A 139650-nucleotide genomic window follows, 5' to 3' on the forward strand; every position below is an offset into this window, starting at 1 on the left:
GAGGCTGCCTGTGGCTCTCCTTTTATAACTTTCATAACGTTAGGAGGTCAGTCTGTTTTGTTTGGGGTCCTGTGATTGATGACTAATCCCTCACACGTTGTCGGGGCTTAATACTTTTTTTTAAATGATTAGTCTTTTAAGCCTTTTCCCTTGGTCGCATCCTCCCTGTAAATACCCATCCCTCAAATAACGGAACGACTGTTACTTCTCCTGTAAAGTCTCCATAAACCTTTGGGACAAATTCATCACTTCCGCTTTAATGTTCCCACAGCACTCTGCACACAATACTCAGCCCAAAGTACTTAATCATCTGGTTTTGTGACGGTCTTTCCTCTGCTAACCTTGAGCTCCTTGAGAGCAACTGGGCTTTGCCTTTGAATTCTTATATCCAGCATTCTGACTGACCAGAGCTGGCGTCCAATTAATGTTTTAATGAACAAATGAGCCAAAGATTTGGGGTGATTTCGCCCAGGGAAGAGAAATTCAATGTGTAACTTAAGAATCAGTCCCTAAAATAAAGTTCAAATTTTAGAGAAAGTTTCCAACACTAAATATTGTGCTACTGTGCTATTTATAGGGCAAAGTGTAAGGCTATCAAATGAATTGAATTAACCACCGGTTTTTCATCTTCTTTCCAGGGTAAAACTTGAGGGAAGAGCCCTAAATTATGATGGAGAAGATTTAGGTCAGACTAAGATTTCCCAGTGTAGACATTTAGACCAGATAATGCTGGTCTGCACAGCGGGGGACTGTTCCTTTGCACTGTAGGATGTTTAGCACTCTCCTTGGTCCCACTAGGTGCCAGTAGCATCGCCCCTTCAGTTGGGACAGCTGAAAACATTCCTAACACATTGCTAATCGAGAACCACTAGTTTAGGCATAAAGAGTAATTTCCTAAGGGTGAGGGTTTTGTGGCATCAGGAAAGGAGACAAAAGAAAAGGGAGCAGATGTAGCTCACATGGTTGAGTGTCAGCTTCCCATGTATGAGGTCCTGGTTCATTCCCCAGTACCTCCTAAAAAAGAGAGAGCGAGAGATGATAGAACTCTATGAGTTCCTTAAAGAATGAATACGGGAAGCAGACTTGGCCCAGTGGATAGGACGTCTGCCTAGCACATGGGAGGTCCATGGTTCAAACCCCGGGCCTCCTGGACCCGGGTGTAGTTGGCCCATGCGCAGTGCTGATGCGCGCAAGGAGTGCCATGCCACGCAGGGGTGTCCCCCACGTAGGGGAGCCCCACGCGCAAGGAGTGCGCCCCGTAAGGAGAGCCGCCCAGCGCGAAAGAAAGTGCAGCCTGCCCAGGAATGGCGCCACACACACGGAAAGCTGACACAAGATGATGCAACAAAAAGAAACACAGATTGCCGGTGCCGCTGACAACAGCAGAAGCGGACAAAGAAGAACACGCAGCAAATGGACACAGAGAACAAACAACTAGGGGAGTTTAGTTCTCTCAACTAAAATAAAATAAATCTTTAAAAAAAAAAAAGAATGACTCAGATGACCATTTCACTGGTCTATACTGTACCTTTCATTCTAAGAGCAGGTAGACTGACGAAATGAACTGACATCATAGGAAATGTCTTCTGTCACCTGCAAGCAAGACCTGATGTTGAGAGACAGAAGTCATTTACCAAATCATCTGGCTTTTTCCACTGTATTCGGGGTGGGGGTATTTACTGTATACCCACAATATCAGAGCACTTTACATGTCACCTAAGCAAAAAGTTTCATTTAGAGTATAGTACCTTGAAATTATTGATAGTTTTCTCTGCACCTTTCCTTGGCTAGGTACTTACACATTTCAGAAACTACACACACACACATACCAGTTAAAACCACTTACCCAAAGCCAGAGGAACAGATGCCATCCTCTCTGTGGTGGAAGGAATATCTGGCTCCTCGTCTTGCTCTGTCTCCACACGGCTGGGTGAGCCTCAGTCGTCCCACAGTTCAGCTGTGAGCCAGGTAGGGTGAAGGTATATTCAGGTGTCTGAGCATTTTTTTAACCACCTAATTTGTGTTATGAAAGCATTCTTTCCCCTTGCTCAGCTATCTATTAAGACATTTTAAACTGTCCAAAAAATCTATGTGGCAAAATTTTGGCAGAAATATTCCTCCAGAAACTGGAAAATCTATTTCTAGAGTAAGTCAGATCAGCAAAGAACTATTTACCCTTAGTATATTTTATTGGCCTATTATATATTGTTTTTATACTTTGGTGTGATGACTTTTATCTATACCAAAGGTTCATGTAAGGATGAATATAATGAAACTAAGTGATATATGTAGAGAAGTTGAAGGTCTCATTCATTACCTTACACATTTTCCCTTTGTGAGGCTCTTCTAGGAAGCTCCTGCCTGGCCTTCTCCAGATTGAATGGTCTGTTTTTATTTTATGCAGTGTGAACTGTTTAACCAAGCATGTTCTCCTCTTTACAGATGGCTGCTAGCAAGTCAAATTCTCTAGGTCCCCATCTTCATAGAACATATAAACTTCCACAGCAGCATTTACCAATGGGTGAATGACAGAGCACTAGTTCTTCAAATGGTCCATGAAAAAAAAGGAGTTCCAAGATCAACTATGTTTGGAAAATGTTGCATTCCTAGTGACTCACAATGTATATTATATTTAAGGTCTGAGATTCTATGATGAAGTGACTTCTTTTATATGTAACACCTTTTAACATTTGGCCTTACTAGCATTCTAAGGAACCTATTTGATAAATGCTGCTTTATGGTTTGCATTCCTAGATCCATTTTATTTTTTTAAAAGATTTTTTATTTATTTCTCCCCCCCCCCCCCCCAGTTGTCTGCTCTCTGTGTCCATTCGCTGCATGTTCTTCTGTGACTGCTTCTATCCTGATCAGCGGCACCCAGAATCTGTTTCTTTTTGTTGCGTCATCTTGTTGTGTCAGCTCTCTGTGTGTGCAGTGCCATTCCCTGGCAGGCTGCACTTTCTTTTGCGCTGGGTGGCTCTCCTTATGGGGTGCACTCCTTACACGTGGGGGACACCCCTGTGTGGCAGGGCACTCCTTGTGCCATCAGCACTGCGCGTGGGCCAGCTCCACACGGGTCAAGGAGGCCTGGGGTTTGAACCATGGGCCTCCCATGTGGTAGGCAGATGCCCTATCCATTGGGCCAAGTCCACTTCCCCCTAGATCCATCTCTATCCCTTTTAAATCCCTTTTGTCCCACTTAGCACTGTGTTCAGTATAAGTCACCTGAAATCCTTTCAGGTGGGACAGGTGGGATAAAAATAAATGGTTAAACATGTCACCTGTATAACCTTGGGCAAGTACCAGTCACACTCCTACAAGAGTTTCTTGTCATGTTAAATGCAGGAGGAGGGGGTAGCTAAGTGATCCAAGACTGCTTGCCAGCACTACACTGTATGCTTCTCTCCTCCCATGCCCATGATTAAAGTAGCAAAATCTATTGGAACCAGCACTTGCCTTGACCTGTGGCCTTGCAGAGTGGCTCCAAAGAAATCCATCCGTTTGAAGGACTGTTTTTGGTCAGTGTTGTGTCCCCACCTAATGTCATGGCAGAGTTACATTCAACCCTTTGACAAAGAGACGCAGGCTGATGGCCTGGCACAGAGAACCAGGGACACATAACATGTAGTGCCTTGGTGACTAAATCGGGAAGTACAAGTTCTGGGGGGAGTGAGCACTAGGACACTCCCTTTCCAAGGCCCAGGCAAGCCATGGTAGGAGGCCATATGAGCAACCAGGGAGGTGACAAAGCGCCTGACTACAGAAGGTCCACGCTGAGCTGTATCCATTCGATATGAATATACACGGGATCTTCTGAGACCTGGCTTCCAGGCTCCACGCTCGATGCTCATTACTAGATCCCTAATAGCGCTCAAGCCCAGGCCAGGTTCCAGATCTTTACACCCCATAGCCTGCTTCACAGCTAGCTCCACTTCATTTCAAAGGTGCATAAAATTCAACATGACGGAAGTGAACTGAACTCATAATCTCTTGGCCAAACCTGATCACACTCTAGTGCTCCTGCTTCAGTGTATGACACCATCATCTATCCAGTGCATAAGTCAGAAATCATCATCTTTGATCCCTGCCCTCTTCTCCTACCTGGATAACTGCAACATGGGTCTCCCACATCATGTGCCCAGAGTGATCCTTTTAAATGAAGATCTGTTTAATGTAACTCTTCTAGTTAAGAACCTGCAATGGTTTCCCATTCCTTATAATGATTCATCATGGTCTATTTGAATGAACTCTCCAGACTCATTTTTTGAGATTTTCTTTATGGTTGTCTGCTATTCCATCACAGTGGCCTTCTTTCTGTTTCTTGAATATGCTGCACTCGGGGCTTTTGCACATGCAGTTCTCTCCACTCCTCTTCCTAGTACAGCTCTCAGTCGTCGTTTGAATCACAGCTAAAATGTCCCACTTCAAAAAGCATTAGCTCCAGGCTGGCTCCCCAGACAGTTCAGATTCTCCTGCCAAATGCTCTAATACCCCCCTCTCCCTTCATAATACTTATTGTAATTGCATCAATTCATTGTATACCTTTTCATTTCTTTCTCTCAGGAGAGTGTAAACTTTTTACAACAGGCCCTGTGTCTGCCTGTTCACCACTGCATTCTCCAGGTTCTAGAACAAGGCCATATACCCAGGAGATGCTCTAAGTAGTTAAAACTACATTCTCAATTACCATTTTGGAAAGTCATAATTCATATTTACAGATATAACAACTATTTAACTTTGTTTAACTCATCACTTCCCAAATTAACTCAATCACGAAGTTTTCGCTGTGTAAGTTACTGGTACTTTGTTGGACACCTGTGTTCCAAGAAATACTGTTGATGGATGTTTTGAGTTTCCTGAACGGCTCCCTCTCCACCCTAAGAAGTGCACCTCTGTGCCGTGTCTTTATGACCCTGTCGCTCCCGAGCCATCTGACAGTGGTGCACTAGTGAGGCAGGGCAGCCTCAGGGCTGCTAATGGCCCAGTGCCAGGAATGAAGAGGAGGCTGGTCTGCAGGGAGGGAAGACTCAGTCCCCAGGAGAGAAGCCTCCAGCAGCCGGGCAGTACGAAAGGAGCGAGGGGACCTGAAGAGCATGCCCCGTCCGAAGGATTCAAAACCGTAATTCATTAAATGAGTGGTTCGACCCCCCGGCCTCACCTGGGAACTTGTTAGAAATCAGCTTTTCAGGCGCCACCACAAGACATACCAGCAGCCCTGGGTGGGGCCCCGCATTCGGTGTTTAACAAGCCCTTTAGGGAAGTTTGAAGGGCCCCTTAAATTCTGGTAGCCAAACTCTAAATATCTGAAGACCAAATCTAGTGGTGACTTCTGTTGAAAACGAGAAAAGTAGAAAGTAGCAGTCTCGACTTTCATGACTCTCCAGATGCCATTTCCAATCGCTCCTGATATCTTAGTTGAGTCCCGGAGTTATGCCTGCATGCTTTTAATGAATTCTCTCCTTTGCTTACTTGAGCTGGTTTGGTGAGGTTGAATCTAAATAAGGATTAAAGTACAATGAAAAAGGAAATCTTGCTGGAAAGATCCAGATTCAAGTCCTGATTCTCCCGGACGTGAGCTGTGAGGCCTTAGACAAGTTGCTTCTTTCTGGGCCACAATCCCATCACCTGCACAACGATGGGGTTGGACTGGAAACCTTCACACGTTGTTATCCCAGACGATGGCTCTTCTGGATAATCTCCCAAGGAAGATCCCTAAATTTTAGTTATACCTGTTGACTCCATGCAGTTAAAACAACAAAATAAACCAGAAAGTAAAAAAAACACCCCAAGGTCACGCCCGGGGCGGCACCCTTGCCCGGAGCTGAGCCCAAGAGCTAACCAGTGCCAACTGCCCAGAGCCAGCGGCCCCGAGGCAGCCGGCGGGCTTCCCGGAGGCGGTGGCGCAGGGAGGGCCCCGACAGGCGCACGTGGACCCAGCAGGCGCCCAGGCGGCCGCGCCCCGACCCCACGTCTATTTTGGGAGCAGCCCTCGGGCCGCGGGCAGCACGAACGAGGGCCCAGTGGGGCGCCAAGGGCAGGCCACCATCAGGGGCGACCTCCAGGCGCTGCGGAGGAGCGGATCCCGGCAGCCCCCACCCCCCACGGCTGCCTGGCAGAGCCTGATGCGCTCGGCGCCGGGACGTGGAGAGCGCTGACGCCCCAGGGCCCGCGGGCCGCGGAGGACTGGCCGAATCCAGGACCCTTCACGTCTGGCCTGCGGGCCAGGTGCGGGCGCGCCCCCGGGGTGGTGCGGCGCCCTGGCTCACAGGCTTCCGCAGCGCCCTCGCTGTCCCCAGCAGACCTCGTCGTAGCGCCCCTGCCGCTGGGCCTGCTGCCCCTGCAGAGCTCCCGGGCCCTGGCCAGGGCCCTTCCTCCGTGGCCCCCGTTTTCCATTCTGAGTGTTTGAAAAATTGTTATTACACTTATGGGACTTCTTGTGTGTTTATATAGACTCGGTGGCGCAGGCCCTTAATAAAGCCAGGGCAAGGCTTTGGTGCAAAGAACAAAAACCCCAACTTGCTGTGCCTCTTTCCCTGTCAAAAGCATCATCTACCAATTAGAAAGATGCTTTAAATAATAAGGCTTATTCCATGTTCCAGTTCTTTTTCTATCTAAAATTAATGTATCGCAATTAAGCTAACTTTAGTTAGGGCTGCTGTCTGTCATGAAACATACATAGAAGTACTTGTACGTAGGCACCAAATGATGCTTACAGAGAAATAGTCATTTTTTGGCTTTTTTTCCTCACAAAAATGCAACTCATGGAAACAAACAATAATAGATAAAATGGCAAAGCATTTTCAAGATTTTAAATAAGTAAAGTGGTTTCAAGGAAAATATCCTAAAATAAATAGTAAGAATATCCTCTACTAAGCTGATCAATCCTGCATTATATAACGTCTTAGTAAATAAAAATAAAACTGTACCGTTTGGACTCTTAAATTCCCACTACTGTTCACTGAGTTAGAATGAAAATAGTAACCAGATGCTTTGATGCACAACTCATTACAATGAGACCTGAAGGCCTGTCAGCAAGACAAAGGTTTTCCTGTATCTCCCTGGTCTCAGGAAATGTAAAGGATAAAGTTCAGCCTCCCACTCAAAAACGAACTGTTTCCGCACTTTTAAAAAATAATTGTTTAAAAATGATCGCACTCAAAATGCAGTTATGAAAAAGCAGATGTTCCCAAGGAAGGGAGGGGAAAAAATCACTGAGAGAAAATAAAAAAGAAACTGTGGGTCTCTGTGTGACCCTGAAAGGTTTTGCTCCAACCCTATTTGTTATCCTAGAAAAGCGCTTCTGAAGAAAGGTTTCCATGTAAGAACTGCTTGAAAGAAGTCAGCCCCTTGGAAATAGGAACGGCTCAGCCATTTATTAACGTCAAATATGCTGCCTGCATGAATTAGTCAGCTTGTCTTTTTGGAAGCCATACAGAAAAGTTCTTGTGCACCTGCCTCTTAGTGTTCTGATACTTCTGGCTTTACCGATAGCAGCAGCGACCAGCAAAAAAAAAAAAAAAAAATCATTGGAAGTGCTGAACATTCATACATTCTAACTTCTGAATAGCTGATCCGTCCATTTAAATTTTACAGGCTTCTTACTGAAGCGTCAGCAGGGACCACTGAATGTAAAAGCTTGCTCAGATGTAAAGCAAAAGGCAAAACAGTCATTTTCCTAAACTGGCAGAATTTCACCAAAGTACCACAAAACTGACCTTAGAAACAATGAGAAGTAGAGCAGGAAAAGGCCAGATTTCTCATTGGCAGCACCAAAGTGGCAAATATCCCAGAACAAAGCAAAGCTGCCAAGTGGAAGAGAGAAAATTAAGGGACTTTCCAAAAACAGTCAAGCTCAGTGTACAGAACATTCCCAACAGCTGGGGGAGGTTTAAGAAGCAAGACACAGGTATAAGGTCCAGCCTTCTTTATTCACAGCACAGTGCAGTCAATAAATCAAGTACAAAAGAAACGGTGCCCGTTTCCTGGATTGGCGCCGACATGCTTCCTACCACCTGCAATTACATCATTTTGTCGAGCTTCTCGTTTCCTTTTTGGGGGGTAGGGGTGGGGAATGACAAATGGGCCAAAGAGACCTCAACTTCAAAGTCAAGGAGAAATCCCTGTTTGCAGGGACAAAGGAAATGCCTCCGCCTCTTATGAACGGTGCTGGGAACTCTGCTTCAGTTAGGAGGGCGGCTGGTGGTGTGTGAGCGCTTCTTCCCGGAGTGAGGCAAAGAGGGCTTGAACCCGGGAATCAACCTTGTGGGAAGGCCGTTCTCACCACCCTCACCCTCTCTTCTATCTCAGCCACCCCCCTTTATACCTAATAATAAAAGAGGGAATATAAGTACATATGGAAAACCAACGTGAATGGGAATGTGTGAGGGACAAACATAAAAGAAGAAACTGGAAATGATCAAAAGTAGCCCAGTACTGCTGTTTTTGGACTGGCATGGAACTCTCTGATCCACTGCTTCATGTGTTTAACTTCCAAGGAGCGAGCTAACAGCACGCTTTGGGGATCTAAGGGATTGTTGGCTCGCAGATCTAAATGATGAGCACCCTCTGGGATTTTGATAGCAATCAAAGTGTCGGAGATGTCCTCGGTGACTCCACCTCCTGACCAGGGATCTAGTTCACCATTGCTGCAAGTAAGGAAAAGAAAAACAAAGGTGTTGTTAGTTTCTCATATTTACACTCAGATAAGAGAAAACTGTTAAATGCATAGCACCTAAAATTATAAGCATGCCATATGGGACACGCTTCATGCTGGAGTTTTAGTGTTTCCTCATCCATGTGCAAAAAGATAAAACCAGAGAACAACTGCAGGAAGTGCTGCTTCAAAGACTGCTTGGGAATCGATGCTACCTAGATTGTATTGGGACTTAGAGGTCTGAATTCCAATCCTGGCTCCATCACTTAAAAGTTATGTAATCGTAGCTAATTTACCTGACTCAGTTTTCCTGTCTATAAAATAGTGATAATAAGGTTTACCTCATAAAGTTGTTTGAAGGATTAAACCAGATGGTGCACGTGGAAGTATGTGATAAGCCTAAGTGACAGGCACAAAGGAAATCCCTTCCTAGGTCCCAACCTACAGTTAAAAATGCTAATTCTCTCTCAGCCTTTTAAAAATTAAAAACAAAAAACAAAAAAAACTGCTTTTAAAATTTTTTGGGGGAAACGGACTTTGGCCCAGTGGTTAGGGCGTCCGTCTACCATATGGGAGGTCCGCGGTTCAAACCCCGGGCCTCCTTGACCCGTGTGGAGCTGGCCATGCGCAGTGCTGATGCGCGCAAGGAGTGCCGTACCACGCAAGGGTGTCCCCCGCGTGGGGGAGCCCCACGCGCAAGGAGTGCGCCCGTGAGGAAAGCCGCCCAGCGTGAAAAGAAAGAGCAGCCTGCCCAGAAATGGCGCCGCCCACACTTCCCGTGCCGCTGACGACAACAGAAGCGGACAAAGAAACAAGACGCAGCAAATAGACACCAAGAACAGACAACCAGGGGAGGGGGGGAAATTAAATAATAAATAAATAAAATCTTAAAAAAAAAATAAAATAAAATAAAATAAAATTTTTTGGCACAATACTTCCCTTTCAGTATAGTACTTTGGGAAATAGGGATGTAGAATTGAAAAAAGGGTGGCCTGGATTTGAAATTTTAAAAGTTGGGCACTACCAAAAGATCTTTCTTTTACATCAGCTTTAAAGTTAAGGAAATGTTTCTAGATTTTAATAGTCTTGGCTGGTTCACACAACACATTTCAGAATAATATAATCAGGAAGAGTCAGCTTAGTGTAGCTGAGCAAAAACCAATACAACCAACCACAGAATGCATCCCTAATATTTTTAATAGCTTTATTTAGATATAATTCCTACCAGAAAATTTACCATTAAAATATACAATTCAATGGTTTTAAGTATATTCAGAGTTGTGCAACCATTATTCCAAAGAATTTTAAAATATTTTTATCATCTCAAAAAGAAACCCCATACTCATTAGTAATTGCTTTCTATTCCCCCACACCCCTTCATCCCTCGGTTCCAGGCAACCACTTATCTACTTTTTGTCTCTACAGATTTGTCTATTCTGGACCTTTCATATAAATGGAATTATATAATATGTTGTTACATGTGATTGACTTCTGTCACTTAGCTTAATGTTTTCAAAGTTCATCCATGTTGTGAACATATATACAAATACTTCATGCGTTCTTATGGCTGAATAATATTCCATTGCATGACTATACAATGAGAATACAACAGACACAGAAGACTTTTATGAATAATGCTTCTATAAACATTCACCCACAAATTTTGGTGTAGATTTATGTTTTCTTTTCTCTTGGGTATAGATCTAGGAGTGGAACTGCTGCTAGGCATATGATAACTTAACCTTTTGATGAACTGCCAGACCATCTTCCAAAGCAGCTGCACCATTTTACATTCCCACTAGCAATACATGAGGATTCCAATTTCACCACAGCTTCACCAGCACTTATATTATCTGCCTTTTTTTTTTTAAAGATTTTATTTTTATATCTCCCCCCCCCAACTGTCTGCTCTCTGTGTCCATTCGCTGTGTGTTCTTTATCTGCCTTCTTGATTATAACCATTCTAGTGGCTGTGGCGTGGTGGCTCATTGTAGTTTTGATTTGCATTTCACTAGTGACTAATGATGTTGAACATCTTTTTTGTGAGCTTATTGGCCATTTCTATGTCTTCTTTGGAGACATGTCTATTCAAATGCTTTACCTATTTTTTAATTGGGTTATCTTTTTATTATTGAAATTTTTTTACATATAAAATTTTTTTTAAATCATACAATATGTTACACAATATATTTGGTTCATAGTAATGCAATCATATGGTATTTGTCCTTTTGTGTCTGGCTTGCTTCGCTCAACATAATGTCCTTTAGGTTTAGCCATGTTGTTATATGCTTTACGACTTCAACTCTATATTCAACTTCTTTAGCAACTGCCAAACAGTCTTCCACAGTGGCTGTACCATTCTTCATTCCCACCAACAGTGAATAAGTGTTCCTATCTCTCTACATCCTCTCCAACACTTGTTCTGTTTTTTAATAGTGGCCATTCTGATAGGTGTGGAATGATATCTCATTGTAGTTTTGGTTTGCATTTCCCTAATCATTAGTGATGTTGAACATTTTTTCATGTGCTTTTTTGCCATTTGTATTTCTTCTTTGGACAAATGTCTATTCAAGTCTTTTGTTATTTTTTAATTGGGTTGTTTGTCTTTTTATTGTTGAGTTGTAACATCTCTATGTATCCTGGATTTCTTTTTTTGGACAGCCCTTGTCAGATTTTTTTTTCCCTTATTTCTCCCCGCCCCCGCCTTCCGTTGTCTGCTTCTATGTCCATTCACTGTATGTTCTTTTGTGTCTGTTGCATTCTCATTAGGCGGCTCAGGGAACCCATCTGGGTCCTTCCAGAGTGGGAGACAGGTGCTCATTCTCTTGCTCCACCTCAGCTCCCTAGTTCCCTGTGTCTGGTATTGTCTCTTCTCTCTGTCTCTCTTTTTTGTTGCATCATCTTGCTGCCATCAGCTCTCTGTGGGTGGCACCACTCCTGGGTGGTCTGCTCTCCTGCACTGCACAGGGCTGCACTCCTAGTAGGGGGGCACCCCTGTGCTGGGCGACACTCCTTGAGTCCGGCAGCACTCCATGTGGGCCATGAGGCCCCGGGTATCAAACCCTGGACCTCCTATGTAGTAGGCAGAAGTTCTATCCATTAAGTCATATCTGCTTCCCTATATCCTAGATATTAAACCCTTATTGGATATGTGATTTCCAGATATTTTCTCCCATTGAAATGGCTGCCTTCTCACCCTTTTGACAAAGTCCTGTGAGGTGCAAAAGTGTTTAATTTTGAGCAGGTCCCATTTATCTGTTTTTTTCTTTTGTTGCACCTGCTTTGGGTATAAGGTCCAAGAAACTACCATCTACCACGGGGTCTTGAAGATGTTTCCCTACATTTTCATCTAGTAGTTTTATGGTCCTGGCTTTTATATTTAGGTCTTTGATCCATTTTGAGTTGATTCTTGTATAGGGAGTGAGATATGGGTCCTCTTTCATTCTTTTGGCTGTAGATAGCCAGTTCTCCTAGCACCATTTGTTGAAGAGACTGTTTTGTCCCATTAACATTAACTTGTGTGGGGGATGGTGCTGGCAGCAACAGCCGCTGGTTTCAGCTCACAGTTCTGTCGTCCTGATTTCCCTCTTTTGTCCCTCTCTCCTCTGGGCAGTGTCCAGCCTTTGCCTGATGTCCTAAACCCTAGAAGGTCTTTTTCTAGGCTGTTTCAGCCTATCCTCTAAGTATTTTTCTGGAGGAGAATAGAGTCCCGTGTCTTTCTCGTCCACCATCTTCCCTGAAGTCTCAATTATTAAATTTTAAGAGTTCATTATATATTCTGAATAGAAGTCCTTTATCAAATACTGGACTTGCAATATTTTCTCCCATTCTGTAAGATATCTTTTTAATGTCTTGATGTTATTATCTATAGCACAAAAGTTTTAATTTTGATGTACTCCAATTTATCTTTTTTTTCCTTGTTTTTTGTGCTTTTTGTGTCATATCTATGAAACCATTGTGTAACCTAGGATCATGAAGATTTATTCATGTTTTCTTCTAAAAGTTTTATAGTTTTAGTTCTTACATTTAGCTCTATGATCAATTTTGATATTATGAGGCAGGGTTCCAACTTCATTCTTTTGTGTTTGTCCAATTTTTCCCCCATTGAATTATCTTGGCATCCTTGTTGAAAATCAATTAGCCATAAATCTAAGGGTTTATTTTTAGACTCTCAATTTTATTCCATTGATTTATATGTCTACCCTAATGTCAGTACCACACTATGTCAACTACTGTAGCTCTGTAATATGTTTAAAATCGGGAAGTGTGAGTCCCGCAAAATTATAACATTTGCCATTTTCAAGACGGTTTTGGCTATTCTGGGTTCCTTGCATTTCCATATGAATTTTAAGATCAGAGGATTCATTTTTGGGGAAAAAAAAAAGTCAGTTGAGATTTTGATAGGGATTGCATTGAATCTGTAGATCAATTTGAGGAATATTGCCATCTTAACTATATTAAGTCTTCCAATACATGAACATGGGATGTTTTTCCATTTTCAGATCTTTTAAAATTTCTTTCAACAATGTTTTGTAGTTTTCAGTGTACATACCTTGTACTTTTTTGTTAAATTTATTCCTGTTTTATTCTTTTTAATACTATTGTAAATGGAATCGTTCCCTAATATTATTAATTCAACCCATGAACAGACTGGTTTAGAGTTTACAAAGAGTTTTTACATTTGATGGTTATAACAATCCTATTAGGTAGGTTTAATTATAATCCTTTTATAGACGAGAAAACGAACGCTCAGAGAAGTTAAAAGGTTTGCCCAAATCATTCACCTAGAAATGGCAAATCCAAGATTCAAACTCAGGTCCTCTAATTCTAGTCCAATACTCAGTCTTACTCCACATGGCATTTCATGGACACATGACTGCTGCTAGAGACAACACACATATCCTCTTGATGTGTGGTACAGAGTAAGAAGAGCACAAGCTTTGGAATCAGACACTTCAGGGTTCCATGCTCAATTCCACCTTTCAACTATCTAACCTCACAGAGGTGCAGGTGACTCTGAATAAAAGAAGGACTGAAATACCTGCATTTAAGCACCTGGCCCATGGCAGGCATAGGATCACTTTCCCTTACATGCTATCTCTTAGGCACATCTTTATATACATGCCACTTGAAATGGCTTAAAAAAGTACTTTTACATACATTCTGACATTTATTTAATGACATTCCATTCTGCCAATATTGTTACAAAGCCCAAAGTAAAAAATCTTCAAGGTCACATCAGGTATTTTAAATTATTCTCATAATTTGCATAATCATAAAAAGTTGTAGTTATAAGTGCAATCTACATGTTAAGAACGATCAAAGTTTATATCTCTAGCCAGACCATCTCCTTTAAACTTCAGAATAAAAATTCAACTATTTGACATTTTTACATGGAAATCTAATTAGGCATCTCACATGTATGAGGCCCAAAACTGAGCCCAATACTTGCCCAGCCCTAACTAGCCCCTCCCAAAGTCGTCCTTATCTCTCTATTAATGGCAGTTCTACTTTCATTGCTCAGGCCAAACGAATAAGTTAGGGGTCGTCCTTTAACCATCTCCTTATTTCATACCCAATCTACCAGCAAACCCTGTCAATTATAGTTTCAAATATATTCATAATCTGACCACTTCTCACCACTTCCACTGTCACTACTCTGGTCCAAGTCACCATTATTTCCAGCTGGAATTTCTGCAATAGGCTTGTAACCAGTCTTTCTTATTTTACTCTTGTCCCTCTGCAGTATATCAAGACATACCAACTTCTTAGTCCTCTGCTTAAAACTCCCCAAAACTTTCCCATCTCATTCAGAGTAAAAGTCAAAGTCCTTACTAGGACATACACCTACCAACATGACCTACATGATCTGATTTCATCTCCACCTCTCTCTCTCTACTCCAGCCACAATGGCCTTCTTACTGTAGCCAAGAGGATAAAATGTCAGGGACATCTACCCCTCCAGGCCCTGAAGTGCTTACTCCTCAGTCTGAAGTGCTCTTACCCACTAACCTCACAGCTAGCTCCTTTACTTCCCTTAGATTATTTTCAAAAGTCACCCCTCAATGAGGTCTTCCCTGCTCACCCTAATCTAAAATTTCAAACCTTCCCCCTTCCCTTGATATTTCATAGCCCCTTCCCTGGTTTATTTTTAATTCCTAGCACTTATTTTTATTTTACTTATTTATTTTTAGGAGGTTCCGGGGATTGAATCCGGGACCTTGTACATGGGAAGCAGGTGCTACTGCTGCCATGATCTATTTCTAATGTGCTGATACATGCTGTCTTGTTTATTACCTCTCACGCTAGAATGAAAACTCCATGAGGGCAGGGATTTTTTCTGTTTTGTTTATTGCTATATCTTCAGCACCTGGAACCAAGCCTGGCACAGGGAGCTGAACAAATACATACTGAACGAATGGACAAAGGATATAAGTGTCTAACTGTGGCCTTTTAATATGTGCTCTACAAAGAGAGCTATAACTACAGATATATGTAAGCCATGGACATGTTGTAAATCACTTCTATTCTTTTTACATGGGAAAGCAGATTTGATATACATGATTAATACAAACATATAGAGACTGACTTTCAGCTGCATACAATAGTGAAAAGAACAATAAAACTAGGTCAGTAATATAAGTTTTACACCCTCGCTAGCTGCATGATTTTGACCTCTACAAATCTCAATTTCTTTATGTATTACAAAGAAAAAAATATATTTTTAAGAAAAGATAAGGCACCTCCTTCACAGAAATATTGTGGGACCCAAGTTAAATAATATATGTGGAAATAAGTTATAAACTATAAAATATTGCACTAACATGTAGTATTCTAATTATTATCATATTCTGTACGTATGAAAAGTATTAGGAGGTAAGTGAATCATGAAAATGAATGTGAGAGCACTTCTTGAAAAAAATTTAGTCAAAAAACTAACGCAATGAAAAATTACTAGGTCAATGTTCAAATAACATGAGAAAATAAACATTTAGATTCATTAGGTATATGTACGTTTGAAGTACAATATTAACTTCCCTGTTTCATTTTCACCACACTTTTTTTAGGAAAACAAAACACAAAAATTCAATTACAACTTAACATCACTGAAAAAAAAATTTATTCCATAAAAGTAGTTTTTTGGTTTTGTTAAAAACAAAAAAGAAAACTCCCATGCAAAGGAGGAGCGGGTTTTAAAAGTAAACTACCCAGGGGCTTGGATTCTCTTAAGTGAACAAATAGCCTTTATCGTTATTCTGATTTGAAAGGCCCAACCCAGATAGGAAACTCTTCATTATTTGCAAAACAAAAAAGCCATCCCAACAGCCACATAATAAGCAAACTGCATGTGATTTAAAAGGTCATCTGAATCAGCCTAGTGGCTTAGCAACAGCGTTTGGAGTTGCTGAGAGACCTAAGATGCACATGGACTTGAATTTCTTGGTCCTGGACATGTGAAAGCTAAACCAATGATTGGCAAATCTACAAAAAAACACTTGCTTTCTCCAGAGACTCTAGGTGCCTGGATAAAATTCCTAAGAACTAGTCTCACATAATCTCTGGCAACAATTAATTCACCTAAGGAACGATGTTAAACCAACCAACTCCTCAAGGACTCCCCTTTGGATTTATATTTAAAGAACAGAGAAAGACCATTGGTAAGATGATTTCTTTGGACTGGGGGACAAGTGAATCCTTCCAACAAAACCACTGTGGAATTTTTAAAAAATCATTTGCTGAAAGGGAACTATTAATAGCTACTGTCGTTCACTCAACAAATGTTTACTGAGCACTTATTATGTGCCAGACACTTTTTGGCCACAGGGGATTCAGCAGGAAACAAAGCAGGCAAAACCCCTGCCCTAAGGGTGCTTACTTTCATGATAATATTTTTGCTCCTTGAAATAACCCTAGGGTAGGTAGTCATAATTATTTCCAATTTACGTAAGTTAGCAATTTGCCCAAAACTACACAGCTAATTCAGTGAAGAAGTGAGAGGGGTTAGTAGAGGGAACAAGGGGAGGCAGCTGGTCAGAACAAAGCCATAACCATCACAGCTGAGACCCCACAAAGAACAGGGTCACAAGACCCCACTGGAAATCCCCTGAGGGGAGGCAGCCGTTGAATGACAAAGCTGTGACCTTTACAGCTCCCTCCCCAAGACCCTGGCCTTGAAACTCCCAGGCCCAAAAGAAGCCCCAGATAACTCCAGACAGGCTTCCCGACTGGTTCTCCCAAAGCTAATGGGCACCACCTGAGTGGTCCAAAGTATAAACCACAACGAAAGCAGAAAAGCAACGAACCAGGACAGCCAAGAGTTGAGATCCCTCCTTAACACAGGAAGGCAAGGAGGAAGGTCCCAGCCCCAGGGCATGCCTCCCCCTTGCCTTGAGCAGGTCTCTCCCGTGTGCACTTTCCCTTTTTTCTGGTTTCTCAATAAACTCCTCACTTAAATTCTGACCTATCCAAGAACCTAGAAACCCCAGGAGAAGGGCAGCTAGACCCACCTGACTCAAAGTCCATGCTCTTACCTGACAAATCCAGTCCAACCACTATAGACTGAATTTCCCAATCAAAAATGCAGTCATGCTGGGGTTTGTGTGGGGTGATGGGAGAAGCCTGAATATGAAGGTGTCTTCCACACAATTCCTTGCATGTTTCCTTACTCGTCAACCAGTCACATTTATAGCTGGTGGCCCCAAGTGTGCAAAATAGAGACACAGGGGCTGCTCCTGTACTTTGGGAATAGGCTTTCTTCAGAAAAGCAGGTGAATTTAGAAGTTTCAAATTAACTTACAGATACATATTTTTCACATTGGATTTTTCACATCTAGCAGTTTGTAGAAAAATATTTCTTTTAAAAAGTAGATTTGCCACTGCGGAAAGATGAAACAATATCTTCACACTGGCCTACTTTTAAACTTTCACAAGCCTCTGAAGCCCTCTGAGCTTTGTATTTCCTTCCCGTCCCACGTCCTTATCTACACACACATGTGCCATCACTGTAGCAGGTGCTAAGGGCACAGAGATGATTAAGACAAAGTGCCTGCCATTGAGAAGTTCACAATCTCATGGGGGAAAAGAGAAACCCACTCAGATAATTTCCACGAGGGTATACACCGGGGCTCAGGGAGCCAAACCTCCCTGGAGGGAATGGGGAGGGAGTCCTGAGGAAGGCCTGGGGATAAAAAAGATGAGCAGGTTAGGAGAGAAAGGGGAAGAGAGAAAAGGCATTTAGGCCATCTATACAGTTCCCTGTGCTTGGAACACCAATCATAAGGGGGAGTGTACTTCCACTTATTTATTTGGCAAACATTTATTAAGCATAGAGGTGTACCAAATTTGGGCTATGTGCTTTACTGGGTTAGTTCTTTTAAGTATCACAATAACCCTATGGGGTGAGCATTAATATTAGTCTCATTTTACAGGAGATAAAGTTGAAAAAGCCAAGAGGTTAAGTAACTGCTTTAAAGACAGCTCATTTCACCTTTGCATATCCCTATTACAAAGTCCTTTCTTACACTGTGCTTAAAAAGTCAGTGTCTACCAACTGGCTTTAGCTCTAGTATGCAAACTTTTCCCACAGAATCTGCCCCCTCCTCCAGTGATGATGATGATGATGATGATGATGATGATGATGATGAAGAATATTATTTTGACAGACTGAGGAAAACCACAAAGGGCATATGGATAATAAAATACTCATCTGTAATGGTTAGATCCAACAAAAAATGACAATGTATTTGACCACAATTCGTATATTCAGCCTTCATACAAGGATATAAAGACTACTTAATTCAACGGGAACTGTAGCTTCATAGAGTCAAAGCAAGGAAGGACTGAACTTAAAAAGTGTCAGAATGCTAGAGAAATCTGCATAAATACTACATGGAGATAAGCTCCTAAAGAAAAATAAAAAATTGACAAAGTACTTCCTCCTCTGAGGGAACAAACATGAGCTTAGAAACCCAAAGGCTTGTACTTAAGCCTTTCTCAGTTCTCTCAGTGCTTTCAAGTTTTCCAGACTTCAAATATCTTAATTTGGCACAATTGCCTAAAACAAATAGATTCCTTTGCTCACCACCTGTCACTTTAGAAGGCTGAGTTGAAGAGTATACTCGTGAAGAATCCTACTGAGGTCAAGGAACATACTTTAGGGAAATTAAACAAAAAGAATCTCTAAGTTCCCTATTAACGTGCCTTATCTTTTATTTAGGGGCAGATGCCCTACTGGGTTAGAAAGCGCAATGAGAGAGGCTCAATAAGAGACCAATAAGAGGGGTTCTTGTGCAAGAGGGCCCAGCGTCACCAGCCTAGACCCAGAGGTTGATCCTCCAGTCAAATCAGAGCACCTCACTCCTGAAAGCTATTGGCTGTGTCCCAAGGGCTAAGTTTGACTTTTGTTTAAAAGAGCTTGTAAAAGAATGACAATTTACAATTTGAATAATAGCTCTGGGTTAAGAAGTATGTACGGGTATCTCTCTGCTATTTCCATATAGACTTGGGGAAAGTTTTTGATCAACTGGCTGCTATCTTTATAGCTGACAACCTATTATCCAAGCCAAAACATGGAAATTTTGCAGTCACCATTAAATACACATAGAATCTACTCGATTAATTCTAAAATGAACCAATGCCAAATATTTTGCTTCTTAAGCACTGTCAATGTCAGTCAGACAGGCCGAGGGTGAAATTGGGCCTTATCACTCAGTAACTAAAACAAAGCTAGATAAGCTCTGGGAAGTTACTCAACACAGAGACCTCCAGTTTCCTCTTCAGTAAAAAACATGAACTTCACAGGGTTGCTGTGAGGTAATTTATATAAAGTACAGTGGAGCCAGTGGAGCCAGTGGAGCTCACTGTAGGAACTCCTGCTTTGCATATTTGAGGTCCCTGGTTCAATTCCTGGTTCCTCCTAAGAGAAGATGCAGAGAGTAAAATACCTCATACAGTATCTGGAACCGAAGAGAGCAGGCACTTCAAAAAGTGTTGAATAAATACTCAAAATATTTTCTTCTCATTCTTAAAAATAGTAACAATAATAAGACAAATTTTAACAACAGATGATGCTTCATTTTGTGCGGAGGTTTTTTTTTAAATTTTCTAATCTGGTTTTGTTTTTAAGCCTTTAAGCACCTTGGCAAAAGAATATAAAATCCTATCTCTTTTTAGCATTGCCATAGGGAAATTTCAATCCCCTGTTATATTCTGTGCCATTTTATGGTGCAGCATTTTCTGGTTCTGTTTTCTCAATTATTCTCCAAATTTCTCCTTCAGTCAAAGTTCCTCTTTGCACTAGCAAAAACTCACCTGAAAATGATATTCTTGTGTGAGCTGATGTTTTTGCCTCCATACAGGGTGGTGATCCAGGAGGGTCTTGGTCTCACACCCCACTGTTGAAAGCATTCATTAGACAATTCCTGCAAGTTCCATGAGTGAGGTTCAAACATGTCATCAATACCATTAGTACAAAAGGGCATGATCATTTCTGTGCAGGACTGAAAAATCAAACCAGGAGAGGATCCAATGAGAAAACGAGGCACAGAGATGTCAGATAAATTGAAAAAAGGCTTTAGCAAGGAAGTAGCAAAGTCAGGGTTTGAATCCAGGCAGTCTGGCTTCAGAGCCCCTGTTGGTTTTCTCTAAGCCAGGCTCGCTATTCATAGAAAGGCATGGCTGAGAAGAAACAGAAGTCAGGACTGTATTCCTTATTTGTAAACTGCTTTCTTTCACACCTAGTATCACAGTTAACCTTCAAAACAACTCTAGAAGGAAAGGATTATCACTATTAGTGTCATTGTACGGATGAAGAAATAGAGGCCCAGAGAGAGTCAAGTTACACTTTCAATCCTTGTGTGTTCCCAAAATGCTTTCTTTATAATACTTTTCAACATCTAGTGTAACAGTAGTTTATATTTACCCATTTAGATACCTATCCTTTACAACAGGCTGTATTTGAAGGTGAGACTGTGTCTTATTTATCTTTGTATCTTTGGAGCCTAGAACAGAACCTGGCACATGGTAAACACTTTATAACTATTTAGTGATGATTAAGTACATGAATGAATGAATGAATGATGAATGAATGAATGAATGAGGAATCTTGTCCATGGCCTCACAGCATAAGGGGACAGAGCCAGTTTAAGTGACAAAATCTTGTGTACTCTCTGTTACTGCACAGCTTTACCAGTGAAAAGTAAGTTCCACTTGGGGAAATTATATACACTTACCTGATAGCTCCAACCCTGGGTTCCCAGACTGCTTGTTGCTGTCTCTGATACATTCAGGCATTTTGCCTGGCCTGAATAATTGTAATATATATTCAGAGCTTGGAAAATATTCTGAACCAGCTGTTGATCAGATACTTTGGGATTTCGCAAATGCTGGCATACTATCTGTCATTTTAGAGAGAGAAAGGGAGAATATGAGCTTCATGTGACCAAAAAACATTTTGCAAGCATTCAACTATATTACCTGACAATTTCTATCCCTTGAGAACCTCCCTTATAAAAGACTAAACCTCTTCTTTAAGGAGTTACAAGACTACAGGAATAACCTCCCACTCTAGCAGTGCCAGGCAAACACCGACTCATCTTCCATAGTGCTCAACCCCAGTATCACCTCTGCTCTGAGCCCTTCCTTGCCTATGTCTCTAAGATAGGAAGTCCTAGCCATGCCTTTCTGTGTGTCTCCACTATAGCTGCACCTATTTCTGTCAATAATGCTGTACTGCACTCATCTGTTTCCAGAAAAATCTCCCTCAGCACTTAACAAGAACTGGCAACTAAGTGCTTGCAGAATGAATGGCTACATATTTTTATGAAAATGTTAAATTCGAGCTGCCCTGGATGGTGCTTCAGAGGTAATCACCGGACATTGTAAATCCTCACAGGGCCTACATGATGGAATAGAGGAGAGTATGGGCCATGATGTGAACCAATGTATATGAGGTGCAGAGGTGCCCAAAGATGTACTTACCAAATCCAATGGATGTGTCATGATGATGGGAACGAGTGTTGTTGGGGGGGGGGGGAGAGGGGGGGTGGGGGGGTGGGGTTGAATGGGACCTCACATATATATTTTTAATGTAATATTATTACAAAGTCAATAAAAAAAAAAAAATTAAAAAAAAAAAATACAATTTACAAAAATGATGTGGCATGGGGGAATGGTATATATGTGAAACTCTTATTTTTTTTGTTTTTTTATGTTTTTAATGTAACTTTCATTGTGATCTATTAACTTTAATAAAAAAACAGCAATTCTAAAAAAAAAAAAAAAAAAAAGAAAATGTTAAATTCATCAAATTTCTCATATGTCTATGGTGTTACTAGAAGCTTACCAGGCAGGCAGCTCCCTAACTCCCAAATATTCCAACCAATACTTTATAATTCTAGAAACTGAGAAATTCTAGAATTAAGAGTCACAGGCAATACTTTGGTGGGTGGAAATTAAGGTAGAGACTGAGTGAAAAGAGGGGCATGGGAAACTTTCTGGGGTATGGAAATATTCTAAACTTGATAAAAATTTGAGTTACACAACAAAGGGTGCATTTAGGATTTGTGCATTCCACTGTATATAAATTTTACCTCAAAAAAACCACCATAAATAAATATTAAACTCTAGTTATTAAAGCTAAAGTAGTTAGGATGAAATGTACTGATGCCTGCATATTTTTTTTTTTTAAAGATTTATTTATTTATTTCTCTCCCCTTACCCGCCCTCCCCAACCCCGGCTGTCTGTTCTCTGTGTCTATTAGCTGCGTCTTGTTTCTTTGTCTGCTTCTGTTGTTGTCAGCAGCACGGGAATCTGTGTTTCTTTTTGCTGCGTTATCTTGTGTCAGCTCTCCGTTTGGGTGGCGTCATTCTTAAGCAGGCTGCACTTTCTTTTGCGCTGGGCGGCATTCCTTATGGGGTGCACTCCTTGCACGTGGGGCTCCCCTACGCGGGGGACACCCCTGCGTGGCAGGGCACACCTTGTGCGCATCAGCACTGCGCATGGGCCAGCTCCACACGGGTCAAGGAGGCCCAGGGTTTGAACCGCGGACCTCCCATGTGGCCGACGGACGCCCTAACCACTGGGCCAAGTCCGCCGCCTGCATATTATTTTTGAATTGCATAAACAAAAATGAGAAGGACTGAAGAATGGATAGAGGGATGGATAATTGAATATATATGGAATAAATCAAATATAGCAAAATGTTAATTATAGAATTTTAGGTAGTGGGTATATGGCTGTTCACTGTCCAATTCTTCCTACTTTTCTGTATGCTTAAAAATATTCATGGAAGTGCATGTAGCTCAACTGGTTGAGCGCCTGCTTCCCATGTACAAGGTCCCAGGTTCAATACCTGGTACCGCCTAAAAAAAAATTTTTTTTTCATAATAAAATGTAGAAAAATCACAGTCAATGGAATCATAGTTGAATAATAACAATAATAATAGCTAACTGATAACTGATATCAACTGATTATTGAGACCTGATTTGTAGCTATTAGGTCATTTGATCCTCAAACAACCCTAATTGATATATTATCATCAACCATTTTACATGAAGAAAGGAGACAGTTAAATCACTGTATTCAATTGAAGAGGCCAGTTAGCAATTGGTAGGATCAGAGTCAAACCCAGGTTTCTCTGGCTATGAAGTACAGATCTCATCCATTATGCTATGTGAGTATCCACCTTGGAAAACGGCAAATAGCCCTCATGGCAAGGGTGGCACACTGAGCTGCCATCCTCTATTAAGACCTTGCCAGAAATTTAGTGATCCAGTCCTTTCCCATTTCACTTGAAAAAGATATAGACACCTCAGGCCTGTTCTGACAGAAAAAAAAAAGAGCCCAGTCCAGAGAAGGAGGAGCTCAGTCACCTCATCTCAGAGGAGAGATTCTGGGCAGCAGGAATAGCAACAAGACCTGGGCAGGGATGTGCTCCTAACCAGGAGAGGAGGGCACCGAGAGAGCTGGCGAGCAGCCTGGAGCGAGCCCTGCCTTCATCACAGTTCTGCCCAGGACCCGCTTCCAGCAAAGGGAAACTTGAAAAGACAGAGAAAGAGGTCACAGGGAAAATTCAGTGCCTTTCCTCAAATGTATTCTGCACCATATTTCTATGGACTGTTAATTGGTTCTTGGTGAAAAAGAGCTTCACGGTGAAAAATTTTAGGAAATGTGTTGACCAATGTAAATGGTTTTCTTGACTGCAGGGTTTTAGAGCCTTTCACATGCTCAACTGCAATGTGCATTTCCAAAATGGGGATAGGGATGTGCCATTTCCCAATACATTTTGGGAAATTCTGGATCTGAGAAAAGTTGGAAATTAAGATGTCCAAATAAATGGATATACCTTTTAAAAGGATCCATGAGGGCATAAAAATAAGAACAGGCTTACCAGAGTTTAGAATGTACATGAAGAAACAGAATTGAGCTAAACTGAGAGCTTTACAGACTTATGCCTGAAGCAATAAGGAAATGCAAGTTGAAGAGACATTAAAAAGCAAAACAATGTTTTATTATTCTGATTATAAGTGGCAAATCAAAAACTACCTAATATTTGCAGAGCACTTTTAACAGAAAATATCTTTTCCCAAGAAGTATGCCAACCAGAAATAAGAAATAAGGAAATCAAATAAAGAACCAATCACAGAATTTATTAAAACTATATTTTGCAAAAATAAACACAAAAAACTATCTATTGCAACTGCTGATCAGTATTCTTCCCTAAAGCTGGACAGCTCTTCGAAATGCAGCACAAAACTGCTGAGTAGACACATGGAATGCAGAGAAGAGCGTATGTTCAAGTACAGTGTGGTAGATGAGGCAGGGTGACAAAGCAAGCTGCACAGCAGGGGCAGGGGCGGGTGGGGAGTGCTGATCTGCAACGCCAAGTGGTCAAAAACTCTGGAAAAGAACAGCAGCAAGTGAGTATGACTCACTTGCTGGCATCAGATCCCCTCTCAGAGCTAGAACACTGGGCCTCTGTCAGGCAAAAAGAAAAGGAGTCCCCATGAATAGCCATCTCTGCAAACAGCAGTTACTGTCACTGCTTAAAGGACACAAGCATGGCTGGGTACTGGCTGATAATACTTGGGTTTTGGCAGCCCCAGTTACATAGAGAGAGCATCATGGTCAGAACTTGGGCTCTGCTGCTACGAACACTGTGTCCACGTTAAGAATAACACTGGGCCTGCTGTCCTCTCTGGGGTCGGATCACACTTGGAGGACTGAAGTTCCAAGTAGCACACTTTAAGAAGGGCACTGATCAACGTGAGAAAATCCAGAGGGGACAATCAGGATGGGGAGGTGAGAAATAGCTGGAGCAAACTACAATTGGCCATTTGGATCACTTCTATCCTTTTACGATGACAAATAAGGACACAATAAATATCTTTGGGGCTAAATTGACATATATTCTTATTTTCTTGAGATAAATTCTTGAAGGAACTACTGGTTCGAATGGACATAAACGTTTTTAAGACCTTTGCTACAGCCTGTCTAACTGCCTCATAGAAAGTGTCAATTAATAATTTCACCAGTGCATTAGACAGAAGGCCTGAATATAATCACTTAAAAAATCTTTTTTTGCAAAATATTGTAAATTTACTACAGGAATTTGTTATTTTAGGTGGTTCTAAAGTTCCTTTCTTACTATAATTCTAAGTACCATTCTCCAGCATAAAAAAAACCCACAATCTCTACCTAACTCTATGCACTTCCTTAACAATGTGAGTAGCAAAGGGTAAAGTTACAAAAAATACTGAAGTCATACTAGCAAGACCTCAGTCATATTCCCATGCTTATTCAAAGACTGTAGTAATTCAAAAGGAGATAGTCACATACCTTTATCAGAGATTTATAAGATGTATAAAACATTTATGTAAATATTACATTGTATCATACGAAATTGCCTTGTTTATAAACAAATTGAGGTTCAACCTCGTATAACACGTCTAGCTTAACCTTTTCAACTTGTAGATATTACCCAGTTGATTAGAACAAGCACTTGACCTGCTGTAAACTAAGGGCTGTAAACTAATCGGGAAACATGAAGAGCTCCAGTCAAGACCTCCTTCCAAAATATTCAACCCTGGTGATCATATCATACAACATTTGCTAACTATTTTTCAACATACAGCACATCATTCTACTCTACCATAAGTGCACTGATATGGGAGTAGCTGGGGCTGAGGCCGCTAGCACAGCTAGTGAGTGTTCCCAGAGGCCAGATGCTTTCCCTATAACAAGGCAGGAAGGGACATATAATGCCATACCCATTTCACAGAGGAGAAAACAAGCTCAGAGGTTTGGCTACAGATTCACAATTAACACCTGTGCATAGGGAAGTGGCTATAGCTCAATCAGATGAGCTCCCGCCTACCATGTGGGAGGCCCTGGGTTCGCATCCCGGGGCCTCCTTGTGAAGGCAGGCTCGCCTGCACGCTGCGGAACACCACCTGACACGCAGACACTGTGGAGAGCCAACTCAGCAAGGTGATGCAACAAGCAAGAACACAGAAGAGCCTGCAGCAAATGGACACAGAGAGCAGACAGCAAGCAAGCTGCAAAGGGGGAGGGGAAATAAATACAGACACAGAAGAACGTACAGCAAATGGACACAGAGAGCAGACAGCACACATACTCATACACACACACACAGAAAGCCGCAAGGGGGGGATAAAAAAAAAAACCTGTGCATATAGATTCTGAACTCAGACCTTTTCTGATCACAAAGTCCTAGTGCAGCAATCTGCCCCCCCAATATAATAATAATAATAGTTATTATATAACATCTAGCATCAGTTGAGCCCTTACTATATACCAAGACCTATGAAATCATCATAACAAGTCTACTAAGCATTAGAAATAGAATTATCCCCGTTTTGCAAATGAGGTAACCAAAGTACACAGGGGGTTAAGGAACGTGCTCAAAGCAAAAGAACCAGGAAGTGGCAGAGCTGAGATTCAAACGCAGACTGACTCTGGAGCTTGCATTTGTAACCACTACACTACACACACCCAGCTTAGCAAGTTACGGTACAAGACCTATAGTCTCATGTTTAATTTTTTTATACAAATGCTTTTATTGATTCTTAGATTATATTTTTCTGAGTGTATTTGTTTTGGGTAAAAACTGGTAGAAGGGACTCTGCAACAATATAGTATCATAAAACTTTTTTTTATTATGAAATAGTAAAAGAAAACTACAAAATAGTAAAGTGAGTGATATAAGATGCAAGAATCAACACTTGAACAGCCAAAGTAGATACAACCCCACGTACTGGTTCTCCTGAGGGCTACAGAGACCCACAGGTTCTATGGTCATGGCAGATGACTCTGGAGTTCAGTGCCATGTCAGTTGGCCCTACTTTGGAGCTTGTGTTCCTGAGTGTGATGGAGCTGGACTCAAATGTGACCTTTTTATACATGCCTCTTCTGTTACTTTTACTGGACCTGTGGTTGGCACTGGGGTTGGTGTATACTCAGGAGACCTGAATCTCTGGACTGTCCATGTAACAGCCAGGCCCTGAGCCTCAGCAGACTTGCAATTCCTACCCTCTGGTTTATTGGACTTACCCCAGCCTGCTAACAGGAGGTGAAGAAGGTCAACTACCACACCAGGGACCCAAGAGTGCCTACAGCTGCAAGCAGGAGAATTGTATCCATCATCCATGTGAAATATAAACCCCCTCTCGATATTGAGGTGGAGTAGACATCACCATCCCAGGGTCCACAGGATGGAGGAATAGAGTATGGATTAGAGTGGACTTCTTGATATTCTACTATGGAACTATTGTGACTAGTAATGGAAGAAACTGTAGCACTGATGTGGAGAAAGCGGCCACGGTAGTTGCTGAGGGTAGGAAAAGGGAAGAAGAGATATGATGTGAGGGCATTTTCAGGACTTGGAGTTGTGCTGGGTGGTGCTGCAGGGACAGATGCTGGACATTGTATGTTCTACCATGGCCCACTGGGTGGACTGGGGAAGAGTGTAAACTACAATGTAAACCACTATCCGTGTAGTACAGCAGTGCTCCAAAATGTATTCACCAAATGCAACGAATGTCCCACGATGATGAAAGAGGTTGTTGATGTGGGAGGAGTAGGGTGAGGGGGATGGGGGTTATATGGGGACCTCATATTTTTTTAATGTAACATATAAAAAAAAAAATAGAGAAAAAAAAAAGGAATCAATACTTGAAATGAACAGACTTAATTCACTTTCTATTTCCCAGACCAAAGATGAGCATTTAAAGAGAGCATCAGAAGTTCATTTTAGTAATTCTGGTTTTAAAAGAGTATAGAAATAGTGGAGAACTTATAACATTCCAACTTTAGTACCAAATATTTCGGGCAGGCCCTTTGACCCCACGCACACCAGAGAAAGTAAAGATAATGATTTCTTTAAAAGCTTTAAGTGTCTCTACCTCTGAGGATACATATTTAAGAGGAAGAAAAAGAAGGGGGAAAATTCTTTTTTTAAATAGGAAGGAAAGAAGATAGTTTTAAAAAAAGACCAATCTCCTCTCAGAGAGTATGGTCCATCCACATTAGAGAAAGGATTAAGCAGACACATTCAGCTTTTCTAACAGATTTTCTTTCTCTAAGGCTTCAATACCCCTCTCACACTCACTCAGATAATCACATTAGTTTTGTCATTAAAAGCTCCCTTTTCACAGAACGCACCTAAACTGCTCAAACCACCCAGAGAGGTCGCAGGCATTATCAAACACCAAGACAAATGGAAGAGATTTACCATCTTATGTCTTATTATTTCACTGTCTCTATCTGCATCCTTCTGCATGCTCAGAAGCCTCAGCTAAAAGATTTGGCGAGGTATCAGCTAAAAAAAAAAAAGGATACAGTATCCCTTAAAGCTGCTCTCTCAGCAGAGAAGAGACCGAGTATTAAAAGAGTTTTATGTCCATTAGAATAGTCAGATGACAGAGGGTTCTCTATTTCTCTTTTCTCTCCTTCTTTGTATTCTATCAGCCAAGTCCATGATTATTTCTGCATGAATGTTGCAGCTTCTGTTAACAGTAAACAAAAGTACAAAATCCAAAGACAAATTAAAAAGAGCGATACTTGAGAGGACATGGAAAGTGGCATTTAGTTGCTGCCTATGGATTCCTTCAGAAACTGGCCCACCGTCCAGTCAGAATTGGAAGTCACCTGCCTTTTTTTATTACCCAAATGTTACTTATTATCTCACTGTCTTAAGCCTGAGTTACAGACTCAGAAAATAACCACTGCTTGTCAGCCCTTTAAAAAGGAGGAAGTGAGTCAGAGGGAGGAGGAGTCCTGGTTAAATGGAACTATCCAAGTGAAAGAGCGGTCCCCAACTGGGGAGTGTTTCAGGGATTAGTGGGTTCGGAGAACAGAAAGAGGGTCAAAAAAGGAAGAACGGAATGAACAGTGAAAGAAAATGATTCAAAGTTAAAAGTTTGGAAGGAAGACATGTAATGGAAAAATTCTGAAAATCCAATGGATAATAGTAGGATGAAACTGGAAATATTGTAGATAGAAGCAATGGAAGTTTCTGAAGCATGAGGCAAAAAGTGAAGATTACTTTTGGCAGAATACAGCCAGGAAACAGGATCCTAAGTATTTTATAAGCCATCAAGATTTCTTAATATGTCAAGAGAAAGGATCAAGTGGAAAAGAAATGACAAGAGAATGACAAGAATGTGTCCCAGATAAAAAATAAATAAAATGAAAAGTAACTGTGGTGCAAAGACACTGAATTATCTTGCCCTGAAAATAAACAAAATAAAACAAAAAATATATCTATGTACACATACAAAAGATAAAAGAAGAATTGTAGCTAACCTAAAAACAGGTAACATAATATTTGATTCCACTGGTTTGGAGTGATTATTTAGGACAGAGAAAGGATACAATATTTACTTACATTTAAGACACAAAAGCAAAATATCTCAAAAGGAACATTAAAGAATTGGAGAAGATATCAAAGACTGCTTACTGTTCCAAATCATGATAAAACAACTAACACAAAAAAGCTGTATTCCTTTGGCTCTTTTTCTAGATCAGGCGACAGACCCCAGGTCAAATCTGGCCCACTGCTTGTCTTTACCAGTAAAGTACTATTGGATCATAGGTATGCTTGTTCATTTATGTACCTTCTATGGCCATCATTGCACTACAACTGCAGAGCTGAGTAACTGAGACAGAGACCAGAAAGCCTATAAAGCCTAAAATATTTACTATCTAACCTTTTACAGAAAAAGCTTACCAACCCTGTTCCAAATAATGACATTCCCATATGCTTTTATCATCTGACAACTCATTTGTTCCTCAAATGGGAATAAATATTGAAATATAATTCTCACTTTGTACAGAGCAAGAGTACAGAGTTAAATCTGATGGATGTCATACTGTATCTCCTAATTAGTGCAATGTGGTGAAACATTACAGGCTCTGGACAATGGCAGACCCACATTCAAATTACATTACCACCACCTCTTAGTTAAGCATTAATTTACTCTCCATAAAACTGCAATTATACTTTCTCTTCCCCACAGTATTTTTGTGAGGATTAAATGAGAGAGCAAATATTAAAGTGCTTTGTAAATAGTAAAACAATATGGAAGAATAAGTCATTATTAACATATAGATATTTAAAGCATCTAATCTGGCTTAGACTTAGTTTATCTTCATTATTTAGATCCAGGTTTTCCTAATATGAGAGAGATCTGTTCTTTTTAATAACTTTGTACTGACAAAATTCAATTTAATTTTGAGAATGAAAGACAAGCCATAGAATGAGAGAAAATATTTGCAAAACATGTATATGACAAATAAAATATCCAAAATAAACAAAGAACTTTGATAACTCAACAGTAAGAAAACAACACAACTAGAAAATGTACAAAACAGCTGAACAGACACCTCATCAAAGAATATATAAGTTGTCAGATAAGCATGTGAAAGATGTTCAACATCATATGTCACTAGGTAATTGCAAATTAAAGCAACAATTAAATACTACTACACACCTATTAGAATTAAAGCAACAGTCAAATACTACTACAGCTCTGAAAGCTGGCAAGGATGTGGAGCAACAGAACTCTCAGCGCTGATGGGAATGCAAAATGGCACAGCCACTTTGGAAGACAGTTGGGCAATTTCTTACAAAGCTAAACACTGGCTTACTATATGATGTAGCAATAAATACCTAGACACTCCTAGGTATTTACTCAAAGGGGTTGTAAACTGATATCCACACAAAAACCTGCATAAAAATGTTTACAGCAGCTTTATTTATAATTGCCAAAAACTGGAAGCAACCAAGATGCCCTTCAATAGGCAAAGAGATAATGAATGGCACAGCCATACACGTTCTTTCTTAAAAAGAAGTGAGCCATCAAGCACCAAAAAAAAAAAAAAAAAACACACAAAACAAACAACAAAAAACCCATACAAACAAACAAACATGGAAGAACCTTACATGCTTCCTGCTAGGTTAAAGAAGTCAGTCTACAAAGGCTACAAACGGTATGATCTCAACTGTGTGTCATAGTGGAAAAGGCAAAACTATACAGACAGCAAAAAGATCAGTAGTTGCCATAGTTTTGGGGTGGAAAGAAGGGGTGATGAGGTGAAGCACAGGTGATGATTTTTAGGGCAGTGAAATTATTCTGTATGATATTACACTAATTCAACATAAATTTCCTCTAGCTTGCTATGTACAAGATGCTCAATGGTCATTTTCTCTTTTAGATGAAGAAAAATGACTGTAATAGCAAATGGACTTGTTCCATTTTGGTTACAAAGTTTCAAGCAAAATGTACATTTAATAGTTCAAAGGGATCATTAAATTAAAACTGATCTTGTAACCTGGTTCTTGTATTACTAATTCTATTTTCATATCCAGCACCCATTCAGGTTGCAGTGTCAGTTTTATTCTCTAAACTTAATCACCATCAAGTGGGCCAGGCTTTGTGTTTTAAAACTAAGAGGAAAGTTCTCTACAAAGGAATACTTTAAAAGAGCACATATATTAAAGCATTTTGATGTGAAAAGAATTTTAAAATCTGCAGTTCTTTGTACTTTGCAGAGTGCTTTCACATCTAGAATTTTATTTGATTCTTACCACTCCCCTCTCTGGCATGTAAGCACAGTTACCTATTCCAACAAGGAAGACGCGGAGGCTTGGTGAGGAAGAGCACCTTGCCAAAGATCAAGTAATTGGCGGCTCGGGACCAAACCCTTGGCTGCAGGAGCCAAGTCAGTGCTCCTTCTACACCATCAGAGTTGAGGCAGTTTGGTAGTTTATGAATTCCAAAAATAGATATTGGATTGTGTTTGTAACCTGGTGTGTTCCTCTGGGCATATTATTAATAGATTGTATTAAATTCAGTGGTTTCACTTTTACTTGACTGACTATGATTAGGGCTCTGACTTGGCCATGCCAGTAGGAGAAAACGACACGGCAGAGGAGTTTTGGTTTTGATGCTGTAGCCCCAGGAAGTAAATACACATTGAAGAAGAACATAGAGGGAGAGACAGCTCATTAGACACAGCAGAGGCACTGGCAAGAGAGATGAGTCCTACAGCTGACCTTGTGAAGACAACTGAACAGCTGAGCCCGGAAAAAAACGAGCCCAGGGACAGAGAGGAGCCTTATGCCAGCCTACAGCTGAGATAGGAAGCAGCAGGGACCACGGAGCCTTAAGAGGAAGAAGGAAGGTTGAACCCTCACAGACGTCGCTGGCCATCTTGATCCAACATGTGACCAATGACTCTGGATGAGAAAGCACCTCTTACGGTTCCTTAAGTTGGACTCTTTAGGGCCTTGTAACTGTAAGCTCCTACCCCAAATAAATACCCCTTATAAATGCCAACGGAGTTCTGGTGCTTTGCATCAGTACCCCTTTGGCTGACTAATACAGTGCTGTATGGGGATTGCCTCCACATTGTGTGTGGCACTTAGAATGCTTTAGCAGTTGACTGAATCATATTACAATGATGACAACTGTCATTTATTAAGCATTGACTGTATTAAATAGCTCTAGGTGTTTTACACATACCACAAAGGTAAAATATATCAATATGCAAAGTACACAGCACAGAATTTGGTACATAATAACTATTCCATAAACAGCAACGATTATTCTTACTTCTATATAATTCTGTAATCTATGCATTTTATCTCCCATTATTCAAGGAGGAAACTGAGGTTCAGAGAAGTTAGATTAAAAGCCCTATTGGTGGCATAAACAGAAAGTGGGAGAAGCCCAGATTCCAGCCCAGGTTTGACTAACTACAGGGATCCCATTCCACTGGACCTTTCAATGACGCTTAAAGTTAGAGAATGCACATGAAAAAAACAAGATTAAAAATTAAAAACGATGAAAGGAATTCTTCCTGTTACCTTGATAGGCCAAGCAGGCAAAGGCTGTAAAAAATTAGACTCATAAGGGTAGTCCACCATTGCCAGGTTCACCCAGGTTTCAGAGATCCAGTCTTTCAAATTCTGGATGTCCTCAGAACTTGTTAATGGCCTGCATAAGTGAAGGGCCTCGGAAATCCACTGCAAACCACTTCCTGAGAACAGAATCACAGTGTTGGAATTTACTTCTTCCATAAAGCACTAGTTAACAAAAGGCCTTACAGATCAGTTATTCTTTACTTAGTATTTTTGCAAACTCAATCACCTATACCATTTCTCAAAGATGGTTTTCTCAATATTGAATAAAATATTTTAGAGCAACTTACCAGAACTAATATTTTGAATTATTCCCCCTTTTTAAGATACTATTTTCAATTGTTATTTTAGAAATATGGTTATCCAGAATATATAAGGAACTGCTACCAACTAGCAATGCAACTAGAAAAAGACCTTGACCAAAAGGGAGAAAAGGTAAAGACAAATGAGTTTATATGGCTAAGAGACTTCAAAGTGAGTCAGGAGGTCATTCCAGAGGTCATGCTTATGCACGTCTCAGCAGGATCTCATTGACTGCCAAATTAGACACTACCCCAAATAGTGGGGCTCCTGAGCACTCTGGGACAACAAGGCACTATGGTCAGGACAGATAGCTCATGAGTTTGGTTCCTTGCCAGTGGGCCTTACTTTGGAGTTTGTGTTCCTGAGTGTGATAGAGTGGGACTCAGTTGTGGTTTCCCTACACATGCCTCTTCTGTCCCTTTTATTTGAACCTACAGTTGGTGCTGGAATTGGGAGGTGTACGTCCAAGAAACCTGAATCTTTGGGCTGTCCGTGTGTCAGCTGAGCCCTGAGCCTCAAAGGAGTTGCAACACCTACCTACTCTCCAGTTCACTGGACTCACCCAGGACAAGTAACAAGGAGGTGAGAATGGACAACCACCACACCAAGGCACCAAGAGAGTCTACAGCTGTAAGTAAGAGAGTCCCATCCATCAGCCAAATTGGATCAAAGCCCCCTATCAATTAGAGATGGAGTGGGCATCACCATCCCAGAATCCTCAGGATTGGGGAATGAACTATGGTTTAGAGTGGACTTACTGGTATTTTACTATAGACTTGTGATTCTAGCAATGGAAGAATGTATATCATTGATGTGGAAACAGTGGCCACTGGAGGTTCTGAGGTCAGGGAGAGGGAAAACAGGAATAATAGGGGGGCATTTTTGGGCCTTGGGAATTGTCTTGAATGACATTGCAATGACAGATACAGGCCATTATATATCTTGCCATAACCTACAGAATTATGCGTGTGAGAGTATAAACTACAATGTAAACTATAAACCATGTTTAGTGACAATGCTCCAAAACGTGTTCATCAAATGCAATGAATATATCACACTAATGAAGGATATTGTTAATGTGGATAAATGTGGGCAGTGTGGGGAGCAAGGCATATGGGAATCCCCTATATTTTTTATGTAACATTTATGCAACCTAAATACTTTTTTTTAAAAAAATTAAAATTAAAAAAAAAATAAAGAACTGCTAGAAATCAATAAGCAAAAGGTAGCACATTATTGAAAACTGAACAAAAAACTTACAGGCACTTCACAAAAGACGATATCCAAATGGCCAATTAATATATGAAAAAGTGCTAAACTTCATTACCCATCAGGCAAATGCAAATTTAAATCATAATATCACAACACTACACACCCACCAGATTGGCTTAAATGAAAAAAGCTAATGTTGGTGAAGATGCAGAGCAACTAAAACACTATACAGTATTGGTAGGACTGCAATTTGGTAATACCATTTTGGAAACTATTTGGCAATATCTACCAAGCTTGATATGCGCATTACTTTTCATCCTAGCATTTCCACTTATAGATATATACCCAACTAGACATGAATGAGAAGACTATTCACAATGGCCAAAACTTGAAACAACCGACATGTCCATTATCAGGAGAATGGACAGTGGAAATAAATGGTAGTACATTCATTCAATAGAGCATAATATAGCAATGAGAATGTATAAACTGCAATTAAATAAAACAAATAGATGAATCCAACAAACACAGTTTAAGCAAAAAATGGCAGACACAAAAAATTAATGCTACATGATCTGAGTTACTAAACAATTCAAAAACAAGCAAAATTAACCTATGATTCTATAATTGAGGATCTGTAATCTTCTCTGTATGTATGCTATGCTTTAATAAAAGTTTGTTTTAAAAAGTGGGAAGTACTGAATTTAGCATGTAGAAGATAAAATCTAAATTGATACCATCTTTCTGATTAAAGCTTACCTGTAGCTGCAAGGTGATTAATGGCATCCCAGGATCTGCGGATACTCTCTGAACAATTTGGGTCACTTTCTTTAAAATCTGTAGTTACAATCTCCATAAATATACCACAAGGTACCAAATTCTCAAACTGCCAGATAGGGGCAGAGGCTGCAAGAGCTCTAAATGGTAAGGAAAACCAGGAAGGGAAAAAGAAAAAAAATACATGTAACTCAATTATCTCAAGTTTTAAAACAGAAACTGAAATTGCATAAAAATGGTGAGAAAAATTACATAAATTTTAATGAGATAGAAACTAGAGATTTTAGTAAAATAGAATGGAAAATATTTTACTGAAAACAAATCTCTAAATTTGTCTTAAGATTCATTAAGAAGTGCTCACGGCCAATATAAATGCACTTACCCAACCACGGTATGAGGATATTTCATCCTGAGCCAGGCTGCAAGCATGCCCCCATAAGAGCCCCCTAGTGCAATGACAGGTTGATTTTCAGCTCCTGGTATTGTCTGTTTCAAGTGTCTGATTAACTCTGCAAAATCAGCCAGAGCTTGTTCTGATGTCAGAAAATTCAAGTGCCTGGGACTCTAAAGAAAAATAACAAAGAACATGGATATAAACACGCACATGTTAGCAGCTTACGCATAGCATCAATCCAGTAAAGAACCAAAGTCAGATAAGCTTTTGGCCAAATAGAATTTCTCAACTGTTACTCTAAAATGTCCAGTCAAAGCAATAGCAGTGCTAACTTAGCTCATGAAAAGTGTGTGGAAGAACATAATGTATTTTGCATTCAAATGTAAATTTCTACTAATTGTTACTATAGACCTTGTTTGTGAAGTTGTAGAAACAATAGTAACAAACTGTAAATAGCGTTTAAAAGCACATGTGACAGAATACAAAACTAAGTTTAATAGAGAACTGCTTATTCATATATATTTATTTCATATCTTGATACATTGAAAATAGCTATTATAAAGAGAAAAGTAAAAGAAATCCTGTGGAAAATTGAGGTAGGAATCATCAGTAAAAATAATACTCATCCTTCCATCAGCAAGACTATATACTATGTCTGCCATACCAACAACCCGGAACAAACTGGCTGGCCTGCTGGGGAAAAAAAAACTATAAAGTTGGAAAAAAAACATGGGGCAACTATTTTTAGGAACAGATGACAGCATAAGACACTGATCCCTGAGAGAAGGAATAAGTCCATCATCATCTAGCTCTTTGCTTGGGGACAATTTCCTTACTCCAGTGTAGGAAGGCAGAGCTCAAACGAAGTCTTGCTGAGCTGAGGAGGCTAACAACGTATTTTCAAGATATGTCCACAAATCTCGACACTCTTCCCTTCGAAAGGTGAACTTTGAACTTGGGGCTGACTTGGTGACTTGGTTCGAATGAACAGAATGTGGCGGAAGAGATGGTGTGTGACTTCCAGGGTTAAGTCATAAAAAGTTCTATAGCTTCCACCATGTTCTCTTGGACTGCCTTCTTGAATGAAAGCTAGTTGGCATGCCATGAGGACACTCAAGCAGGCCTTTGGAAAAGCCCAGGAGGACAGGCACTGAGGCCTCCTGCCAACATCCAGCACTAGTTTATCACTCATGGAAGGGGATCCTCCAACACTGGTCAAGCCTTCAGAAGACTGCACGGCCAGCTGACATCCTGATCTCATGAGAATCCCTAACACAGAATTAACCATCCAAGCCATTCCTGATTTCTGACCCATAGAAATATGAGAAATTAAGTGTTTGTTGCTAGGTGGTTTTAGTTGTTACTGTTGTTTGTTTGTTGCTATTTTAAACCACTAAGGATTGAGGCATTACAAAATGCAGTCAAAGATAAATAATACTGCTAGCCATCTCTATTAGGCTATCCTGTTTGACCTTCATGATATAATCTCATCATCGTTTGACCCCTTCCATTATTTGATATATTCCTGTATCATACAGTTGCCATTTTTCCTCTTTCCTATGTATGGCACTTCCTTTTTTTTTCTTTTGGTGTGTATATATGCCCTTCCTCCTTATCAGGGATGTATGGCTTCTGACTTCTTATCCTTTCTCACTGTCTGCCACTACTCTTTTTTTTTTTAATTTATTTTATTTATTTCTCCTCCCCACCGCCCACCCCTGGCCCCAGTTGTCTGCTCTCTGTGTCCATTTGCTGCGCGTTCTTTTTGTCCGCTTCTGCTGTTGTCAGTGGCATGGGAAGCTGCATTTCTTTTTGTTGTGTCATCTTGCTGCATAAGCTCTCCGTGTGTGCGGCTCTATTCCTGGGCAGGCTGTGCTTTTTTCGTGCTGGGCTGCTCTCCTTACAGGGCGCACTCCTTGCGCGTGGGGCTCCCCTACGCAGGGGACACCCCTGCATGGCAGGGCACTCCTTGCGCACATCAGCACTATGAGTGGGCCAGCTCATCACACAGGTCAGGAGGCCCTCGGTTTGAACCCTGGACCTCTCATGTGGTAGGTGGATGCTCTATCCATTGTGTCAAATCCGCTTCCCCACACAATATTTATAACATCCTTCCTGTTACTAGCAAATTCTGCAAGCACATGAAGGGAAAGCAGCATATCAAAAGCAGTCCTCAGCTCTACTTTGCTAATCACAGAGAACCAGAAGAGGTAGTTATATTCCTATATTCAACAAGCTGACTGCTTCTCAACAGTTTTAGGATCTATCAACTATGATATTCGGATATTTATGCAAGATAACAAGTTAAAGGATAGTTTGCAGCATGAAAAAATCAGCAGATTTCTGCTTTTTATTTATAATGAGAGGACACTTTAATTTATTTTTTATTTATAATATTAGATAATAAAACCTCTGGGATAAAAAATAAAAACTCCTTTCAAATGTAGCAATCTACAACATCAAGATGGTGAGTAGAAAGCTCCAAAATCCCATGCCTCCACAGAACCATCAAAACAAAAAAGGAAAAATTGTCAAAACCAACTTTCTAGGCACTCTGGAAAACAGACATTGATTTACAGCAGCCAAAAGAATGCTGAACCAAGAAAAAAGCAACTTACAAATGCTCCCAGCATTAAAGAAAATTTGTCATATTGCTAGCTGAATAAAGAAATAAAAACTTCAGTGATCACACATGAATAGAATACAGTATTTGTAAAAATAGCTTGGAAAATCACTAAACAAACAGACTACTACAGCCTTCAAAAATAATAATAATAAATCAGAAAACTCTGGGGGAAAGGGAGAAATCTGACTGCCATTGGATTTGTACATTAGAATATTCAAATGTCCACATTTCAACCAAAAAAGCACCAGGCACACAAAGAAATAGAAATTGTGGCATAATTCAAAGCAACTAAATAAAGCAACAGAAACCATCCCTGAGGAAGCCCAGACAATGTAATAACCAATTCAAGAAGTGAAGCCACCTACCCTAAATACATTCAATGAGCTAAGGAAAACTTGGGCAAAGAACTAAAGGAAATCCAGAAAACAATATAAAAACAAAATGAGAATTTCAATGAAGAGATAAAAATTAGTAAAAGAGACAGAAATTCTGGAGCTGAAAAGCACAATAAGGGAAATTAAAAATTCACGAGAGGGGAAACGGACTTTGGCCCAGTGGTTAGGGCGTCCGTCTACCATATGGGAGGTCCGCGGTTCAAACCCCGGGCCTCCTTGACCCGTGTGGAGCTGGCCCATGCGCAGCGCTGATGCGCGCAAGGAGTGCCCTGCCACACAGGGGTGTCCCCGGCGTGGGGGAGCCCCACGCGCAAGGAGTGCACCCGTGAGGAGAGCCGCCCAGCGTGAAAAGAAAGAGCAGCCTGCCCAGGAATGGCGCCGCCCACACTTCCCGTGCCGCTGACGACAACAGAAGCGGACAAAGAAACAAGACGCAGCAAAAAGACACCAAGAACAGACAACCAGGGGGGGGGGGGGGGAATTAAATAAATAAATAAATAAATCTTTAAAAAAAAAAAAAAAGAAGTAAAAATTCACGAGAGGAGTTCAACAGTAGATTTGAGCAGGCAGAAAAAAATAATCAACAAATCTGAAGTTAGGACAACTGAAATTATCCGGTCTGTGAAGGAGAAAGAAAAAAGAATGAAGAAAAGCGAACAGAATTTAAAAGACCCATGGGACACCAGTAAGCATTCCAATATATACATTACAGGAGTTCCAGGAGAAAAAGAGAGAAAGGGGCAGAAAGAATATTTAAAGAAACAATAGCAAAAACCTTCCCAAATTTAGCTAAAGACACAAATATATATATCCAAGAAGCTGAATGAACATTAAGTTAGATAAACTCAAAGAGAAACACACCAAGACATTTATCAAACTGTCAAATGCCAAAGACAGAGAATCCCGAAAGCAGCAACAGAGAAGCAACTCGTCACATTCAAGGAAGCCTCAATGAGACTAAAAGCACCCTAAGAGCCCCTGTGTGTCTGTCTTGCAGACCCAGTGCACAGTCCAGAGAATGTGGAGATTGTGGACATCCAAGCCCAGCAGCTGACCCTGCAGTGGGAACCCTTCCGCTACACGGTGACACAATGCCACCTTTGTTTGCCTTGGGAAACAGCAAAGGATTAAAGAGATCCGACCCTTTCAATCTCCATCTCTACTGACCAGGCCTGCTTGTTGAGGATAAAGAAGGGAGTGGAATTATTTGCAAGTTAGGAAAAGGGAGGGGGCTGCCTGCATAGGTTGGAGAACTGCCTCTGAGAAAGCTTGAATTATGAGGATGTTAACCTCCAGGCAGGATCGTCTATCACACTGATCAGGACCCTGTTGCAGCCAACACACCTCAACCAGGCACTGAACTGAGAGGCTGCCAAAGAGCACCATCTGCTGGCAGACCAAGGAAGAGCAAGTGAGCAATTAAAATGAAACAAGAGGCTTTTTCCAGCCTTTACAGACTCCCTCCCTTGGAAGGAGGTCTGCAACTCCTTCCCCTTGGAAGTGGGTCTGCAACTCATTACTGTGTCCAGAGCCAAGATCTGAGCAATTAACAGGACAATCCTAAAGACCCAGAACAGGCTGAACCAAGAATCAAAGAATAGCAGTAACACACAACCACCCCACAACTAAATCCCTATGAAGGAGAGAGAAATTGAGCATCAGAGTAAACTCACCATCCTAATCAGATGCCTAGACAAAAAAATTATAATCTATACTAAGAAAATGGAAGACAGAGCCCAAGAAAAGGAATATACCAAAACCCCAGAAGAGACACAGGATTTGAGACAACTAATCAACGAGATGCACACAAATTTCCAAAATCAAATTAATGAGTTGAAAGACAATATGGCTAAAGAGATAAACAACATCAAGAAGACACTGAGCAAGCACAAAGAAGAATTTGAAAACCTGAATAGAAAAGTAACAGACCTCATGGGAATGAAAGACACAATAGATGAGATAAAAAACACAGTAGAGAGCAGATGTGGCTCAAGCAGTTGGCCGCCTGCTTCCCACATGGAAGTTCCCAGTTTCAGTCCCTGGTGCCTCTTAAAAACAAAAACAAACAACAAGCGAACAAACAAAGAAAACTAACTCAGGGGGGCCTATGTGGCTCAGTGATTGAGCACTGGCTTCCTGCATACAAGGTCCCGGGTTCAATCTCCAGCCCTGGTACCTAAAAAAAAAAAAAAAAAACAACAAAAACAAAACAAAATATTAGAGGCATACAAAAGCAGACTCAAAATAAGAGAATAAAGAGTAAATGATACAGAAGATAGAGCTGCTGAAATTGAAATTGAAGAGAGGAAAGAATAGAAAAAATTGAGGAGGGGTTCAGGGAGTTGAATGATAACAGGAAGCACAACACATGTGCCTTGGGAGTTCTAGAAGGAGAAGAGAAGGGAAAGGGGGCAGAAAGACTATATGAGGAAATAATGGCTGAAAATTTCCCAACTCTCATGAAAGAAAGGAACTTACATATCCAAGAAGTGCAGCATACCCCAATCAGAATAAATCCAAATAGAACTACTCCAATACACACGCTACTCAGAATAACAAACATCAAAGATAAAGAGAAAATTCTGAGAGCAGCAAGGGAGAAACAAACCATCACATACAAGGGACACCCAGTAAGACTAAGTGTAGATTTCTCATCAGAAACCATAGAGCCAAGAAGACAGTGGTATGAAACAAATGAAAGAGAAAAACCACCAGGCGAGTGGTTTCTTTACCTGGCAAAACCATCCTTCAAATATGAAGGTGAGTTTAAAATATTCACAAGTAAACAGAAACTAGGAGAGTTCATGAAAAGAACCCACCTTTGCCGGAAATATTAAAGGGAGCCTTATAATATGAAAGAAAAGACAGGAGAGAGAGATTTGGAGGAGAGTATAGAAGAAAGAATAGCAGAAAGGATAACAAAAAGAGAAAAAAGACAGATGAAAATAAGATATGTATGAAAACCAAAGAATAAAATGGTGGGAGTAAATAATGCATTTGCAATAATATCACTGAATGTGAATGGATTAAATCCCCCAATCAAAAGACAGAGGCTGATAGAATGGATAAAAGAACATGAGCCATCCATATGCTACCTACAAGAGATTCCCCTAATACACAGGAATACAAACTAGCTGAAAGTGAAAGTTTGGAAAAAGATACCTCATGCAAATAGTAACCAAAAAAACAGCAGGGGTAGCTATACCAATATCGTACAAAAGAGACTTTAAATTTAAAAATTTATAAGAGATACAGAAAGCCATTATATATTAATAAAAAAGATAATCCACCAGGAAGAAACACCAGTCATAAATATCTATGCACCTAATCAGGGTGCCCCAAAAGATATGAGAGACTCTGGCAAAAGTGAAGGGAGAAATAGACATCTGTACAATGATAGTTGGAAACCTCAACACCCTACTCACGTCATTAGATAGAACAACCAGACAGAAGAGCAACAAGGAAACAGAGAACTTGAGCACCATGATAAATGAGTTAGACCTAACAGACATATACCGAACACTGCATCCAAATTCAGAGAGTTATACATTCTTCTCAAGTGCTCATGGATTTTTCTCCAAGAGAGACCTTATTTGAGGTCACAAAACAGGTCTCAATAAATATAAAAAGACTGAAATTACACAAAACACCGTCTCAGATCACAATGGATGAAACTGGAAATCAATAATAGACGGGAAAGAGGTAAATTCACAAATGTGTGGAGGCGGAACAACACACTTCTAAACAATCAGTGAGTCAAAGAAGAAATTGTAAATGAAATTGGTAAATATAATGAGACAAATGAAAACGAGTACAATTTATCAAAACTTATGGGATAAACAGAAGGCAGTGCTGAGAGGGGAATTATAGCTCTAAAGCCTATATTAAAAAAAGAAGAGCTAAAATCAAAGATCTAACTGAACTGGTGAAACCAGAAAAGAATAGCAAACCACTCCCAAAAGCATGTGGAAGGAAAGAAATAATAAAGATTCAAGTAGAAATAAATGAAATCGAGAACAAAAACAACAACAAAAATTGAGAAAATTAACAAAACAACAAGCTGGTTCTCTGAGATCAATAAAATTGATAAACCCTTAGCTGGACTAACAAAGGGAGAGAGAGAGAAGATGCAAAAAAAATAAAGTCAGAAATGGAAGGGAGGATGTTACAATTGGTCCCAGAGAAATAAAAAGGATTCTAAGAGGATATTATGAAAATCTGAATGCCAACAAACTAGACAACCTAGATGAAATGGACAAATTCCTAGAAATGCAACCATCACCTACACTGATGCTACAAGATACACATGAACTTAACAAACAAATCTTCACATTTAAGGAGACTAAATCCATCATCAAAATCTCCCAACAAAGAAAAGTCCAGGACCAGATGGCTTCACAGGTCAATGCTACTAAGCATTTTGAGAAGAATGAACGCCAATCCTGTTTAAAATCTTCAAAAACAATTGAGACAAAAAGATAACTTATGCTAAGTGAAAGAAACCAGACACAAAGTACTGCATATTGTTTTATTCCATTTATATAAAATGTAAATATAAATTCATTTATAAAGATTAATTAGTTTAGTGATTACATAAGGCTGGGAAGGATAGAGGGATTGAGGTGATTGGTAAGGGATATGTAATTTTCCTTTTAGGAGTAATTAAATGGTTCTAAAATTTTTTGTGGTGATGAATGCACAACATTGTGATTGTACTAAAAGTCATTAATTATGCACTTTGGAGAGATCATATGGTATGTGAATATATCTCAGAAACTGATTAAAAAATAAACAAACAAATGTGCAAGAATAGCTAGAAATAGCAGCTATGTATGGCAGGTGAAACATAGCAAGATTGAGAGGTGAAGAATTTTGTTTGTCTGCTTTTTGTTTGTTATTACTATTATTATAATAATGAAAAAGTTCTAATAATGACTGAAGTGATGAAAGCACAACTGGAGGGCAATTTGGGCAACTCCATTACAACTACAAATGCACAGGCCCTTTGGCAGCGTTTTCCCTTCTAAAATTTATCCTACAGCCATACCTGCCCGTGTAGGAAATGACATACATATGAGTTATTCATTGTAGGATTAACTTTTTGTTTTCAATAAATGTTATTTGAAACAATCTCAAACTTAAAAAATATATATATATATATATAAATGAAATAAACCAGACACAAAAGAGAATCGTATGATTCCACTTTCATGAAATATCCTAGAATAAGCAAATTCATAGAGACAGAAAGTAGATTTGAGGTTACCAGAGAAGAGGCTGGTATTGCTTAATGGATACAGAGTTTCTGTTGATGGTTGTGGTGATTTGAAACTGTACGTATTCCAGAAAAACATGTTCTTAAATTCAATCCATTCATGTGGGTGTGAACCCATTGTAAATTGGACCTTTTGATGAGCTTGCTTCAGTTAAGAAGATGTTGCCAGACGGCAGACTTGGCCCAGTGGTTAGGGTGTCCGTCTACCACATGGGAGGTCCGCGGTTCAAACCCCGGGCCTCCTTGACCGTGTGGAGCTGGCCCATGCGTAGTGCTGATGTGTGCAAGGAGTGCCCTGCCACGCAGGGGTGTCCCCGCATAGGGGAGTCCCACGCGCAAGGAGTGCGCCCCGTAAGGAGAGTCGCCCAGCGCGAAAGAAAGTGCAGCTTGCCCAGGAATGGCGCTGCACACACGGAGAGCTAACACACAAGATGACGCAACAAAAAGAAACACAGATTCCCGTGCCACTGACAACAACAGAAGCGGACAAAGACGACACAGCAAAATAAACACAGAGAACAGACAACCGGGGTGGGGGGGGGGGGACAAGGGAAGAGAAATAAATAAATAAACCTTCAAAAAAAAAAAAGATGCAGCCCATCTCAATCAGGATGGGTCTTAATCCTGTTACTGGAGTCCTTTTCAAATGGGTGAAATTCAGAGAGAGAAAGAAAAAAGCCACAGGAGGCTTTTTCACTTGAACCTAGAAGAGAAAGGAGAGACCAGGAGATGCTGCCATATGTCTTGCCATGTTACAGAGGAGCCAAGGATTGTGGGGAATCAGTCCCAGGACACCACAATCTTCAGGGATGCCTTGATTTGGACTTTCTTTTAGCCTCAAAACCATAAGCTCACAAATTTCCATTGTTTAACCTAACCTGTTTCATGGTATTTGTTTGAACATCCCAGGAAACTAAAACAGTAGTGATGAAAAAATTTTGGTAATGGATAGCTACGATGGTAGCATAACATTGTGAATTCAGTTAATGTCACTGAATTGAACACATAAAAATGGTTAAAATGGCAAACTTTATATTATATACATGTTGCCAGAATAAAATTAAAGACAAACAAGAAGGAAGCAGATGTGGCTCAAGCACTTGAGCACCTGCTTCCCATATTGGAGGCCCCAGGTTTGGTTCCCGTTGCCTCCTAAAACAAACAAATAAACAAACAACAAGCAAAACAAATGAAAAAGCCAACTCAGGGGATTTGATGTGGCTCAGTGGTTGAGCACCAGCTTCCCACATACAAGGTCCTGGGTTCAATCCCCGGCACTTAAAAAAAAAAAAAGCAAGTAGACAACAACAAGAAAAATAAAAACAGGCAGCCTAGAAAATGACTGGCCAAGGTTCTTCTAGCTCAGCTTCCCCCAAATCATAGCATGAGTAAGTATACTGGTAGTATGCAAAATAATCTTAAGGCGTCAACAGATATTTTCATTTATTTTTTTCATTTGCTTTAATAGATATTTTTAATATAACATTTATGTTCTTATTATAATGTGCATTAGAAAGTAACAGGTACATAACATCTTGGTTTTACAAACACTAACCCTTAAGATAATGCTAAGTTTGAAAAATGAGTTGTTCAGAGAAAAATATGAAGTGAACACTAGTACAAGTAGCAAACTGATACAGCCAGAATCTAGAGGGTATTACATGAGTGACTCTGCTGAGGACGAAGTGTGCTGGTTTCTTAGATGCAGCACCTGCTGCTGAGGCCAAAGCTCTGTGGGACAGCAAAAGCCTCAAGGGAATTCATAGAGATTATTTATCCTTGTTTTACTGGTTACATTTTATTGAAAAACACCTTATTAAAGGTGGCCTCATTGATTCATAGAGATTATTTATCCTTATTTTACTGGTTACATTTTATTGAAAAACACCTTATTAAAAAATATTTCAGTGCTCATTATGTCTTTCCAGTGGCAGGCACAATAACTTAAGTGTATAATTTATAAAGCAGAATTGTTCACTGGCAGTATTGAGACAAAGAAAAGTTCCCTCCACTGTCTCCACAGGCCATGGGCTAAGATTTACTTGGTGAAGGCTAACCTTGTCACACTGAGTTAAGAACTTATTAACAGCAAAAATGGTGACAATTCAACCCAAAAATCCTCTGTGCAAATTGTATATAAAAGTGAAAGATTAAACACAAATTACAGAGAATTTAGGCATTGCAAAGTAAAGCTATCATTTCTTTTTCACCACGGGGAAATGTATATTAGAAATGTTCTAAATATTAAAAAGAAAACTTTTAAACTTAAAAAAATAAATATATACTTACCTTGAATGAGCTGTCACCAAAGGGTAGGGACTCTCCATAGTACCGATGTTCAGCAAACACCAACATAGCTTTCAGTTCCTCAGCCACATCCCACATGAATCCCTACAAAGATTTTACAAATTCACAGGATGAAATGACGTGAAAAAAGTCAATGAATCTTTTTTGCAAACCATATAAAAGAGATGTTAAACCAGACCAAAAGGAGCTCTCTGAGAAGTTGCACAATTTATGTTTATTCTAATGGTAAATGATAAAACTGTCATTTCATTGTTGCACATCAACCTCAAAATGTATTAGAGTAAAACAATTTAAAAAATAAGCAGATTTTTCAACTACAAGTTACCCCAACTTTCCTTATCATTCTAACCCTACAGTCAACATTATGTTAAAAAAGTCTTCAGGGAAGCGATGTGGCTCAAGCGATAGAGCTTCCGCCTACCATATGGGAGGACCTGCATTTGATCCCTGGGGCCTCCTAGTGAAAAAGTAGAAAAGAATGCAAGCCTGTGTGGCAAGCCAGTGCCCGCGCGAGTGCCTATGTGGTGAGCCAGCGCCCTGTGCAAGTGAGTCACACAGCAAGGTGATGACGCATCAAAAGAGAGACAAGGGGAGAGTCAAGGTGAAGTGCAGCAGGAACCAGGAACTGAGGTGGCACAATTGACAGGGAACCTCTCACGCCATTAGAGGTCTCTATGATCAAATCCCAGTGAATCCTAGAGGAGAGAAAATGAGAAGAGAAGACAACACAGACAGCAAAAACAGCAGAGAGGGAGGAGAGGGAGGGAGGGGAATAAATAAATAGATAAATCTTTAAAACAAAAAAAGTCTTCAGATTTCCATCAAGGTACACTGTATGCCAAATAGTCTAGGAAATAACTAAGGATATCTAAGTTAGCGCCCTATCCATGGGCATTTACAAAATAAAAGAGAAAGCAGTACACATAAGCTTTTAGGATTCTCTTCAGGTTTTATATTAAACTTATTTATTTGAGAAATAAATAGTAATAGCTAATATTATTTGAGTATTTACAATGTGCCAGGCACTGTTCTAAACAATTAAATTATTAATTCATTTAATTATCAAAACACACAATCTAAGAGATGGGCACTTTGACCGGACCCATTTTACATACCAGGAAACTGAGACACAAAAGGATAAACAACTTTCACCAGTCATACAGCTAGTAAGTGGCAGAGCCAAGATTCAAATACAGGCTGTGCGGCTCTAGAGGCTGATCATCAGGTGCTAGCAGGCCTCCCTGCTCCCACGTCACTGCCTCGTCATTGATCAATCACTGCATTTTTCCACTTACCTCAGTTTGTGGCCTCAGTAGCCTTTTCAACAAAGCATTCTAGGCATTCAACATCAATTGATTAGATTTAGATTTAGCACCAAAGGTTAAGAGTATTTGCCATTCCTGATGCACATTGTTGCTTTTTAATGAGTTGTTATTCTCTAACAAGGTCTAAGGACTTCTGAATGTCTTTCTTGGTTTTGAGCAATAAATGAACAATTAGAAGAGCTGTATGCATGTGATAACAGAGAATTTAATCTGGTATTTGTGGTGGTTTCGATAATCCCCTCTTTCTCGAAGGACCTACCCACTCGCTGCTGTTTACCTACTGATCCTATAAGACCCAACTCAAGCTTCCTCTTCTCTGCCTGAACCACACTGGAGGCATGGACCGCTCCCTCCTCTCACCCCCACAGTGCTAGGTACAGATTGCCATTACTTACTGACATGTGTCTTACCCTAGGAGCTTCTGAAGGGCAAGGACCATCCATCACAATAGCCAGACCTCTCTGGAGTGACCTCAGGTTATGAGAGGAAGCAATTTAATTGACCTGATTCACATTGTAATAATAAGTGATTATTTGTCTACATTTTTCAGAGGCATTTTTATTCTCCAAAAACAGTCTTGAATTATCTTAACTTCTATTAACATTATGTGCCAGCATTGTTCTAAATTCCTTACTCTTATCTAGAACTCTATAAACTATGTAATACTATATAGCCATTTAACAGTTAAGAAAATTGAGGAACAGACCTTGTCAGTCTGGCTAAATCCTTTACTCTGTACTTTCGTTTGTTTGTTTGTTTGTTTTTTGAGGTACCAGGTCCAGCCCTGGACCCCATATATGGGAAGCCAGTGCTCAACCACTCAAGCCACATCTGCTCCCAAGTCTTGACTCCTGACCACTGTACTATACTGCCTCTCAATAAGTGCATGTTCAGCAGTGAATGTGCAAGTGGAGGCATCTGGAGCTGGGGAAGAGCCAAAAAGGTAGCAAAGACCTGCCTGCATCTGCCTACAGTCGGCTCTCTGGAACTGTTCCTATACTAGACATCACTTCCCTCCCACAACTTTTGAGGTCAGATTAGCTGACAAGTGCCAGCCACAGCAGTGGAGTCTGGTGGAGAAGAGGAGGTGGAAAAATCACTGGATGGGAGAAGAAGCCTCGTGGTCTTGGCATAAAAGGGAAGTCATGACACACAAGGAGAGAAAGGGAGAGGAGGCAGCCTCGGCCATTTCACAGGCCAGAGAAGGCATTTGATGGAAAGGAAGCACTGATTTCATTTGCCATAGACTTAAGAGAAACTGATACCCTAGGACCTCATTTCAAAGAACATATTTAGACTTACAATTCCTAAGGAAATAATCGGGGCGAGGAACACAATAACACAGCATAACTGGGTTCAGATCTTTTGCTTTCAATTCAATTCAGTTCAACAAACATTTGCAGAGAATACCTGCATACCAGGCAACATGCCAAGCAGTGGTGTACAGATAATACGATTCAGTCCCCACCTTAAGGTAATTTACAGCCGAGCTTTTTGGTAGAAAGTTCACATTTTCTAGTCACAGCTCTGACAAAAGAGAATTTCTTCTTTTCATGTGTCCCCAGAAATTAAGTTCTGTTCATGGATTTAGCTATTATTATAAAAGGTGAATATAGTCAGAGAAGCAAACTAACATGCTATACTATTTTTTTACCCTCAGAAATAAAAGAAAAATAGAACAGGCAAACTAAATTAGGACATAGCTTTGACAAACTTGCAATTTCTTTTCTTATTTGCATAGGGTCTCATTTATACTTTATTCATTCATTCTTTCAATAAATATTCATTAAGCAACTACTTATATGCCTAGTACACTCCTGAACTCCATACAACACTGAACAAGCACACAAATATCCCTGTGACATTCTAGAGACCATATATAAAACAAACATAAATAAAATAAGAAAGCAAATAATTGGAGTGTAGGTGATGCTATGTGCTGTGGAGGATAAGCAGGAAATAAAGCAAGAAAGCAAAGTAGGGAACATTAGAACTCAATTTTAAACATGATATTCAGAGAAGGAATTAAAAACATAACGTGTAGTATTTATAGAAATTTTAGAAAATAGTAATGGGAAAAATAACATAATAAAGTCTTCCATAATTCTGTAATCAAGATGACCATTGTTAATATTTTTGGTATGCGTCCTTCCAGTCTTTTTCCAATAGAGATAGAAGATTTGTTTGGAGACGTTTTATTTAGAAAATTGGGATTGTACCATCACTTTGTGTTTTGTAACTTATCTTTTAATATTAATATATTGTAGCCACCTTTCAGTGCCATTAATATATTCTTCTACAAGAGTGTTCTCTAGTTGGAAAGAAAACAGGATATCAGAATCACCTGGGATGCATTCTTGAACCCACCCAAGGCTCACTGAATGAGAACCTTTTTTTTGTTTTTTAGTTGAATAAGAATCTTGGCGGAGAATGCAAGAAGGAAAAAGTAGTATGTAAAAGTGCTGCCAGTAGTACAGGGGCGGAGACTAGTGAAGAAGGATGGACAATTGAGGGGCTCTTGACAGTGAGGACTGTACTCATGAATCTTTCCTTTTGAAATTGCAACTTAGCCTAGTTTTATAGGGTGACTAAGAGTTACCTCCTGAGAGCCTCCCTGTTGCTCAAATGTGCCCTCTCTCAAAGCCAAACTCAGCACATAAACACATTACCTTGCCCTGGTCGTGGGACATGATTCCAGTGGATAAGCCTCCCTAGTATCAAGGTATTACTACCAAGCACCAACTAGCAATGCAACTGGAAAAAGACCTTGACCAAAAGGGGGAAAAGGTAAAGACAAAGAGTTTATATGGCTAAGAGACTTCAAAGTGATTCAGGAGGTCATTCCAGAGATTACACTTATGTACATCTCAGCAGGATCCCATTGACTGACACAGTAAATATTGCCTCAAATAGCAGGGCTGCTGAGGGCTCTTGAGACATCCAGACACTGTAGACAGGGCAGAAAGCTCAGAAGTTTAGTGCCTTGCCAGTGGGCCCTAATTTAGAATTTATGCTCCCCAGTATGACAAAGTTGGACTCAGCTGTGATTTCCCTACACATGACTCTTCTGCCCACTCTATTTGAACCAATAGTTAGTACTAGAGTTGATAGGTTTATGTCCAAGAGACTTAAATCTCTGGGCTTTTTCCATGTGCCAGCTGGGCCCTGAATCTCAAGAGTTGCAAAACCTACTGTCCAGTTCATTGGACTCATCCAGGACAACTAACAAGGGGATGATGATGGACAATGATCATCCCAAGGAATAGAGACAGTCCACAACTGCAAGCAAGATAGTCCCATCCATCTGTCCCATTTGATCTAAGCCCCCTCTCAATTAGAAGCAAAGTGGGCATCACCATCCCAGATTCTTCAGGATCGGGCAATGAACAATGGACTTACTGTTATTCTAGTATAGACTTACTGGTATTCTAGCAATGGAAGAACTTTTATCATTGATGTGGAGGCAGTGGCCACTGGAGGTTCTAAGGGAAGGGAGAGGGAAAAACAGGTGTGATATATGGGGCATTTTCAGGATATTGGAATTGTCCCAAATAATGTTGCAATAACAGATACAACCATCATATACCTTGCCATAACTTACAAAATTGTGTGGGAGAGAGTTTGAACTATAATGTAAACTATAATCCACACTTAGTGGCAATGCGCCAATATGTGTATCTCAATTGTAATAAAAAATTTTTTTTAAAGTGCTGAAGTGCTGCTAGTGAGGTCCCACCCTGATTAAAAGGGAGGCGTGAGAAGCTTTTGGGCTCCACCTCCCCACAGAAACCTTGAACAACAAGCAAGAACTGTCAGAACATCTTTTTCAAAACATCAGAAAACAGTTAATGGAATATAGTAACAGAACAAGTACTGAATCAAGAAAAAGGCAAGTTAAAATCAGTAGGATCTTGTGGCACTCTGGCTGGCCCCGCCTCATCCCCTCACCTGGCCCAGCATGGAGGCAGCCATGTGCCCAGTGTGGGCTTCTGGTCCTGATTCTGGAGGGAGCAGAGTAACACTCATGCATATACTAGGAGCATGTTTGTCTAGTCCAATCTGTCTGGCGGTGGTCTGAGGGGCTGAACCAGGACATGAACTGCAGGTTTGCCATCCCTGAACTTGCCCTGCACACAGAAGGCAGTCCAGAAACCTCTCCTACAGAATGCTGTGGGGAAGCAGTCAAGAGATAGCTGCTGGGGCAAGAGATTGGTGACTGTGAGACAAACAGTGCAGTATCTGGATGATGAGGAAACCCCTTCCTAGGGAAAAAGGGACATTCATATGAGTGTAAATGGGGAATTCCAAAGGCCTTACACATGCCCAAGGTGTGCCCAAGACAAGATACTTGTGCAGAAAGGATCAGAGAGGCCCCTACAGTTTAGTGTGGAGCTATTCTCCAAACTCATTGTATGGATAAACCCTGAAGGACAGCACTCACACAGGTCAGTCTGGAAAGACTGGGAAAGGTGTTTCCTTTTTTTTTTTTTTTTTGTTAGCTCCTCGGTATTCAAGGAAAGCCCTGTCATATCCCTAACTGGCTATAAGATTAAAGAACAGATATCTCAGAGCTTAAATTCCACAACAACACACTAAAATATCAAAATGCCCAGGTTTCAACAAAAGATTACAAAACATACAAAGATGCAGAAAGCAATGGCCCAGGCAAAGGAGAAGATTAAAAGCATTAGAAACCATTATGAGGATGATCAGACCTGGGACATTTCAGAAAAAGACTTTTAAAAATGGTCCTAAATAAACTAAAAGAGCTAAAGGAAAACATGGACAAATTATGAAAAGAAACCAAACAAGGATGAAGACCACAGTCATGAAGATAAAAAATTCCCTAGTAGGGTTCAAAAGCAAACTGTAGTTGGCAGAAAAAAGAGTCAGTGACCTTGAAGACAAGAGAGTTGAAACCATCCTGTCTGAGGAACACAAAGAAGAACGGGGAAAACAGGACAGTGCCTGAGGAACTTGTGGGACATCACGAAGCACTCCAATATATGCATTGTGGGAGTATCAGGAGGAGAAGAAAGAGAGAAAGGGGCAAAGAGAATAATCAGAGAAATAATGGCTAAAAACCTCCCACTTGTAACAAAAGACATGAATATACACTACCAAGATGCTCAATAAACTCCAAACAGGATAAATCCACATAGACCCTTGCCACAACATATTATAATCCAACTTTCAAATGCCAAAGATACTGAAAGAATTCGAAAACCCTTAAGAAAGAAGCAATACAGCGTGGGGTATATGGGAACCTCTTATATTTTTTAATGTAACATTTTTAGTGACCTATGTATCTTTAAAAAAAGACAATTAAAAAATGCACTAAAAAAAAAAAGGAAAGAAAGAAGCAACCTGTCACATACAAGGGAGCCTCAATAAGATTAAATGCTGATTTCTCATTGAAAACCATGGAGGCAAGAAGGCAGTGGGATGATATATTTAAAGTGCTGAAAGCAAAAAACTGCCAGCCAAGAATTCTATAGCTAGCAAAACTTTCTTCCAAAAATGAGGAAGGAATTAAGACATTCCCAAATAAATAAAAGTTGAGGGACTTCCTCATCTCTAAATCGGCCCTACAAGAGATGCAAAAGGGAATTCTGCAGGTTGAAAGGAAAGGATACTAGACAATTGGCTGAAGTTACAGGAATAAATAAAGCTCTCCAGTAAAGCCAATGACATAGAAAAATACCAGTACAACTGTATTTTATTTGTACATGCATATTTTACCTCCTACAGCATCTAAAAGGCAAATGCATACAATGTAATAATAAATCAATGGTTTTGGACTCATAATATATAAATATGTAATTTGTTACAAGAATTGCATGAAGGTGGCAGGACAGAGTTGTCTAGGATAATAGTTTATGCATGCTACTGAAGTTAAACAAGAATGTTGTTGAATTAGGAATGTTACATTTAAGCCCCATGGTAACCATAAAGAAAGTATCAGAGAATATCCAAATTTGTAGAGAGAGAAAGTAGAGAACAGGTTACCAGGGGTGGGGACATAGGCAATAAGGAGTTAATAAAAAAAATAAGGAGACGTCTTCGCAGAGAGTCGCTGTGGTTTCCTGCTTCAACAGTGCTTGAACCGGCGCTCGCCCCTGTCGGCCAGCCACCCCCAGCTGCTTGCCACCGTCGATTCAGTGTCGCACAGCTGCCGCTTCTCAACCGCCCATCATGACGACCACATCCCCATGGCAGGTGTGCCAGAACTACAAGCAGGACTCGGACGCCGCCATCAACTGCCAGATCAACCTGGAGCTCTACGCCTCTTACATCTACCTGTCGATGTCTTACTACTTTGACCGTGATGATGAGGCTTTGAAGAACTTTGCAAATATTTTCTTCAACAATCTCATGAGGAGAGGGAACATGCTGAGAAACTAATGAAGCTGCAGAACCAACAAGGTGGCCGAATCTTCCTTCAGGATATCAAGAAACCAGAACGAGATGACTGGGAGAGTGGATTGAATGCAATGGAGTGTGCATTACACTTTGAAAAAAGGGTGAATCAGTCACTACTGGAACTGCACAAACTAGCTACTAAAAAAATGACCCCCATTTGTGTGACTTCATTGAGACCCATTACCTAAATGAGCAGGTGAAGTCCATCAAAGAACTGGGTGACTACGTAACCAGCCTGCGCAAGATGGGGGCCCGGATTCTGGCTTGGCAGAGCATCTCTCTGACAAGCACACTCTGGGAAGCAGTGATGAGAGCTAAACCTTCTGTTGGCTTCCCCAGAGCCACAAGGTAGTAGTGCATGTATGTTGGGTTTACCTTTTCTATAAGTTGTATCAACGTCTACCAAGTTCTTTCATTGGTACCATTCCTTCAAATAAAGTTATCTGGTACCAAAATAAATAAATAAATAAGCGCATGGTTTCTGGTAAGGGTGAAGGGAAAGTTGTAGTCTTGGAAGGTGGTGACAGAACTACATCATTCTGAATGTGATAAGCCCAATGAGTTGTATGTTTGTGAGAAGCTGGCAAGGGATGGTTTATGTTGTATACATTTTCCACAATTTAAAAAAAGAAAGAGAACTATAAAGAGATAATGACAATTAAATGCAATACATAATATTAGATGGGATCTAAGTATGGGATCAAAGAACATCATTGGGACATAAGAAAAAATTGGAATACAGAATGTCAGCTTCATATCCATGTTAATTTCTTGAACTTGATAACTGCATTGAAGATGATTAGTGACTATCCTTATTCATAGGAAATGTATGTGGAAGAATTATATATTCAAGGAAACGTGTGCAATCTGCACTCAAATTTTCATAAAATAGATGATAGATGACAGATAGGTAGGTAGATACATACATAGGTAGAAAGACAGACAAAAAGACAAGAAGGAATGAAGGAAGAAAGAAAGAATACAGCAAATTTGGCAAAATGTTAAAATGGGTGGATTTGGGTATTTGTGGAGTGTGGGGGTATGTTATAGTTCTCTGTATGAGGTTTGTATTATTTTTGCATCTGTAATGGAAGTTTGAAATTATTTCAAATAAAAAGTTAAACATATATAGAGAAAAATAAATTAAATTAAATAAAAAGTAAACCTCCAAGCAAAAGAGGAAAGAAAGTGCTACTAGGGATTCTAATCTATATCATCTATTCCCTTCTTTTAATAACTCTTACTCAAGTTTCAGAAAACTCTTATCTTGAATTCTTTTTAATGGAAACATTTCATTGTGTGATTGCACCATAGTTTAATCATTCAGAAGATATTTAGGCTTTTAAGATGTTCCCAATTTTTCATTTTTAAAACAATTCTGTCATACTATTAACAGAGTGCCTGTATTCCTTCTCCCCACTCCCAACCTCTACTGTAGAAATTAGCTGGGATATTTTTTAAACCTTTAAAATTTTATTGTCCAAATACGGCATTTCATTCCTGTAATTTGTAATTCTTTGAGGCTGAATATACAGGTTTACTGGATATCTGTATTTATTCTTTTGTGAAATATTCATGTACTTTTGCTATTTTTCTATTATTAAAGCATTTATCTTTTTGTTACTTTTTAAAGAACTTTACAATTAAATACAGTAATACTTGGTCATATACATCAAAACCATTTTTCCCAGTTTATCATAATAAATGGCAAAATGTTTCAGCACAGGAATTTCATAAATTTGTACATACCGTATTGTTGCAAAACCAGACAATGTCCCCTTCATTCCCAGTGTAGAAAAGTATTGATCCACCATCTTCCTCCCAGTATTTATCAGCTATTAGGTATCGCTGTTTAAAAGTTTTATCACTATCAAATCCAAAATGATCAATCTATAATAGAAACAAAGCAGACAAAAAAGACATACTTCAAAGAAATGTAATTAAATGAGATAAGCATAAATTAAGAAAATTAATTCTTCCATTAAAATCAACTATATTATAAAAGTACCACAAAAAATATTTAAAGTAGCTACTTTAAAAACACAGTAACCTTAAAATTGAATTGGAAATAGCCATTTGATTCCATGAATTTTAAAAATTCAGATATCCATTTCTATCTGAATTTTCATTATTTAAACTTTCAATATCAAAATTCAAGAACTGAAGAGAACACTGGAAAGATTATAAACACTGTCATAGTAACAACAGTGATTCCAAGTGTCAGGTTATTGGGGTCTAAAATCACTCATGTACATCTATGTGAGTTTACAGTTACCCCCACAGTAAGGAGTCCCACTGAGCCTTAGGGTCATGGGGCCAGAAGTCCCCAGGGCTTTGGAGGGACCAGACTGAGACTGGGCTAGAGTGGACTTAGGCCAGTCTAGTGCTGCTCCGGCATCCACAAGCAGGGATTGTTTCTAACCAAAACCGGAACCATGCAAGACTTCCTGAGACCATTCTGTAACAGATGCAAACTCCCTGCATCCACACATGCACAGGCACACAAACACACACCTACACACTTCACAGTCGAACCACAGGTCCCAAAGTGTAAGTTTCTCAAAACCACTTCAAACTGCATACTCCCTGATATCTATGAGGATATTTTAAAATAGAAACTATTCAAATCTATAAACTGCCTACCTTTCAGGAAAAGAAGCAGTATGTATGAAGCAGTTACACAATAATGACCTGGGTATAAACTTCCCCATTATCTATGGTTAATTCATTCAATCACTCATTCAACAAGCTTCTGTTAACTCCCATTCTGGGCCAAGGACTGAGCTAAGCAATGGGATAAAGAGATGTCAGATCCAGGGTCATTGCATTTAACTTAACAATAGTTCACCGACACACATGTAACCAAAAAATAAAAGAAAGCCAGAGAGTTTGAATTTGGTAAATCCCTGAAAAAGATTATGTTCTTGAAGTAATCCATTCCTGTGGGTGAGGGGTCCTTTTGATTGGACTACATCAGTGAGGCATGATTTAAGTTGGGGAGCTTTACATAAAAGGCGACACAGTGAGAGAGACACAGAGAAAAGGAAGCTGCCATTTTGATTCTGCCATGTGAAAGAAAGGAGAAGTAGAGGACTCCAGGTTCACCTACAGCTGAGCTCAAGTACAGAAGTCCCGAGAGGCTGAGAGGTCCCAGAGTCTGGAATCAGCAGAGCATAGAGACACAGAAAGAGGCCCCCCAAGGGGCTGGGCCCACGGGCAGCTCAAAGCTGAGAAGACAAGCCTGCCATATGCCTGATGGCAGGACGCCAGGACCACCAGCAACCGACGCTGGTGAGAAAGCACCTCTGCGGATGCTTTGATTTGGACATTTCATGGCCTGGGAACTGTAAGATGTTCCCCTAATAAAACTCCCATTACAAAAGCCAACCCATTTCTCGTACTTTGCACTGACAGCCCTTTGGCAAAAAAAGTGTTTCACTGACAGGGAGGCGGACAAATGATTCTAGCTGCTCCATGTGTTCACCTTGTGAGGCCCCAGACCAGCAGCATAAACGTCATCTGGCACAGTAGAAACCAAGTGTGTTCACGAGTTAACAGAAATAAACTTAAATCTCTACTAGCTATGAGGCCTCGGGCAAGTTATTTACGCATTGAGCCTTAGTATCTTTCTATGTAAAATAAGGATAATAACATATACTAGAAGGATCACCGGGACGATTAGAGAAAATGTACATAAAGCTATAGTTCCTGATTATATAAGCGCTCAACAAAAGTACACTCTCCTCTCCATCTGGTTTGAACACCAATCCACGTAGTAATTTGAGGGGTAAATGAGGTGAGAGACATGATGCTCTTTGTGGAATTACAGGAAAGTCCTTTGAAAGTCAAAACATCCTATTTCCTGAGTGCCTCATCTACATATTGAATACCTGGAAACATACAATGAAAGCTCCTTCCCCAAACATTAGTTCACAGACTTTTCTTGGCTCCTTCTCCTCATCAACGATGTCAACTTTGGACTTGGTAAGTTTAAATCATTTCCAGTGCCCAAAGGCCACGTTAGCCCAGCGGGGACAGTGTGCCCTCTGCTGTTGAGAAGTGCGGCCTGCATGCCACTTCCACCTCATACTTAGTGGTGGTGAAAAGACCGTGCTCCTGAATAAAAAGTGCAGAGGTGCCCAAAGATGTACTTACCAAATCCAATGGATGTGTCATGATGATGGGAACGAGTGTTGTTGGGGGGGGGGGGAGAGGAGGGGTGGGGGGGTGGGGTTGAATGGGACCTCACATATATATTTTTAATGTAATATTATTACAAAGTCAATAAAAAATAAAAAAATTAAAAAAAAAAAAAAAAAAAGCTTTTATAAATCACAACAGGAAAGGACGACAAGGGTCTTAAGGACCATTTGTTCTATATTGTTCAAAGAAACTGGACTCAAAGAGGTCAAGTTAGTTAGTCAATGTCACAAGCCAGATACAGAACTAGGACTTTTAATTATTTTTTTCTTTAAAGATTTATTTTCTTTATCCCCCCCCCCCCTCTTGTTATTTGTGCTTGCTGTCTGCTCTCTGGGTTTGTTCGCTGTGTGCTTGTTTTCTTTTTAGGAGGCATTGGGGATCTCCCCAGTGGGAGGGAAGTGCCCAATCACTTGAGTCACCTCTACTTCCTGCTTGTTGTGTCTCTCATTGCATCATCTTGTTTGCATCAGCCAGCCTATTGTTCCAGCTCGCTGTCTTGCTCATCTTCTTTAGAAGGCACTGGGAACTGAACCTGGGACCTCCCATGTGTTAGGCAGGCACCCAACTGCTTGAGCCACATATGCTTTCCCTTTTAATTACTTCTGAAATTTGGTTTATTAAAAAAACTAAAATAAATAATAGTGCTATGTAAGCAAAACAAGTGTGTCCTCAAAAAAGAAACACCTCTCATCACGCACAGCAGTTCTTTTCAAAATGTAACCTGGGAGATTTCAAGAGATGCTGCTTTCTTCCCTGCCTTGTGGAGAAGAAATGGATCTACAAGAATAGGTAAAAGGAAAGGAACAAAGAGACATTCTTTAAACAAAGCCAAACAATTAATTTAACTTTAAACCTGCTTGAGAATAAAGTTCATATCCAGAAAAATCTGGATATATTTTTGGCAACCTTACAGAGCCAGGGGAAGGCAATAAGAGAACACCTCCTCTGTGCCTGGCACTATGCTGGTGCCTCACACAGGATACCTCAGCCTCCTCTCTGCCACCCTACGCCACCCTTAATCTTACGTTAATGATCCTTGAAGATCCGTCAAAATGATTAGGGTGGGTCCTAATCCAACATGACTGGTGTCCTTACAAGGAGAAGAACCTGGAATGAGAGAAGCCAACCATGTGAAGGGGAAGCCATGGTTTCCTGGCAAGCCTCCACCAGAGCCACACAAACTTCAGAAGCATGGCCCTTCTGACACCTGGATTGGTTCTTCTGGCTTCCAGAAATATAAGATAATAAACATCTATTGTTTTAAACTACCCAGTTTGTAGTACTTTGTTTCAGCAGTCCTAAGAAACTAAGTTTCCCCGCTTTCCAGTAACTAAGAGCTATTGAGTTCTGGAGGGAAAACATTCTAAATTCCCAAAATTCCCAAAATGCTATCAAATCAAAATACTCTTTGCTGTACTGCTAAAACAAAGTTGGAGAGATCTAGCCTTTGAGAACACCTAGAACACCCCAGCTAATCAGGGAATTACATGTACTGTTGAACAACCATTAAGTATTCCACCCGAGGAAGACTCGGGCACCATGTGTTGGTAAAGCAGTTCTATGACAGCACCACCTGATCAATAATTTCTGAAGGTTTCAGAAAGCTTTGTACCACTAGAATTACCTGGTTACACGGTTCAACATAAAAATAAAATTTTAATAAATTAATGTAATACACCATATTAAGAGAACAAAGGGGGGAAAAAAACAACACATGATCATCTTAATTGATGCAGAAAAGGCACCTGATAAAATCCAGCACTGCTTCTTGTTAAAAAAAGAAAAAAAACAACTTAGAAAACCAGGAATAGAAGGGAACTTCCTCAACCTGATAAAGGGCATATATTAAAAAACCCACAGCTAACATCATACTTAATGGTTAAAGACTGAAAGCCTTCCCTCTAAGATCAGGAACAAGACCAGGATGCCCACTGTCACCGCTGGTATTTAAAATTACACTGGAAGCTCTAGCTAGAGCATTAGGCAAGAGAAAGAATAAAAGGCATCCAAACTGGAAAGGAACAAGGGAAACTTTCCCTATTTGCAGAATACATGATCCTATATACAAAAATTCTGAAAAAATTCACAACAAAACTATGAGAACTAATAAATCAATCCAACAAAGTGGTGGAATACAACATGCAAAAATCAGTAATTTTTCTATACACTAGAAATGAATAATTAGAAGAAGAAATCAAGGAAAAAAACCATTTATAATAGTAACTAAAAGAATCAACTAACTAGGAACAAATCTAGTCAAGGATGTAAAGGACTTGTACACAGAAAACTACAAAACACTGGTAAAAGAAATCAAAGAAGACCTAAATGAGAACATTCTGTGTTCATGGATTGGAAAACTAAATATTATTAAGATCTCAACTATACCCCAAACCATTTTCAGAGTCAATGCAATTCCAAGCAAAATTCCAACAACGTTCTTTGCAGAAATGTAAACACCAATCATCAAATTTATATGGAAGGGTAAGGGACTCTAAAATAACCAAAGTCATCTTGAAAGAAAAGAACAAAATTATAGGCTCACACCTCTTTATCTTAAAACTTACTACAAAACCATAGTAATCAAAACATAATGGTACCATTACCAGATTTTATTTAGGTTCTTGACTATGCTGCAGAAATTAATTTCAAGAGCACATCAGGTGAGTTAGGCCAGTAATTTATTCAGGTATGGAGGGAAGAGAAATGGGAGAAAATAACAGATCAGGGGTCCCAGGTAGAGAGGAAGGGGCTGAAAAGTGATAAAGAGGGCTGGTTTACAGGCTACAATTCCCCATTATAGGTTATAAATGCCCAAGTTTTACTTGCATGGCCACATGGCAGAGGAAAAATGGCAAGAGCAGTGCGCAGAGGGCAGGAACACATCTAGAGGCAAGAAAGCACTAGAGAGCGAGAGCGAGAGCGGTCATTCAGGCCTCCTACTTGGCTTTTTGAACTGTTAATTATTCCACGCCTTTACTAATGGCAGGGGAGGAGTCCAGCTATTTGCTGTTTTGATTGAGTACCCCACCCATGAATCCCCCAGTGAGGACCCAATGATAAAGTCCTTGGGGAATATCTGGGCTTCTCCTGGCTTCCAGAAGAAGTCTTTGTTCTGAATGGCAGAATCTTGGGGGTGGGGGCCTTCCAGCAGCCATCTTGGAGGTTACTGATGTCCACGTGGACTCTCTGCCAGGTTCCAGATCTATCTACTGATTCCCTATCTTACTAGCCTGCTTCAGAACTGGCACAAGGACAGACATAGACGCTAATGGAATAGAATTGAGAGCTTAGAAATCAACCTCACATTTATGACCAACTGATTTTTGACAATATGACAAAGACCACTCAATTGGGAAAGAATAGTATCTTTAACAAAAGGTGATGGGAAAACTGGATGTCCGTATGCAAAAGAATGAAGATAGGCCCCTATCTCACACCATATACAAATATCAACTCAAAGTGGATCAAAGATCTAAATATAAGAACGAGAATTATAAAACCCTTAGAAGAAAATGTAGGGAAACATCTTCAGGACCTTGTGATAGACAATGGTTTCTTAGACTTTACACCCAAAGCACAAGCAACAAAAGAGAAAAGAGATAAATTTTTGTGGACCATAGGACTTTATCATGAAAAAAAAAACTTGCTCAATGGTAAAAAATATTTAGAAAACACAATATCTGTTAAGGGTTTAATATCCAGAATACAGAAAGAAATCCTACAACTCAACAACAACAATTTAAAAATAGGCAAAAGACCTGAATGGACAGTTTTCCAAAGAAGATATACAAATGGCCAAAAAGCACTTGAAAAGATGCTCGGCATCATTAGCCATTAGGATAATGCAAATCAAAACCATAATGAGATACCATTTCAGACCCACGGCTATAAGTGCTGAAGAGAATGTGGAGAAACAGGAACACGCATTCATTGCTGGTGGGAATGTAAAATGGTGCAGTCGCTGTGGAAGACAATTTGGCAATTCCTCAGAAAGTTAAGTTTAGAATTATATGACTGGCCATCCCACATCTAGGGATATACCCAAATGAAGTGACAGAAAGGACTGGAATGGATATTTGCACACTGATGTTCACAGCAGCATTATTCACAAACTGCCCAAGGATGGAGGCAATCCAAGCGTCCATCAACTGATGCATGGATTATTTAAAAATATAGTATATATACACAATGGAATATTATTCAGCCATAAATAGGAATGAAGTTCTGACACACGCAACAACATGGATGAACCTTGAAGATAATATATTGAGTGAAATACACCAAACACAAAAGGACAAATATTGTATGACCTCAGTGATATGAAATAATTAGAATAAGCAAATGCACAGAGTCGGAAACTAGAGTATAGGTTACTAAGGACCAGGGTGGGGGTAGAGAATGGGAAATTACTGCTCAAATTGTACAGAGTTTCTGTTTGGGTTGATGGAAAAGTTTTGGTACTAGATGGCAGTAATGGTAGCACGATGCTGTGAATGTAATTAACAGCACTCAATTAAATATGTGAATGTGGATAAAAGGGGAAATTTTAGGTTGTATATATGTTACTGGAATAGAAATTTAAAAAAAAACAAAAACCTATAGACCTGTACAACACTAACGGTGAATCCTAATGTAAATAATGGACTATAGTTAAAATAAAATTATAAATGTTCATTAACCTTAATAAATATACTACACTAATGCAAGTTGTTCTAATAGAGTGGTATACAGGAACTCTATAGTTTATGCATGATTTTTCTGTAAACCTACAACTTCTTTAATTATTAATTAAAAAAAAAAAAAAGAATTACCTGGCCACAGTTTAAGCTCACAAATTGGTAGAGTGTGCCCCTATAATTATCCAACACAGAATTTTCAGGAAATGTTACACCATCAGAGGGCGATGTTGTATAAGTGGCAAAGTGGGAAAACTTAAGTTTTAAATATTAAATTCATGAAATTTTAAGACAGGAAGAGAACTTAAATATCAAGTCCAATCTCTTAATTGAAGAACCCAACTATTTTAAATCTTTCTCTTTTGGAATAGAGATATAATCGCATCACTTAAATGCAGCAAATGTCACCCTTCTTTTTAAAGTCAAGATTCAAAATTTATCTTGTTAGGAGTCAGGGTAGTGGTTACCCCTGCAAGAAGGAAGTGATTCTAAAGGAGACTAAGGGGCTTCTGGAGTGAGGATGTTCATTTTCCTATACAAAGAATAAGAAAATAATAATGGCAAGTAAATAATTAAATATTTAAGATTTCCTTTAAAAGCTCTGGATTATTTTATAATGTGTATAAGATGCTTACATTTCTATTTCACTATATGTATGGTCATAAACAAATTATATTGTGTTAAATCATACCCATATTAAATTTTTCATTTATTTAAAAATAGTTGTTGAATACATACTGTGGCAGACTGAATTAAGTACCCTAGAAAAGCATGCTTTTAATTTTAATTTATTCATGTGGGTGTGAACCCATTGCAAAAAGGACTTTCTGATGAGGTTAGTTTTAGGTAAATTGTGGCCAACTGAATCAGGATGGGTCCTAATCCTATTACTGGAGGCCTTATAGAGAAGGCCACAGAGAGAAAACTACAAGGAAGGAAGAAGCTGGAAGTCAACAGAACCAGTTGAGAAAGGAAAAGCAGGACCTTGTGCATTGCCATGGGACAATCACTGGCAGCCATCCCCAGACGCCACTGTCTTCAGGGAGAAAGCACTGCCTTACTGATGCCTCTGTTTTGGATTTCTAGCTTCAAAACTATTTGCCAATTAATTCTCATTGTTTAAGCCAACCCATGCTGCTATCTGTGATAGCAGCAGGAAACCAAGACACTCACTAAATGGCAGGCATTAGAGGAAGAGGACCGAGATGCAATTCCATCTCTCAGGAAGTTCTGAATCTGATGGAAGTGACAGACATACCAACAATCAATCACACAATGATGTGGTTAAATTTTATATATAAAAGGCTCAGAAAAGTAAGTTACTATCCATTCCTGAAGGTATCTTGGAACTTTCACAGAGACATAACACCTGAGCTGAACACTGAAGCTTAACTAGAACTTTTTTGGGCACAAAAAGCATTTCAAGCAAAGGGAGCAAGAACATTTGCAAAACAATGATGAATTGTGCAGGGCAAAGCATACTTAGGAATTGCTGCTTTTATGACAGGAGGTAGGGCTTACAAGGGGAAAAGATGAGATTAGATTCTTTGGCTAGTGCCAGATTTAGATAACAGAAATCTTCCTGTAAAGAGAAACCTAACTGAAAGCGAGATTGCTTCTCTAAACCAACAGTGACTGAAATAGATCCACAAGACATATAGATTTCATGAGGCAGGGGCTTTTGTCTGTTTTGTTCCCCACTAAATTCCCAATGACTTGAAAAGTGCTTATAGTAGAAGCTCGATGGATATATATAGAATGAATGACTAAATGACTAAATGCATGCATGCATGTTGTCCCTGCCATTGGCATGAAAACAAACGAACATGGCTTCAGAGATCAGCCTAACTCAAAGCAATGAAAATGGAGCACAAAGTTGCTAAGAAGATCAAGTCTGTGCAAATGTGTTTATTGCACTGGTCTGTACTGGTTTTGAAAGGATTGCAGAATGCTGTTGTTGAGTATGTCTTTTGCCTAGTGACAAATCACATGCCTGAGTTAGGAGAACCCAAGCCTATAATCTAAAACCATCCCACAATAGTTCAGTTTCATCCAGGCTGTCGAGGAAGTAGGAAATGCATGTCCTCTGCTGTGGTAGAATTTGGGAAAAAAATAATTACAAATAATACAGAAGGCCAGAATCTGGGTAGGGATAGCAAGCAAAAGAATAGAAGGCATCTTACCAAAGTATTTTACCTAAAATATACCTGACCTTTTAACAAGGCTACAGTCAAAGTTTTTAGAGCTGGAAAGGACTTGAAAGCTGTGGTTCTCAACCAGTGCACAGCTATTTAACCTGAATAAAAGCTGCCTATAAAATGGATATAATAATGGCTCATTGAGCAGCATACTAGGTTTGGTGAGCCTAAATAAACTTCAAAATGTTGATGTGACTACTTTTCCAATAGCAGGGTTTTAGGAAGAAGGAATAAACTTGGAATATGCTCAGGGGAGAAAGTAATTAGACGGAATACTTGAAACTATGGGAAGGGGGTGGGTGTGTTGCGATACTGGAAGATCCTGAGGAGGCAGGAGAAAAACGGGATTAAGAACACAGATGGAGGGATCTGGGTGCAGATGGAGTTATCTAACTAGGTGGAGAGGGAGGAAACTAAAGGATTCTAGCTAAAATGACTCTCATACAATGCCTGCATTTTTAAATCAGTGATGTAGGGGGCAAGGCTCTCTGTTAAAAGAAAGCAAAAAAGAGCATACTGTGGTAAACATGGAAGAAGGAACTAATTAATCCCTAGGTCTCCATGAGGTCCCTGAGGTTGGAGACGGAATTTGGAGGCCCAACAACCTGCCCAGTTGTGGGTTTGCTTCAGCAGAGATCCACAGCCCAGGGGTGGGCGCAGAGAAATTTAATGCCTTCATGAAACTCAAATGGTAGAAAAAAGACAGATAGGGGCAAGGGATTGTGACCAGCCCTGATTTCCATGTGAGCTTGAATACTCCTCACCATCAGGTCCTTCTCCACCACAGCAAATGATGTCATAATCTGCCTGCTGACTGCCTAGGCAATCTAAACCGTGTGGCATTTACTGCACTTTAAGGAGTGAAAAATCTTGCCAGAACTCCTATACACAATATGGAAACATTTTAGTGGCATATTATCAAACTAAGCCTTTCAAGTTTGTTATGTGTTGTTAAATATAAGATCATGTATTATGAATGCTTCTTCCTTTACGCTCTATTGTTTTGAATGCCATACATGCAAAATATTCTCCTAACACCACTGTTAAAATCACATACCATGCCAGATCTTCTGATAGATGGAGGATTGTACCTGGTGTCATATAAATGGATAAAGACAACCCCAACCTCCTTCCCAAAAAAGACTGTGATGTGTGTGTGTCCCTACCATGGGATAACTTACAATCTGATCTTCTGTACTACCCCTCCCCTGTCCTCCTGCAGAAGGCTGAGATGACTCCTCAAACCTTCTCTTCTCCAGCTGAGTAACCCCGGTTCTTACTATTTCCCATAAAACACGATTTCTAAAATCTTAACTCTGTTCACATCCTAGCTCAATTATCATTCCCTCTTGTGGTTGGTGTGCCCCAAACGGAGAACAATGTGTAAAGTGTGGTCTAATGAAGTGCCTCAGTCACCAGAGCCAGGAATAAAGAACTGGTAAGTGCACTGATAGATACAGCCCCACTCATATGCAGCCTCCTTTAAATCAAGGTCTTTCCATGGAGGTGGCACTGGAGTGAGGCCTGACAGATGCCAGGGGAAGAACTCTAGAAGACAGACCAGAAAAGACAGAGGCCCAGAGGCCAGAAAGGGCTCGGCATGAAGAAGAAACAGAGAGGAATATCTAGAGGGTGGTGAACCAGGGAGCAGTGGCAAGGGGTGAGGGTGAGATGGGCTATGGCATGGAGTTTGAACTTGATTTCAAGAGCAATGAGAAGCCAGCTCTGGTCTGTTTGAAAGAGATCATTCTGGCTGTTCTGTGGAGAAGGGCCTGGTAAAAAAGGGAGAAGAGTAAGTAGAAGGCTATAGAATGGTCCAGGTGAGAGACGGGAAAACAGAGAAACAGTCTGTGTTCAAACTTAGGTCTGTCTTCATCACTATATTATACACTTTCCAAACTTAGCCCTGGGAAAAATTGCAATGAAAAAAGGCCCAAAGTGTGACAACAGCAGTGTTAACAGCGATCACCGCAAGGAAGTCTTTGGAGAGTTACAGCCATAAATTGCCCTTTAATAATGGACTCTGCGCTGACCCTGCCTACAGGCATTCCAAATAATAAGAGAGCCACTAAATTAGTGAGAGATTCCCAAGGCCATCAGCTCCACGTAGCATTTAACAGAAGATAACAAAGTGGATTCTATATCTACCTCTTTCCTCCAAAATTATTTTAAAAAGTGATAGAAATTAATAGAAAGCAATAATATAATGGCTCTCAAGTTTTTCAGTCCTTGTTCTACTCTGGTGAGACAAAAGCCACCAGGGGCCACAACCTCACCTGGTTGCTACTGAAACACTAGCAAAAAATATCCGCACCAGACTTTTTGGGAACATTTTTCTGCCTTTGATGAATTAATAAAAACTACACTGTAAAAAAAAAAGAAAAAGAAAAGAAATAAGGAGTACATACAAGCATGATAATACAACATGATGCTAAAAGCCAACTTCTCTTCCTCCATGGAGGATCTTCAATGAATTACACCGTAAGAACCACTGAAACAAAAATGGTTTTTTTAGAACTGCTTTAAAATGAATTGTTTTATTATCCTGAATCATAATTCAAATTATTTTAAAGGCTGTTAGCACTCTGAAAAATTGTGCTTTACAAAATCCCCACATGCCCAGTATTCACAAAGGGAAAACACTGAGGAAAGTAATTGCCTTAACCTTTTTCCTCCTGGGGAATTCCAAAATTAAATTTTCAGTCCCAACCTCACTGTAAAATGGGCTCTTATCATCATCTTAAAAATCCAATCTCCAGACCATTCATTGTTTGAGCATTCAGCCAGACTGAACCATTAGGGCACTGTAATAAAGACAAAGAAGAGGATATCCTCAGCTGAAACCACAAAGCTCAGAACAAAAGCAGCAAATTCAGACATGGCCAAGTTGTTTCCCTTGATTGATTCAGGTACTTTTGCCACCACACCTCCAATTTGTATAACTACTACCCAGAGCTAACAAGATATACAAAGAAATATCAGTCAATGGTTACATTCATTCATTCAAATAACAAATACTTCTTGAGTCCCTACCATGGGATAAGTGCTAGAGATACAACAGTGACCAAATAAGATATGGTCACTGCCCTCACAGTGCTTTCAGTCTAGTGAAAGAGACACACGAATAATAAAAACTTAGAAACTATAATTATGCAGGGTTCGTTCTGATAGCAAATAAGAAACAGAATGAATTTCAATAGGATGGTCAGGGCAGCAGTCCTGGAGCAGGTGATAATTAAGCCTTCTGGTTTGATGTCAACTGTGCCTAAGTCCCAGAGGGGAGGGTTCGTAGCCATTCGCCATTTCCTACAAGAGCATTCCTTAGCCTTCCCACCTTCTTTATACTTCCATGGTCATTTTAACTCTACGATAGTAGTTTTCTAACGTCGCCTTCCAATGTAGTTATTTATATAGCCATGCCTTACATCTGTTATAAGATATATATAAGCTCCAAGGAACCCTACATAACAAAAGTTAGAATTTATTGATCGCACCATGCATAGAATTCCCTCCTGCCTCTGAATAACATAAGGGCTGCCGTAAGGGCTATAGGTATGTTATTTCATTCATTCTTCATGGGAACATATAAACTGAGGAACCCATGTTCTTCCCCACCATGCCACAGGGCTCCCTCTTTCTTGCTCCCCTCTGTACTCCCATAGCATAAAGAGGACAAGACTTGCTCCATCCTTGACTGCTGAGATGAATTGAGCAGAAGTGAGAAATGAGAAGTGACACCAAAGGCTAATGACCTAAGCTAGACTTGAGCTATGCCAGTCAACCCCGCTCTGGGCCTCTGGGGCCACCAACTAGACTTTCTTATTCTACCAGAGGTATTTTAGCAAATGTGAACAGATCTTGAAATTATCAAGTTACAATCCAACTCGACCTTGAAAGGGAAGGTCAGTGGTAAACACATACCAATTAATATTAATGCTCCTCCTTAACCAGGATAAGCTCTTTCATCCACCCACTGCCTAAGTGTCTATTGTATTTACCTGCCTACGCTGGACATAGGATAAAAGGCACAGTCTAGTGAGGGAGATAAGCAAGGAAAGAAACCATTTCCACAGTGTTATGAATCTGGGGGAGTGCAGCATGGTTGTTACAGCAGCAAAGAAGAGATGCACCCAGCCAGCTGGGAGAAACTGGACTCAGCAAAGGCAAACTCAGAGGAAAGGATAATGCCTGTCCTGGGACCCTGCCCATTTCTTTTCCATCTACCACATGCCCCTCTCCCACATCATATTTCAGAAATCCTCTGGACATAATGTGCTTTCTTAAGTCGCCATGCTTTTGCCTATGAATTTCTGTCTAGAATATCTTCCTCCCACAGGTCATTACAGAAAACTCCTACTTCATCCTCTAAGAGTTGGCTCAAGCACTGTCTCCTCTGTTTTAAGACAACCCCAGGCATAAGGAGAATGCTCCCTGTCCTCTGAGCCTATGGTGGCCTCCAGCACAGGAAATGCCAGCCTGTACCATCACCTGTTTGGGAGGGTGGCTCTATGCGGTGGAAAGAGCCCAGCTTTGTAGCCTGACAGTACTGAGTTGAAATGCTGATGTCCCACTGACCAACTGGATGACTTGCAACAAATTCTGCATTTCTTTGGATTTCAGTTGCCTCCCTGTAAAAGGTTGTAAGGATTCAAAGTAGGGTGTGTGCAAGTCACCACCCACAGTAAAGCTCAAAATTGATTGAAGTAATATAGCAAAGACTCCCCTGATGAAAGCATGACTATCAATAATTTTATCTTATGTATTTCATCAAAGTGCACTACAATTATATGGATATTTTCACATTTGGCAAGTGGCCTTGGGAAATCTAAATGGTATTGGAGGATACCTTTTTCCCCAGGTACAATTCTGTCCTTATTAAGGCAGTAAAAATAAGGTAAGGTAGACCTTAAAGGATCTTCTACACGGGAAAAGAGCACAGTCTAAGGGAAATTACTCAGGTGGCATAATTATAGTTTACCACTGCTTACTATAGGACAGTCCCTGCCTATGGAGGTTTGGACCTATGCACCCCAGAAAAACATGTTCTTAAACTTAATCCATTCCTGTGGGTGTGAACCTTTTGATGAGGTTACTTCAGTTATGGTGTGGCCCAATTACTCAGGATGGGTCTGTAGCAGTTTGATATGGTTATGAATTCCAAAAATAGATACTGGATTATGTTTGTAATCTGGTCTGTACCTGGGCATGATTAAGTTATGATTAGGGCTTTAATTGGGCCATGTCTTTAGGGTGCTGAGTCCCCTTAACGTTGGAGTTCCGATGTTGGCGTCTGATGCTGAAGCCTTAAGCTGGAGCCCCAGGGAAAGAACAGAGCCATTTGCCTGATAGTCTACAGTTGACCTTGTGGAGAGAGGCAAAACCTAGAGAGCCTCATAGACTACAGCGGACCTTATAAAGAAAACAGAGGAGCTGAGCCCAGAGGCACTCAGGAAGCCTGAACCCTCACAGAAGTCGGCAGCCATCTTACTCCAATACGTGAAAACAGACTTTGGTGAGGGAAGTAATTTATGCTTTATGTGCTGGTATCTGTAAGCTCCTACCCCAAATAAATACCCTTTATAAAAACCAACCAATGTCTGGTATTTTGCATCAGCACCCCTTTGCCTGACTAATGCAGGGTCTTAATCCTATTACTGGAGTTCTTTATTAGCAGAATGAAATTCATGCAGCTAGAGAGAAAGCCATGGGAAGCAAGGAGCTGACAGTTAACGGAGCCCAGAAAAGAAGACAGAGGCCAGGAGAGGCCACCATGTGAGTTACCATGTGACAGAGGAGCCCAGGACTAAGGATCACCAGCAGCCAGCCCCAGAACACCAGTCTTCAGGAAGTAAGCATTGCCTTGATGAGGCCTGGATTTGGACCTTTTCCTAGCCTCAAAACCGTGAGTTAATAAAATAAATGCACATTGTTTAAGCCAACCCATTGCATGGTATTTGCTTGAACAGCCAAGGAAACTACCATTACAATTATAATCCTAGCAGTCTACAATTAGAAGGTAATTACAACTATCTACAAATTATGAGGTTTTCATCCCATGCCCTAGTACCTTTTAGAGCTCCCCATTTTTAAAATAGTCTTTTTTGGTCATCCTCAAAATAGATAAGTACTTAAGCAGAGATAAATCTTCTCCTTTGTATCCTGCTTTGCTCTTGTTCGTGTTTAGAAACAGAGCCCAAGTCAGGAAACTTCAACAATGAGCCCTGCTATGATGAAAGCACCTAAACACTGAGAAGGAAAGGAGGGTAAACAAATAAAAGTCTAAAGAAAACAAAAGAGAAGGAAATAAATGTGTATTGTTCCTATATACCCCGTGGGGGGGGGGACTCTGAAAGGAATGATTTGACTATCAAGGACAAACAGCCTCAAACTGGGGACAATCTGTAAGGCTCTACTACGAGATACCCAAGTCCCTTTACCAAACAGAATCATCTTCCTACAATGGGGAACAGTTTTATTCAGGCAATTCTCTCCCCTCTGAACATTTCCGTTACAGAAGTCTCTTCCAATACTTCACACTCACCCTACTGTAAAGGTTTTTGTTTCCATGCCTTACCTTTCCAAGAAGGTGAAAACATTCATCTTTGTAAAGCCCATAGAGACTGGATCAGTGATTTCCAAAATGGAAGTTTAATCCATTAGTGGGTTATGAAATCAATCCACTGGGTCATTGTCAACATTTTTTCAAAAGCAAAATTGCATGTTACTCAGCAACCAAGCTACAGAATTTGAAACTCATTCTGTCAAGCAATAAAAAAAACTAAGTGGCCTGAACTATTACGCCCCTGAGGGTGTATTAATTCTACGACATGTGTGCTCTCCACTTCAGGGACAGCTACCTGCTCAGTCACATTCCAAGATGCAATTACTGTTCAGGCAACAAGAGCAGTCTCACAAAGCAGAACATAGTTAACGGCCAAATGAGTTCTCTAGACAATGAGTACTACAGATACTCACGAGAAGGATCGCTTATACTGCACTGGGTCAGTGGACAAAGATTCCCTTAGGAGGGGATTTAAACAGGACCCTGGAAGAACTGAAGAAATGGATTTAAAGAGAGGAGAGGGGAAAAGCAAAAAAACAAAACAAAACAAAAAAACATCTAGGATGCAAGCTGGTCTGGACTAAGTATGAAAGAGTAGAGAAACTGAGGAGACTATTTTAATAGTTTAGCCTGGAATTATATAAGCCCGTGCAAAGTTAACAACCCTGGGAGCATAAGGGTAAGAGCAGAAACTAGGAAAGAATCATGGAAAGGTCTTGGTGATTGCTTGGATTTTGTGTGGAGGTAAAGGTGAGGGAGTTATACAATCCCAACTTTTCTATTCTGGATAACCAGGAGGAGAGCAGTACCATTACCAACAATGGGAGGAAAAATCAGAAGAGTTTTAGAAGAGAGTGATATATAACACATTAATATTTGCTATTAAAGTTTACTCTGCTTTGGACACCTACATCTTGACTTGCACCAAGAAATCCTTCGTATGAGGGGTCCTAAGCAGTATAAGCAGCATCCTATTCTTAAGGAGCTTACTACGTGGGAGAACCAACGCTGACGCTCGGTCAGTTCTTGAAATACTTCCACACCAGTCAGCAAATAACTGCCAGAGCACCTTGAGTGATGCTTACCCTCTTACCCACTACCCCAGTCCCTTCCCCAGATCCAAAGAATGAACATGGGGCACTACAAGAGGCCTCAGGTCTATGACCAGCTTCTGCTCTGACTGGACAGTGCCTGTGCCATCCTGGTAGTACCAGGCAAAATATGATAAAACCGGGGAGTGATGTAGCTCAGGGGTTGGGTACCTGCTTCCCATTGACAAGGTCCTGGGTTCAATCCCCAGTACCACCTAAAAAAATTAAACAAACAAAAAATATGTATATGATAACCCCAAGCGCTAGCAAAATTCACAAGAGAAAGTAATCACTTTGGCTTAAGCCAGTTATTCACTCAAACATTTGTTGAGGGCCTTCACTGAGGATACACTGAAAGATGTGGTCCCAGCACTCAGGCTGCTCACTAACATACAAACAAATCTCTGCAATCCAGAGTAGTAGCACAGAAGAAGTATTAAAGTGCAATGGGGACACAAAAGAGATACTAGTCAGTCACCCAGCCCATGGGAGGGAAGCAAAGCAGTTGCATAAAGCTTCACCGAGAAGGTGATGCAAGACCTCACCAGTGAAAGATGAACAGGAGTTTGCCAGGCAGAGAAGGAAGAAAGAAACCGTTCCAAGCAGAGCGACACCAGCATTGTATAAGCCACACACCAGCACAGTGTGTACAAAACAATGAGATGACCAGTGCATAGTGCCAGGTGCAGAGTGACAACAATAAATAATGATAATAAATAAATAAATATTAAGGATTTTTTCTAGCATATTTACTCTCTGATTATGAATTTTAAAGGTTGATTCTAAAATTAATTTGCATCATCTAAGCCTATACTAGTTAAGCAAAAGATGATCAGTCAAGATATACTACAAGATATACGAGAATTTTAAAAACCAGGAACTTTAAAAAAGAAGCACATGGACTCCACAAGAGCAACTAGAGCTGCCTGCAATTGTTGGCTGTTGAAGCAAAGAAGCAGCAAGCACAAGGAATGAATTGGAGAGTGGAAGAACAGCAAAGTAACAACAGAAACCCCACACTACTGTTTCCAGTTAATGAAGAAGAACCTCCTGGAGGGGGATATTTTTTAACAAAACCAGGGAATAAGAGAGCAGTAAACAGACATCTTGAAAGTCAAAGATGAATTTACAGGATAAATGTTTGCAGGAAGAACAAGAAGAAAGAGTAAATATAATTTGTGTATATTTGGCTGAGTCATGGGGACGGGGGAGGCTTGGAGAAGAAGGGTATCTAGAGAGCAGAAGCTACAAATAAATGACTATACATTAAAACTGTTTAAAGGGTTTGGCAATGCTATAGAACCCTGGGCGAAAAGCCCCTCTGGACATCATGAAAAATTGTGATCCATATTTTTTGGAAAGTAACCCCCATGGCATCTCAGCCAGCATCCATTTCACCACATCACACTCGCATTCTGCAGAGATGGACCAAAGCACTGGTTATATACTGGTAATAGCAACGGGCTCATCTATACCTTCCATTTAATATTTTGCACTTAATACTTGCAATTTTTACATCTTTGTATTTCATGTCTATGATAAGACAGAGCAGAACAAAGAGTATCATTCCTTCAGCTTGATGCTGGGGCAGGTGTTCCAGATCCACAGGAGATATAAGGTCGCTGCTCCATCAAGAGGCACAGAGAGCAGCTCAGTAAATATGAATTCTCTTCTCTTTTAAAAGGTGGTCGTTTTTTCAGAAATTAAACTACATTTTAAAAGCAAACAAAAAGCCTTTGTTCGTCTGCACTGGCTACATTACTTATTGTCATCCAGAGCCAATTGTTCAAGGGAAGGGAAGCACTAGCCGCCAAGAAGGGAGTCATCACCACTGCTTTCCTAAATTATGAGCTGCTCCCTCAAAGGAAAGGCCATCAGTGCTCAGGAAGTGACAGAGGTTTCCGACAGTTTTAAAGGGCAGTGTCTGCAGTGTGACCCATGGTTCAAACTGCATAAAAATAAAAATTCACTAACAAACGATAACAAGTACTTCCTCACTTTCCTATCTGCTGAATCAGAGCCATTGTTTGGGTTGTAGTTCCTTGTTTAAATTAGGCTATTTAATCACAATGATGTTGGCCAAATATTCTAGTCATACGCCATCAGGAAAACTTATCAAAAACACTGTGTGCCAAGGCTTACACACACATACACTCACAAACTCTTGCACTACTAGAATCTAATAAGCACTAAGGGCATCTTTTAAAAACTTTTTCTTCCCTTCTGAAAACTACAAGTATTCTCTGATGAGAAGGGAATTTGAAGACAGACCTGTGTTTGAGTGCTAACACAGCCATCTGATAGCTGTTTGAACTTGAACAAATTACTTCATGCCTTTGGGCTTGTTTTCTCATATGTAAAATGAAAATAATAATAATAATAATAATAATAATAATAATAATACCTATCCCAGAAGTCTCTAGTGATAATTGAGTTGGGTAATTCACGTGCAACTACACAGCAATGGTCTGTAGAAAGTGAGAGTTTACTATATATAATTATATATATAAATATATTCTGTAAAATATTGTTAGCATACATCTTACAAGTCTCAAACCACTTCCAAACACAAACATACACACAACTATATATGTTTTCACTGCTTAATTTTGCCACTTTGATATTTCGAGACTTCAGTGGTTTCATCTCTAAAAATAAAGGGAATATTCGTCTCAAAGGATTGTTGTAAAGACTAAATGTGATAGTATAGGTAGTATAAGTATACACAGACATCAGTTTTTGCACTACTGTTTAGAGAATAGAGGTGTCATGGTGTCAAGGAAAGATCATAGATCTTGGAAGCAAAAGATTAAAATGTGAATCATAATTTTGTCCCTTTCTAACTTATTCAAGATACTCAACCTCTAGGAGCCACTTAAAACATCTAATTCAAAAAGTGACTGTTCCACAACAAAAAGATAAACAACCCAGTTAAAAATGGACAAAGGTCTTGAGCATTTGGAGAAATGTCTCCAAAGAAGACATACAAATGGCCAATTAGTACATTAAATGGTGTGCCATATGATTAGTCAATAGAGAAATGCATAGCAAAGACACAATGAGGTAGGTATTAATACCACTTCAGGGAAGTGGACGAGGCTCAACTCAGAGCGTCTGCCTACCATATATATGAAGACTCCAGGGTTCGATCCCCAGGGCCTCCTGACCTGTGTGGTGAGCTGGCCCATGCGCATTGCTGCTGCACGCAAGGAGTGCTGTGCCATGCAGGGGCGCCTCCATGTAGGGGTGCCCCACACATAAGGAGTGAGCCCCATAAGAAGAGCCGCCCAGCGCGAAAAAAGTGCAGCCCACCCAGGAATGGCGCCACACACACATTGAGCTGACGCACAGAGATGACGCAACAAAAAAGAGACGCAGTTTCCTAGTGCTGCCTGATAATGCAAGCAGATGCAGAACAACACACAGCGAATGGACACAGAGAACAGACAACAGGGGGGAAGGGAGAGAAATAAAATAAATCTTAAAAAAAAAAAAATACCACTTCACACCCACCAGGAAGGCTATTTCAAAAAAGGGGGGGGGGGGGGGGGGAAGGGGCCGGGAACAAGTGTGAGGATATGGAGAAGTTGGAACCTTCATACATTGCTGATAAGAAAGTAAAATGGTCTAGCTGCTGTAGAAAAGACTTTGGCAGTTCCTCAAAAGATTAAAAATAGAATTATTGTATGACCTAGCAAAGCAACTCTTAGGTATATACCCCAAATTGAAAACATGTACTCAAACAAATACATGTACATACATGTTCAGAGTAGCACTATTTACATTAGGTGAGAGATGGAAACAGCCTGAATCTCCTGTCACCAGATGAATGGATAAACAAACTGCGGTATATACATACAATGGAATATTATTTAGCCATAAAAAGGAGTGAAGTACTGATACATGCAGTATATAATGCATAATGTAGATGAACCTCAAAAACATTTTGCTAAGTAAAAGAAGCCAGACACAAAAGGTCACATATTTTATGATTCCATTTATACAAAATACCTAGAATAGGTAAATCTGTATAGATAGAACACATATTGGTGGCTACCAGGAGTGTTACAGGGAGCAGGTAATGGGGAGAAACTGTTAAATGGACATGGGTGTTATTTTGGAGTGATGGAAATGTTTTGGAACTAGATAGAGGTGGTGTTTGTATAACATTGTAAATGTGGAAAATGCCACTGAATTGTTCACTTTAAAATGGCTGGTTTTATGTTATATGAAATTTACTTCAATAAATTTTAAAAAATTGATTGAAATTTTTAAAAAAATTTCAAAGTCTAGCATAATGACTGGTCAGAGTGGATAATCAATAAAAGTTCAATCATTCTCTGCTCATAAACAGTAACCAGGACTTTTCAAGTTATAAACCAGAAAGAAAAAAAATTTGTAAATTCTCCTGTCGCACACATCATTTCTAAAAGGTAATAAAAATTATCAATGTAGATTGGTAATTTTTGATGAGCAATTATCCAAACATTTACCAAAGCACATAAAATGTTTTTCTTCACATAAATGTCTACTAAGTTAGTTTCTATTTATTATTTTAAAAGATGGGCAAAACAATTCTTTTTAATCCATCAAAAGACAGTATGGATAAATTATTTTTTATCATGTATTTCATCCAATATTTATATTCATCAGGTCAGCAAACCATTATGATAAAAAGTAAGCAAGAAATATTAAATAGGTCAGCCTCACTTCAGGAATATTTTTTTAAGCAATCTTGAGAGTTGTAGCCACATGAATGCCAAGCCATTACTAATTTGTTTTATTGGTGCTTCTCTTGTGTTTTTCATATACAAATCTGAATATGTGTAATTGGAATAGTCAATAAATATGAGATGAGGTCGTCTAAGACAAAATAATCTCTGACTGCCCAGGACCTAGTCCAGTGCCTGACATATAAAAGTATTAGATTAACACTGAGTAGTTGGGTAAGTGACTGATTTAGTATGGTAGTCATTAGTGCTATTTTTCCTTCAAGGCACTCTGAAGTCAGTATTTTTAGTCCCCTGCAACCACATAATCAGTTCTGGCCCATGAATTGGGAGATGAAATGATGTGTATCATTTCCAGGCAGGAGCATTTAAATGCTGGGACAAAATTCTCCATGTTCCTCTTCTACTGCTACAGTGTTCGTGAAAGCATATGTTAAGAGGCAGCTTCCATCAGTCGCCCAGTCCAAGTGAGGAGCAGAACCCCTGCTCATCTCATTGGATATTATGTGTCACGAATTTTTGTTAAGTTATTGAAACAGGACTCTCGTTGCAGCAGCATGACCCAGGCTATTCTAATTAGTACAGCAAGAAAGATGATGCTTAGAACTAGAAATTTATCCATTTATTTTCAGAAAAACAAAAACAGAGAAGTGGTACAACTTGAATATGTAACAACTTCCCTGATAACAGCTCTTTCACTTAAAAGTAATAGTATCTACCTCATAAAGCAGCTTATAGTGATTAAATAGTGAATGTCTACCAATTGCTAAGCATAATACCTAGGGCATAGATGAAACTTTCAATGTTAGTAATTATTATTATTATTGATACATTAGACACTTATACGCACAGCATATTTCATTTTGTTCCCCCACCTCTTGCTCCTTTTTATTTAATTTGTGATCAGTTTGTTCAAATCGAACAATCTTTATTGAGAACTACCATACAGAAGTCACCAAGCAAGGCACTGAGAATAAAGAAAAATTAGATAAGACATCTTCAAGGCCTTTTCCTTACCTATGATTCTCCTTTCTTCTCCAATCCATCAATAACAATGCAAACTTTAAAACCATAAACATAAATACAAAGCTCTATGTTGTAAATATTTAATCAGTGGTGAGCTAATTTTTTATTTAAAAACCATATATGCATCTGTGTCTTATTCAAAGCGAAGATCAAACAATTGGTTAGGTCCAATTCAATGAAGGTAAATCAGTACGAGGACAAAAAATAGAACCCATGCGTACTTCCCCACTGCCCTTAATGCAGTGCCCTGGCGATGGGAGGCACTAAATAAAAAAAATTACAGATGCACCAAAGATCAACAGAGTCCCTTTTCTTACAAATCAATATACTGAGATCTAGAGAGTTAAGCACCTAGCCAAAGTCATGAAGTAGGTAGGAGCAGAGCTGATAGTAGAACAGGCTTTCAAAAGCACAAAGTTCCACAATCTGCTGACAAAGTGATGTAAACACTGTAAAATCTAAAATTAATTTTCCTTGAAATTAAATTTTAGCATTCGCCTTGGTAACAGGGGCTAGTGAAACACTGAAAACTAAGCTATCAGAAAGATAGTGCTATATTTAACATTATAATCAAGAAGAGAAGGTACCTGGCAAAACCTGAAAGGATATGATACTTTTATTTTTCCCCATTCACATTTTACAAAAATCAAAAGAGCATAGGAAAAAAACACAGGATAAATAGCTTCATATGCCTCTCTTTATGGATCAGAGTCCTGAATAAAAGAAAATGATTTCAAGCAAGGAAAAAGAAAGTTTATTTTTTTGCCGCATCTGCTAAATTATATCTCTCTGATATAATGATATATATTTACTATTTATGGAACAGAAAACAGGCCATATAGATTTTTTAGAGAAGTTATTAATATATGTTTACAGACGATCACGCATAAAATACAGGATTCCCATATTCCACCCTATTAGCACCACCTTACATTGGTGTGGTGGATTTGTTATAATTGATAAAAAGTACATTTTTGTAACTGTACTATTATCTATAGTCCATGGTTTAACTTAGGGTTCACTGTGTTGTGCAGTTCCATGGGTTTTTTAAAAACTGCTTATTCTAGTAACATATATACAATCTAATATTTCCCTTTTTAACCACTTTCAGATATATACTTCAGTGCTGGAAGTTGTATTCACAATGTTGTGCTACCATCACTGCCATCCCTTACCAAAACATTTTCATCATTCCAAATAGGAAATCTCTCTTTTTGGCCTTAACTCCCTATTTCCTATCCCTACCCCGTGTCCTGCTAACCTGTATTCCAGTTTCTGACTCTCTGAGCTTGCTTATTCTAATTATTTCATATCACTGAGATCATACAATATTTGTTATTTTTTGTCTGGCTTATTTCACTCAACATGAAGTCTACAAGGTCCATTCATGCTGTTGCATATATTAGAACTTCATTCCTTTTTACAGCTGAATAATATTCTATTTTATATACACACCACATTTTGTTTATCCATTCATTGGTTAATGGGGACACTTTGGTTGCTGCTATCTTTTGGCAATTGTGAATAATGCTGCTATGAACTTCTGTGTGCAAATATCTGGTCAAGCATACAGATTTTTATATTTTCTAGAGTAACAATTTTAAGTACTGTAGCCATTTGATATAGTTATGAATTCCAAAAATAGATATTGGATTATCTTTGTAAACTGGTCTGTACCTGGGCATGATTAAATTATGATTAGGGCTTTGATTGGGCCACATCAGTAAGTGTTGAGTCCCCACCCCTTGGTGGGTGGGGACTCGCAGATAAAAGACATGGCAAAAGACAGAGTTGGAGATTTTGATGTTGGAGTTTTAATTTGGAGTTTGATGCTGGAGTCTTGAATTGGAACCCTGGGATGAGAAGACCTGAGCCAGGAGAAGAACACAGAGGAACAGATATGGCTCCTTAGACATGGCAGGAGCCACCAGGAGAAAGACAGGGCTGTTTGCCTGCCTTTCAGTTGTCCTTGTGGAGAGAGGCAAAGCCTAGAGAGCCTCACAGTCTACACCTGACCTTGTGGAGAAAACAGAGGCCCTGAGCCCAGAGAGAAGCAGAACCTGGGAAGAGAGGAAACCTGGAAGCCTGAACCTGGCAGACATCAACAGCCATCTTGCCCCAACAAGTAGAAATAGACTTTGGTGAGGGAAGTAACTTATGCTTCATGGCCTGGTATCTGTAAGCTCCTACCCCAAATAAATACCCTTTATAAAACCCACCAATTTCTGGTATTTTGCATTAACACCCCTTTGGCTGACTAACACAGGTACAATTAGGAATGATTTAAGTATTTTTTTCTGAGTACAGAGGTTGGATAAATGAAAGCCACATACATTAAGAAACTGCAAGATAATATTTATCATTTGTTGAGTATTTATTAAGTGATGTGCATTGTACAAAATTAGCATTTTATATATATTGTCTAATTTCACAAACCTGTAAGATGGGTAGTATAATTAATCTCCATTTTATTAATGATGAAGTGGAGGCTCAGAAGGGTTAAATCACATGCCCAAAGTTACTCAGGCAGTGGCAGAAACAGGTTTCAATCCCAGACCTGTTTATATCTAAAGACTGTGCTCTTAATTGTTATAGTATTTAAGCCCTAAGATCAAATCAAATTCCTGACCCTCTAGAATTTAGATCAAGGTCAATTCATCATATCTAAGGAGTGGACTATATGATCTCTAAGACCCCTTCAACAATGAATCTATGTTGTCAAAAATGATTCTAGGTTGCCAGAAATAGAACTCATGTCAAAATTTACATAATATTTGTAAGAATGTACTCCAAGCCTAAGGGGTACAATAGTTCAAACAATAATAAAAGGAGAAGGGCAAAAAATTTAAAAAAGGAGGAGGAAGAGCAATAAAGTCTTCCAGGGGTCCCAATACAGCCACATTTTACCAGGCCACTGTGACCAAAGTGGAAAAAAAGGGAAACTCCAATTGAAAGCAGAACTTTAAGGAGTGTACATAAATAGAAAGAGCTCAGGCCACCGATGTAATCGCCTCACAGCAGACAAGGCAAGAGTTATGGAAAGCCCCAGCTGGCGTCTGTAGCCATGGGCTGAATGCACAATGCTGAGGTCGACAGAGTTCTGACATGAGCATTAATCAATAGTTAATAGGTATAGTTGGGTACAGATGACTGACCACTAGCTTCTACAAGAGGCTTTACCACAGCTGCCTTGTATCTGGACGTATAACCACTGAAATGTGTGGAAAGTGTGGCTATAGGTCAGAGTGAAGAAGGAACTAGCCTTTATTCTTTTAAGTTCCAAGCACTGTGCTTTTTCTTTCATGTTATCATATTTAGCTCATACAACAAGCTTGGGAGATATTGCACACTATTTTACTGTGGAAAAAATGATGGTCCGAAAGGACCAACGCTCCTTCCCCGCTATATCACACAGTAAAATACCCTCAGAACTCACTGGGGCTGGGATGATAGGTAATGAGAAGTAGTGGACTATTGTAGCCATATTCCAGGCATCCCCGGAAGCCTTGATGGGCTGATGTCCCACAAGTACCTACTGGCATTACACATATCCACAGCCTTAATGTACCCATGTAATATATTTCTCTGATCTCCTGATCTAGTTATTTCAGGTAAAAGAAATCAAATATTCCTACCAAATCAACATTTTTTTTGAGGTATTGGGGCCAGGGATTGAGCCCAGAACCTCATATGTGGGAAGCCAGCACTCAACCACTAAGCTGCACCAACTCCCTGAGTTGGTTTTCTCATTTGTTTGCTTGTTTGTTTTTAGGAGGTGCCAGGGATCAAACCCAGGACCCCTTATTTGGGAAGCAAGCACTCTACTACTTGAGCTACATCCACTCCCCATAAATTATGGGAGTTTGTTTTGTTTTGTTTTAGGGAGGAACCAGAGATTGAACCCAGAACCTCATACATGGGAGGCAGGTGCTCAACGAAGACTTTAAGAAAGGAGGAAAAATAACTTGTAAAGAATGGAAGTAAAAGATAAAAAGGAAAATAAACGAAAAAAAAAATTTTGTGTCAATGAAATGAAAGTAGCCTTTGCTATGTTTAGGCTCCTTTTGGATAATTATTTATTCCCTCTCTCAACAAATATTTATTTTGGGAAACGGACTTTGGCCCAGTGGTTAGGGCGTCCGTCTACCATATGGGAGGTCTGCGGTTCAAACCCCGGGGCCTCCTTGACCCGTGTGGAGCTGGCCCATGCGCAGTGCTGATGCGCACAAGGAGTGCCCTGCCACGCAGGGGTGTCCCCCGCGTAGGGGAGCCCCACGCGCAAGGAGTGCGCCCGTGAGGAGAGCTGCCCAGCGTGAAAAGAAAGAGCAGCCTGCCCAGGAATGGCGCCGCCCACACTTCCCGTGCCGATGACGACAACAGAAGCGGACAAAGAAACAAGAGGCAGCAAATAGACACCAAGAACAGACAACCAGGGGAGGGGGGGAAATTAAATAAATAAATAAATCTTTAAAAAAAAAAAAAAAACAAATATTTATTTTGTGCTTCATATCCTTTATGAGATCTGCTAGGTACTAGAGAGTGTGATCTACCTGGAGGGACTCATCAAATAATGGATGCAGGCCACTAAAGATGAACTAAATTGTTCTAAAGAAGCCAAGAAAGTATCACAGAAGAGGTAACTTCTGAGCTGGGGACAGAAGTATGAATTGAACAAGTGAAAAAGAGGAGTGGGACTCCAGACAATTCTGACTGTAAAATTCACTTGGGTTTGTGTCTTCCATACTAAAAGTGTATACATGTGGGGGCAGTAGAATATGAAGCTCGTAAGGCCAGCTGGGGTCATGTGGTGAGAAACAATGGACTCAAAGGCCAGGGGTTATGGCAGATCTCCAGGCAGTGGAAAGATAGGATGAGCCTCCTTTACCAAACCCTCTCAAGGAGTCTATGGGATATGAATACACCTAGGTGTAGATTGGTCACTTGAACAGCCATAACTACAGGAAAAGATCATTCTAAAACTTGACAAAAATTAAACCTTAAACAAAATTATCTGGCCTCTGACCTTATCAAATTTATTATTAAAAGGCATAAAAGTATTTCATGTGTTCTTACTGAAAAAAGAAAATTAAACTTGAACTTACACATAGTCAACCCCAAATAAAAATCTACAGTCCAGGAAACGGCAACTACTATACCTATTATTAAGGAATAAAAACATTTACGGAAGATTTTTTTCAAAAAAATAAAATAAAACTCAATTGGTATTAGATAAAAAAAGACAAATTAAAAACTCAATTGGAGATGACATTAGAAAACATATTATTACAGTAATAAATGTATAGGTGGTATATGTGTCCTAAAATATAAACTAAATATAAACCAGAGGGCAAAATGTAGCTGAGGAAAGACAAACATCTTGCAAATCACCAAAAATGGAGAAGGAATTGGCTTTAAACTATCTTTCTAAAGAGTAGCTAAGAAAGGAATCTACAATGAAGAGATAAAATTAAGAACAGGTCATTCACCTACTTCTACCCTTCCACTAATTCCCTTTTCTGCTGATAATTCTCTTTTTCATCATTCCCAAAGCCCTGCAAATAGTCTTATATAAAATCCCAATACATAAAATATATAAAAACAGAGAGCTCTTGGTTGAAAGGGGTCAGGGAAAGAGGCGGTACTAGAGCACCCGAACTTAGCCTCCACTTTGGCCATCACCCACCCCTAAAAGCCCTTGATTTTCCCAAGTAAAGTATGAAACACACAGCTCTGGTACAAACCTCTCCGTTTACAAATGAGGAAACAGTGGCCTTGGGAATCAACCTAAGCAAGACACTTGGGGGGAAAAAAGACCCATTTCCTGGTGCCTCTGCCAAAATTAAAACGCTTTCGCTTCCTCATAAACTCAGATTCAAACTTCTGGGTTAAAAAAACGTTCCTTATAAGGTATTCTAGAAATTCATGCTATCCCTCTATCCCAAATTCCCATTCAAAATTCACATAGGGCACATAGATACTCTGCTAGGGACATGTCACCTTCTCTCAATTAACCATCACAACCCAGGCGATCAAAAAACTGACCTCAGAGAGGTACTCTAATCTTCCCAAGGTCACACAACCATCAGGGTGGAACCCTGGTCGGTCTGACTCCCAAAGCCAAGTCTGAGACTTTCTCACTCTTTGTAATCCCAACCTTTCCCTTAATCTCTGCCTATCTCTATACCAGCTCCCAGAAATGCAATACTATAAGGAAGCCTATCGTTTCACACTGGATCTTTTTTTACATGCAGGCTGGCAGGAGAATGTCCCATCCCGCAGTCAAGCACAGCGGCATCAAGCCAACTCAAACCTCTGCACTCAAGCTTCAGAACCACACAGGCGCTCAGCCACTGCCACCACTGCCAACCCTTTACACATACAACTTCCTTTACAAGCACGAGTTACGTATCTTCAGTAGTAGGGAGAAGAGGAAAAACCAACCACTCTTCATAAAAGGGCTTGTAAAATCTACTTCGAAATCAGCGTGAAATGACTGGCTGGCATTTTAGGTTGGATAGATATTAGCTAAATAGGTAAAGATATCAGAATTTGTATTTAGGGGTTGCCTTGGGATAAAGGATGACTGTCATCCAGAGATGGCTTTAAATAATTTGAATTTGGAGAGAGGTCAAGGGAGTGTGGATCGAGGCGTCCCCTGGGAGCAAGGCGAGTTTGAAGCGCCTTCGTGGACAATGAGAGAATCGCCTGAATCAAGAGTGTGCGGAGCTGGGACGGATAGGAAATGACTGGTACTGGGAGCTGCGATTTTAAACGAAACTGGGGCTCGGGGCCATCCCCAGGAAGGCGAGTCCCAGCCGGGCAGGTCCCAGGCATCGGGGGTCCGCATTTTGGAGCGCAGGCGAGGGGCGCCGATCGGGAGACAGGGTGCGGGCAGCGAGGGGGCGCTGCCCCGGGGCTCGGCGGGGCGGGGGGCGTCTCGGCGGTTGGGCCCCCTCCCCCCCTTACCTTCTGCTGGAAGTAGTGAACCGAGTAATTCCCGGCCACGGCGGGGCGGGACGTGGGGCTCAGCGGCAAGTGCAGGCGGCCCAGGGCCCTCAGCGCCGGCGGCCGGGGGACGGCGGCCCCCGCGGCGGGGCCGGGCAGCAGCAGCAGCAGCAGCAGCAGCGGGAGCAGCGGGAGCGCGCAGCCGCCCATGGCTCAGACCCGCGGCGGCGGCGGCGCGGAGGCCCCGCGGGCAGACGCCGGCCCAGCCCGGCCCCGCCACAAGCCCCGCCCGCCGCGCCCCGGCTCCTCCCCCCCCGGGACACCCCAAGCCCCTCCGGCCCTCGGCGCGGCAGCCCTCGAGTCCCCCACCCCCGCCCCCGAGGGCGCCCCCTCCGCTCTCCTCTCGTGCCGTCCTCTCCCCGGAACCCCTCTTCCTGGCAGTCACCCCCAAGCCTCCTCTTATCACCCCCGGGGGCCCTGATCTTTCCCTACAGGGACCGCCGCGTGCACCTCCGGGCCTGGCCATTCCCTCCGGCGTCCTCGACAGTCACCACCAAGCCCTGCACGGCCGCCTCTATTCCAGGGTCACGGCCCCGGCCCTCCGCAGACCCCGCGTCGTGATCGTCGTGACCAGCCACCATTCACGGACCGTTCACCACAGGCCCGCGTTCTCACTAGGCACCCACGCCACCGGCCCCGTCGCTCGGCCAGCTCGGGCGTCTGGGCGCTCGCTACCACTTTTGGAGAAGGAAACCGCGGCTCGGAGGGGTGCAGCGACTTGCCCGGGCTCAGGCGGCAGGAAGAGGGGTCTGCCTGACTCGGCAGCCGCTCGCCCCGGCTTCCCAATCTGCGCTCCGTCCACCCCACTTCCACGAAGGCCATCCTAACCACCCCCTCTGGGGCCCCGACCTTGGGTCACCTCAAAAACCCGTGTCACTCGCCCTGCCCATCTCTGGAGGTCTTCGCCTCCGAATCCCGCCACATTCGCGTCCCCTCCTCCAGGCTCCGCCCCCTCTCTCCCGGCTCCGCGCAGCCCGCTTCGGGCCCCGCCTTCTTCCTGCCTCCGCCTCCGCCCCCTTCCCCGTAGAGCGCCCCCTTCCGTCGTCAAGGCTCCTCGTCACCCATTTCCACACCCCTTTCCAGTCACCCCACCTCTTGGCCGGCTGACCCCTCGGAGTTAGCGCGGCGCCCGCCCCACAGCAACTTTACAGGCCGTACCACTGCTCCAGCAGCCGGGGAGGAACACTCCACAGCCCCTACCCTCCAGTTTAACCAAAATGGTCTGTCCCAAATGCTTGCAGGCATGCGCAGTAAACCCTTCCCGCGACCGCGCCTTCTGATTGGCTCTGAGGAACCACGGCACAGCGTCGTTTTCGGCGGAAGGGAAGGAGGGAGATTCGAGTGCCGTGCGGGGCGAGCTGTTGGGGCTGCCGCGCCTACGTGAGGGGCGTCGCTGAGCGTGGGCTGGGCTGGTTCCCGGGCCTCTGCCGCAGGTAAGGAAACCCGGAAAGAGGTTTGGGTAAGGGGCAGGAGCTCCCGACGCGGCCCTTGATGTGGTTATGAGTGAGACCCAGGGCCCTGCCCTTATGTTGCCATTCCAGGACTCAGTCTCCGCCTTTGTTGTGGCCGCGAGACCAAAGAGAGTGAAAAGGTCATCCGTTTTATTTCAAACTCAGTGTTGTTGGACTCAGTTCGTGCTGCAGAGGGCTCCTTTACAAACTGCTTTGATGGCCCGGAGGCAAAAGTGCTTGAGTGAGTGGTTTGCTCAAACCAGAAGATTGAAAGTTTCTAGATTTCTTCCTCATTTTCCACATCCAGCCAATCTTACCAGCCTCTTGAATATCTCAAATCTGTATACTTCTAGGCACTTTTACTGTCATTGTTTTGGTTTGGCACCATGGCTGCTACAGAGTTGTGACAAGTCTCCCACTTGATTTTCCTGCTGTCGGTCTTGTTACCTTCCAACCCAGTCTCTGCAGTGCCAGGCTGGTAATGTGCAAATCGAACCTCCTCATTTAAACCTTTCAGTCACACTCCGAAATCCTTAAAACGACTTATAGGGACCTTCTTGTCCGGTCTTTGCCTGCCTCTCCAGCTTTCTTTTCCACCACTCCACACCTACAGAATGAGTTTCTCAAATACACCATCCTCTCTCGCCTCCAGATCTCTTCTAAACCCCTCCCCACCCTAACACCCCAACTTGGCTAATTCTTATCCATCCTCAGTTTACGAAGCTGTTTAGTTTAGAACGACTTTTTTAATCTTGCAAGATTGGATCACAAAACACCCGGTACTTATTTATTCATTCTGCAGATAGTTCTTAAGTGCATTCGTCTGTGCCAGGAACTGATGGTACTGAAGATACAATGGTGAACAAGATAGATTCTTGTGCTAATTGAACTTACCTATCGTGGACGGGGAACTTACTGAGTTTGGATGGTCTGGGAATGCCTCTCTGAGGAGTTGACATTTAAATTGAGACCTAAAAAATGAGAATGATCCAGCTTTTGCTAGAGAGAACATTCCAGCTGTGGATTGGATATGCAAAGGCCCTGAGGCAGAAAAGAGCTTGGCATCTTAGTGTTCAAGCATCTAAGAAAAGACCAGTGTTGCTGGAACATTCAGTAGGACAGTTTACGAAATGAGTCTGGAGAGATGGGTAGGGCCTTGTCGCGCAGTTAGGACTCTAATGCAGCAGCATAAGCAGGAGATGATGGTGGTCTGGATCAAGATGGTCGCAGAATATATAAGCAAAAAAATGAATGATCATTTCTAAATATGGAAATAGACTTGGACTTTTTGATGGGGATGATGTGGGACGTGAGGAAGGGAGAAATGAAGGATAATTCCTAGATATCTGGCCCAAGTTACTGGTGGAGAGTAGAGCTGGTGAAAATTGAAGGGAAAGAATGTTTTTTACTTTTGAAAGCTTGATGTGTCTATGAGACAGGTAGGCAATTGGGATATGCAAGTCTAGAACGGAGAGAAGATGTCAGGCAGGACCCAAGAGAAAAATTTGGAAATCATAAGAATAAGCAGGCATTTAAAATCATGTTAATGATTGTGGTCTCCTAGGGAAAGAATAGGGTGGGGAGGAGGACAAGGAAGAAAGCCTAGTGGAAGAAGAACCAATAAAGGAGCCTGAGAAAGAGCAGCCAGTGAGGTAGGAGAAAAGAGTGTTTCTTCATAGCAGAGTGTGTTGCTGTTATCTTGTTTAATAGTCTGTTTTTCTCAAAAAGCTTTAAGCCTCTTGAAGATAGGTAGAGACTGTGTCTTAATCACTATTTGATCTCTAATGTCTGAGATAGTATGTACTCAAAAAATATTTCTTTTTGAGTTGTTGAGATGTTAGGCTGTGGAGTAGTCCAGGTGAAAGTTGGTAAGTATCTGACCAGCTGCAAAGGTTATGGGAAAAGGAAAGAGAAGGACACATTTCAGACATTTTTGAAAGTAGAATGAAGACTTAAAAAATAGAGGTAGTAAGACATGTTCTCAAGGCAAAACATAAAAAGGACAAGTAAGCCCTTAATACCTCTCCAGTTATACATTGTTTGTACCTTTGTATCATTTTCTTGGTAGTTGTATATTGTCTATATTAAGTCAATAGATTATAAACTCCTCAAACACAAAAGTGTGTTTTTTCTCTATATAACTGTCTTCTTCCCATTTCTAGCACAGTACTTTACTTGTCATGAATGACAGTAAATAGACAAAATACATTGTACTACAATTTTGCTCTTTTTCTGTTTTTAAATGTATTTTTCACCAGTATTTCTCCTTTTACTGGAGGTTTTGTCTCTTTTTTATTTGTTTAATTTTCTCTCCTCTCCTGCTTGTTTTCTCTCTCTTACCTTTCTAGGATTTTCATATTAATGCCAGTAAATTATTTCTTATGGACATGTTATAACTGTTTTTAGAGAAATTCGACAAAGCATGCACCCTCAGAGGAAACCATTAAGTAAGATAAGAAAACAATTAAAAATAGCACCCTTTCCATAGCTAAGGTTTCTTGGCTTGTAAAATATGAAATAGAAAATCTGAGAGCAACAAATGACAAAGGCTTTCTTAAAAGGCAGAAACAGGGGGAAGCAGATATAGCTCAAGTGGTTGAGTGCCTGCTTCCCACGTACAAGGACCCAGGTTCAGTCCCAGCACCTCCTAAAAACAAACAAACAAACATGAAAAAAACAGTTTTCATTAGGAAGCAATGTAGCTCAGCAGTCGAGCACCTGCTTCCCATGTATGAGATCCCAGGTTCAATCCCCAGTACCTCCTAAAAACAAACAAACAAATGAGAAAAACAACTCTCACTGGGGAGCAGATTTAGCTCAGTGGTCGAGCATCTGCTTTCCATGTCTGAGGTCCTAGGTTCAAGTCCCCTTACCTGCTTTAAAAAAAAAAGTAATAGACAAGAACAGTTAGTTTTGAGAGAAATAAGTAATGGGGAAAAGTCAGTTGTACCTCCTTTTCCTTATGCCATTAGAACTGGGTATTAGTTTTTTAAATGAGGGATTTCATCCTTTGACTACCATCTTGAAACACATGCAAATCACTTCTTAAATGTGAAGCTTGAGGAAACAGTGTAATGGGCTAAAAGGACTGTTGAACTACTAATCAGAAAGTATGAATTCCATACCTGATTTCACCTGCTTTTTAACCTTTAATTATCCTTCTCATTTCTGAATGGATTAGATAATGATGTAAAAGAACTGGAAAGCATTAAAAAAGATATTATGAACACAACTGGATTTGAATGGTTCAGATAATAATGTAAAATAACTTTGAGGACTTTAAACCATTATAAATAAATTTTGAACCTAACTGAATTATAAGTTCCTTTAAAAATAGGATCCACGTCTTATACTTCTCTATCTTCTATTTCCCACTCCCGACCATCATTCCCATATGCCAGTTCACAGTAAATACTTAACTTGAATTTTTTCTTCTCATAATCTGGCATTAAGTAAGATTTATTCCACATTTTCTAATATAGCCCAAAGAAGAAAAAAGCCTGGCGGCTATGCATGCATGAGCATGCCTTTTCATACTTTGTGCCTTCTAAGAACTTGGTTAAACTGAAACATTATCAGATAGTGGATTGGAATTGGAGCAAAGAGTTGTAAACTGATCTGAAAGAAACTAAAATATTCTTGGTCTTTAGGATTTAACTATAATCACATTAATCACAAGTGGTGTTCACCATCAGACTTCAGATTGTTTCTAGTTGCAATGGCTAGGCCATTGGTTTTTAAGTATGGACAACATAACTTGTTAGAAATGCAAATTTGCAGATCTTCATCCCATACTCACAATAGTAAGCTCTGGAGATGCAGCCCAGGAATATTTATTCTATCCTCCAAGTGATTTGATGCACACCGAAGATTGAAAAACACTTGGCTATTATGAAAATAGAATACAAGGGGTTATAATCAGGGAGCTTTGTATGTTATTGCCAAGTTCCCTACCCAGTATTTTTATTACATGTGTTGATTTTTCTAATTATAAAAGTAATACATTTAGAAAGTATTTACATATAGGAAATAAGTATTTTTAATCCCACCACTCAGCAATTCTTTTAAAAATTTATGTATTTTCCTAACTGCTCCTTTCTCTGCCCATCCCATTAAGCTAAGACTAGATCAGTCCCCTTGTTATAGTTTCTCTTGGTATTACAGAATTTACCACAATAGCAATGAAAAAAATTTTTTTGGTTATTGTCTATTTAATATACCTATCTCTTGCATGGACAGTGTGTCTAGTGACCAGACAAAAACTTTGTGTGTTTTGTCCGTCACTTACATCTCCAACACCTGACATTTAGCAGCTGCACAGTAAATAAACTGATGAATAAATGAATGTATTGAGTTTGTTGAGTTGGAAAATGGTTTCCTGACTGTGATGGAGCTGAAAGAAATTTAATACTATTATCATCTTTGCCTAACCTTAGTATTTACTTGTTCCTGCCCTTCATTCAGTTATTCATCAAACATAAATTCACTATACTGCAAGTCAGGCAGTAGAGAAAAAAGAAAGACACAAAGCAAACAAGGTGGCAAGTACCATGAAGAAAAATACTCTGAAAACAACAAAAGGAATACTCAATAGTGGATTGCCCGAAACGATGCTGTTGCCTTTTTGTCTACCATGTAGCGAATAGGAGGTCTTTGTGCCATCTTCTGGGGTTTACAACTTATAATACAAACAGTAAAAATAGCGTTCTCCTTTCTCTTTTCATTTCTCAAATTTGTCAGTGATAGTTTTTTAGACATAATTATTTGATCCACTAGAGGGCAATAAAACCTTAAATAAAAACAATTCAATTAGCCTTCCTTTAAAACTAAGTGTTCCTATCCCTCCACGTCCTCTCCAACACTTGTAGTTCTCGGTCTTTTTGATATTGGCCATTCTAATTGGTGTGAAATGATATCTCATTGTAGCTTTGATTTGCATTTCCCTAATCGCTATTGATGTTGAACATTTTTTTAAGTGTTTTTACCATTTGTATTTCTTCTTTGGACAAATGTCTCTTGAAGGCTTTTACACATTTTTAATCAGCCATCTTTTTATTGTCGAGTATCTTTATATACCATTCATATTAAACCCTTATCAGATATATGATTTCCAAATATTTTTTTCCCTTTGAGTCAGCTGCCTTTTCACCCATTTGAAAGGACTTTTCCTTTGTGGTGCAAAAGTGTTTAGATTTGAGGAAGTCCCATTTTTCTATTTTTTCTTTTGTTGCTTGAGCTTTGGGTGTAAGGTCCAAAAAGCTACCACCTACCACAAGGTTTTTAAAATATTTCCCTACATTTCCTTCTAGTTGTTTTAAGGTCCTGGCTTTTATATTTAGGTCTTTGATCCATTTTTAATTCCTTCTTGTATAGGGGGTAAGATAAGAGTCCTGTTTCATTCTTTTGATTATGGATATCCAGTACTCACAGCACCATTAGTTGAAGAGACTCTTTTGTCCCATTATTTGGTAGGTTTGTTGAAAACCAGTTGGGCATAGAAATGATGGTTATTTCTGAGCTTTAATTCTGTTTCACTGACCAATGTGTCTGTCTTTATGCCAATCCCATACTGTCTTGACCACTGTGGCTTTGTATTAATAATATGTTTCAAGGTCAGGCAGTGAAATTCCTCTCACATCACTATTTTTTAGAATGCTTTTGGCTACTCGGGTGCACTTTCCCTTCCAAATGAATTTGGTAATTACCTTTTCTATTTCTGTCAAGTAGGCCCTTGTAATTTCCATTGGAATTCCATTGTATCTGTAAATCAGTTTGGGTAGGATTGACTCCTTCACAATATTTAGTCTTCCAATCCATAAACATGGAATGTCTTTCCATTTGTTTAGGTCATCATTGATTTCTGTTAGCATTGTTTTGTAATTTTCTGCATGTATTCCTGTACTACTTTGGTTAAATTGATTCCTAGGTATTTGAGTCTTTTGTTGCTTTTGTAAATGGAATTTTTCCCTGATTTCCTCCTCATATTGTTCAGTACTAATGTACAGAAACTATCAATTTTTGTGTGTTGATCTTGTACCCTGACACTACTGAACTCATTTATTAGCTGAAGCAGCTTTGACATAGACATTTCAGAATTTTCTAAATATAATGTCATCTGCGAATATTAAGAGTTTTAATTCCTCTCTTCCCATATGGATACCTTTTTTTCCCTGTCTAATTGCTCTAGCTAGAACTTCTAGCGCAATATTGAATAACAGTGGTGACAGTGGGCATCCTTGCTTGTTCCCAGTTTTAGAGGGAAAGATTTCAGCCTTTTCCCATTGAGTACTATGTTGGCTGTGGGTTTTTCATGTATGCCCTTTATCATATTGAGGAATTTCCCTTCTCTTCCTATCTTTCAAAGTGTTTTGACCCAGAAAGGATGCTGGGTTTTGTCTAATGCCTTTTGTGCATAAATGGAGTCAATCATGTGTGTTTTTTCCTTCAATTTGTTAATGTGGTGTATTACGTTACTTGATTTTCTTATATTGAACTACCCTGGCATACCAGGAATTAATCCTACTTGGGGTGTGTAATTATTTTGATATGCTATTGGACTCCATTTGCAAGTATTTTCATGAGAATTTTGGGATCTATATTCATTAGAGAGACTGGTCTGTAATTTTCTTGTAGTGTCTTTATCTGGCTTTGGTATTAGGGTGATGTTGGCTTCATAAAATGTGATGGGTAATTTTCCCTCCTCTTCAATTTTTTGGAAGACTTTAAACAGGATTCATGTTAACTCTTTTCAAAATGCTTGGTAGAATTCACCTGTGAAGCCATCTGGTCCTAGGCTTTTCTTTGCTGGTAGATTTTAGACTATGGAGTCAATCTCTTTAAGTGTGATTTATTTGTAAAGTTCTTGTATTTCTTGTAGCGTCAGTGTAGGTTGTTTGTGCATTTCTACGAATTTTTCCGTTTCATCTAGGTTGTCTAGTTTTTTAGCATACTGTGAAATGATCATTTTTATTTCTGAGGGGTCAGTTGTAACTTCCCTCCTTTCATTTCTGATTGTATTTATTTGTATCTTCTCTCTTTTTTTCTTTGTTAGTCTAGGTAGGGGTTTATCAATTTTATTGAACTTCTCAAAGAACTGGCTTTTTTTTTTTTAAGTTCTCTGTTTTGTTTTGTTTTGTTTTGTTTTTTCTCTTCTCTATTTCATTTATTTCTGCTCTAATCTTATTTCTTTCCTTCTGCTTGTTTTGGGATTAGTTTGCTGTTCTTTTTCTAGTTTCTGTAGTTGTTCAGATAAATCTTTGAGTTCAGTTCTTTCTTCTTTTTTAATAAAGGCATTTAGGTGCTATAAATTTCCCTCTCAAAACTGCCTTCTCTGTATCCCATAAGTTTTGTTATGTTGTGTCTCGTTCTCATTTGTCTCAATATATTTACTGATTTTGCTTGCAATTTCTTCTTTGACCCATTGATTATTTAGGCATGTCTTATTGAGCCTCCACACACATGTGAATTTACTTTTTTTCCTGTCTATTATTGATTTCCAATTTTATTCCATTATGATCTGAGAAAGTGTTCTGTATAATTTCAATCTTTTTATATTTATTATGAGCTGCATTGTGCCCTAATATGTGGCCTATTCTGGAAAAAAGAATCATGAGTACTTCAGAAGAATGTATAAACCCCTGAGTTTCGATGCAGCATTCTGTGTTTGTTAGGTCTAACTCGTTTATCATATTGTTCAAGTTCTCTGTTTCCTTGCTCTTCTGTCTAGTTTTTCTATTTAATGATGTGAGTGGTGTGTTGAAGTCTCCAACGATTATTGTAGAGATGTCTATTTTGTTCCTTCAGTTTTGCCAGAGTTTGTCTCATGTATTTTCAGGCACCTTGGTTAGGTGTATAGATAATTATGACTGTTATTTCTTCCTGGTAGATTTTCCCTTTTATTAATATATAATGGCCTTCTGTATCCCTTATAACTTTTTTACATTTAAGGTCTCTTTTGTCTGATATTAGTATAGCTACCCCTGTTCTTTTTTGGTTACTGTTTTAGTGGAATATTGTTTTCTAACCTTTCACTTTCAGCTGGTTTGTGTCTTTGGTGTAAGGTGAGTGTCTTGTCGGCAGCATATGGATGGCTCATGTTGTTTTATCCTTTCTGTAACCTATATCATTGTTTTTTTTTCTGTTTTTCTCTGCTATAGCAACACAGCACAAAAGTCGCCCTTTCTCCTTTCCCTCCTGTTCCCTCCTTAGACTTTTTTAAAAATTTATTGAAGTATATCACTCATACATAAACAATAAGTATATAGTAATAGTGTGAACTTACAAAACAAACATATATAACATCACTCAGGACTCTCATACCTCCCCTACCACCAATATCTTGCATTGTTGTTAAACATTTTTAACTAGTGATTAAAGAACATTTTAACTAATAATTAAAGAGCATTGTCAAAGTATTTTTCCCCCAACCCATTCTATTATTATGATTATCTTTATATAATTTATATACAAATATACGTAAACAATAAGTGTATAGTAAAAGTTGTGAACTTACAAAGCAGACATGCATAACATTATACAGGGGTCCCATACATCAACCCTCCACCAATACCTTGCATTGTCATGAAACATTTGTTACAAATTATGAAAGAATATTGTCAAAATCTTAACTACTAATTATAGTCCTTATATTATATTTGGTGTATTTTTCCCCCAACCCACCCTATTATTATTTTTTAAATATACTTTTATGACAGAAGTTGTAAACTTATAAAACAATTATGCACGCGTGCAGAATTCCCAAACAATACCCCTCTGTCAATACATCACCCTGTGGTGGAACATTTGTTACATGATAAGACAATATCATCTGATTGTTACCGTGTCCATGGTGTACATTTGGCAAATATTTTCTGTACTGCCCCATTATCAACACAGTACATCTTTGGCATAGATGCAAGAATATTATATTATTACTGCTAACCAACAGTCCATAGATCACTCCAGTTGTATTTTTCCCACACTTCTCCACATTCCCACCAACCTGCAATAGTGATATACATTTGCTGTAGCTCACAAAGGACAGTCTTGAACCTGTACCATCAACTACAATTCTCATCCACCTCTTGGTTTACCATGGTATTCAGTTCCTAGATTATTCTCTAGCATTTTGTCAATAGGTATTTACATCCCTAGATTACCACTTTTCAGCCACATACCCATTTATAAACTAGCTGTTACTATGTGTTACCATCTACTCTAAACATTTCCACACTTTTACAGTAAAGCTAATTAAACTTTCTATGTACATTAAACATTAGCAGTCCATCTCAGTTCTCCTCTTATCTCCTTTAAGAATCCACCACCTACTACCAGGTGTTGAAGCTATTTTCCTACAATTTCTTCTAGAAGCTTTATGGTTCTTTTATTTTTAGGTTTTTTGATCCATTTTGAGTTAATTTTTGGATAAGGTGTGAGAATAGAGGTCCTCTTTCCCTCTTTTGGGTATGTATATCTAGTTCTTTCAGCACCATTTGTTGAGCACCATCTGCCCAAGCTGTGTGGGTTTGACACGCTAGTAAATCACTTGACCATACATGTGAGAGTCTGTTTCTAAACCATCAGTTTGGTTCCATTGTTCTATGTGTCTGTCTTTACTCCAGTACTGTGCTGTTTCTAGCAACTGTTGCTATGATTTAATTTCTGGAGATGAGAGCTTGCTTTTCCTATAAAATGTTTCTGGCTATTCAGGAGCCCTCACCCTTCCAAATAAATTTGATAATTGTGTTTTCAACTTTTAAAACAATGCTAGTGGGATTTTTATTGGGATTGCATTGAACTATATATCAATTTGAGTAGAACTGACATCTTAATGATATTTAGTCTTCTAGTCTGTGCACATGGAATGTTCTTCCAGTTATTTAGGTCTTTTTCTATTTCTTTTAACATTGAATTGCAGTTTTCTGAATACAAGTGCTTTACATCGTTGGTTAAGTTTATTCCTGACTATTTGAGTTTTATCTGTCCTATTTTATTTTCACCACTCTTTTGATACTTTGTTTCTTTTATTCATATACTCTTCATTTCTAGACTTTCTGCCAGGCCTCTCCCTCCTGTCTTTTCTTTTCAGGCTCTTGCACACCCTTTAGTATTTCCTGAAAGTCTCGTCTCTTGGCTATTCTCTCCGTTTCTGCTTATCTGTGAATATTCTAAACTCATCCTCATTTTTGAAAGACAATCTTGCCGGATGTAAGATTCTTGGTTGGAAGTTTTTCTCTTGTAGTATCTTAAATATATATCAGACCACTGTCTTCTTACCTCCATGGTTTCTAGTGGGAAATCAGCACTTAATCTTATTGGGTTTCCCTTACATGTTATGCATTGCTTTTTTCTTGCTGTTCTCAGAACTCTCTGTCTTTGGCATTTGACATTCTGATTAATATGTGTCTCGGAGTTGGTCTATTTGGATTTTTTTAGATGGGAGTACATTTTGCTTCTTGGACATGGATATCTGTGTCCTTCAATAGGGTTGGGAAAATTTCTACCATTATTTCTTCAAATATTCCTTCTGCCCTTTTCTCTTCTCTTCTCCTTCTGGGATACCCATGACACATATGTTTGCATGTCTTTTGCTGTAATTTAATTCCCTGAGACCTTGTTCAGTTTTTTCCATTCTTCATCTGTTCTTTTGTATGTTCACTTTCAGAGACCATTTCTTCAAGCTCACCAATTCTTTCTTCTGCCTCAAATCTGCTATTTTTTTTTAAGAATTTCATTTGTTGCACCTTTCATTCCTAAGATCTGCTATTTTTCTATGTATGCTTTCAAATTCTTCTTTGTGCTCATCCAGTGTCTTAATATCCCTAATTCTTTAGCCATCTTATTAAATTTATTAAGGAGATTTGTTTGAACATCAATGATTAGTTGTCTCAACTCCTTTATGTCATCTGGAGGCTTATCTTGTTCCTTTAAATGGGCCATGTCTTCCTGTTTCTTGGTGTGGATTGTAATTTTTTGTTGGTTTCTTGGCATCTGGCTTACTAGAGTATTCTGGGTGCAGTTTTTCTCTTTAGTTTAGAGTTTCCTGCCCTTTCTCCCTTGCTGGTTGAGCAGTAGGACCCAAGGATGTAGTTGGTGCTATAAGCCGTGGAGGCTCAAGCTGCCCTCATTGCCCCAGGGACCAGTGAAGCTTCTCCCAAATTCTCCTTTTCCCAGAGTTAGGACAGAGTCACTACTGTATGGAATAATCCAAGTCATACAGGCCTAGACTCTAGTTGCCCAGAGAGACTGATGAAGCTTCACATCCCTATCTCCCCTCCCTGGAGAGGGAGATGGAGGTGCAGGTATGGGCAGCATTCTATGCAGTGCAGGTCCAAGATGATGACAGTTGCCCCAGTAGACTTCCGATTATTCAATCTGTGCCAGCCAAATATACCTGTAATTACCTGGATGGGCTGGTGCAGGGCCCACCAGCCTCCTCCCTGCCAGAGGCAGGGCTGAAGCCTAGGCTAGGGCTGCAGGCTCATCTGGGTGAAAGAAACCATTTCCTACCATCTCTGTGATTTTCAGTCAGCCAGGCTTCCTCTCATGCTGGGGCAGAGTCAAAATGGCAGCTACTGGCCTCTTTCTGACTTGGACAGGTTCAAACTTTAGCTGTTCTTAGGGTTATACTTTAGCCAGCCAAATTTACTAATCAGTAGCTGAAATCAGTGGCCAACCATCTCTTCCCCCGCTATATTTGGGAAATGGAGTTTTAAATTCCAGCCACAGAATAACTTCTGGGGCAACTCGCGCTGCCAAAGTAGAATAATGACCAGCCTCTGTGTCTTGGCCGGTAATTTCCTGGGGAGGCTTGTGCAGATCCCCCCAGCTTCCTCCCTTCCAGAGGTGGGGCTGAGGATTATGCTGGAGCTGCATTCTGACCTGGGTGGAAAGAAGCCATTCCCTACCAGCACTGTGATTTTTAGTCCACCCCACTTCCTCTTGTGCCAGGCATGGAGTTAAGATGGCGGCTACCAGCCTCTTTCTGACTTGGACAGGTTCAAACTTTAGCTGTTGTTAGGATTATACTTTAGCTGGCTGAATTTACTCTTCAGTAGCTGAAGTTGGTGCCAACCATCTCTTCCTCCCCCATTTTAGGGAAGTGGAGCTTTCAATTCCAGCCACGGAACAGCTCCTGAGGTGGCTTGTGCCTCCAGTGGAAGATGGGCCCTGGCCTCTGGGGCTTGGAGTGCTCTACTTATGAATCTTATCTGCAGATGGGCAGTTTCCTCCTTCCATTCCTTCAAGGATGTTGCAGGGTGCTCCTCTGGTCTCCTGGAGCCCCCAAACAGGTGCTTCAGCTAGCTCCAAATATGCTGACATACGTTCCCTCTTTTGTTGCATTGGCAAGGAATTTGAGATTATAGCACTAATAATGGCAGTTTTCTGTGACCCTCCTTCCTGCCTTCGCCTTGTAACCCACTTCACCTATTCTACCCTGTCCTTGGATCCCATGTGGCCTAAAGTGACAAACAAGAATAGATATATGCATCTGCCTTTGGTAGAACCTTACTAATACTACATACCTAAGGATCCCCAAACAAGGATAACAAGTATTAATCAAGATTAGCTTTCTTTTCTGTGCATAGATCAGTGGTTTTTGTAAATCATTTTATCTTTCATCTTTCATATTTCCATCTTGTTGCCTTAGGTGTCAAGCTTTTATTTTCAAGAAGCTTTATTTTGATTGATGGGCAGGTGATTATCACTTTAAGATCTCCCTTCCACAGTCACCACATTTCTCTATTTATGATCATTATGATGAACTGTACCTAAAAGATTCTGTTATTTTTTAAGCAAATCACTTTTTTTGATACATATTAATAAAGCATACAGTTCATTCAAAGTGTACAATCAGTGTTTTTTGGTATAATCACAAAGTTGTGCGTTCATCATTTCAGTCGTTATTAGAGCATTTTCATTATTTCAATAATGAAAAATTAAAAAAAATTTTTTTAAACAAAATTCTTCACCTGTCAATTTCTCTATGTTCCACCTGCTGTACATAGCCGCTGTTTTTGGCTATACTTGCACAATTATTTATTTGTTTGTTAAGCAGTTTTATTGAGATATATTCACATACCATATGACATATCCAAAGTGTATAACCAGTAGCTTTTAGTATACTCACAATGTTGTACATTCATCATGTCAAAAATTTTAGAACAATTTCATTACTCCAAAAAGAAAAACTCCACACGCCTTAGTAGTCTTTCCTCAGACCTGTATAACCACTATCTGCTTATATCTTTATAAATTGATTTATATTTGCATTTATTACAAATGGAATCATACAATGTGTAGTACTCTGTGTCTGGTCTCTTTCACTTAGTATAATGTGTGGTTTTTTGGTCTGATATTTACGTTTTATAGTATTAACTTACATTTGTTCAGCTTCAAAGAAAAACCATCTTATATGTGCAATTCTACCCATATTCATATTTCACAGCATATATTTATATTTCATATCATATATTTATTTCATAATAAGGCAGTCATACCATATTTGTCTTTTTATGTCTGGCTTACTTCACTCAACATAACGTCCTCCAGGTTCATCTATGTTGTCATATGTTTCCTGATTTCATTTCTTCTCACCACTGCATAATATTCCATCGTGTGAATACACCACAATTTGTTTATCCATTCATTAGTTGATGAACACCTGGGTTGTTTCCACTTTTGGCTACCATGAGTAATGCTGCTATGCACACATCAATGTACAGAAGTCTGTTTGTGTCACTGCTCTCAAGTCTTCCGGGTATATACCTAGTGATGGTATTGCCAGGTCACGTGGCAAGTTTATATTCAGCTTCGTTAGGAACTGCCAAACAGCTCTCCACAGTGGCTGTACCATTCTATATTCCCATCAACAATAATAAGTGTTCCTTTTTCTCCACATCCTCTCCAACATTTACAGTTTTCCAACTTTTTAATAGTGGCCAATCTAATAGGTATGAAATGATATCTCATTGTAGTTTTGATTTGCATTTCACTCACTGCTAGTGATGTGAAGATTTTGTCATGTGTTTCTTCACCATTTGCATTTCTCTGTTATCATTTCTAAGTGGATTCTTCCACTTTGATAGAATGTGCTGGTGCCCAGTCTTAAAGTTCTACCCATTTTCTGAAATTGAAAGCTTTATCATGTGTTTGCAAACGAAAATTGTGAATATAGTTTTTTCTTGAATATATTCAGAGACCTTTATTTCAGATCATTTATTTTATGCTACAAATAAACTAATCAATTTAGGTTTTTTGGTTTCTTTGTTTTTTAGTAAGAAAAGTGACATTTGAATTTTTAAAGAGAAAGTGTAAAAGAGTAGAATATTGCTTTTATTGTTGTACTTCTCTGAGGATCTTAAAGCAATTTGACCTGTCCTTTAACCTTGTAGCATTTTTCTTTTTGTAAAACCTCAATTGCCTTTTTATTTCTTCAAGGTATGTAAAAATGTGTTGTAGCAGTTTGATATTATTGATGAATTCCAAAAAGAAATATTAGATTATGTTTGTAAACTGGTCCTTTCCTCTGGGCTTATTAGATTTTATTGGATTCAGAGGTTTACTTGATTACTTAATCAAGTAAGAGGTTTACTTGTGTCAGTAGGGTGTTAGTACCCACCCTTTGGTGAGTGGGGACTCACAAATAAAAGGCATGGAAAAGAACTGAGTTGGAGTTCTTAATGTTAGAGTTTTGATTTTGGAGTTGTTGCTGATGCTTTAGTCTGGAGCTCTAGGAGGTAAGCTAACAGAGCAAACAGAAGCAAGCCCTAGGAAAAGAGGAACCCAGGAAGCCTGAACCCTCACAGACATCAGCAGCCATCTTGCTCCAAGACATGAAAATAGACTTTGGTGAGGGAAGTAATTATGCTTTTATGGTCTGGTATCTATAAGCTCCTACCCCAAATAAATACCCTTTATAAAAACCAACCAATTTCTGGTATTTCGCATAAGCGCCCCTTTGCCTGACTAATACAGAATTTGGTACCAAGGAGTGGGGAAGAGCTTTTGCAATTACCAAAATGCTGGAACGGTTTTATAAATGGATAAGGGGTATTTTTTGGAGGAATTGTGTGATGCTTGGAAGAAAAGACCTACAGCGCTTTGAAGAGACTGTCAATAGCAATATGGATGCTACAGAGACTTTTTATGATGCCTTGGAAGTACTGATGAAACTATTATTGGAAACTGGAGAAAAGGCGATCCATGTTTTAAAGTTACAGAGAACTTAGCAAGATTAACTCCTGGTGTTTTATGGAAGGCAGAATTTTAAAATGGCAAGCCTGGGCATTTAGCTAAAGAAATTTCCAAAGTAAACCTGGAGAATTCAGCTTGGCTTCTGCTTGCATCTTATAGCAAAATGCTAGATGAGAGAGATATGCTGAGGACTGAACTGTCAGGCACAAAGAAAACAGAAACTGATTCTGGAAATTCCAAGCTTCTGAAGATCAAGGTCCCAGAAGAAAGTGCCCCATTGGAGGACTTAACTAACATGGAACTGGTAAATCAAGATTGAAGATGTAGTTATCTAAGAAAAACTTGTGGAAAGTCTTACTCTCTGATGGCTTGGACCCCTGCTTCCTGCATGCTAAACCAACAGGCTTTTTGAGAGAGCCGAATAAACAGAACCACTGTCAGCCTGGAATAAAAGAACATGGAAAGGAGAGATTGAAGGAGAAACAGCTTTAAGAGGAAACTGTGGAAGCTGAGATCTGGAATTAGGACATCACCTTGGGCCAAGAGAGGAATCTCATCCATGTGTGCAGAGAGGGTGAGTTTGTTCCAGCAGTTGAAGAGGGTGGATATTCCTGCCTTATGTTCTGGGAGAGTTTTGCTGCCCCAGGGTACAGAGCGGGTGGAGCACATTCCCCAAGGATTCGGGCAGTTAAGGTTAACACCCCACAGGTCTGAGAGGGGTGGACCTGTGCCCCAAAGGTTAGGGAAGCCCAGGTGGTCAGCTCGTTGCTCTGAGAGGGTTGAGCCTGTTTGCCAAAGGTTAGGAGGAATGTTGTCTTCACATCACTGTACTTGGGGGGTTAAGACTCTAACCCAAAGATTGGGTAAGGTGTGGCAATCACTCCAATACTCTTGAAGGGACAGGTCTGGAGTTTGGTCAACACCCAGATTCTTGATGAGGGTGGAACCAAGAAAACGGCTGTTGAGCAAGCCAGTGGAAAGGGTGGGTCCCTGTATGGCCCCAAGGAGAAGAAAGCATCTTCTTAAGAATGACCCCAAGACTTTGAAGTTGAACAGAGGATCCCTGCAGGCCTGCTGACCCACAGAGAAAACATGACTCATGTTTCCCTCCCAATTTCTCCTTACTGTATTGAAAATGTTTATCCTTTTTCTGTTCTTTTGCGTACTGGAAGTAGATTAATGTTTCATAAGTTTCAGAGGTCTATAGCGGACAGGACTTTGCCCCAGGACAAACTGCATTTTTTAAAATTGATTGTGATATCATTTAGTACTTGCATTGTAACTGATTTGAGGTTTTTTGAGTATTGTAATGTCTTTGGAATTCAGAGGGATGAGTGTAGCTGTTTGATATTAGTGATGAATTCCAAAAAGAAATATTAGATTATATTTGTAAACTGGTCTTTTCCTCTGGGCATATGAGATTTTATTGGATTCAAGTAAACCTCTTGTGTCAGTAGGGTATTGAATACCTGCTCCTCGGTGGGTGGGGACTCACAGATAAAAGGTATGGCAGAGGACAGAGTTGGGGTTCTTATTGTTAGAGTTTTGATGTTGGAGTTTGATGCGGAAGCCTTAAGCTGTAGCCCCAGGAAGTAAGCTCACAGAGGAAACAGAAGCAAGCCCCAGAAAGAGGAACCCAGGAAGTTTGAACCTCACAGACGTTGGCAGCCATCTTGCTCCAACACATGAAAATAGACTTTGATGCGGGAAGTAACTTATGCTATATGGCCTAGTATCCGTAAGCTCCTGCCCCAAATAAATACCCTTTACAAAAACCCACCAGGCGGCGGACTTGGCCCAGTGGTTAGGGCATCCATCTACCACATGGGAGGTCTATGGTTCAAACCCCGGGCCTCCTTGACTGTGTGGAGCTGGCCCATGTGTAGTGCTGATGCGCGCAAGGAATGCCCTGCCACACAGGGGTGTCCCCCGCATAGGGGCCCCACAGGCAAGGACTGCGCCCTGTAAGGAGAGCCGCCCAGCGCGAAAGAAAGTGCAGCCTGCCCAGGAATGGTGCTGCACACACAGAGAGCTGACACAAGATGACACAACAGAAAGAAACACAGATTCTCGTGCCCTGACAACAACAGAAGCAGACAAAGAAGACTCAGCAAATAGACACAGAGAACAGACAGCCGGAGGGGCGGGGGAAAGGGAGTGAAATAAATAAATAAATCCTTGGGGAAAAAAAAACACCAATTTCCGGTATTTTGCATCAGCACCCCTTTGGCTGGCTAATACATGTGTGTCCTGAAAATTACTGAAGGCCTTAGAGCCTTTTTGCACCAATTTTGATTCTTTCAAAGATTCATGTAATTTCCTTCCTATTAATAATTAAAAACAACTTCCTTGTAGCTCTTATAAAAGTGACATTTTTCCTGCATTTACTGGGATGGAGCATTTATTCAAAAACAATATTTGTTTGAGCCACTCTTATTTTCTTTCTGGTATTACTTTTACGTAAGCAGTAAAAGAAAATTAATATTTCAATATATTGATAATAGTTTCCCTTTGAAAGCGAAACCAAAGAAATCTAGTGTTGTAGTGGAGGTTATTTGGTTTTCCTCAGAAATGAATGTGCATATACAATACAAGTAAAGATTTGTTATTCACCCCAATACTATTTTCTTTTGCAGGCCACAGTGTGAACACATGAACAGAAGAAGAAAATTTCTTCTTGCCTCTGTACTTGCTCTCCAGAATTCAAGTTTTATATACCCATCATGTCAAAAATGCTTCTCTCGAATAATCCTAGTTTCCAAAAGGTAAAAGTATATATAAAGCTTGTAAAATAGAATATAAATGTACAGTATAAATTTCCTGTGACTCAAGGGAAGTAGGGATTAAATTCACTATATCCATACCTAAGATTCTCTCAGGGTTTGGGTCCTCTGTAAGTCTTGGAATAGAATTGGTTGATAATCTTCTCTTACTAAAGGAAGCTTCAAGCTACCAAGTCTTTGCTAACTGCCTGCCTCAGGAGCAACAAATAGCTTGTCAGAGAGTAAGTCCCAATCCTGGTATAAAAATTTGGCCTACTTCTGGGATATCCCTTGAAATAGTGTAGGGGTTTTTTGTTTGTTTGTTTTTGCATTTTCATACTTTTAAAATATATAAAAATAAAAAAGATAAACTCCCTGAGAGCAGTGTTAGTAATCTGTATTATCTAACAGCGAGGATAGTGCTTGACACATGTACTCAGGTGCAGGCTGAGTATACCTAGAGACCCTAAGACCCTTGCCTGATCTTCATAGAGGAGAAATCAGAGTTTAGGTTGGAGTTCTTCAGGAATACTTTTTCTGTGCCTAGAGAAAGAGTCAAGTCTTAGGTTCTTATAGCTACATAAGGATACCTAATAAGTACGGCAGAATAGAATGCCAGCAAATATTCTTAACCAGTCCTTTTGTTTCCTTAGCCTTGAAGAGGAGGGGTTGACAGTTATAAACTACATCTAGAATATAAATTATCCTTCCTCCATTATGCCATCCTCTTAAATACTGATTTGTAAGCACTAAGAATAAAACCCTGTTTGTGTTATTTTTCGTTAAATCCTCAGCATCTTGTCTAGGCACTAGGCACTGGTTCAAAGAAAATGCTCAACAAATGTTTGTTGACTGAATGAATAAATGACAGTATGATAATGTATAGATTCTCTTAGGTTTGCCCATTTTCAGATTCCTGCATATCATTTGAAAAACCTAAAGCTCATGGGCTACTTGCCTTTTATTAGGATCTGCTCTTTCTTGAAGTGGAAAGATTTCAAGCCTCAGAGAATATGACAGAGTTGCATATAGGCTCTGACACTTATTAGTTATTTGACCTTGGGCAAGGTATTCTGTGTGTCTAATTACTCGTTTGTAACATGGTATAATAATACCCACAATGGAGGATATTTGTAAAGTTAGAGCTATTGCACAGAAATCACCTAGTACAATATGACACATTAGGATGTCTAAATGGTAGTACTATTACAAATCTACTATCGGTGTAGAGTACATATTGCAGTATTTTGTGGTAATTAAAAGCATAATTCTCTGGAGCCAGATGGCCTGGGTTCAAATCCCAATCTTGCCATTTATATTTGTGTAACCTTAGGCAAATCACTTACATTATCTGAGCCTCAATAAAGTGGAAAATAATAATATCTGCTTCATAGGTTTGTTGTAAGAATTAAATGAGTTAGTATAAATGAAGTACTTGAACATTGTCTACATAATAAGTAATATATAGGTGTTAGATATTATTTTTAAAACTGATTTCTTTTTCCAAGTTTTTCTTTTAAAGATAATCTGAAACCAAAGTTTAGGTTGAACAATAACATTGTTGTTATGTCTCAGGAGTGGTGTTAATAACTGTTTATTATGTGCTAGGAGCTTGAGTCACTATCTTCTAATACAATATTAACCTTCACAGAAGGAAAACGAAGCTTAGAAAACTTAAGTCACTTGCTTCAAATCACACAGCCAGCTGGTCAGTGACAGAAAGATATTCAAGCCTAAACAGTCTGACTGCTGTGAACACTCATAGTCACTATATTATCTCCAAATTAGTAGTGGCATTTGTATGCAGAATGACACATACCCCCTTTGCTGGAGCTAAGGTGCTCTGGGAAAGAAGAGTTCCAACTGGACTGTTTTAGGTTTGTAAAACCTACAGCACTTGGTCCTTCCCTGTAGAAATTTAGTCCACAGAAATACAACCTGTTTTCTACATATATCACAGTCATAATACTACTAAAAGAAAATCTATTCCCACATTTCTGATGATTATCTTTTCTACTTTTGTTTCTGCTTCCCTTTTTCATTTTTGGAGTCATATGTAAGCAATACAGGAAACAGATTCCTCACTTTCAATTCTCCGATTTTTAAAAATTATTATTAATTTTAGTGTAGCAAAACAATTTTATGACAGAGGAATTCTGTACTTGAGCCTTTGTAGATCTTTTTTGTTTAAAGATTTATTTTTTTATCGCCTCCCGCCCTTTGATGATATTGCACTTGCTGTCTGCTTTCTGGGTCCATTTGCTGTGTATTCTTCTGTGTCTGCTTGTCTTCTCTTTAGGTGGCACCAGGAACCAATACTGGGACCTTCCAGAGTGGGAGAGAGGTGCTCAATCTCTTGCACCACCTCAGCTCCCTTGTCTGCTGCATCTCTTATTGTCTCTCATCTGTGTCTCTCTTTGTTGCTCATCTTGCTGTGCCAGCTCTCAGCATGGGCCAGCACTCCTCACATGCCAGCTCTCCACTTGGGCCAGCTCGCTGCACAGGCCAGCTTACCTTCACCAGGAGGCCCCGGAAATCGAACCCTGGACCTCCTGTATAGAAGACGGGAGCCTAATTGCTTGAGCCACATCCACTTCCCTGTGGGAGATCTTAGAGACACTGAAGAACAGAGACTGTTCCCTAAAGATTTTCTTGCCCCGAATCCTTAGTAACTACAGCCATGATAGGTACTTTGTGGGGTTAACTTTTTTCTTATTTTTAACTTTCAAGTAAGACATGGTTATAGGTTAGAGCAGTGGCAGGCCTCCATGGAGGTGCCTCTGGTGGGAAGTAGGGATTAGAGATGGAATGGTAGGTAGTCTGAGTAGTAGACAGGGCTCTGGGGCCCCTGCCTTAGTTTCAGCAGCTCATTCTCATTCTTATGTTAGGGTTACAAATGAGATTACATTTGAAGAAGGGTTCCATGATATGCATGTAAATATAGATACAGACATAGATATATAGACATAAGAAACATGAAAGTTATTTTAGTCCTTCATCTGAGAAAATTAATGTGTCTAAGCGTGTGCGTGCATGTGTAGTATGTATGTATACTCCCGAAAATAATTTTGAGCAGGATAGGGGACTTACTTATTCACCCTTCCTAAACACATGCAAATTCTCCTTCTGGTGACTTAGTGGGACACACAGTCCCATTAGCCCAGAAATCTGCCTCTGACACTAAGAACTTTCTTTTTCTATCCTAAATGGGAATCATAGCTTAGAGAGTACCTACCTACCCATTTCCCATCCCCCAGGCACCTAAAAAGTTTATGTCATTTACTCTTCAAGTCAAATTGGATTCCACACACATAGATAATAGTTTTTCCCTCTTTGTTGGTGGGGCAGTAGTATGTAAAGGCCGTAGATATATATATATATTTTAAAAACCACATTTCATTACGGTGTACATTCAATTTAATCTATGTCTATAAACTTCGAGACATAATGTTACCATCTAGTCTAGGGGTTCTTAACCTGGGATCTATGGGCAGATTATAGGTTATAGTGTGTATGAATCACCTTTTCCCCAAAGTGTTGTCTGTTATGGTCATGTGTGTGTTTTTCTGGTAGAAATGTGTCCATTGTTTCCATCAGATTTACAAAGGGTTTCAAAGAATTTAAAAAACACTAAGAATTACTGATCCCTTCAGTTTCTCTGCTTCTTGCCTGAATATCAAGTAAACTTACCCAGAAAAAAACAAATGAAACTTGGTATTAACTGGAATCAAACAAAAATGATAGCATATTACAGGTTTTATTTCATATCCTTTTAGAGACTCCTTAAGGTCAAAACTATTTTCAAAGTAATTCTAAGACGTTATTTGTCTTTTCTTACCCTTATTCTCCTGTAGTTCAAAGTGGAATTTTCCATATCCTTTGTGATATAGCAACAAATTGAACAGTGTAGCAGATATTGAGAATCCACCTGTCTTTTATTAAGCCTGTCATTAAAGAGATTTAAAAAATGTAAAACAATGCCATTCTATTCTCACCTTTTTTTTTTTTTTTGGGAAACAGTAATTTTTCATAAAAACATGTTCTTTATGTTGACCATGTAGTGAGTTTATCATTTGTAATGAATTGATAGTCTGTTTCCATTTTTATTATATAGGAGAAATACAGATAGAGATTACCTACACAAACAAAAGTGCTTTGTTCTTAGTAATTTTTAAGAGTATTAAGGATCCTAAGACCAAAAAATTGGAGAACTGCTATTCCATAGCTATTCCCTAACAAATGAAATTTTAGCGTAAGAGTACTTATGGAGGTTAAATCAGCAGACTATCGTTTAGGTCCCCACTTGATGCTAACTGTTGAAAGTATTGTCTATACCCATAGAAAATATTGTCTACACCCATCTTAAAATGTAGTCTAAACATACATGACATTTGAAAGGAAGTTAGAGAATAATCTAGGGAATCTATACCAGTGATTTCAGTGGTGGATGAAGATTGTGATTAATATATAAATATAAGAATGTTCTTTTACAAAATGTTAAGAATATGGTGATTACATGGGAAAATTACAACTAATGTCACTTACGCATGATAGTTAACGGTAATATTGTAATATTTTTGCAGCAATGGCAAAAAGATACTGTGTCAGTTCTAAGGGACGATAATAGGGGGCTGTAAGGGGGTATGGGATTTTTCCTTTTGGAATAATGAAAACGTTCTAAAATTGGGGTGGTGACAGCACAATTCTGTGACTAAAGTGAGAACCACTGAATGTACACTTTGAATTGATTGTACAAAGTGTGGGACTGTCAGTGGTGGAAGATAGACTGTGGTTAACAGGACAAATATGAGAATGTTCTCTCATGAACTATAATACTGGGGGGGGAAATACACAAAGGTAAGATATTGGCAATAGTAGTAATATTTTGAGGATGCTCTTTCATAGTTTGTAATAAATGTTTCACAGCAATGCAAGTTGTTGGTGATGGGGTGATGTATAGAAACCCTGCATGGTGATATGCATGTTTTCTTGTAAGTTCACAACTTTTACTATAGACTTATTGTTTATGTATGTTCATGTATGAATGATGTATATTTCAATAAAATTGTATTTTTGAAAAATGTGGTCTAAGGACTAGCAACATCAGCATCAGCTGGAAACTTGTTAGAAATGCAGAATTCTGGGCCTGTCCTAGACTGACTGAAGCAGAATCATTTAGGATCCCCAGGTGATTCATTTGCATATTAAAGTTTGAGAAGCTTTGACCTATATCACATCATACTTTAATTTGTTTCAATCCAGCCTTATTCTCAAAAGGATTAAGGGAAACTAAATAAATATCTTTATTATACATTTTCATTATATAAATGTGTGTGTGTGTATATATATAATTTAAGTTTGTTTATGCATTAGGACCTAGTTTTATAAGGCTATCATGGACACTCTTTATTTATAAGACAGTTCATTCTTACCCATATTAGTCTTAGAGTTATATGTCGTATAAGAAAAAACTCTAGGCTAGAAATCCATAGCCTTGGATTTGGATATATATTGACTAATTTTGTCACTGGGCAATAAACTCACCCCAATTTCCCCATTTGTAAAATGGTAATAATTCCTGCATTATTTTCCTTTCAGAATTGTTGTAGAGAAAAATAATGAAATAATATTTGTGAAAACATTTGTAAACTGCAAATCACTGAAGGAATACAAATTATTCTTATTCTAAGATTTGCTAGAAATTTTACACTAGCCCTGAATGCATTAATACCTAACCTTTAAGAAGGTTTTAATATATATTTAAAACATTTAATTCATTTCACTGGAACCTAGTATAAATGAGCTTTTATCCCCTCGTGAGTCAGTTACCTTCACTTTGTTCTATGGCAAAGATTACAACACAAACTCTAGCAGATTGGGTAAGACCAGATGTATGTGTTGGTACAGATCCATCTTGAGGTTGCAAAAAAGTAAATTAGCAATATCTGATGATGGTGAGTCAGTAAGTAACTCTTGTATGATGGACCAGATTAGCCTTGATCAAAATAGTTCCCTTGGCTCACAACCTTTCTCTTCCCCGCTATTTCCTGTAAGCCTGTCTTCCATTCTCCAGCTCTCTGAAACAGCTTGATTGGCTTAATTCACATCAGAGAGGTCATGTAATATTTGTCCTTCAATGCCTGGCTTGCTTCACTTTTGGTTGTGGGCTCCCCCTCATGGCTATCATGCAGCAAACATTTGTACAACTTTTAAACACTATTCTGTTTGCTTTTTGTAACTTTTTAAAACTAGATCATTAGCAACATGAAGGAAAATGAGAAAGTACTAGTTTTATCCTTTACCACAGATGTTTTAAGGGGTCACTTTGTTAAATTAAGTATTTGAAAGATGGATATCAAACTTAGAAGATGTTATTGCAAACATCTAGAAAGGGGGCAAAACACTAAGTAGAAGTGACAAGCATCACAATATTTAATATAATTGTGATGATGAAGGTGGCTGGCATTTATTTGGCAAGATCTGCACTTTATCCTTTATTTTGTCTCATTTTATCCTCCTTCAACCTGGGATTTTACAGGTGAGGAAATCAAGGCATAAAGAGTTAACTAACTATCCTAAGACTACACAAGCTAGTACATGGCAGTAGATTTACACTTGACATAGTTTTTTCACTGTCAAGGCTTTGGCCATTTTTACAGGTTGCCTTCAAACCACGCTAAATTTTAGCTTGGTTGTTCTATCTAGTGTTTGTCATCTGATAAATTCTCAGCATATTCCAATGAATTAGATGCATATAAATCAAACAACCAAATATCTGTAGCCATGGAAATGTCTGACTGGAAATATTTACACTGGATTCGGGAATAAAAAATCACCATTGTTTTATGTTCCAATATAGCACATTTGTATTTCATTTGAGAGGACTCAGCGGAACCTTAGGTTGCAGTTTATAAGATCTCTACTATGTCATTGAAGCAGGAAGGATGGAATTAGTAATATTGTCTAAAAGAATACATCTTTGAACAATGAATATACAATTTGATTATTTTTTTCAAATAGGGATTATATTGAGGATTACAGATTTTTCTTCAATAAGTCACCAATTATCATAGCTCTGAAGATGTCCTTGATTCCAGTTTTGTGCATGGAAACAAATGGACTCTTGCATCATTTTACTGTAATATATTGCGTTGACCCACAAATGTTTTGTCCTTTTGGAGTTAAGTTTCTGAGTGGAATAAAGGAAGCTTCTGGAACAGGTTTTTGGGTTTTTTGTTTGTTTTTTCTATCTGGTTGCATCATCGTCTTTTTTGGTGGGTCGCTTTGCTGTGCCTCTGCATAGGGGCCTGAGCTGCTCTCCACTGTGCAGGCCTGGGACGCCTTTTCTTTTTTTTTACCAGGAGGTCCTGGGGATCAAACTGGCATCCTCTGTGTGGTAAACGGGAGCTCAATTCCTTGAGCCACAGCTGCTTCCCACTGGAGCAGTTTTTTAAAAAGAGAAAAAGTAAAGTTATTATAATGGTGAAAAAAAATCAGTTAGGTACTGTGTGTATAAATATTTATTAAATATTTAAAGGTTATTCATTGTTCTCTTAACAGAAGATGATAAACATTAAACTTCAGGTCTTCAGTTGGTGTAAGTGCTCACTTTATTAAATTTAGTTTCCCCTCTGCCCCCAGACTCTAATATATCTCAATTTGTTAATGATGGTTTAGTCAATATGATCTCTTTCCTCTCTTTTATACACACACACAGATTTCCTTCAGTTTTTTATCAATTTGTTTTGTGCTACTTAAATCAGTAAAAGCCAGTGGTTAGAACAGTTCAAAAGAGGTTGATATGAAATAGTTTATTAAAAAGGTTAATTTTATAGGAACGTTGTATGCAAATACTTTTATATTTTTAATTTTTTTTTTTTGCATTTGTTTTTCATCACATGAAAAAAATGTTAGTGAGCATCTCTACACTGTTGGTTTCCCCCCCCCCCCCCCCATTTTTACAGGTCTGATTGTCCAAAATGTGGCTCTACCGGTGAAGCTGAAAATGCCAGTTACAGATACAAACTCTCCTTAAAAGTTGCAGAATTAAATAAACTGTTTGGAATTACCGTATTTGGGAGCTGCTTGGATACATTTTTTGGTCTTACTGCCACTGGTTTGCACAGGTAGAAATATTTCAAGCATCTTTTTTTTTTCCTAGCTACTCCTTTAGTATGTTAATAGAATGTAAAGATATGGGTTTTTAAGATCATATTCATTTAGTGAAAAGGTGATCAAATCGACTTCAGATCATCAGTTCCTTTAAAAGATAATCAAGTGAGGAATAGAAAGATTTTTATCTCCTGAATACATCTTGACTGATGTTAAAGCTGGCTTCTTTTATTCAGGCCAACTAAGCTATTAATTAGAATCTTGACTTAAATCCAAGTTAGAGAAATATAGAAAAAAAAGTAAAATAATTGCAAAATGAAGGATTATTCAAATCGAGGTTAGTATTCAAGGGACTAAGGTCCTTGGAGGCAAAAGAAGCTATTTGAGAGAATATTTACATATCAGAAGTTGAAATTTTATCATTTCTTTCATTTGCATTGCAATTTCAGCTATATAGTTTGACCTATGCAGATACTGTCCCAGAATGTAAGATATATATCAGCAGTTAAAACTTTTCCTCACCCTGTCTCTTCTACTTTCATTCCATAATTATTTGGCAGAAGAAGTCTAGGTCCATATCCTTCTCGTTGAGGACAAACTGATTTGAAGAAAGGGACAATGGAGGGTCCATGGCCAAGATTACCAAAACGGAGGAAAACTTCCCTCTACTTTGAGGATTAGGTCTCAAAGTCCCACCACTACTCCCACTGCTGCTTCCTGCCCCCCACCCCAGAATATTTATAATTGCTGGGCCTAATTATTTGGCAGGTGTCTACTTTATTGATACTTGATCAATTGTCTTTGTCCTTCTAGGCTATGGGAAATTAGAAGGAACAAAATACTTAACTTTTAAAGTCACCTTTGCATATATTTGTAGTTCCACAGGTTCGTGCTACATTTTCAATCTAAGTGTATCTTCTGATTTTATGGCAGGTTAGAAGCTCAAAGTTTACTTCTTCACATTTTTTTATTTTCCTTCCCATCAAGGTACATTCAGGATCCTAATGAAATTCTTGGAACACTCGACAGTGATACTAAACAGAACCTACTAACTAAAGCAGTTGAAATGTGCTTCATTGGACAAAGCTTTATTTTTGGAGTGACGGTAATTGAGACTACCTTTCTTTTTAGTACTCTCTTAACATTTCCATTGTAATGAAATGTTTTGAATTTTCTAAATAGTTTTTTAGAGTTATATAAATGTGATGGCCTGGGGAAGTACTTAAACTGAATAAAAATAATATACAGATGACCTGTTAAAACACCATGTGTCGACTTCTCCCTACAAAAGTCAGAAAAACCAGTTCAGATAATGCTTTCGGAACTTCAAAAATCTAAATTTATTATAAATTCAGAAGTGTTCAGTATGTTGCTTTGATATTTGTTTATTTTACACCCATAATTTTCTTTAAATTCTGTAGTAAGACTTTTATCAACTCTCTACTTTTTAATTCTGTCGTCTAGAAAAAGAGTAGAAGAAGGAAACTAGCACTGAAGGGAAAATATCAAGAGTATTGATACAAACTCCAAGAATAAGTTAAGGAAGATGGTCTTAAATACAAAAGTGACCAAAGAAGTTAAGATAATGTATTGCCGCTGAAGAATTAGTCATTTATTGTTTTGAAAAATACTATTGACTAACTAACTATGTGTTAGGCTTTATGCCTAGGACATAGATAAGATGTGTTGCCTATTGGCAGGGGAGAGTCTTTGTTTTAAAAAGGGAGGGGAGTTTAGCTTTATTCTGAATGAAGACCTCCCCATTTGACTTTGTAAGATCCCTTTAAGCCTTAATAGTCATTTTTTGGAAAAAAACTTAAAAATTGATTTAACCATTTTCAGAATATGTTGCATTCACTCTATGGTTGATATCGCAGTTTTGTGTAAGAGGAAACAAATTCAGAGGGGATCAATGGCCCTAGGTCACCCTGCCAGTAAGTGACAGAAGCCAAGATGAGAAATCAGGGCTTCCGGTTGATTCCTAGTTGAGAATTCTTTTAAACCCCTATCTTTAGTTCTGCATTGGAAAATATGGACATTTTTACACTTAAAGAGTGTGATTTCAGACTTCCACAGCAAGAAAAATTGCATCACTTTAGTTTAAAAACAAAAGTTCAACCATGGACTTGTCTTGGGCGGGGTCCCTTCTAGAGTTCTAGCAGCTAAAGTCTCTGGAGGTAGAATTGTCCTGGCCTACTAGTCAGATAAAACCAGATATGAAAGATCAAATCATGCTTTAGCAGCCTTTCTCAACTGGGTCTCTGCAAGAGAATTAAATCTCATAGACAATGATTTGAGGAACTGCTTTCTCACTTCTCCCAAAGAATTGTACCTAGTGCTGAGAGTGTTGCCCCAGGGTTCTTTAGGGCCATAGCCTCACTAGAAGACCAAGCCTGCATGGTGAGAAGTAAGTTAGCACAAACTTAAGGAAACAGGCAAGGAAGAGAGCCATAAAAGATACTGCAATGCTATAGCACTCTTTTGGGGTGGTATAGTTTCCTGGAACACTGACTGAAAATTATGCTCTTTTATTTATTTTTTTTTTTAAGATTCCTTTTTTTTTTTTAACCCCCCACCCCCCATTGTCTGCTCTCTCTGTCCATTTGCTGTGTGTTCTTCTGTGTCCACATGCGTTCTTGTCACCGGCACCAGGTATCTGTGTCTCTTTTGTTGTGTCATCTTGCTGCATCAACTCTCCGTGTGTGTGACACCACGCCTGGGCAGGCTGCGCTTCTTTCCCATGGGGCGGCTCTCTTTGCGGGTTGTAGTCCTTGCGCATGGGGCTCCCCTACACCGGGAACACCCCAGCATGGCACAGTACTCCTTTGCATGCGTCAGCACTGCACATGGGCCAGCTTACCACATGGGTCAGGAGGCCCTGGGTTTGAACCCTGGACCTCCCATATGGTAGGTGGACACTCTTTATCAGTTGAGCCAAATCTGCTTCCCCTCTTTTATTTCTGTAATCATTTTTTGTCTCATCTTTGCTAAAGGGAACAAATGGAATTTTTGTCCACCATGGAATCTGGGTTTTAAAAGGGGAAATAGAGCACTCCACAACCGATCTGTGAGAAAAACCCTAAAAGAAGGCAAAACTGAGAGCTATGGAGCTATTCTTTCTTAAAACCTTAGGAAGTTCTTTTTTTGTTTTTAAACAAGCAAGGACATTGCCTTAAATACTCAAAGTTTATGGGAGCTAATGAGAAATATATTAGACACCTATTTATTGAGCATCTACTATTTGCTAAGCATTGTGCAGTTTTCCGTGTTACTGTTAATACAGAGTTCCTACATTTTTCTCCTTATTTTACAAATGAGAGTACTAAGGCTTAGAGAGGTTAAATGAATTGTCCGCAATTCCAACACAACGAAATACTGAACCCAGGATATGAAGACAAGTCTCTTCATTCCTTTACTTATGCTACTCTGCCTCTAACACTAAAAGAATTGAAACTCAGGGGATGGGGAGTTAGAGCTGTAACTACCTTAACCTTTTCTCTTTTTTTAAAGATTTATTTATTTATTTCTCTCCCCTTCCCCCCCACCCTGGTTGTCTGTTCTCTGTGTCTATTTGCTGTGTCTTCTTCTTTGTCCGCTTCTGTTGTTGTCAGCGGCACGGGAATCTTGTGTTTCTTTTTCTTGTGTCATCTTGTTGTGTCAGCTCTCTCTGTGTGTGGCGCCATTCCTGGGCAGGCTGCACTTTCTTTTGCGCTGGGCGGCTCTCCTTACGGGGCGCACTCCTTGTGCGTGGGGCTCCCCTACCAGGGGACACCCCTGCATGGAAGGGCACTCCTTGCACGTCAGCACTGCACGTGAGCCAGCTCCACACGGGTCAAGGAGGCCCGGGGTTTGAACCACAGACCTCCCATGTGGTAGACGGACGCCCTAACCACTTGGCCAAGTCCGCTTCCCTACCTTAACCTTTTAAGTCCGTTTTGCCTTTGAGTCAAAGGAAGAAAATTTTATTCTCATTCAAATTTGTTTACTTCTTGCACAGAATTTTGAAAATCAAGGTGGGCAAGGTTCAGAGTCCAATAACTTCATACAACGGCAGTGCCCTGACCGCAAGAGAGAAGTGAAAGCACTCGTAGCGTGCCAGATTGTTCTGCCAGACCCAGCTGTTGCATGCTTCACTGTCATTGACTACTTCCACCAGCTTGTTCAGCCTTCCAATTTCAGGAAGCCTTACTGTGGATCCCAGGCATCCAGTAGCTCTGCATCTGCTCTAGGTCACTCAGATAATGATTGCAGCAGCAGTTCTTGTTTTTTAGAGTCTCACGATAGATACAGTTTTTCAAGATTCTGGCAGCCATCACTTGAACTCACTTCCGTGGTTTCACAACTAACAGATGATGTTTCTTCTGCAGAGCAAAGCAGGGTTTTTGCCACTCTTCAGCAGGACAAAGAGTGTGACTCCTTTGCCAAGGCCACCAGTTTGCATAGCTGCTGTGATCCCATTCAGGATTCATGGAGTCTTGTTTCATATATGGATAAAAAGAGTAAAGAAGAAAAGTTGGATGGAGAACTTGGCTTACAAGCTCATCAACTGAGTGCCTTTCACAACAGTCATCATGAAAGTAGAGTTACTGACTCTAATGTATGCCCTTTGGAAATGCGAAAGCTTCTTGAACCAAGCAGTGTAAAGTACTTCTGCAGTGCAGAGGAAATTAAAAATAGGTATTCCCAGCCAGAGCTAACATGCCACCAACCTCATGATGTAGCTACCCTTCCTAGTATTCCAAAGAAATCTGCATACCCACCTTCGTCACTCAGACTTGAAGAGCCAGCTGGCGGTTCCCAAGATTGCGACCCTGAGGTTTGGGATGATCTCCCCTTGTCTGAAAGCCTGAACAAGTTTCTGGCAATTATTGAAAGTGAGGCTGCTGTAACCCAGGCAGATGCCAGTAGTAGGAAATGTTATGTGGATAATGGCATTGATAAATTACACGTAGACCACAGCAGGTTATCTTTGACTCTCCAGAGAACTACTGGAGCCCTGCACACGCCGCCTAAAGCTCTGAGATCGTCACAAACAAACTCCAGCAAAGATAACTTCCTTCCCAGCTGTGAAGCAAATCCAAGTTCTGGTACTCTAAAGGAGTCACAGCCAGGTGACACAGCAGAGGCTGTCTCTGTAAGTAGTGAAGGAAGAGAAATTTCTGAACATTTTCTACCAAATGCTCATCTGTCAACATTGTTTTCATCTTCAAAAGATTTACAAACAGCCAGAATCCAACCACATGGGCCTGAAATTTCATCCAGACCCAATATTTCAGAGAGCAGTCATTCTTGTCTCACTATCAAATATTTGATTGGCTGTGAAGAAAAATCACTTTCAGAAATGAGTGAAAAGTTGACAACTTTGTGTTCTAGGAAGTTTAATGATGTTTCTGATCTTGGCAGCTTTGAAAAGAAACAATACTATAGGTGGCTAAAGAACCAAGATGACAGCTTTACAGTTTGCAGGGAACTTATATATCCTTCAGAAGTTCTTTGCAATAACCCCAGTACCCTGAAAGAAATGCCTTATGGACCTGTCAATAATAAATCAGCACAGAACTTTTCTGTTGGTAATGAACATGAACATAACTACAATGCTTCTGCTGATCTCTTTGATGTTAGTGCTAAAGAAATGGACAGTGCTACAGAAATTACCAAAAAATCACAGGATATTCTCTTACAATGGGAAACATCTTTAGCAGAAAGTCATCCTGCAAAATCTGATTCTTCACTGTGCTCACTTTCTGAAAACGCCAACCTGTCTTCACAAAAATCATCCTGGCAAAGCATATCTGCCACCGTGGAGCCAGGAACATGTTCTCCTCCACCTCATTTTCAGTCAGATTCAGAATATGATTTTGTAGATAGCCAAGACTTTGTACCATATTCACAGTCAACTCCAGTTGGACGATTTCACCAAAAAAGAACTCGTGGGATGAAACGAGCTTTCAAAAAATTACCTGTGTTTTATTCAGATCTTGATGCTAACTATAAAAAAACAAGGATTTCCTGTGAAAATGATACACAGCAACCCACCCCATACTGTCCAAAAAATAAAAGCCCTCTCAGCCAAAGATCCATAGGCCCTGGTTTATCAAATGTTACACATACACAACCAGAGACTTTGAACCACTGTCCGACTGCAGTGTGTCTTGAAACTGAAGTTGATGAATGGGTTCCTCCTACCATACAAAAAGTATTTCCTTCAGATATGCCTGGATTCCAAGCCCTGGGCCTGAGGAAATGCCTTGCTGGCTGTAATTCCCCTGATCAAAAAGAGGTACCAAGAAAGAAACTGAAATATGACAAACAGAGAACTGAAAACTGTTCAATTAAGGAGTTAAACTTAAAGAACAAGCTTACAGCAATAGTCACGAAACAGAAAACTCTTAAATATAACTGTAAAAGTTCCGACTGGATTTCCAAAGAGTCAGTTTCTAGACCTGGTTCTTGTTCAAAAGTCAAATGTCTTCCATTTTCAGAAAATTGGTCTTCAGTGCCTGAAACTGAAAGTGCTTGGTCACCTGAATTGTTCTCATAAAGTCACCTGAACCCAATTACTGAACTACTTTTAAAACTTTAGCTTCCAGCGCCATGGAAAACTTTGTTAGCATTTGAATACTTGAAGAGAAGCAAATGGATAGAAAGAAAAGGACCTTTGCAACCAGTGGATGCTATTGTGCCTTTTAAAATGTTGTAAAGCCATTGTTTTTCCCAGTTTTACCCAAAATACTGAGGTTAAGATAATTTAGCACTTTATCATGTATTAATTGTTCTTTATTATTATTGTTCATTTTACCTTTTAAAAGTATTTGTTAAAATCACATGTACATCCAAAAATAAAACCTTTGAAAACTAAAATATAGACTTCCTTAATTATTGATCTCTGATCATAAAATACCTATTATATGTTAGATCATCCACTGTGCTGAGTTTGTGGCACACAGCTGCAAGGTCACTGGGCTCAAAAGATTGTAATCCACTGGGTAAGACCAACATATATACACAATTTCAATACAATGTGGTAAATACAAAGATAGAGGCTTGTAATAAGTATTCCAAATACTTTATGGTGCTATGAGAGCAAGAAAGAGAAGCAATTAACCCAGTAGCATCTTTGAACTGGAGGTAAGAAGAAAGGATCAATAAAAACCTATTCAGAAGGTTAAATACAAGCTGTTGCTCTTTCATTTAATAAGCATTCATTGAGTGCTTACTGTATGCCAGGTACTCGCTAGGTGCTGCAAATACAGACAGAAGTCAAGCCCGTCCCATCAGGAAACTCATGGTCCAGTCGAGTAAACAAATAATTATGTGGTAAGTTCTATGACAGCATATAAGCTTGTACTGCTAATAGAGAGCAAAACTGAACAACTTCCAGATACTCGCATCCTTAAGAGCACCCCAGCTGCTTGTAAAATCTTACATATCCCTGATCAGCTTCTTTTGCTATTCCCCACAGCAGTGACTCCAAATCTTCACTCTTCATGCCACTGACCCTTTCGTACTGTCTTCGCCTCCTCTTTCATGGAGAATATTGAGATCACTGGTATCCCTTGTATTTTCACCTTCTTGCGCAACTGGCTCTCTTCCCCAACTTTTTATTTTGAAATTTTGCAAAGAGAAAAAAGTGTAAAGAATAGTATAATGCTATAGCATCTGTACATACCATCTAGCTTCAGTCATTAACGGTTTACTTTTTGTGTATGTGTGCATTTGCTTCCTGTGTGTCTATTTTGTCATTGAACCATTGGCAGGTAATATGAAGATACTACATTTTGCCCCTATATACTTTAACATGAATTCCCTTAAAATAAGGACTTCCTTCTACATAACCATAATATTATCACACCAAAGAAAAATAAGTTTTCCAGTGTCTAATATTCACAGTTTCCTCCTTTTCCCTAAAGTGTCTTATAATTGTTGATGTTGTTTAACCAGGATTTCATCAAGGTTTATGCATGGTGTTTGGTTATGTCTCTTTTGTCTCTTTTACCAGAACTCTTATTTCCCCCATGATGTTGACTTTATGAAAAAATGAAACTACTGTTTATAGGATGTCCCACATTCTAGATTTGATGTTTACTTCCTTATATTACTGGCACTATATTATCTCTCTGCCTACTTCCTGTAAATTGGGTCAAAAGACCTGATTAGAATCAGGTTATACATTTTTGGCAAGAATGCTTTGATTATGTCGTGTACTTAATATTGTACCACATTAGGAGACACATGACGTCAAGTTGTCCCACTCTTAGTAATACTGTTAGTTTGCTTTCATAAAGGTACTTTTTTTTTTCCTTTTTCAGAATAATGAATATTATAGTTGCCTGCCACTGGTGTTGAATGAGTTTCCTTTTCTGTCACTATAAACTGAAGAAATTTTTTCAATGATTTGTTATCAGTTACACACATTCTTTTTGATACTCCCTGGTAATACTCCTTATCTTTCTGCTGGCTATTCTATCATTTGTTCATAGCCAGACTCCTTTAAAAAACAGTCTAGAACCACTGTCTTCAACTTTCACACCATTCCCTTCAACCTGCTGCAGTCTGTTCTACCTCCCCTACCTCCAGGGGCTAAGTCAGTGGCTTCCTAACCATGAAATCCAGTGGATTCATCACTCTTTTTAAATTTTACCTCTTTACCTTTTCTCTATTTCCAAGACACCACTCCTGGTTTCTAGTTTCTCCTAGCTTTTGCTCTTCTTTGATCAGGGCTACCCATGAGACAAATATTTTTTGAAAGGCCTTGTCTATATAAACAAATTTAGTTTTAAAAAAATACATTATAAAACTTATGGACCCATGTGAGGTAGTTTTATTTGTCAGTGAAGATTTAGAATAGTGGGTAGAGGAAAGTTGTTTGGCTATTATCTAATCAGTCCATGTGAAGTGTCTAGAAAGTGCACTGGCCATCTCTTCTTCAGGCCTAGGAAACACTTCACGCCCTTTATTGTCAAATGTGCTGTGCATGGCTCATTTTGCATCTCCTTTGCACTAGAGTGTAGCAGTGCTGCTCTTATTCAGAACTATTCGTTCTGAAGCAATCTAGGTCTTGCCGATGCAGTTCCCTCATACTATTTATTTTATGCTGGTTGCTTCCGTGTTTATGGTGCTACATCCATTGTGCCACCATGAGTACTGGCTTCCAGTGGCTCTCAAAGATTGTTACTGTGCTTCACTGATAAATAACACAAACGCAAATCTTGATCTAGAGTATACAGGAAGTGAATAATTCATTTTCTGATCATGTGAAGTTTACCATTTGGACATTTGTGGCATAAACATAGAACACATATTCCAACCATGTCTTCTCTTGCGTTTTTTAGGCTGTAATTACTGCATTACTAGGCTGCAATTTCTTTCAGGACTGGCTTCACCCAGGCAGGATAGGGAAGGGGCCTGTGGGCAGATCAAGAAGAGTGGATCCATTTGTGCAAGGAGTATCCATTCCTCCACCAGCCTGGCTTAAACCCAAACCTGGAGAGCACCATGTCACCATATTAGTTGGAGACAAGAGAGGGTATTGATTGGAATGCTGATTGGCATTGCAGACCAGTAGTCTTGAGAGGCCTCAGAGGAGAAAGGTATGATCTGACACAATTTACAGAAGCTGCAGAGGCAGGAGCGTGACCTCCACAGCCCTGGAGAGGCAGCCCCACAGTTGGAACCCAGGCAGAACCAATGCACAGGCCCATGCTCACAATCACAAGGCTCGATGGTGACCTTCAGTAGCCCAGAACCCTGAACTCGTCCTGTGTCTAAAGTGAGAGTTACCCTAAAGGCATGTCTGCACCATTCTGGAAGCCCAATATTATGCTATCCTGTGAAAGACATACTGCTTCAGCCATTGGTAATTGTAGCAGTTTGATATTATTGAATTCCAAAAAGAAATACTGGATTATGTTTGTAAACTGGTCTTTTCCTCTGGCATGTCAGAGGTTTTACTTTTATTTCATTAAATAATGATTTGGGCTTTGATTGGGCCACATGAGTAGAGTGTTGAATCCCTGCCCTTTGGTGGGTGATGACTCACAGATAAAAGACATGGCAAAAGACAGAGTTGGAGTTTTGAAGTTGGAGTTTTCATGCTAGAGTCTTGAGCTGGAACCCTGGGAAGTAAGCACACAGAGGAGCTTGGTTGTGAGGAAAGTGAAGCAAGCCCCGGGAAGAGGGGAACCCAGGAAGCCTGAACACTGGCAGGTGTTGGCAGCCGTCTTGCTCCAAAACATGGCAAAAGAAGTAACTTACGCTTTGTGGCCATAGTAACTGTAAACTTCTAATCCAAATAAATACCCTTTATAAAAACTAGCCAATTTCTGGTATTTTGCATCAGCACCCCTTTGGCTGACTAATACAGTAATGATCCACTCTTCAAGCCCAGGATGATTCCAAAGGTGTAAATCCCACACCTTGGGGCATTTGGTTGATGCCACGTATGAGTGAGGGGTTGGGAGAATGAGTCAGAGTGGAAAAAGAGCACCAGAGGGAGACTTAGAAAATTTCAGTGGAGGCACTTCTGACAACCAGGACCTATCTGATCATCACTCTTATTGTCCTTGACCGCCTCCCCTAAGAGATGGTACTGGGAAGCAGATGTGACTCAAGCGACTGAGCTCCCGCCTACAGTATGGAAGGTCTGTGGTTCGGTTCCCAGTACCTCCTAAAGAGGACAGTGAGCTGGTAAGTTGATGCAGTGGGCAGGCATGGTGGGCTGACACAACAAAATGATGCTACAAGAAACAAGAAGAAAAAACATAATGAGAGACACAACAGAGCAGGGAACAGAGGTGGCTCAGGCAGTTGGGCACCTCCTTCCCACATCAGAGGTCCCAGGTTCAGTTCCCAGGGACTCCTAAAGAAACAAGAAAAACAATAGACAGCAAGTGCAAATAATGAGGGGGTGGAAAGAAATAAAATCTTTTTTAAAAAATTATTAAAAAAGACTTTTTAGAGTTCTATTATTGGCCCTCTTCTGCATATACTCCCTGGTTGAACTTATATATCTACAGTGACCAGCCATAGTCTGTTTATTCCCAAGTCTTTGTCCAATCTAGACTTTCCTCCTGAGACAAGTTTTTATTGTCCAGTTCAGAATGTTTCCTAATTTCCATGTGGTTTCTTCTCTCACCAAGAGTGAAGAGTGAAGAAATGAATGTGTTTATTAATGTCCCAATAAAAAAGATTTCTAGTTATCTTTGTGAATGTAACCAAATTATATTGTATTAAGACAACTTAGTTGATATTATTTCAATCCTTTGAAATTTGTTGAGACTTGTTTTGTGTTCCTACCTATTGTCAGTTTTTGTAAATTTTCCATGTGGGCTTGAAAAAAATGTGTATTCTGCAGTTATTGATTACAGTAAATATATATGTCTATTAGGTAAGGTAAAATGTTCAAATCATCTCTTATCCTGATTTTTTCCCCTCTAATGATTACTTAAAAGTGGATGTTGGGAAGCGACGTGAATACGGCGTCCGCCTACCACATGGGAGGTCTATGATTCAAACCCCGGGCTTCCTTGACCCGTGTGGAGCTGGCCTATGCGCAGTGCTGATGCATGCAAGGAGTGCCCTGCTACGCAGGGGTGTCGCCCACGTAGGGGAGCCCCAAACGCAAGGTGTGTGCCCCATAAGGAGAGCCGCCCAGCGCGAAAGAAAGTTCAGCCTGCCCAGGAATGGCACCGCACACAAGGGGAGCTGACACAACAAGATGACGCAACAAAAAGAAACACAGATTCCTGTGCCACTGACAACAACAGAAGCAAACAAAAAAGAACATGCAGCAGATAGACACAGAGAGCAGACAATGGGGGTGGGGGGAAAGGGAGAGAAATAAGTAATCTTTTGAAAAAAGGAATGTTGAACTCATCCTCTATGATTGTGAGTTTGTCTATTTCTCCTTTTAGTTCTATCCATTTTTATTTTATTTATTTTGAAGCTATGTTATTAGGCACAAATTCAATATATTTGTATTTTTCTGATGAACAGAACCTTTTTTCCTCATTAAAGTCCCTTTTATTGCTATAGTGCTTTTTGTCCTTAAATCTAATTATTACCATAGATACATTCGCCTTGTTTTGTTTTTTTATCTTTTTTTTTCAAGATACATAGATCACACAAAATGTTACATTAAAAAATATAAGAGGTTCTCATATACCCCAACTTCCCACATCCCCCACTCCTCCCACATTGACGACTCCTTTCATCTGTGTGGTACATTCATTGCATTTGATGAGTACATTTTGGAGCACTGCTACACAGCATGGATTATAGTTTATGTTGTAGTTTACACTCTCCCAGTCCATTCAGTGAGTTATGGCAAAATATATAATGTCCTGCATCTGTCCCTGCAATATCATTCAGGACAACTCCAGGTCCCAAACATACTCCAATATCACACCTCTTTTTCCCTCTCCCTGCCTTCAGCAACTCCTGCAGCCACTGTCTCCACATCAGTGATACAATTTCTTCCATTGCTAGAGACACAATAATTCTATAGTAGAATACCAGTAAGTCCACTCTAATCTATATTCCTCCATCCTGTGGACCCTGGGAGGTGATGTCCACTCCACCTCTAAATTGAGAGGGGGCTTAGATCCCACATGGCCGAGGGATGGGATTCTGCTACTCGCAGATGAAGACTCTCTTGGTTCCCTGGTGTGGTGGTTGGCCATCTCACCTCTCTGTTAGCTAACCTAGGTATAGTTCTGTTTTGATAAGTATTTGCAATAAATATCTTTTTATATTTTATTTTCAAACTTTCTGTATCCTTTATATTTTCACTGTTTGTTTTGCTTTTTTGTTTTGAGGTACCGGGGACTGAACCTAAGAGTTCATATGTGGAAAGCCAGCACTCAACCACTGAGCCACATCAGCTTCCCTGAGTTGGTTTTTTCATCTGTTTTGCTTGTTGTTTGTGTTTGGTTTTTCAGAGGGTACCAGGAACTGAACCCAGGACCTCCCCTGTTGGAGGTGGGTGTTCAACTGTTTTAGCCACAGACATTCCCTGAGTGTGTTTTTTGTAAACTTCATATAGATGGATCTTGATTCATTATCCATTTTGACAGTCTTTGTCCTCTAACTGGAACATTTAGTTCAGTAACAATTAAAATATATTTAAGATTATATCTCATTTAATACTTTCTACTTGTCCCTCCTATTCTGTGTTTCTTTTTTCTCCTATTTGTGTTGATTATTTTTTATCATTCCAGTTTTTCTTTCTTCTAGTTAAATACGGCTCCCTTTCATTTTCAACCTAGGAATTAAAACATGCATGCTTAGTTTATCAAAGTATAAAATTAATCAGTAGTTACAGTCCTTTCTCAAGGACCCTAAAACTCTTTTATTCCATTTAGTCTTCTCTTAAACAATTGTGTTTGTCATGAGTTGTTTTTTTTCAGTCTCCATCCCTTTTATTTTTTAACACTTTTTTAATTAAAGTTAATCCCAAAGAATGTTGCATTAAAAAACATAGGAGGCAGCAGACTTGGCCCAGTGGTTAGGGCGTCCGTCTACCACATGGGAGGTCTGTGATTCAAACCCCGGGCTTCCTTGACCCGTGTGGAGCTGGCCCATGCACAGTGCTGATGCGTGCAAGGAGTGCCGTGCCATGTAGGGGTGTCCCCGCCTGGGGAGCCCACACGCAAGAAGTGCACCCTATAAGGAGAGCCGCCCAGCATGAAAGAAAGTGCAGCCTGCCCAGGAATGGTGCCGCACACATGGAGAGCTGACACAACAAGATGACGCAACAAAAAGAAACACAGATTCCCGTGCTGCTGATAACAATGGAAGCGGACAAAGAAGACGCAGCAGCAAATAGACACAGAGAACAGCAACCAGGGTGGGCGGGGGGAAGGGGAGAAAAATAAATAAATCTTAAAAAAAAAATCGGTTCCCATATAACCCACTCCCCATCCCCCACACCATCATTTTTGTATATTTTGAAAGATATATACATCTCAAAAAATGTTACATTAAAAAACATAAGAGGTTTCAGTATACCCTCCACTTCCCCACCCCACTCCTCCCACACCCACAATCTCCCCATCATTGTGGCACACTCATTGCATTCAGTGAACATATTTTGGAGTACTGCTGCTCCACATGGGTAATAGTTTACTCTGTAGTTCACACTCTGTCATGAGTTTTAATTCTGTTTTTAACCCCACAAGATATTAGTTTCTATAGTCAGTGATTTGTTTATTTTTTTATCTTTTTTAGATTTATTCACATATTTACTATTTTCTTTGCGCCTCAATTTAGTGTTCTTTCTACATCACCACAACTGACAGTGCCAGAATTTTGTTCGCTTCCCTCTACCCCTTTATCCAGAATACCATTTTGAATTAGCACCTGCTGTAGAGTTGTAATACCTTTACTCAACTCCAATTCCTCCCCTCCACCATGGTCTTTTCCCATGTGTCTCTCTCTACTAAAACTCAAGCTTTGGGGAGTGGGTATAGCTCACTGGTTGAGCACCTGCTTCCCATGTATGAGGTCCTGTGTTCAATCTGGTACCTCCTTTAAAAAAAAAAAATTCAAGCTTTTGTTTTGGCCCTCTTGCATTCCCCTCCCCCAACCCAAAGTATTTTTCTAAAGAGTGCCCTATCATTGATACATTGTTGATGGGAATGTAATTGGTACAAATTTTGTAGGAGACAATTTGGCATTATCTATGAAAATTTTAAATGTATATGCCTATTTAGTTACAATTCCACTTCTAGGACTTTATCCCACAAATATGATGAGATATAAAAAAGTATATAAGAAAGACATTCCATCCAACATTGTTTGCAATAGCAAAATAGTGAAACAAATACCCATTAGTAAGCACTAATGCTTTTATATGCATAAAACATTGCTGCAAGGATACACACGAAAAAAATACACATAAGAATATATTGTATTTTTATAGTAGATATAAAATCATGAGTTCATAATGATACTTTAAAAATTATTTACCTGCAGAGGATAATAGAAAACCAATAACAAACTGATAAAAAAGTAAGGTATACATCCTGCTTTTGTTATATGAATTGTATCATTGGGTAAGAAAATCAAGATGAAGTTTATTTATAAAAATATTTCAGTTAATACAGGAAACAGTTTTCTTGTAATCTGATCAAGACCATTTGCAATATGCCAATTTTGCCAAACACATATACGTTAAGGTTAGATCTTCAAAGAGATAGTAAATGCTTCTCCAGAGCTTTTTAGGCCTCTGCTTTAGCCATCTTGGGAAATACCTACATTCATGCTTTTGGCTGGTTGGTATTGCAGATACTAGAGTCAAAATCCAAAGCTGGTGTATTCAACCCTTGCATCTGACTGCAGTCGCTGCTGTGGCCACCAAACCAGGCCTTGTTACTGTGTACAAAAGGAAAAGCCTGCTGGTCAGCACTGGGTTTTGCAATGCCGCGGGCAAACAGTTGGCTCCTGTCAGAGCTGGGGCCTCTGGTCAGTCAGCAGAATATGCATCCAGCACTCAATTTGCAGAATACACAACTGACAGAACATGCTGGCCTGCCCGGTAAAAATGAAATCTTCAAAATCCAGGCTCTGGGAAACTGCAGGTCAAACAACTTATGTTCAAAAGATGGTTGTAAGAAAAAGAAAGGAATTGGGGAGGAATATGTATGTTAAAATAATTTACAAGGCACATGAGAATTTTTTTTTTAATGAGCAAGACTAAATCTCCAGAGCCTCGAGGAGCACACTCACATGCATCACTTCCTTGATGACTTTGCAAGTAAGAGAGCAGCTACTTTGAGGAGGAAGGAGGAGATTCGTGTGGTTGGTAAATTTCTATTTCTTGACTCAAATACAAGGGTATTCACCTTAAAATGGTTCATTTAGTGATGCATTTGTTTTGTGAGGTTGTCTATATTCATGTTTTAGTTTTTTCATTTTTTTATGTTAAAACTTTTTTTTTTTTATTTTGAAAAAGTACAGGTTGTAATGAAGGAAGCAAAAGCCACTCCCTGCACCAGCCTTTTTAGGTATTTTACCTGCTTTGTTATTTGTTCTTCACAAATACCTGTAACTTACCCTGTAAACTCTGCAAACTGAGTTTACGAAGATCAAGTAACTCACTCAAACCAAAGCCACATTAGCAGTAAGCGACAGTCAGAGCTCTGATTCCAGTACATTGCACTGCCTCTGATGAGACCAAGGGGCAACGCTGCCTGAGCCCCCATCCTCCAGCCTAGGCATTTCTCTGTAAAACACCTCTTTTCCCTCCCTTCTTTTTGACAAATGGATATAATTACTTGAATACTTAAGGTCAAGTGTAGGTTAAGCATTCTGCATTGTTTCTCTGACCCATCACTTGATTTTTCAACATTACTTTATTTGTAAAATAATTAGAAAAAATTGTCACCAAGGGAGAGAAACAAACCAACCTATAAAAATGTCATTCTTACCCTAAATTCAGTCTTTGGTTCCCTTTAGGTGCCAAGCTGAAACACATGACAACTTGGCCAGTCTCCCTGCCTCACAGCTTCTTCACTTTTTGAAGCATATTCTGAGGACTAACTAGAGGCCCCAGCTCTGACAGGAGCCAACTGTTTGCCCGCGGCATTGCAAAACCCAGTGCTGACCAGCAGGCTTTTCCTTTTGTACACAGTGACAAGGCCTGGTTTGGTGGCCACAACAGCAACTGCAGGCAGATGCAGGGGCTGAATACACCAGCTTTGGACTTTGACTCTAGTATCTGCAATACCAACCAGCCAAAAGCATGAATGTAGGTATTTCCCAAGATGGCTAAAGCAGAGGCCTAAAAAGCTCTGGAGAAGCATTTACTATCTCTTTGAAGATCTAACCTTAACGTATATGTGTTTGGCAAAATTGGCATATTGCAAATGGTCTTGATCAGATCACGAGAAGGCTGTTTCCTGGGGAAAAAAGGAACATACCTATCTATGTAAACAGAAATTCCCAGTGCCACATGTGCATGCCTGCCCAAGATTAGATTCCTGTCCAGAATGAATCAGGGCATTCCCTAAGCTTTGGCTTCAAGCTTTTCTCTAAACTCATGAATGGATAAGCTCTGAAGGAGAGCACTCTGCAAAGGCAATCTGCAAAGACTGGGAAAGGTACTTTTTAAAAATTTCCTTCTTTTTAACTTTTTTTTTTTTTTTTTTTGTTAGCTCCTGGCAGTTAAGGAAAGCTCTGTCATAACACTAGCTGGATGCAACTTTAGGAAACAGACATCTCAGAGTCTAAATTCCAGCAATAATACATTAAAATATAAAAATGTCCAGCTTTCCACAAAAGATTACAAAACATACAAAGAAGCAGGAAATGATGGTCCAGGCAAAGGAGAAGATTAAAAGATTAGAAACCATCAATAGGAAATCCAGACAAAGACTTTTTAAAAAAATGGTCCTAAATATGCTCAAAGAGCTAAAGGAAAACATGGTCCAAGAAGTAAAGGAAATCAGGAAGCGATAAACACAAAGAGAATATCTATAGATGGAAATTATGAAAAGGAACCATACAGAGCTGAAGACCATAGTAACAAATTTTTTATTCTCTGGAAGAGTTCAACAGCTGATTGGAGCTGGCAGAAGAAAGAATCAGCAAAATATTTATATAATAATATCTAAAGTATATAGATCCATGCAATCATTCAGTCTGAGGAGCAGAAGAAGAAATAACGAAGGAAAGTGAACACAGCCTGAGGAAACTGTGATGCCATAAAATACATCAATATACATGTGGGAGTCCCAGAAGGAAAAGTGAGAATGGGGCAGAAAGAATATTCAAAGAAGTAATAGCTGATGACTTCCCAAAGTTAATGAAAAATATGAATATATACATCCAAGATACTCAGCAAACTCCAAAAACCCAAGAACTCAAGGATAAACCCAAATAGATGCACACTGTGGCTTATTATAGTCAAACTGTCAAATGCCAAAGATAAAGAGAATTGTCAAGGCTACAGTGGGGAAGCAACAAGTCGTACAAGGGAGCCTCAGTAAGATTATCGACTTCTCATCAGAAACCATGGCATCAAGAAGGCAGTAATATAACATACTTCAAGTATTGAAAGCACAAAACTGCCAGCCATTAATTCTATATCTGGTAAACCTGTCTTGCAAAAATAAGGGAGGGATTAAGACATTCCCAGATAAAAGCTGGAGTAGTTTGTCACCACTAGACTAGCCCTGCAAGAGATGCTAAAGAGTTCTACAGGTTCAAAGGAAAGGGCAGTAGACAATAAAGCAAGGCCACATGAAGAAATAAAGATCTCTGGTAAAGGTCACAATGGGTAAATATAAATGCCAGTACTATTGTATTTTTATTTTGTAACTCCACTTTTAACTACCTACAGGATCTAAAAGGCAAATGCATAAACTAATGAGAAATCAGTGGTTTGGGACTCATAATGTATAAACAAGAATTTTTGACAAGAACTACATAATGGGGAAACGGACTTGGCCCAGTGTTTATGGCATCCGTCTACCACATGGTAGGTCCGCGGTTCACACCCAGGGCCTCCTTGACCCGTGTGGAGCTGGCCCATGCACAGTGCTGATGCGCGCAAGGAGTGCCCTGCCATGCAGGGGTGTCCCCCGCGTAGGGGAGCCCCACGCACAAGGAGTGCACCCAGTAAGGAGAGCTGCCCAGCGCTAAAGAAAGTGCAGCCTGCCCGGGAATGGCGCCGCCCACACTTCCCATGCCGCTGACGACAACAGAAGCAGACAAAGAGACAACAGAAGCGGACAAAGAAATAAGACGCAGCAAATAGACACAGAGAACAGACAACCAGGGAGGTGGGGGGTGGGGGTGGGAGGGATTAAATAAAATAAATAAATCTTTAAAAAAAAAAAAAACTACATAAAGGTGGGTAGATAGAGGGGTATAGGAATATAGTTTGTATATATTATTGAAGTTAAGTTGGTATCAAAGGAAATAAGACTGTTAAAGATTTAGGATGTGAAATTTAAACCCATGGTAACTATGAAGAAAATACTAGAGGGTATTCAAGCTCACTGAGACAGAAATTAGAATACAGGTTGCCAGGGGCAGTGGGCAAGTGGAGTGGGGAGTTACTGCATTGTGGGAATAGGGTTTCTGTTTGGGGAAATGGGAAAGTTTTAATATCCAAGGTGGTAAGGGTACCACTACATAGTGAATGTGATTACTCCCACTGAATGGCATGCTTGAGTGTGGTTGAGTTGGGAGAGTTTGTTGTATATATGTTCCCACAAAAAAAAAAAAAAGAAAACAGTAACTAAAGAGGCAATGACAAAACCAATATATGATCCTGAATGGGATTAAACAAGGGAAGAGAAAAGGCTTAAAAGGGCATATTAGGACATATGAAAAAATTGGAATATAGACTAAGCTTTATATCACTGCTAAGTTTCTTGAACTTGATAACTACATTTCAGATGCTTACATAAGTGAAAATTCTTGTTCTTAAGAAATGTGCATGGTAGTATTAAGTGTTCGAGGAGTATGATGAATACAACCCACACTCAAGTGTTCAGAAAGTAGGTTGATAGATGGACAGATAGATGAGTTGATAGATTAATGGATAGATAGAATGATACTGCACATGTGGAAGAATTTAAAATTGATGTATCTGGGTATAAGGGTATGTTGGAGTTCTCTGTATGGGGTTTGTATTATTTTTGTAACTGTCTAGTAAGTTTGAAAATGTTTGAAACTAAAAACTTTATTTCAAAAAACACAGCATTTGTAAAAGAGGAATTTATGCAAACATATGCTTTTAATGAAGTTGCTAAAAATACCAACTGCAGATAAGCTGTCAATAGACAATAACGTAAAACTGTAGTAAAGATTTTGCAAAGCACAGTACTTTATAAATGCTAAATGATAATGACAGATAAGGTTATAGATCGCCTATGCTAAAGTAACTAAAGAACACCATGGCAAAGAGTCCAAAGTCATAAGTTTGATCTGTTGTCATCCTGTTAATTCTACCATGCTCCGTGACCCACTGTATTTTCTTAATCCAAGACATTTGTCTATCAAATGCTTGTCCAAAGGCAGCAAATTAGAGGAAAGGATTGGGGTAAGGAAGGATTTTAAGAAATGGTACAAATCCAAGACTCCTGCAGTGGAGGGCATCTAAAAGCAAATTCTGGGAAGCAGATGTGGCTCAAGTGGTAGAGCTTCCACCTACCATATGGGAGGACCCAAGTTCGATCCCTGCAGCCTCCTGGTGAAAAAGAAGAGAATGCATGGCCGCATGGTGAGCCAGTACCTGGGCAAGTGCCCACGTGACAAGCCAGTGCCTGCACAAGTGAGTCACGCAGCAAGATGATGATGCATAAAAGAGAGACAAGGGGAGAGTCAAGGTGAGGCACAACAGAAATCAGGAACTGAGGTGGCACAATTGACAGGGAACCTCTCTCCACATCAGGGGTCTCCAGGATCGAATCCCAGTGAATCCTAGAGGAAGGAAAACAAGAAGAGAAAACAACACAACGGCAAAAACAGTAGGGTGGGAGGAGGGGAAGGTGGAAAAATAAATTTTTAAAAAGGCAGATTCCTCTACCTGCCCTATAACATATGTCAATAAATGGTGAATAAATGAACAGGTGAACAAATTAATGCCTTACTTGTGATGAATTAGTAAAATAAGATATATCTCTAAAGAATATAGATCCATAAAATGTGTTTGAGCTGGATGAGACCATAAAGATTTTTAATCCAGGGTCCACACTTTGGAGTTGGGAAAATTGAGGCTTGAAATTAAATAATTAACTCAAAGTCACACAACTTCTCAGAGTCAGAACTGGGGCTAGAATTTACAACTTTAAATAAATCTAGATAAATGATTTCTTCCCATATATCATAGGATAAATCATCTATTCTAACAATTAGAAATAGCAGATAATTTTCATTCATGAATAAAGCAGAGTAATCTTAGTGTTATAACAGAAGACCTTAAAGAATATGTAATCTAGCTCCTTTTACAGGAGAAAATACTGTGATGCAAAATGTTAAATGATTTGCTCAAGTTTAACCAGTCAGAGAATCAACACAAACTCAGGTCTCTGCATCCCATGTCTAGGGCACATTCTACATCATGCTGAAGGGTATTAGTGTGCTTTAATCCTACTTGCTTTTTATAGAATTTGATCACACATGCTTCTCCAAATATGGGCAACAGAAAATGTTTATTTATATACAAGTACATGGGAAAGCAATTTCCATTCAGCTTTTTAAAAAATTGTTACAAATAAAGTTATTTTTACTCATTCATCCTTTGCACACAAAATACATTCTTTTTACTTTTACTCCCAGTATGAAATATTTCTTAATAACAAAAACTTGAGCTAAAACGAACAGTCAGGTGGTTTGGCAATTTGACAATCTTTATTCAAGAATGATGACAACCTAAACTTTAAAATATAGTCGACATATAAAAGAAATAGTATATGAAAAGTGCCCCTTCATTGAATCCTAGAAGATTAAATGAATACTCCTCTCCAGCATGATTGTTAGCTGTCATTTTGAACAGTGCACAGGAACCTAGAAATTTTCTAGGTGATGGCAACCCAATATCTATATGACTAAAGCAGCCTTCATGATATTGATTACCATAGCTAAAAGACAGGCTCACTGAAAAACTCTTGTGGATATGTTGGAGAATTCACCATTATTTAGGGATTTTCTAATCAAGCAGTTGATTTAAGATTATAAATCGCATTCTCCAAGTAAGAATTTAAGTTCTACTCAAATGAACACCAATGACTTGATTTGTTACACTAACCGCTCTTGAGATGTGAAAGCATATGTCCACACAAAAACTTGTACACAAATGTTCACAGCAGCATTATTCATAAAATCCAAAAAGTGGAAGCAGTCCAAACATCCATCAACTGATGAAGAGAGAAATAAAATGTGATATGTCCATACAATGGAATATCATTCAGCCATAAAAAATGAAGTACTGATTCATGCCACAACATGGATGAACCTTGAAAGCATTATATAAGTGAAAGAAGCCAGTCATAAAAGGCCATATACTGCATGATTCCATTTATAGAAACTCAAATCCATAGATACAGAAAGTAGATTAGTGGTTGCCATGTGCCGGGGGAGAAGGGATTTGGGAGTGACTTCTGCTAATGGGTACTGTGTTTCTTTGTGAGATGATGAAAATGTTTTGGAATTAGTGATTATAGTTGCACAACTCTGTTAATAGACTAAAAACCACTGAATTGTACACTTCAAAGGGTGACTTGTATGGTATTTAAATTATATATTAATTTTTTAAAAGATATGCAACTGCCTCCCCCCCCCTTTGCAATGTTGATAGCATTTTGCACAGAATGTTTTCAGGCTAATTGCACTCAGGTCATTATTGACTTATATTGCTAACAGGCTTTTTGCTAAGAAATTAAAAAAATGTGAACATATAATCAATATAGCATAGTTAATATTTGCATATTAACATTTACAATCAAGTATTATGCTTGTGTTAAAACTTTTATATATGATGTATTCAGATTTTATTGAGAGCCTATGCTTAAAACCAATAGCCAAATATTAAGAACTGAGTTTACAAGACTCAGTGAATAACCTGTTTGTTAAAACTATGTGTATGTTAAAGAACAATGTTTTGATGAAAAAAGATAGGAAGAGGGGGAAATCAGGGATTTTCTAAGTCTTTATAAAGCAGCTTCTCTAAATATTTTAACCAGGTGCTGAGAAGACCCCTAGAACTATATTTGTATTTTATTTTATCCCTATACTAAAAGCCATGCATTAAAATGTGTGCAACAATATCTATATGGGGCACACTTTTTTTCCTTCAAATTATCAAAAATCTCCTTTTAATCCCTTATTATCTGAAATTTTGAGCAGAGTTCTTTTGCTGAAAACAGCAGTTTTACCAATGTGCTAGTTCAGATACATTTATGTAGCTCCTTTACACATCATCAAAGGAGCTCCAACCATCTAGTATGTCTAGAAGATACTTGGTGAGTAGAAATTATAAGCCAGCATTCCAGTCATTTGAGATTTTCTCTGACAGGAACCTGAAAACCCCAACATGCCATAAAGGGATATGAGGATATTAAAATAATTTAGAAAGTTCCACTAGCATTCTGAAATTGTATAGAAGACAATATTTATTACTAACGATTACATTCCAGAAAGCAGTATGTTTAGCAGCTGTTTTTCAGAGGGCTTGTAAAGTTTTACTGTTATTTAATCTAGGCATAACTGAGTAACTTAAACAAAAGCTGTGCACCATTCAACTGGTGACAAATGATCCTAACAGACAAGATTCTTATCTTTTGTTATTCTGTACATGGATTTTTGCTTTATCAGACATTTGATACATCAATTTTTATTCCATAATTTAGTGCACATCTAGAAAGGGAAAGAAATCCTGCTAATTTGGATATTGGCAGTTATGTCCATATCAAATAATGTCATTTTTGAAATTAAATTTTAAAAACCTATCACAAAATTGGGATTCATGACTCCATTTTTACCAAGAAGAGGAAACAAGCCACCCGACCAGAATAGGTCTTCAGAAACATACTTTGTTATCCATTATATTTCATAACTGAAGAAAAATGCATGTGTAATTAAAGAGTTAATCAACAGTAAGATTATGTCTAAATATGATACCAATAAGAAACTGAGAATTAATAAAATCTTATTAATCCTGACATTCACCAAGGGAATAATGATTATTACCTTAATGAGTTTTTTCTGACTGTCATTACATATATATAAGACAGAATGCATATATATATGAACATGAGGCAAAAGAGCAATAATAAATGACAAAAGTGGCCCCTTAAAAAGAAGAGGGATCAACTCACTTTTCTTCCCACTGAGAATGGGATTAAGAAGAAAGAGGTTTAATTGCACTGTGAGGTATTTTAGTTCTAAGGTTAAGTTTCCTGATAATGAGGAGTTTACAATCCTGAAATTGCCTCTCGGGAGAGAGAGAATACCTTTTCTGAAGGATGTGAAGAAATAGAGTATGTCTCACATGTACAATCGTGCTCAAATGCAGAAGGATGGATCAAATAAGCAACCTCCACTTAAGGCACCCTTTCACAACCGGAGTGCTTCGCTCTCACGTCAGGAAGAATGATTTCTCCCTTCATGATCTATAATTGAATCAGACCACCTGGAGCCTGCTCTTAATCAAGGAGAAAACAACGAATATTTGAGTGCTTGCTCTTTATCAAACACTATTTTCCATTTACCTCACTTAATCTTCACAATAAGCCCAACAGGTAGTTATTATGAGTCCATCTCAGAGATAAGAGAACTGATCCTTACAGAGATTGTGCTGTGGGTAAAGTCACCGCCAATTAGTGGCAGGAGAAGGACTCCACATCTAACTTAATGTCCTCCCTTCTATACAGTGGTACCTCCCTACATCACTCTCTGAAGTGCCAAGGTCACCACCCACCCAGGATTTCATTAGGAACTAGAATACAGCACCTCCAAAAATTCTGCTTTAATTCAGTGGGAAAGTAAAATTCTGACTCGTACACATCAGGAAGTCAAGGAAGAATTGGTGGCTAGCTTTGGTGCTCCGACCTCTCATCCAAAGAGTCAAAGAAAAATCTCTCACCATCCTGAAGCAAGATGAGTAACATTTTTTAAAAAGGCCAATGTAGTCCTCTATCAGCCTGGCACCAGTGCAAGTTATTTTGCAGGCTGAATCATTTGGGTCATAGGCTTTTATTAGCAAAAGTTGCTTACAGTTATCTCTGATTTCTACATCAAAGAATTGTGTCATTACTTTCCACATGAAGTATTTTGGTGTCAGTTCTTTTAAAATCATTTTCAGATCATGTTTTCTCAAGACAATCAAGCCGAATAACCAAATTTCATTTAAGATTCTTCCAAAATATATCATGGGGACCACTTTATGCCACTGACCCACCAGTCCTTCTCTCATGGGAGCTGTAAAACTTCAGTCGGTTTTTTGGTGGGATCTTTAACTGAAGGTTCTGCTCTGCTAAAAAGACCTACCCTGAAATCCCTAAGAGGCACCCATCATACATTAAACTGAGCATAGCCTAAGTTGTCAAGCAATGGATGAATAATTTCTGTCATTTTATGTAACTTCCATTAAAACAATACTGTGGGGAGTGGATGTAGCTCAGTGGTTGAGCACCTCCTTCCCATGTACAAGGTCCCAGTTTGATCGCCGGTACCTCCTAAAAACAAACGAACGAAAACCAACTCATTGGGGAGTGGCTGTAGCTCAGCGGTTGAGCACCTGCTTCCCATGTACGAGGTCCTGGGTTCAATCCCTGATACCTAAGAAAAACAAAAAATCTTTCTCATTTTTACATTTTTAACTCAAGAACCAGTTGTGATTTGAACAGGACATTTCTGCTTGAACACAAATGACAGGAAACATATAGCCTGAAGCAGTCTCTTCCTGTGCGCCAGATTTTTCAAGGTTCTTCCTGACATGGAGCCCAAGTCTGTAGCTCTTTAACCTGCCTCCACTGGGCCTCGTTCTACCCGGCTTCGAACCACCAAAGTCTTGCAATTGACTTCAAATATTTAAACGTTAATTGCATTCCACTCTTTCCCAGACTAAATCACCCACAGTCCCTTAAGTGTTCTTCAAATACCTTAAATTTTCAATTTCTTCACCATCCTGCTTATGCCTCAATTTGTCTTTAATTTTAAAGTGTGGCTCCCAGAAATGTTTGTAGTATTTCAATATCATGGGACTCAGGAAAGGAAATGAAGTGCTGTCTCCTTGTTTTACCGTTACTATCTTAGTTGGCTATTTGTAGGGATGATAATTTCTTAATTCAGTAGGCTCTTTAACCAGTATGCAGGCAGGTTTTCTTCCAAACACCAATAGGCTCATGTCACAAAATGAAATCCAAAAAGAAGAAAGAAAAGAAACCAGCTTTCCCTTATCCCGAAAATTTTTATGTGGAATACATTTTTTGTCTAAAGGATGAGATGCAAATGTTTTTTCACTGCTTTTAATTTTCTAATTAGGTCTCAAAAGTGTTCAGGAGTATGGTTAAGGAAAGTAAATAACCAGTTACAGTTGAGAAATAAGTCAAGAAAAAAAGAAAAGGCAAAACCTAGAGGAGCTCTTCCCGAGACTAACAGGGCAGTGATCCCTAAGTAACTGACATTAAATACAGAGCTCCAGAGGATTAAGAAATAGAAAATGTCTATCATTAAGCCATTAATTTGATGTGTGGGGGCAGGGGGATGAAACAGTTTTTTCTGATTGTAAAAATACGATATTCATGTAGGTATTTTCACTTAGGAGACAAATTCAAAAGGACTTGCACCTGGCATTTATTCAAAACAATTCATTAACAGAAACTTGATACTGGACCTGGAAGAATCATGGAATAGCTTAAAGAGAAAGCAATCTAGTACTGTTGGAGTCATCAGTGTCCCCCAAAGGCATACACTTCCAAGCAGAAAGAAGAATCCAGTACTCTGTTAAATCTCCAGAGTCTAAATTGCTTAAATAACCCTAATCCAAATATCTTA

The 139650-nt window shown here is 39.6% G+C and overlaps 2 protein-coding genes and 1 pseudogene across 5 annotated transcripts; 2 read left to right on the plus strand and 1 right to left on the minus strand.

The window, feature by feature from the left end:
- Positions 1-7909: 7909 nt before the first annotated feature.
- Positions 7910-86848, minus strand: PRCP (prolylcarboxypeptidase). Of its 3 annotated transcripts, none has more exons than XM_058306063.1 (9): positions 86784-86848; positions 55884-56024; positions 46369-46470; positions 35772-35953; positions 35372-35529; positions 33044-33216; positions 20884-21048; positions 19964-20151; positions 7910-8645 (listed from the first exon to the last, which is right to left on the minus strand). In XM_058306063.1, exons 3-9 carry the CDS (start codon positions 46462-46464, stop codon positions 8417-8419), a joined length of 1191 nt encoding a protein of 396 aa, XP_058162046.1. In that variant the 5' UTR covers positions 46465-46470; positions 55884-56024; positions 86784-86848; the 3' UTR covers positions 7910-8416. The 3 variants fall into 3 exon arrangements, with proteins under 3 accessions (XP_058162046.1, XP_058162045.1, XP_058162044.1); XM_058306062.2 differs by lacking the exon at positions 86784-86848 and adding an exon at positions 86485-86573; XM_058306061.1 differs by lacking the exon at positions 86784-86848 and adding an exon at positions 85587-85811.
- On the plus strand, positions 53907-54571 carry LOC105747649 (ferritin heavy chain pseudogene; annotated as a pseudogene).
- On the plus strand, positions 85010-120006 carry DDIAS (DNA damage induced apoptosis suppressor). Of its 2 annotated transcripts, none has more exons than XM_058306060.1 (7): positions 85010-85369; positions 86060-86523; positions 86867-87058; positions 104908-105036; positions 112998-113159; positions 114133-114250; positions 117143-120006. In XM_058306060.1, the coding sequence occupies exons 4-7, from the start codon at positions 104924-104926 to the stop codon at positions 119684-119686; spliced, it is 2937 nt and encodes a 978-aa protein (XP_058162043.1). In that variant the 5' UTR covers positions 85010-85369; positions 86060-86523; positions 86867-87058; positions 104908-104923; the 3' UTR covers positions 119687-120006. The 2 variants fall into 2 exon arrangements, with proteins under 2 accessions (XP_058162043.1, XP_071074392.1); XM_071218291.1 differs by having other exon boundaries at positions 85011-85369; positions 86060-86333.
- Positions 120007-139650: the final 19644 nt, after the last annotated feature.

The sequence above is a fragment of the Dasypus novemcinctus genome, chromosome 10 (assembly GCF_030445035.2).
Source record: "Dasypus novemcinctus isolate mDasNov1 chromosome 10, mDasNov1.1.hap2, whole genome shotgun sequence".
Classification (NCBI taxonomy): Eukaryota; Metazoa; Chordata; class Mammalia; order Cingulata; family Dasypodidae; genus Dasypus; species Dasypus novemcinctus.

Excerpts from the sequence above, each read along its gene's own strand:
- DDIAS (XM_058306060.1), top strand. The coding sequence starts at position 104,924 with ATGAACAGAAGAAGAAAATTTCTTCTTGCCTCTGTACTTGCTCTCCAG. Across the intron at positions 113,160-114,132 it reads ACTGCCACTGGTTTGCACAG|GTACATTCAGGATCCTAATG; the intron begins GTAGAAATATTT and ends CTTCCCATCAAG. Across the intron at positions 114,251-117,142 it reads GCTTTATTTTTGGAGTGACG|AATTTTGAAAATCAAGGTGG; the intron begins GTAATTGAGACT and ends CTTCTTGCACAG.
- PRCP (XM_058306061.1), bottom strand. The coding sequence starts at position 85,775 with ATGGGCGGCTGCGCGCTCCCGCTGCTCCCGCTGCTGCTGCTGCTGCTG. Across the intron at positions 46,471-55,883 it reads TCTGGTTTTGCAACAATACG|GGATTCATGTGGGATGTGGC; the intron begins GTATGTACAAAT and ends AAATCTTTGTAG. Across the intron at positions 35,530-35,771 it reads TATCCTCATACCGTGGTTGG|AGCTCTTGCAGCCTCTGCCC; the intron begins GTAAGTGCATTT and ends CTTACCATTTAG.